At 50.5% G+C, this 142,802-nt stretch overlaps 3 protein-coding genes across 4 annotated transcripts; 2 read left to right on the top strand and 1 right to left on the bottom strand.

Annotated features, from left to right (window-relative positions):
* Positions 1-39,131: 39,131 nt before the first annotated feature.
* On the top strand, positions 39,132-53,067 carry CCN5 (cellular communication network factor 5). Its single transcript, XM_058562115.1, has 4 exons — positions 39,132-39,191; positions 43,106-43,316; positions 50,759-51,013; positions 52,847-53,067. The coding sequence occupies exons 1-4, from the start codon at positions 39,132-39,134 to the stop codon at positions 53,065-53,067; spliced, it is 747 nt and encodes a 248-aa protein (XP_058418098.1).
* Positions 53,068-75,486: 22,419 nt separating this feature from the next.
* KCNK15 (potassium two pore domain channel subfamily K member 15) lies at positions 75,487-80,380 on the top strand. Its single transcript, XM_058562114.1, has 2 exons — positions 75,487-75,769; positions 79,683-80,380. Exons 1-2 carry the CDS (start codon positions 75,487-75,489, stop codon positions 80,378-80,380), a joined length of 981 nt encoding a protein of 326 aa, XP_058418097.1.
* A 1,035-nt stretch (positions 80,381-81,415) lies between these two features.
* Positions 81,416-142,358, bottom strand: RIMS4 (regulating synaptic membrane exocytosis 4). Of its 2 annotated transcripts, none has more exons than XM_058562635.1 (6): positions 142,058-142,358; positions 103,197-103,338; positions 89,720-89,832; positions 89,320-89,421; positions 88,570-88,709; positions 81,416-85,976 (listed from the first exon to the last, which is right to left on the bottom strand). In XM_058562635.1, the coding sequence occupies exons 1-6, from the start codon at positions 142,152-142,154 to the stop codon at positions 85,758-85,760; spliced, it is 813 nt and encodes a 270-aa protein (XP_058418618.1). In that variant the 5' UTR covers positions 142,155-142,358; the 3' UTR covers positions 81,416-85,757. The 2 variants fall into 2 exon arrangements, with proteins under 2 accessions (XP_058418618.1, XP_058418619.1); XM_058562636.1 differs by having other exon boundaries at positions 103,197-103,335.
* Positions 142,359-142,802: the final 444 nt, after the last annotated feature.

Below are 142,802 nucleotides of genomic sequence, written 5' to 3'. Positions count from 1 at the left end.
TGGGGTGTAGAGACAGGCCCAGACTGTAGAGAGGAAGAAAAGCTTCTGCTCAGGCCCCAGTTCACAAAGACAACACTGCCACTTATGCCGACTCCAGGGCCAGAGCGCTCCCTCTGCAGCCCTCCTACCCTGGGGGAGGGGCAGTCATTAGACCCATTGTAGAGATGAAGACATCGAGGCTCAGAGAGGTGACGCCAACTCGCCCACAGCTACTTGGCTGCCAAGGAGTGGCCTGGAGCGTCAGACCCCGGTTCACACTCTTTTCTATGCTTCACAGCAGTGCCTGGGAGGGAGACTTCTGCTACAGGGCTCAGAAGACCTCTGCCCGGCTTCCTGATGGGGCGTCCAGGGTGCAGAAAGGGAAGCAGGCCGGCTTAGGGCTCTGAAGGGCTCTGGCAAGAAACAGATTTCTCTGTCTGAGGCCTGCATCCTGTCCGGCGTTCTTCCCTCCCTCCTCTGTCCCTCCCTTCCTCTTTCCCCTCCTTCCTTCCTTTCTTCCTGCCTTCCTTCCAGTTGATTCCCGCTCCGGCAGTTACTATCTGGGTGACCTTGCATGACCCCTTCAGCCTCCGAGCCTACAGTTCTGCTATGTACCAGGCACTGCTCCAAGTATACTGAGGGTACAAGGTGAGCTAGACAGACAGACGCGGCCTCCAGCATCACGGGGCAGTGAGCCAACTCTGGAGCCCTTCTGGAAGAAGCGACCACGCCTGAGTGGAGGTGGACAAGATGAGGAGCTGTCAACCACATTCCTGGGGAGCGGGGCAGGGATGTCGTTCCGGGGAGAGGCAGAAACGGATTTACCAGGCTCGCCGTGGAGCTCCTGCAGCTTAAGTTAGGGAGCTCTTCACTTGCTAGGGGCCATCGGGTGACCTGGTAGGGGCCCTGGCGATGCAGACTCAGGGTCACATGCTGTTGCAGAGTTTGCCACAGTAAGCTATTTTCACTGCAATTGATTAAGAATGCTGCCTCTTTCCTTTCCAACTTCCCTTTCGGTCACACTTCCTCTCATTTCAGGTATCGCTGGGGTGGCTGTGGCATTTTTGGGGATCTAGCTAAGAGGAAGTTGTCATGGAATACTGACATCAATGAAAATAACAAAACTCAAGATACATCATTCCAAATAGGACCTTGACAACAAACTGGTTAATAGGCGGCAGCAATTCAAAGAATTTTTTTTTTTTTGTGAGGAAGATCAGCCCTGAGCTAACATCCATGCTAATCCTCCTCTTTCTGCTGAGGAAGACCGGCTCTGAGCTAACATCTATTGCCAATCCTCCTCCTTTTTTTTTTTTTCCCCTGTTTCTCCCCGAAGCCCCAGTAGATAGTTGTATGTCATAGTTGCACATCCTTCTAGTTGCTGTATGTGGGACGCGGCCTCAGCATGGCCGGAGAAGCAGTGCATTGGTGAGCGCCTGGGATCCGAACCTGGGCCGCCAGCAGTGGAGCACGTGCACTTAACCACTAAGCCACGGGGCCGGCCTCAATTCAAAGAATTTTTAAGATGAGTGATTAAGGAAACATGAAAAGTCCCCAAATCTTACAGCTCCTGTGTGAAAGAAACTTGATAGAGGTGTTTCTAAATTTGACCAGAATCCTAAAATCTCATGACACTACCAACAATAAGTTGTAAAGTTGAAAGAAACTTTTCTAAACTATCAACAATAAGAAAACTTTTGGTCAACTGTGCTAGAGAAAAGACTAAATTATCTTCTTATTCTCTCTAAAGAAAATAACATGACAAAATCAATGTCATACGAAGAGGCTATCCTAAAATATACAGCCAAAATGTAGGAATAAAAGTATTACAGAGGTGTATCAGGTGGCAAACGTAAATATTATATTATTTTTCTGGACATTGTATAGTGTTTATTAGCTTTTAAAAATTTATTGTGGTTTTGTCTCTTATTCTAAATATTCACAGTCTTATCTGACTTTCTAGTCTTTTTTCTTAAAGAAGATCTCCCAGGTTTATAAGTTTCAGGTCTCACAAAACCTGGATGCACCTCTCTGGAGAGGATATGGTATGTGCAAAGGCCCAGTGGTAGTGGGTGAGAGCTTGGCTGTGTTCGAGGAATAGAAGCACAGAGGGGACAGGCAGAGGTGGAGGGGAGGGTATTGCCTGTAATCCTGACTTGAGCTCTCACTGGCTGTGTGGCCAAACAGGGGAGGGAATCTTGGCACCCTTATCCAGAGATTCCAAAGCCAAGGAAAGGACCTCATAAGTCATTTCCTCAACCTCCCACCAGTGCAGGAACCCTCTCCCTGATAGCTGCACACGGATCCTTGGCTTTGCACACCTCCTAGGGTGGGGAGCTCACGCCCTCCCCCAAATCCTATACTATCATAAGTCAAAACTGTAGTTGTGGGAAGTTCTTCTGTCAAGCTGACCACTAACTGTGGTTCCCCCTTGGGTCCTGATCTTCCCTAGGGGCCCCAGAAATAATTGGCTGCTTCTTCCCATCTCATTAGAGCTCTGCACACATTTGAGGGCAGTACTCAAGTTCTCTCCTTGCCCAGGACAACCTGGCTTCTTTCCAAGATTCCCCTTAAGGGGCCAGCCCAGTGGTGTAGGGGTTAAGTTCAAGCACTCCGCTTCAGCGGCCTGGGGTTCGTAGGTTCGGATCCCGGGCACGGACCTCATCAAGCCATGCTGTGGCAGGCGTCCCACATGTAAAGTAGAGGAAAATGGGCACAGATGTTAGCCCAGGGCCAATCATCTTTAGCAAAAAGAGGAAGATTGGCAACAGATGTTGGCTCAGGGCTGATCTTCCTCACCAAAAAAAAATATATATATATTCCTCTTAAGACTTGACTTTCAAAGTCTTGCTCATCCATTATCTCAAAGATGTCTCAACCACCCATACTGATGATGATGATGATGGTGATAATGATCAAAGTTAGCACACATTGAGTGCTTGCTCTCTGTACTAGGCTCTGTGCTGGGTGCTGCTTATGCTTAACCTGTATGGCAATCCTAGGAGACAGGTACAATATGAAGCCTATTTTACATATGAGGAAACTGAGGTTTAAAGAGATTAAATAACCTGCCCAGGTCACATAGCACACGGGTGGTGTAATTGGACCCTTTGACTTTAGAGCTCATGCTTTTAATCACCGCATTCAATGGCTGGAATTAGTGGATTCCAGTCTGTGTAGATGAGAATAATTCTGCTTCAAGACTGTAACATAGACATCCTGTCTGAGTTTCTGTCAGGTGGCCTGTCGTATGGACTGTGGGTGGACTTGCCAACTCCCACCATTGTGTGAGCCAATCCTTAAAATCAATCTCTCTGTCTCTCCTCCCCCCATGTATATACACACGCACATACACATATGTGTGTATCTTCTATTGGTTCTGTTTCTCTGGAGAACCCCGAGTGATACAGGTCCTGTCTCCCAATTTCTAGCCTGCACATGTCTTAGTGAGGCACCTAAGAGGCCTAATACTTCCTGATCACCAAGTCCTATTAGCATGATATCATCAATAAATTGGACCCACATGGTACTTGTGGGATGGTGAGATGGTCACAGAGCTGGAGGACTGACCTTGTATTGAAGGAAGGTGGCGAAGGTGAGCTGCTGTCCCTGCTGATGAAATCAAACTTCTCTGGGACATGAGAAAGAGCCCTGCGTATGATTTTGCAACCGTATGACATTGGTCACTTTCTTTCTCTGGATCTCCGTTTTCTCATCTGTAAAATGAGAGGGCCAGGTAAGATGACCTTCAGAGACCCTATTATTCCTTCTAGTCCTGAACTTTTACTAATGATTGGAACTCCATGTCTTGCGAACTGTAGGATATAGACCAGTCTCTTAATCTCTCTCGTTCTCAGTTTTCCTCCTTGAGAAATAGACCTCATAACCTACCTCTTAGCATGGCCGTGCAGCTGAAAGGCAACGAGAGGCAGCAATCACCGTGATTAAGGGCACTGGCTATAGCAGCTGGCCACACTTGACTTTGAGCCCCAGACCCACCACTGTTTAGCTATGGTCACCTTAGGAAATTCACTTCACCTCCCTCAGCCTCAGTTTCCTTCTCTGCTAAATGAAGACAGTTGTCCCTACCTCAAAGGATTGCGGTGAGGGTCAAATGAGATCCTTATTGGAAAGTGCCCATCAATGTCTTAGGTGTCGGATGAGTTTTCAGGCCGCTTTTCTCCCTGAGTCCATGTGGTCACAATCTTTCAAAGCTTCCGTTTCCTCGTATATCAAGTGGGAACAAGGAACCCTACTCATTATGGTCCTAATAACTTCACGTAATGCTTTAAGTCACTGAAAGCTACCTGCTAGACAAATATAAAGGTTCATTATCATCTTTTCTGCTAGAGAGACAAGAATAAAAGGATTCTGGAGGGCAGTAGATGAGTCTAGGTGAAGGATACACCCTCCACTAACTCAAGTGCTAAGGGGGGCAGGAATGGGCTGAAAAAGCAGAGGGGAGCACCTGAGGACTGAGTATGAGGAGCCGCTGACATCCTATTGCTCCCTGAGGCTCCCCGTGGGAGGAGAGGAGTCTGGCGTGCGGCAGAGACACTCAGATGGGAAAGGCACCAGGGCTGGCGTAGCCTCCACCTGCTCCAGGCCCTCCTGGCTCAGGAAGGCAGATCAGCAGTCACCGCATAGCTGACCCCATAGGCACCCTGCCCAGCCTCAGCTGGTCCCTGCTTCAGGCCAGGCTGCACCTGGTGGCAGTGATCTCAGAGCAGGGTCTGTGGACCCTAGCCGGGTGCAGCCTGGGGCAAAGTGGGAAACAACGCACTTTGTGTTCCCTCCTCCCCTGCCTCACGCCTCCTGGTCCATGGAGAAGCTGTGCCCTCAGCTCGCAGCCTGTTAGAACAACCACCACTCACACCTGCTCTGCCCTGCGTGGTTCACCAAAGGGGCTCCACCCCGAGCCTCAGGAGACCCTCCTAACAGCCTGCAAGGGAGGGGGAGGGAGGGGAGAAAGAGAGAGCCTAGGCAGGTGGCCACCTCCATTTTATAGGTGAGGAGATCAGGGCCCAGAGGAGGGCTGGTTTATGTGTTTGCCTCCCTCACGCGACAGTGAGCAATTTGAGGTGAAGGAATTGGTCTTGGTCATTCAGTCATTCCTTCCAAGCTGAGGAAAGAGTGAAAGCAAAGGCCTGAGGCAGGAGTGCATTTGGCGTGTTCGAGAACCATCCAGGTCAGTGAGCAGAGGGAGTGAGAAGTACAGGAGATGAACTGGAGAAGTGGGCGCTTGCCAGATCGCATAAGGCCTTGGAGAACGTGAAAAGGCGCCTGGCTTTTATTCCAGTTGCCAAGGAAGTCACTGGAAGGTGCCTACTCTGAGAGCAGACACTGAGAAGACAGTAGCCAGTAAGACAGGTCTGTCCTCATCTTCTGGTGTCACAGAGAGTGTGACCCGTGCTATGATGGGGCTGCGAGAGCACAGAGGAGGGGCCCTGCTCTAGCCCCAGAGCCCAAGAGCACTTCCCAGGGGAAGTGTTGGGAAGCTGAACCAGAACTGATTTGAATGAGAATTACGGAGGGGACAGGAAGTGGCATTCCAGGCAGAGGGGGCAGCGAGTGCAAACCCTGGGAAGAGAGAAAGCCTGGGGCATCTGGGGACCATAGGAAGCTGAATCTGGCCAGATGGTGGGAGGCAAGCCAGGGCTGGCCTGGCTGGTGGGGGAGGAGGGGCTGGTTAGCAGAGGTCTGGTTCTCTCTGTTAATGTATTGTGAGCCTTTTCCTACGCCAGTAAGCATGCTTCCACTGTAGAAGTTCTAAGGGCTGCATCATGTTGTTCCACTGAACATTCTGTTGCATAGTAACCAGTCCCCTGGTGCTGGGCCTTTAGGTTCTTTCTGGTTTTTCCCTGTTATAAACAATGCTGCGATGAGCATCTGTGTCCATACATCTTCGCCACATGTATGATTATCTCTGTATGGTAAAGATGGGAAGTGTCGGGGGCTGCCCGGGGGACAGGCTTGAGCACTGCCTGGGAGAAGCCTGAGTCCTATCTGCTTTCCCAAGCAGTCCCGGGGCCTCTCGGTCAGCCCTTTGCTGGGTGTCTACCTAAGGGGCCCTGAACAGGGAGATTCTGGGAGAAGGCCTCAGGGAGTGATAAAGAGCCCTGACCCTGAACTCTGGCTGCCCAGGTGAGATAAAGGGCAGGGGGGAGCCCCAGATCCTGGGCCCCATATGGCCTGTTGGCTACGCGTTTGTCCGTCCAGCTGACCTGGTGCACCAGTTCCTGGATCCTCCCAAGCAGGCAACGAAAGTATTTCAGGGACCAGTTTTAAAAGTTGGGGTGCCAGATGCGGGGTTCAAACCCTTTGATCCTCAGGGAGAAGCTCAGGGTTTGAGTTCCCTCCGGACTGTGGCTCACTGTGCCAGGGGTGGGGTTTATGGTGAGACTGTGTCTCAGACTCACCCACTGGCTTCGATGTGGATTTTTCTCGTTTGTCCGATGTGTACCAGTCGTTCAGCTAATCGTTCCATAGGTAGCAGTAGATTCCATGTGTCTATGGGAGGAGGTGAGTTCAGGATCCTCCTACATCACCATCTTGAACCAGAACTACAACAAAAGTACTTCAAATTGGGCATGGACCTTCAAAGTGAGCATGGGTTCAAAGCACAGCTCTCCCACCAAAGAGCTGCGTGACCTTGGGCCAATTACTCAAACTCTCTGAATCTTAGTGCTCTCATCTGTACAATGGGGACAATAACCTAACAGGTTATTGTGGAAGTTAAATGAGATTAACGAGTACTTGGCCCATGGTTGATGCTCCCAATAAACAAGGGTATATATTTTTATTGGCATCTTGGGTCTCCATCTTTTTTTAAATATATATATTATTATAACAGCTTTATTGAGATAAAATTCGCATACCATACAATTTACCCATTTAAAGTATGTAATTTAATGGTTTTTACTATATCTATCACAATCAGTTTGGGAACTTTCTCATCATCCCCCAGAAGAAACCGTGTAGCCATTAGTAGTCCTTCCCTAGCCCACAGCACCCCACCCCTACCCCTTGCTGATGTCCCTCCCCTCCCAGCCCCAGGCACCCACCAATTTACTTTCTGTCTCTGTGGATTGACTATCCTGGACATTTCATCTAAATGGAACCATACAAAATGGAAATCATAGAAAGTCTTTTGTGACTGGCTTATTTCACTTAGCACAATGTTTTCAAGGTCCATCCATGTTGTAGCACATCACATGTCAGTACTTCATTCCTTTTTATTACCGGATAATATTCCATCGTATGGATGTGCCATATTTAATATATCTATTCTTCAGTTGGTGGACATTTTGGTTGTTCCCACCTTTTGCTTCTTATTAATAATGCTGCTGTGAACATTTGTGTGTGGACATGTTTTCATTTCTCTTGGATATATACCTAGAAGTGGAATTGCTGGATCCTATGCTAACTCTATTTTTAATCTTTTGAGGAACTGCCAGAGTGTTTTCCAAAACAGCTGCACCATTTTACATTCCCACCAGCCGTGTATGAGGGGTCTCATTTCTCCACATCCTCCTCAACCCTCGTTATTGTCTGTCATTGTGATTATAGCCATCCTAGTGGGTGTGTAGAGGTACCTCATTGTAGTTTCGATGTGCATTTCCTTGATGGCTAACATCTCCATCTTTTTCAATGGAATCTACTTCATGTTCAGGGACAGATAAATCCTGACACCCCATTCCTAGTATGGAAACACCAACTTGTCCCAAAGAAAGAAAAGAATCTTACATGGAAAAAGATGTCCCTTATTGACTCACAACATTTCTTGAAGTGGTTCTTCCATAAATAAACTATTTCTTGGGGCTGGTTCAGTGGCATAGCGGTTAAGTGCACGCCCTCTGCTGCAGCGGCCCGGGGTTCGCAGGTTTGGATCCCGGGCGCGAACCGTCACACCGCTTGGCAAGCCATGCTGTGGTGGCGTCCCATATAAAGTGGAGGAAGATGGGCACGGATGTTAGCCCAGGGCCAGTCTTCCTCAGCAAAAAGAGGAGGATTGGCATTGGATGTTAGCTCAGGGCTGATCTTCCTCAGACACACAATAAATAAATAAATAAAATAAGTAAATAAACTATTTCCCAATTTGGGGGCATTGGGAAGTTTCTAATTTTCTTCTATTATCTCTAATAATTACAAAGACTGGTTGTCATATGGAAAATGCCCATGATAAGTGAACAAAAACAGGATTAAAAAAGTACTCAGATTAGTTATTATAGCTGAAAAAAATACGTTAATTTACCCAAATGTGTTTTGACCAATGCATTATGTGCCAAGCCCCAAGCTAGCTTACTTACGGACAAAGTCTGGAAAGGAAGAGCGAAAATGAAAATCCTACCAGTGGTGGGTTCACTCTTCCCCACCTCCATTTACCAAACCCTCTTGACTGTTGTTATATTGTCTTTGCAATGATAAAATTGAGGGAAACAAGAAAAAATGATTGATCTAAGGGTGGTGGGAGGAACCTTTCTTGAGCCAGACACTCAAAGCCATTATTTCATGGAATCTCCACACAACCCTTGGGAGGTTAATAACAATAATAATAGCCAATGTCATGGCACGCACTGTGTGTCTGGCTCTGTCCCACCAGTTAGGTATCATTATTGCCCTCGTTTTACAGATGAGGATACTGAGGCTGGGCAAGGAGATGCCCTTCCGCTTTGGTGTCTTGTCTTTTCACACTACTCACACATGTGCACAGCTGCACATAAGCTCGTGTTCACACTCAGGTCCACATCTGCACCTGGACACACACAGGAGCACATATACCACACCCAGACACACATGTGAGCTCACATATAGGACCTCTGGTATCCACAGGTATGTGCACGGGAACACACGTGTTTGTGTGGGCTCATATGCATATATATATAAATATATATACCCGTGTGCACACAGATTGTGCACTTTTAGACACATATCTGTCTCAGAGTGGGGAAAGGGGTGGAGATGAAGGGGCCAAAGTCCAACTTTTGCCCCCTCCCTGAATCCTCAAAGCACCTTCTGCTGCTGGCAGGTGTGCACAGGACTAGGTGGGGCACGGGCAGGTGGCTCTAGGCTCAAAGGGCAGAGAAGATCTTGCACTAGAAACCCAGGGCCACCCACTAACTTCCAGACAGGGCTACAGTCACTAAGGGGCCTCACCTGCTGGACAAACCCCCCAGCCAGAGGGACTGAACTGGGGGCCTGCAGCGTGCCCAACCCTGTGCCCGGGGCTTCCAAAAGAAGCCATGATCCAGCCCTCCAGGGTTCCCCAGGGGTCTAGAAAGTGGGGAAAATTCTAACACCTACCTCTTAGGATTATTGCCTAACAAGTACTACATAAGTACAGTCATGCACCACATAACGACATTTCAGTCAACGACAGACTGCATATATGACGGTGGTCCCGTAAGATCAGCACCATATAGCCTAGGTGTGTGGTAGGCTCTACCATCTAGCTTTGTGTAAGTGCACTCTGTGATGTTCACACAATGACCAAATCACCTAATGATGCATTTCTCAGAATGTATCCCCGTCAGTAAGCGACACATGACTGCATGTATTTGTAAAATAGGCTGTTTTGGGCAAAGGGGATCTGGGGATGTGGGGCAGAGGGACAGGCGCTGAGTAGAAAGAACTTCCTCAGGATCCTGGCCCTGTGTCCCACTAGCTGGGTCACCTCAGACAAGTCACATGACCTCTCTGAATCTCGGTTCCTCATTTGTCAACTTTACACAAATCATTCTTGATCATTAACCACGTATCTTTTGAGGACCTACTATGTGCCAGCATGGTGCTAGGCACAGAGAATACAGCAGTGAGCAAGCCAGACAGTCCCTGCCTGCATTGAGCCTCCAGAGTTAGAGGAAGGATGAAGTGCAAACATCTGGCACAATCAGTGTTCTTCTCTTTCTTCCTTTTCTGCCATTGTAAACGCAATGCACTAACGTTGTAGAGAGTTTGGAGAATAGAGGGGGCTGAGGTGGGGGAAATCTCTCACCCAGAATCCCACCACCCCGAACAAAACTACCAGCTTCATTTGTGCCAATCTCATAAGCCAGGACAGGGCTTGGCTCATGGTAAGGCGCTCAATAAAACATTTGGATTAATCAATACATGACATTCGTGATCAGCAGGAAATACCTAACTATACTGCAGCATATTTACTTGATGGAAAGAAACACCAGTAATCACGGCCATCCCTCCGCATATTGAGGCTTTTTGATTCTTTGGGACCAGTAACATTTGCATTTCATAGAAAAGGAAACTGAGGCTCGAGAGGTCAAATCACTTGCTGAAGGTCACACAGACAGAAATGTGAAGATCTGGCTCCAGAAGCCAGGGCTCTTTTGCCCACACTGTCCTGGGGTGTGGGATGCAGCAAGCGATGCACAGTAGGGCTTCGGGCATGATGACCTGGCTGCCTCTCCATCCATTGGAGCTCGGGGCTTGGGGAGCCTTTGTGGGCCCGATGCAGCCTGCTCCCACTACTGGCAGCCAGACGGAGGAACACAGGAAAGCTTCTGGGCTCTTGCCTGGCCTTGGGGGTCTCTTTGGAACTTGGAAACCTCACACATTTACCTCCTCCGGAACTTGAGAGGGCTGCTTAGTCAAGGTGCAGGGCGCTAGGCGTCGTTCGTGATTTCTGGTGCCCTCTAGTGGGCAAAGAGAGCAGACCTCTGGATCCCTCCTAGAGCTGGGAGCCAGCTTTGAAGTCAGCGCTCCTGCTGCTAATGATGGTTGCTGCACAAGGAGTACTTACCATGTGGAGGAACTTTACACCTAGTCTAATGTAACTCCTGAAATAACTCCCTCAAGGTCGGAATCATCATCACCACCTGATAGAAATAATCTGAGACTTGGGAAAATGACTTTTCAAGGACACATAGCTGGTGGGTGGCAGAGCCGGGAGTGAAGCCGTTGGAGCTCAGAGGAGGGACGGAGCATCATCGAGGAGGGCTTCCTGTACTGGGAGACGGCCCTGCATGGTTGAACACAGGTGGATTTACCCTGAGACTAATGAAGCTTCGGGACGCCTCAGCTGCACGTCCCCCTCCAAGACCTTTGGAAGGGCCCTACGATGCGTTCACATGGTCATATGTCTTATAAAATTTGCGAAGTTAAGACATTTTAGTTGCAATTGGTTAAGATCACCGTCTCTTCCATTCCAGTGCCTAGAATACTGTCTTCACATAAGAGGAGATAAATACATATTAATAAATAAATATGTTTAATAAATTGTGGTAAATAAATGGATGGATGGATGATAGAGGAATGAATGAAAGAAGTGGCATTTAGTTCAATTTTGAAGGAAGGGGGGATTCTAGCGAGTGCTTCTCATGCAAGTCTAGGGGTGCCCTCCAGAGACAGACTGAACCTAGGCCATGGGCGGCCTTGAATGCCAGGGTAAGGAACCTGGACTTATTTGGCAGGCAATAGGGAGCCACAGGAGGTGTGAGAGCAGAGGAAGGATTTGAGACAGAGTTGAATGTCAGATAAGAGGGCAGAGCCCTATGGTGGGGACGGTGGGGACAGTGGGGGCGTCCCAGACCCCCTCAGATAAACTGCCCTCACCCAGCACTGCCAAAGAGCTTGTGCTCAGGTGGTATGATCATAGGGGTACCCTCCGTTGGGGTGCTCCTTGGGGACAAATGTCTCCAGAAGGCTCCTGCCAGGGTGTCTGCAGGTCCCTGGGTGGGAGAGTCCAGGCTAAGAGTCCAAATGCCTCAGTGTGTATTAAGCCTGGATTCGCTCAACGCTCTGTGTGCCCAGCCCCATGTCGGGGAAAGGCTGGGGCCCTGCCCAGGTTAGGCGTGGGGACACACGGCTGGGAGGGTCCCAGGCACTGTAGCATGCCCCAGCCCCTTGCTGCGAAGTGAGGTGGCCATTCCACAGAACAAATTGAGGGCTCGAAGCTGGCTAGGCAGCAGTGCGCCCATGAATATCCAGCAGCCTCCCTTACCAGGCTCCAGCCCATCCTTTCTCTCTCCTCCCTGGGTCTTTCTGAATGTCAAGAATTTCAGCGACCAAAAGGAAAAAAAAAGAAGAACTCCAGCTACCGTTTTTTTTAGTACTTGTTTTGTGCCACGCCATCTGTCAGGCACCTTCATGTCCCAGCTCCTGACTGTTCCTCCAACAACCCTGTGAGTGAGGGGAATGGTGATTATTTCCATTTTACAGATGAGGAGGTGGAGAGCCCAGAGAGGTGAAGTTGCTTACCCAAGGCTACACAGCAGTAAGTGGCAGAAGCGAGATCAAATCTGAACACCAGAGGCAGCCCCCTCAATTCCCCAGCTGCCCAGCCTCCTCTCCTGGTCCAGGCTGAGGAGGAGAAACTCAGCTTTGCCAGCAGAGGGTGGTATTGTCCGCAGAGATGAGCCCTGCTTCCCGGAACTCCGGCCAACAGAATTCTCCCCGCTGGGAACAGCCCCGCTACCCCTACCGCGTGAGTGTGAACTATCCGGCCTCGAGCGCCCACTTAGTCCCGGGTTCTGGGGGGGCCTGGGGAGCATGGAGAGGTGTGCAGAAGAATATGAAACACAGCCCTCAAATGAGTGAGCCGATGGTTCACAGAAAAGGAAACGCAATGGCTTTTAACATAATAGAAAGATGCTTAGCTTCACTCTTAAAAGAAAACTGTGTTACATCCGCAGCGAGCAGGCACTTTTTATCTATCAAATTACTGGTGATACAGGTGAGGCTGTGGAAAAATACATACCTTGCTAGTGGGATTAAAACTTGGTTGAACACCTGTGGAAGGCAATCTGGTAGTAAGTGTCAAAATTTAAAATGCACATGCCTCCAACAGAAATGCATCGTGCGTTAACTAAAAGACGTGTATTACACCCGCACTGTCCAACATGGTAGCCACTGGCCGGATGTGGCTACTGAGGACTTGAAAGATGGCTGGTCCAACATGAGATACACTGTAGGTGTGAAATACACACTGGATTTTGTTAGATTGGGTTAAATAATTTTTAAAGTTAATTCCACCGGTTTCTTTTTACGTTTAAAAATGTGACTGCTAGAAAAATTTTAAATTACATATGTGGTTTGCATTTGTGGCTCATATTACGTATATAATATATATATATATATTTTTTGTGTGTGAGGAAGATCAGCCCTGAGCTAACATCCGATACCAATCCTCCTCTTTTTCGCTGAGGAAGATTGGCCCTGGGCTAACATCCATGCCCATCTTCCTCCACTTTATATGGGACGCCGCCAAAGCATAGCTTGACAAGCTGTGCGTCGGTGCATACCGGGATCCGAACCTGCGAACCCCGGGCCGCAGAAGCGGAACGCTTGCACTTAACCGCTGCGCCACTGGGCTGGCCCCATATTATATTTTTTTATTGTGGTAAAATACACATAACATCAGATTTGTCATTTTAACCATTTTTAACTGCACAGCTTAGTGGCATTAAGTACATTCCCAGTGTCGTGCAGCCATCACCACAGTCTATCTCCAGAACTTCTTCATCATCCCAAACAGAAACTCTGTACCCATTAAACAGTAACTTCCAGTTCCCCCTTCCTCCCAGGCCCTGGGACACACCATTCTACTTTCTGTCTATGAATTTGACTGCTCTAGGGACCCCATATGAGTGGAATCACGCAGTATTGGTCCTTTTGGGTCTGGCTCATTTCACTCAGCATAATGTCCTCAAGTTTCATCCAGGTTGTGGCATGAGTCAGACTTTCATTCCTTGTTAAGGGCTGAATGATACTCCACTGTGTGTGTGTGTGTGTGTGTGTGTGTGTGTAAAACAAAACACGTTTTGTTTATCCATTCATCAGTTGACGGACATTTGGGTGGCTTCCACTTTTTGGCTTATTGCGAGTAACGTTGCTGTGAACATTTATATAAATATCTGTTCGAGTCCCTGCTTTCGATTCCTTTGTGTATATTATAGCACATTTTGTTGGAGAGCACTGTACTAGTAATCTCCACAGCAGCACTATTTGAAATATCCCCAGTCTGGGCACTACCCAGATGCCCATCAATAGTGGAATGGGTGAATAAATTGTGGTATATTCACATGGAGCATCACAGGGAGAATGAATGAACAGCTACACGCAGCGGCTTGGAGGAAGCTCACACACGTAATGTGGAGCAGAAGTCCCACACAAAACAGCACCTATGGTGTGAGCCCACTTCCACGAAGTTCAAAAGAGGCAAAACTTACCTGTGGTGTTAGAAGTCAGGGTGATGGCCCCTCTTTGTGGGCCGTGAGGGGGCTTCTGCGGGGCTGACAATGTTCTGCGGATCTAGCACTGGCTTCAGGAGGATGCTCACTCCGTGAAAATTCATCATGCTAAACACTTAGGATTTGTGCTCAGCTTTGTATGTATATTAGCCTTCCAGAAGAAGTTCCGCCCCACATGCATATACCCTTCCATCCAGCAATTCTACTTTTAGGAATTAAACTTAAATTTTAATTAAAATTAAAAATAAATTTTCATGTGTGTGAAGTGTGCTCAAGGTTATCCATTGCAGTTTTTATCATAGCAAAAAATTGGATATATATGACCTCACGCCCAGGAGGATGGCTACTACCAAAAAAAATGAAAATAAGAAGTGTTGGCAAGGATGTGGAAAAATTGGAAGCATTGTCCACTGTTGGTGGGAATACAAGTGGTGCAACCACTATGGAAAACAGTATGGCAGTTCCTCAAAAACTTCAAAATAGAGCTATCATATTATTCAGCAATCCTGCTTCTGGGTATATACACAAAAGAATTGAAAGTGAGATATTGAACGAATATTTGTACACCCATGTTCATAACAGCATTATTCACAGTAGCCAAAAGGTGGAAGCAACCCAAGTGTCCATCAACAGATGAAGAGATAAAATGTTTATATAATAATGGAATGGTATTCAGCCCTAAAAAGAAAGGAAATTCTGACACATGCTACAACATAGATAAACTTTGAGGACATTATGCTAAATGAAATAATTCTACAAAAGGACCAATACTGTATGATTCCACTTATGTGAGGTCCCTAGAGCAGTCAAATTCATAGACAGAAAGTAGAATGGTGGTTGCCCGGGGCTGGGGAGATGGCGGCATGGAGAATTATTGTTTAATGGGTACAGAGGTTCAGTTTGGGAAAATGAAATGCATTCTGGAGATGGATGGTGGTGATGGTTGCACAGCAACATGAATGTACTTAATACTACTGAACTGTGCACTTAAAAATGGTAAAAATGGGGGGCCAGCCCTGGGGCCGGCCCCGTGGCGTAGCGGTCAAGTGCGTGCACTCTGCTGCTGCCGGCCAGGGTTCGGATCCCGGGTGCGCACCAAGGCACCGCTTGTCAGGGCATGCTGTGTGGCGTCCCATGTAAAGTGGAGGAAGATCGGCATGGATGTTAGCTCAGGGCCAGTCTTCCTCACAAAAAAAAAAAAAGAAAGGTGAAAATGGTAAATTTGATATTACATTTATTTTACTGAAATTCAAAATCTTTAAAAAGTGAGATGTCTATAAGGAAAGTTGAGAAAGTATATTCAAGACATAATGGGTAATAAAGACCATGAGGATAACGGAGCATGAGGAATATTTCCATGTGTTTAACTACATCAAAACGTTACACAGAAGACAGAGATAGGAAAGAAGTGACATTCCAGACCAGATCGCCATGCACAAAGACTTTATAAAGAAGGTGGGCAAGGACCTGTCCCCCCAGTCTTCACCCTTCACCGAGGTAGGGAAGACAAAGGGGAGAGGAGGAGAGGTCCATGAGGGGCTGCAGCTCCGGCCTCAGGGACTGTTTTGAGAGGTTCGGGGGATTGGATCAGAGACGTAAAAGAAACTTTCCACTCCAAACAAATGGACCGAAGGTATATTTTATTATATAGAGGAGAGTAAAGGCCATAGTCCACAAACAGATCCGAATAGGTCAAATAATAAGAGGGAAAAACATCAGGTCGATTCGAAAGGGAAACACCCAAATCGACTGAAGGGAAATGACACAAATCAACTGGAAAGAGAAACACCAGGTTGACTGAAAAGAGAACACATCAGATGGGTTACTCACAACATCCATGCCCCACTGCCGGGGAGAGTCCCTTCAACTGACACGGCTGGGTGGGAATCTGATCATCAGAGGTCCTGGGCAAGGCGTTCCCTCCACAGGTGAGACTCTCACCAGGCCTCAGTTTCCAGCCGTTGACATAGCATCAGTAATTTCCAGAGTAAGCAGTTACAGAGTTTGCAGAGCAAGCGTTTAGTGTTCCCATGCACAAATGGTTATCAGTGGCATACGTGCACTGAGCCCCCTGGCTATCATCCCAGCCCAGCAGTTGTGTATGTACATTGTTTTCCCTGGTTATTGTCCCAGCCCGGCACAGATGGCCAGTCCGTCCCAAGCTGCGATGCCCAAAGAGCCTTGAAATGTTACAATTTGCAACTCTCTCCATGGGAGAAGGGCCAGTTCCCACCACACGGAAAGCAGCTTTATACTTCTTGGTGTGCTGGTGGCTATAGGTCAATGGAACAGCCAAACATGACTGTACTCATGTCAAGACAGGGATTCCCACTTGGGACAGCTGAATGGAGGTGGCACCTCCGTATGTCAGGCCAGGGCACCTGGGAGGGTTTCTGGATCAGATGTGGGCTGTGTGTGTGTGTGGCGGGGGGCTGGCGGGGGGTCATCATGGGTGCTGTCCCAGAGGGCCTCCTGGAGAGGCAAGGGCTGGAGTTGAACGCTGGATTCCTAGGGCAGAGCAAGGAGTCACAAGGGACCCCCAGGAGGAGAGGGGCACCCGTCAAGGTCAAGGGTGGAAGGGGCCCTGCGGAGATGCCCATCTCCGTGAGCCCACAACAATGTCCCACGACCGAAAGGGGCAGCTTGGAATGTCTGCCGGCTAGAGAGCTGGAAGCCAGCCAGGATGCTGCAGCTCAGCTAAGACCCTTCGTCTCCCCTCGCCATCTCCACTCAGCCCCCTCGGCCCACCTGTGCAGAGGGGAGGAGAAATGGAGAAGGAGCCCCCACACCACCTTCCGCCTTCCCCACTGCAGGGAAAAGAGAGAGGAGGAGGTCTAAACCCAAATCAAGGTAAGAGTTTCCACGGGTATCTTGACCGGACATTTTAAATCTGAGTGGAAACCATGTTTGCTACTTAAAGTGACAGTAAAACTGTCTGTTATCTAACAGTTGGCTGAGACAACTTGGCTTCACTCCAGGTACTCTCCCAGTCTCCAGGGGGCCTGGCCTGGGCTTGTCTTGTGGCAGAGGAAGCAGAGAGAGGGAGACAGAAGGACAGAGATAGAGACAGAGAAGCTGCAGGCTTCTTGAGGCTGGCCTCAGAACTAGCACAAGGTCGCTTCTGCCACTTTCTCTTGACCAAAGAGAGTCCCAAGGCCAACCCTATTCGAGGGAAGTAGGACCCACCTCTTGAATGGGGAGCTGGGGCAAAGCCACACTGCAAAGGGGCGTGAGACAGTGAGGAGTGGAGAACTGGACCCACTTTCATAATCAGTCTGCCAAAAAGGCCTCGCTTCCCTTGCAAGTGAGGCTGGGAAGTGCAGACTAGCTGCGTGTCCAGGGAGAAGAGGAAATGGGTTGCCAGTCTCTGCCACCCTCAGCCTCTCCCCTGCTGGTGCACACTCAGGCTCACACCTACCGTGCACTCAGCCCAGCAGGGTGGCTTAGAGAAAGCAAAGACCCCGGAGACAGAGGTCCTCATTCCCCAACTGTGTGACCACTCACTTCTGCTCTCAGGACCTCCACTTTCTCATCTGTAAAATGGGGATATAGTTTTATAATCTCCTCCACTGATGTGGTGGTGATGAAAGCAATCTTCGATTCATGAAAGCCTCAGACTTGGCAAAGACGCGCATGACACCGTCTCTGCCCTCAAAGGTGTTAAACAACTGGAGGAGACGAGAAGTCAAGACGTGTGCTCAGACCTGGGGAAACTGTAGGGGTTGTATTGAAGGGGAGGTGGCAGAGGTCAGAGTGGTGCTGCAGGAGAGGACCCCGTGGCTGAGCCTTGACAGATGACGAGCAGAATTGGGATAGACCTGGGAGGTAGGGCATGCCACAGGGAGGGCAAACAGCACACGCCCAAGTGTGGAGGTTGGAACACATGTGGTCTATTGAAGGGTCCCGACCCTACTATTTAAAGCAGAAATTCCCAGCGGGTGGGATGTTGGCTGGGCTGGGAGCTGACGCACACTTACATGCTTGTTCCTTGGGTTTGAAAAAGAAAAAAAAAGGAGAGATTGAAAACAGATTATTGAGGAGAAAAGTATTTCAGGCGCAAGACAACCGTCTCTGTAACCTCTGGCTGCCTTCCCATCCATTCCCCGGCCCTGACACAGGCCTGGCTGGAAGAAGGTGTTTCTCCCAGGATCGTTCAAGCTGAGAGCCTGGCTGGTGAGAGACTAAAGCTGACTCCATTCCTCCCTGGGTGCCAAACTTCGCAGGAGGCTTTAATATACCCACAGCCTGACAGCAGGCCCTGGGCCACACTAAATGCTTTTCATGCTCCTTGAATTCTCCCCTCAGGGTACATTCTGTTATTGTCCCCGTTTCCCAGATGAGTAAACTGAGGCTCAGAGAGGTTAAGTGGCTTATCCACAGCCATACAGCCAGCCAAGGGTGAGTCTGACTGATTCTATTGCCTTGGCCTGGACCTGGGGTGCAAACAGAGCAGGGAGAGGTTCAGGACAGCAAGGAAGAATGTTCCAAGGGGTACAGGGTTTAGTGTGATAGGCAGTATGGTGCAGTGGTTAAGTGCTTGACTCAGGAGTCAGATTCTGGGGTTTTTTGTTACAGCAGTGTGACCTAGCCTATCCTGGCTGATACAAATCAGGGTAAACTAAGTTACATGTCCTTAAAAATGTTAGGACTTACCATCTTCCTCTTAGGAGCAGCATTTTTCAAAGTTTTAATTTTGACAAAACAGATGTAACATAAAATTTGCTATCTTAATATTTTTAAATGCACAATTCAGGGGCATTAAGCACATTCACATTGTTGTGCAACCATCACCACTATCCATCTCCAGAACTTTTTCATCAGCCCGTACTGAAACTCTGTACCCATTAAACACCCACTCCCCTGTCCTCTTTCCCCTCAGCTCCTGGCCACCACCGTTCTGTTTCTGTCTCTGAATCTGACTGCTCTAGGTACTTCATATAAATGGAATCATACAATATTTGTCTTTTTGTGACTGGCTTATTTCACTCAGCATAATGTCCTCAAGGTTCATCCATGTGGTAGCATGTGTCAGAATTTCCTTCCTTTTTAAGGCTGAATAATATTCCATTGCATGTATATACCACATTTTGCTTATCCATTCATCTGTCGTGGACATTTGGGTTGCTTCCACTTTTTGGCTGTTGTGAATAGTGCTGCTATGAACATGGGTGTGCAAGTATCAGGGGCAGGCCGTATTTGTATACAAAGTTGTTGGGGGAAAAGGCGCTGACCAAGAAGCCAGGAGCCCAGGACTCCAGACTCACCACTAACTCGCTATGTGGCTTTGGGCCCATCGCTCTCTGCATCTGATCCCCACTGCCCTCACTCTAGCTGCCTACTTTCCAGCAGCCTGCTGAGACCCAGTGAGACTCGGAGCACGAACGCTCTCGGCAAAGACAAGCCACGAGGGGTTGTTGTTGTTATTACTCAGTGGGGTGAGGGCGCTGATTTCCCAAAGGCATGAGTCACTAATGGCGGAATTCCAGGCATCAGGAGAGGCAGTTCTGGGCAGCAGAGACCAGATTCCACACTGAGCAGTGACCCCGACCCTCAGCCCAAGGGAGACACACCCTCTCTCCTTGGCCACTGGCTGTTGTGAGGACAGAGCCGGGGAATGTCATAGGTGTATGGGTCCTTGTGGTACAGACTGCTGTCCCATTGCCTCACACAATTGTTAAGGAGGCTCAGAAAAGGCGATGCACTGGCCCAGGGTCACACAGCCAGACAGCAGTGGAAGCCGGACTAGAACTCGAAACTCCAGACCCCCAGCCCTGCACCACACTGCCTCCCGCGTGGTTTTAATTCTAGGAGGAGGGTATCAGAAGTGAGCTCTGGAAGAACAGTTTGGGGCAGGGGGAATCGGGGGACCCAAACGGCCTCAAGGTGAGGGTGGAAATGTCCTCTTCAGTATCTCACAGAGACTGACCTGAGAACATTTCACCTTACAGCCCTCTCTATACTTTCCAAAATCTTGATTAATATTAAGACTACTAGTGATAATAATAATTGCTGCTATTAGCCCTTCCTAAGGCCCAGGCATAGAGCTCAGCACTTCATATGCCTGGGCTCATTTCAACCCTCCTATGAGATAGGAACCAGTGTCATCCCATTGGAAAGCCCCAAAACTTTAGTTTGGTGGCATTTTCAAGGTCACAAAATGAGAGGAGGCCAGAGCTGGGATTCGAACCCAGGGCGGGTGCCTGTGGAATCTGTCTACTGAAGTGCAAGGATCTGCTGCTTCCGCTGAGTTCTGTTACAACTCCCTGAGGAAGAGGCAGGGGGAGCTGACTGTGCCCATTGTCCAGGTGGAAAAACTGAGGCTTGGAGCAGATTGGTAGCATGCTGGCAAGATGAGGAGGCGGGGCTAGGGTCCACCCTGCCAGGACATGCTTCTGTCCGGTATGTCTGCTCTGGGGGAGAGAAAGCTCTTCCAGGAGTGCACTGGCCCCTGCCAAACCTAAGCTTGGAAGTGCAGGATGGGGACAGGGCAGTGACAGAATCTAACGTGGACCCCTCCCCGCCGCCATGATGATGGCAGCCAGCACTTAAGGAGCACTAACTGGCTTCAAGGTCTTTGGTTTAACACTTTATATTGTTTATTTCATTTCGTCTTCACCCATGTTGAAGGAATTAATTTTCCTCACCCATTTTACAGATGAAAACACTTAGGTTCAGGAAGGTGAGCTCACTCATCCACATGACCGGGCTAGGAAGTTGTGGAATTGAGCAACCCCGCACAGCCCACCCGGCCCCAAGGCCCCAGGCTCTTGAGATTCCACGTGCAAAGGGTCCCTGAACACGTGGTTCTAAGAGCCCCAAATTCCTCAAGTGGAGCCACCACATATGATTCAACATTGCCTGAGTCTTTGCCGTCCACAGGATGATACATGGAGTGTGGCTCAGAAGGCTGAGCCAACAAAGGCCCTGGGAAGCCCCGAGCCGCTGGTGACCCCTCTGACAGCAGCTCTGACCAGGCCAATTTGGCCGTCTACAGAAGCCCTTCCCCTCCCTATATGTGCTCCTCTAGCACCAGCACGCGAGGAAGGCAGTTGTCTCCCTGAGCCCCATCCTCCAGTGGCCTCAGATCCAGCTTAAGTCTAGAACCCATCTCTCACTCCCCTTCCTGCCTCCATTCCTCTCTCTAGAGCCTGGCTTTGTTCTGGTAGAGGGTGGACAATGTGCTCAAGAAGGAATCTCTTTCCAGCCCCAGGGCCTAAGCCATCAAGATTCTCCAGGCCCCTTGGGTGGTTTTTAGGGATGGGCATGTGTCCTGGCTAAGTCATGCTAGCCACTGTAACAAATAACGCCAAGATTTCAGTGGCTTTACACCACAAATGTCTGGTTCTTTCTCACATCATAATACAAGAAGTCTTGGCAGGAGGGCTCTGCTCTGTGCAGCCATTTAGGGACTGAGACTCTTCCTGCCTTGTCACTCTGCTTTCCTCAGCTTCAGAGTCCTCTCCATTCAGCAGGCAGATGGGGAAGGAGAGCAGGGATCACGGGTAGGAGATTTTTATAAGCCAGACCTGAAAATGGTGCAATTATTTTTGCTCACATCCCATTGGCCAGAACTCAGTCACATGGCCACGTCTAACTACAAAGGAGGCTGGGAAATGTAGTCTAGCTGTGTGCCCGAAAGAAAAAGATGGCGATTGGTGAGCACTAGCCAACTTCCACAAGAATGTGACCAATACTTCCCCTTTAAGTGGTTGTGTGAGGATGTGATGTCTGAAAGTTTGGCAGCCATGTTGAGACAATGAGGGGCCAAGCCTGAGGGCTAAAGCCAACACACTGAGGATGCTGGAGGGTCCTGAATGGCATCATTCGGTATCTGAATTAAGTGATCTTGGAACCACCCAACCTCCAGATTTCTTGACCACAAAGGTCCTTACTGTGAAGTCAGGAGTATCAGAGCATTCTATTACTTGCAGCCTAAAACCTCCTAACTGACTGACACGCACGAGTGAATGCCAGAAACAGCTAAGAGGCAACCTACTCTCGCCACTGGGCTTATTTGGGGAAAGAGGGAAGGGAAGGTGCCGCAATCCAAACACAAAATAAGCACCTACTATGTGCCAGGCCCTTGACATACATAGTGTTTATATGGGGGCAAAATGCCTGGATTCAGAGCTTGGCTCCATCCCCTCACCAGCCCTGTGACCTTGGGCAAGTCATTCAACCTCTCTGTGCCGCAGTTTCTCCATTATTAACATTGGGGTGCCTATAAATATTCTGCCTGGGTAGAGGATTAAATGCCCAATTCAAGTAAAGAGCTTAGCACATTATCAGTCAATATGAGCTTAAAAAATCCTGACCAGACCCCGTGAGATGTGAGTGATATTAACCCCACCTGAGAGACAAGGATTCTGATACCAAGGAAGTGAAGCTCAAGGACATACAAATAATGAGACAGGGCCTGGATTTGAACCGAGGCCTAGCTGAGTGCCAACTATGTGCCAGGCATTGTGTCAAGTGTTTAGACACATACATTATCCCATTGGATTTGCACAACCGTCCTGCACAGGAGGTGTTGTTGTTGTTGTTGTTATTATTATTATTATCCTTTGTTCCCCCAAAAAGCCTGCCCAGTTCCTGGAATACCTATGAATATTCCTCCCCTTCATTACCTTGACCCCTTCTAACAGCTGCTTAATTGCCCCAAGAGCTAAAAAGTTGATTTGTGAACTTAGTTCCCACTTCTCCATTCTTTGGCCACTGAATAAAGCTTGTGTTGTTGGACACTCAGCTTCAATTTCACTTCAAATCTGCGACACCGAACAGGAAAGAACCCTCCGAGGAAGGGAAGGATTGTGAGTAGGAGGCCCACCCGTGGGTCCCTCCTCTGAGCTCCTCTGAGTGTGGGTTGGAGTCCCACTGGAGTGAGGTGAAATTGGTAACAGTAAGAGTCCAGATCCCATTTTCTCAGCTCCCATTCCAATCTAAAGTTGCATGATACTCAAAACCTAGGAATCTAGGACTGCATGCATTTTCCCGCCTTTGAGTCTTCTGTTCCCTGTTCAGGCAGGTAGACTGTGGAAGTTCAGTAAAATTTAGGTAGTAACTATGGAAGTTCAGTAAAAGTAAAAGGTAGAAGTAGAGTAAAAGCAGAGAACAAGTTTTTAGGTTTCAAAAGCCTCCCTGCTTCCAAAAAAAAAAAGATCATTCCTGAAGGCACTTGGGGCATAGTGAATACCTGATAAGTCAGAGAAACGCATGATTCGATGCTTTCTCTGTCCCTCTGCTACACAACAGTCGTGATGGTGGCGGTTCCGTCAGGCTGGATCTTGGAGTGAGGAGACCTGGAGCAGGGCTGCAGCTGACCCGAGTGGACACACAGCACGAGAGACTGAGAAACAAGTTGTGGGGGTGGTTGTTACTGCACCATAACCTAGCTGACCCTGACCGACGCACGTCTCTCCCCTCCCCTCTCTCCTTCCTCCCAAATCAGAAGGCTGGGAAGAGAGCCAGAGAAAAAGCTATGAGTGAACATATTTTGAATTTTGTGGGTCAGCGTGACCCCAAAGAGCTTTGAAGAGTCCAAAAGTAAAGAGTGGGGAAGGACTCAAGAGCTGAAACGGTCATGTGATATGTCTGAGCCGAGAGGGCCTGAGGCAACCTTACACTCTGACACACCACAGGGGAAAAGTGTGTGTGTGTGTGTGTGTGTGTGTGTGTGAGAGAGAGATGGGATGGGGGAAGAAACCAAACTGATCAAGACTAATTTCCTGCCCACAGATGAAATGGGGTATTGTAATCAAAATTAATTCAAAATAGATTTTCCTGCCCATCTGAATTTTGAGAGATTTATACCTGTTACATATAATTCTAAGAGTCCACAATCCCGAGAGTCTTGGATTCTGGGCTTTTCCAATGATTCTTTCACTGAGTAGAAGGTTGTGTGTTGACACTGAGAGCACACAGGCGTGGAAGCCAGGAGAACCAAGCTCTACTCTCAAATGTCACCTCTTTGGGAGGCCTCCCCTGACCACTTGATTTAAAGTGGAACTCCCCCCACCACCCTGGTCATTCTAGATCCTTCCTTATTTTTCTCCAAAGTGCTCAGCATCGGCTGATACACTTCTTGTTTTACTTATTGGTTTGTGGTCTATTTCTCCTACTTGATTGTAAGTTTCAAAAGGACAGAGATTTCTCTCTTCCTTCCTTCCTCTCTTCCTTCCTTCCTTTTTTTTCTATCTCACGTCTCTCTCTTTTTCTTTCTTCCTTTCTTTCCCTGTATAAAAAATTCCAAACATACAGAAAAGCATAGAAAACACATAATGAACACCCATTTGACATTTGCCCATCACCTAGATTTAACAACTGTTAACATTTTACTATACTTGCTTCATTTTTTTGGTGCCAGCATTTTCTAAAGTAAATAATATTCATCATGATACTTCCTCTTTGAAAACTTGCAGTAGAGAGTTTTGTCTCTTTTACTCACTGCTATATTCCTCACCACCTGGACGTTGGTAAACCTTCAATAAATAGATGTTGAATGGATGGATCTCATTGAATCCTTATGGCAACCCTATGCAATAGGTATGATTATTATCACCCTCATTTTATGGAAGAGGAAACTGAGGTACAGAGAGGTAAAGTAACTTGCCCAAGGCCACACAGCTAGGAGGTGGTGAAAAGGGAATTTGAGCTCAGGCAGGCTGAGTCCGGAGCCCATGTGTTTATTGCACTTGAGCTCTCTAGGGGCTCCTTCAAGTGGGATGTTCATTTTCTCTATCTGCCTGTCCCATCCGGACACCATCCACAGAGGAGATCCAGAGGAGGAAGAGGGGTTCACAGGCTGGCCAGAGCAGGCATCCCCATCTGGGCACCCAGATGGTCCCCATAAAGGCTGGGGCCCTCTCTTCCACCCTGGGGTGGAGACAGAAGGCTACTTCCCAGACAAGTGACCTTTAGGATTTGTTATGAGTAGAGATTCCTTCTGAGGAACGTGATGGCTGATGGCAGGAGCCTGGGTCCCTAGAATTAACCCCAGGAATGTGGAGAGGAATCTCTAGGCCTCCGCCCTGAAGGCCAGCTCTCCCGGCCAGCCAGGGCCAGCCGGAAAAGGGCTGTTCCAGGCAGCTCTCTCAGTTGCTAGGCCTTCTGGGGAGGTGGACTGGGACCTTCCATCCCCAGGCTGGGAGCTCCAGGCTGCAAAATCAAAGAAACCTGGGGTCTGCCCCATCTTTCCTTGCTGTGTGACATTGGATGGGTGAGCAACCTGGCAAAGCCTCGGTTTTCACATCTATCAAATGGGGATAATTATCCCAACCTCACAGCAGATCTGGGACGAAGGCGAGTCCAGGCAGGTGCCCAGGGCACAGCATTTAAGGAGGCGCTGGCTCTCAGGTGTCGACCCGGCAGGAGCCAAGGGTGAGCACCACGTTAGATTACATACTCCCCTCACCTGGCTCCCGCACCCTGGTCCAGCCCTGCCTCCCATGTTGCTGTGGGAAGGAAATGAGATGTTCTGTGCAAAGCACATTACCCCAGAGCCTGGCACACTCATAGTGCTTGCTCTCTGGGAAATGCCGTTATTGTTACTATTATTCGTATTGACTGCTTTTCAGAAGTAGGCTGGGCCTGTTTCCCGGCCTCGTCCCTGTCTCTGGGTCTCTCTCACTGGCCTCCACACTTCCTCCACCTGTGTGTATTGCACCCTTTTCATTGTTTATCCCCTTCTAACAGTATTTCATCACTACGAATTTCTATGACCTTCCTTGTCCTATAGCTCCTGCTCTACGCTGCGGCTTGAAAACAATGATTGCTCACATGTACCAGGTGCTTACCACGTGCGGGTAATGCTGTGCTACGCATTTATCCGCCATCTCTCACCTAATCTTTACAATGACGCTGTGAGGCAGGGACTATGATTATGCCCATTTTGCCAATGAGGAAACCAAGGCACTGAAACATTAAGTAACTTGTCCAAGGATGCGCTGTTAGGGAGGGCGGGAGCAGGGATAGACCAAGGTGGTCCAACCCCACAACCACGCGACGGGGCCCGGAACGCTGCTCCTTCCACCTTTCGCCAGCCTCTGCCCTACGGGGTGCAGACAAACGGCTCAAGGCAGGGGCCCCAATGCCGGCTGCAGGAGGCTGACCTCCCTGAGCTAAGTCAGGTCCCAGGCTCCTGGGGACAGGGGGATGGCGCAGATGCCCTCTGGGCATTTCCAGGCCACAGCTGTTTCTGAGTTCTTCCAGGCCAGACAGTGGCATCTGCCTTCAGGCTGCGATGATAACGACATTGAGCCCCTCTCTATCGAGCATTCCCTCTGACCCAGCACTGTGCTACATGCGTCGCATTCAAGATCTCCATCAATCCTTCCAACAGCCCTCATTTACTATCGTCTCTATGTTATGAATGAGGGAGACCTCGAGGCACATGGCCAGAGTCACAGCCCAAGTACATGGTAGGTCCAAGATCTGAACTCCCATTTGTCTGAACCCCGAGTGGGCTGGGGGTGAAGGCTCGGCTGCTGAGGCTCTTGGGCACTTGACCCCCATTACTGCTACCTCTGTGCCTCGTCCCACCTCTGGCAGCCACTGTGGCCAAAACGGGGTTAACCCAAAAGGAGGTCATCACAGGGGCTGGGGCTGGGGTGGGGACGAAGGCACGTTTCTGGGCTCCCAGGACTCTAAGCCTGGCTGCTCCATGCCCAGGCCCTGCACCCCAAGGCATGCACACATTGCTTTAGACAAGGGGGACATGGAGCAGGTAAGTTTTGATCTGGGGGAGACAGCTCATGGCCAGTAATGATGCTGAGGCTTATTATTTGTACAAATTAGTTTTTTCCCTGCCTCCTCCCTCCCTTTGAAATTCATCTTCCATCCTGGCCCCCAGAGTGGTCATACATCTGGCCACGTGCAGGCTCTGCTTGGGACTGCCCAGGGGTTCCCTGTCCATAGGATAGTCTAAACCTTTTCCTGGCATGCAAGGCTGTTGTAGGCATCCCTCAGCCCCTGTTGCTCCCACCATTCACGCACCTCAGCCCTGCACACCACAGTCTTTGCTATTCCACAAACATGTCACGTTGCAGAGACTAGTGCCGAGGGCCAGCCCTGCCTGTTTGCCTTTCCACAGGCGGGTCCCTCTGCCTAGAATGTCCTCCCTCCCCTGAGATCCTTCTGGATCTTCTCAGGCCGGGCTGAGCACAACTTCTGAACTCCCAAGCCTGAGGGTTGCTGTGCAATTTGATACCACACCGGCAGGCATTTCAGAAAGACAACAGGTAGCTTAGCAGTTAAAAATGCAGGCATTGAACTTACACAGATGTGGATTCATTCCCAGCTCTGCCGCTTACCAGCTGTGGGACCTTGGGCTGGCCTCTCTGAGCCTCAGTTTACTTCTCTGAATGCAGAAAGAATGATACGACCTACTCCATCGGGTGCTGAGGGAATGGAAGGAGGCCGTGCACATGAAGCTCTGGGCTCAGTGCCTGCAACACGGTGAGGGCTCAGAAAGCATGGGAGCTCATCTACTTGTTCTACAGCCAAGCTTAAACACTGACTGGTGCCAGTCTCTGTGCTGGGCGCTGGTGTGGAGCAGTGAATGGACTCGGCGGCCCCTGCTCCCACCAACAGAGACTGGAGAGATGGTGTTCACTAATCAGCTGCCATTGTGGCTATAATTAGGTATATCACCCCCCTACCCTCCTAATCCTCCAAAACCCCATCCCTCACCTTGGCTTTGAAGCTCCCTGGGGCAAGATCTGAATCCGATTTATCTCCATAACCCCAGCTCCTCAGTCATGGCCTAGATGCTCAGCCAATATTTAAATTGAAAAGATTTCTATAACAAACACTTATGGCACCTAGTATGTGATAGTGACTGTTCTAAGCACTTTACAAATATGAGATTAGTTAATTATATCAACGTCCCTGTGAAGTCTGTACTATTATCATCATCCCCATTTTACAGATGGGGAAACCGAGACACAGAAAAGTTAAGCAAACTGTCCAGAGATCTATAGCCAGTGAAGGGCACAGCCAGGATATGAACCCAGGCATCCTGGTTCCAGAGTCCACTTGCTACATGCTTCTCTCAAGTTGATGCCACTTTCCAGGGGTGTCCAGAAAGGGCATGGTCTCTCGGCCCAGCTCAGGCAGCTGGACCAGGAGGTCCAGGGCTGGCCTGAAGACCTTGCCCGTCTCCAGCGCTCCCTGCCCCCCGGACCCCTCAGCTTTCCACTCCCCAGGTGGGCCGAGGAGGAAAACAAGGCCTCAGCTGCAGCCTTCGATGTCCCCTGCCAAGCTGGCACTCTGAGGCCTGGGGTGGCTCAGGGGCTCCCAGCCCAGCAGCTGGGCCGGCCCTAGGGCCAGCGTTTCCGTAAACATCTCAGCGAGCCAGCCCCGCGTGGTCAGTCCCTGGGCCGCTGGCCCCGAGAGCTGAGGTTTGGCTGACCCTGTGCGGTTTCCTCTGACATGGCGCTCTCCACGCCCTCTGCCTGGCTCCTCTTCCAGTAATGCAGTGTTTTCTGTGGGGCTGGTGGGGCTGGTGGGGCTGGTAGGATGGGACGTTGGGGCCTCCCTGTCCCACTTACCTGGCTTGGGCTACTGGAGGCTGGTCTGGATGCCCCTCACTGCAGCCTGGGCAGCCCACATGCCTGCCCGGGCATCTGAGGGTGAACTGGCCTCCGAGGGGGTGGGTCTTGGGCTCTGAGTCCAGAAGGAGGGTGTGGCTGGAACCTACCCTGTCGGTCATTTCTGAGGGGTCTGGGGGTTAGGGAAACAATTTCTCCTGGAGACAGAGCCAGGCAGCTTGGAGATGGAAGAGAAAGTCTCAACTGTGGCCACTGCTTCCTCCCCACCCAAAGGGGCTGCAAGGGGCCGTGGGGTAGAGACTGAAGGAATATTAATCATGAAGAGTATACCATCTCCTGAATGCAACTATGCCGCAGCCCTTTAATTCTCACAACAACCCTGCTTGGAAACTGAGGCCCAGAGAGGTGAAGTGACTCACCCAAGGTCACACAGCAAGTGACAGAGCCAGGACGTGACTGAGTCTCTCCCTTCCCTCTGAGCCACTTCTATCTTACTGTCTGAATCTCAGACAGTAGGAACTGGAAGGTGCTACATTTTAAGGGGCAATATAGCACAGAGGGTAAGAGCAGGGACTCAGGGGCCAGCCACCTGTGCCCTGGGATTTGTGTTCAAATCCCAGCTTTGCCTTCTACTGGTGATGTGACCTTGGGCAAGCTATTCAATTTCTTGGTTCCTCAATGTCCCTCTCCGTGAAATGCGGATACTGATGCATCCTTTGAGGGCTGCCGTGGGGATTAAATACATGCACGGCACATGGTTTCTAGTCTCTCACCAGCCTTCCCACTGTAGAGCCGGGAGACAGGGACCCAGGAGGGAGGTCTTGCCTGGGGCAGACACAGCATTAGCCCACGTCCCATGTGTTGCACTGCGAAGCTATGATGGGCTTGAGCTGAGGGGAGTTGCCGCAGGACACGCAGCTTCCTCCAGGGGCAGGAGGCCCTGCAGAGAGAGAGAGAAGACGGAGGAGAATCCTGCTTCATCCTCCATCCTTTATCCTCCATCCCCAGGGCTGGGGAAGGGCAGTGCCAGAGCCCCAGAGAGGAAAGGAGAGGAGAGAGAGAGAGAAGCAAGTTAATGTGCTGTGTGACCCTGGGTCAGTCCCTTCCACCTCAGGTCTCAATCTCTACCCCTGAGGGGTGAGGGCGTTTGGACTCTTGGACTCCAGGGGCTCCTCCGGAGGGCCTCGGGGGCTGCCTCGGGGTGGGAGAGAGCCCAGAGCCCCCACTCTCTGCTTCATCCCAAACAATTTTCCTTGGGCCTGTTTTAAATATTAGAGCCTCATGAGGGATTTTGTTCTGAACAAGGGTCTGCTGTCCTGAGAAGGGGGCTCTGGGGCAGCGAGGAGCAGGGAATGGGGCTCCCCTCCTCCCACCTGGGGCCCTGAAGCCCAAGCTGATGACTGGCTGGTGACTCAGTCCCTTCTCAGCACTTCCTGCCATCCCATGACTGGGAACCCCATGTGGGCGGCCCCAAACCAGGGTCCCCTAACCAATGTTCTCCCCCCTCCAACACACACAGGGACTGGGAACAATTAACTCCCTCCTCAGGCCAGGCCAGATGTTCATGTGGGTATTGGTTTTGCTGACCACATGTGACTCAGGGGCTCCCTCAGAGCTGGAAGTGTCTCAAGAGGCCACAAAGGGCAGCCCTGTCATGTCACAGCAGGAGAACGGAGGCCCAGAGAGGTGAGGTGATTTGCCTAAGGTTCACTCAAGGGTCGAGGAGGGAAGGAACTGGCATTCTGATGCCTGACTCAGAGCTTTTCTACATCTCCAGATAGTCCCTGGATGTCCCAAGGCCTTGGCCCCTATTCCCACCCCCAGCCACAGATGTCCTCTAACCAACACAGGCCAGGCCTCTCCAGCTTCCTCTCGCCCCACCTGCCACCTGGCTCTCCAGGCTCCATCCAGACTCAGCTACTCCCAGCTCTCCAGACAGCTCCTGCTCTCATGCTGTCTTCAGGCCTTTGTTCTCTCTGTCCCTCTGTTTTAATTGCCTTCCACATGGACAACTCCTACACTTGCTTCAAGACTCAGCTCAGATGTCACCTCCTTCAGTAAGACTTCCAAAGTCACCTCTCCCACCTCTCAGGCTGGGTTATGTCCTCTTCTCTCATCACCCTCAGTACCTGGTACTTCCCACTTACTGTGCTGTAATCATCTCTTTGCTTGTCTCTCTCTTCTCCTCTTGTCTGGGAGTTCATTGTGGGCAGAGACCTTATTTTTTATTCTTTATTTAATAGTAGGGCATGTTCCACTACGTTCAGTGTTTGTTGAATGAATGCATGGATGTATGGATGGACAGATGGATGGATGGAAGAATAGATGGATGGATGGATGGATGGATGGATGGACGGATGGATGGATGGATGGATGGACAGACGGATGGATGGATGGATGGATGGATTGGTGGACAAATAGATGGATAAGTGGATCAATAGAAGAATGGATGAATGGACAGACAAACAAATGGATCGATGGATGGACAGATGGATTGATGGACAAATGGATGGATGGATTAGTCAGATAATGGCACCTGTAGGGAATTGACAGTGACAGGTAAGTCCCTGGAGACTAGATATCCTAATTGATGGAGGGGCTCTTGGATGGGAAGGGAGTTACCTAACTTCTTACCTGCTTCCTCCAAGGGATGTCTGGCCAAGAGCAAAGCCACCTCTGCCTTGGTGCCTGGTGCCTCCTGACCAACTGATTCCAACTCAATGGGGTCTCCTGAACTCTGGATATTAGTCAGACATCAGAGAGTCTATAGGAATCGCCTTTGCCTCTGACAGTCTCGAACTCTGCGTTCATGAGAGCCCTCCCTCCATGCTTCCCTCCAGGTCAGAGCTGCCACTCCAGAAATGCTTCCAGGCATAGAAACAGGTTCCTCGAGCCAAGAAGCCGTAGAAAATATGGAGTTCATCCCTCTCCCATTTTACAGATGAGGAAGCAGGGGCCAAGCAAGGCCAAGGAACTTGACCAAGAATATATAGCAATAGAGCTGAGATTAGAGCTTGGGGCTCCCAATTCATTCATTTGTGCAACAAATATGTATTTGGCACCCAACACGTGCCAGGTTCAGTACCTTTTCCCTTGCATACTAGGTCTGTAAATAAACCCTCATCCCAATTTCCAAAGCTCTTTTCATGTCTGTCATGACCTCCTCTAGCTCCCCAGCAGGCTTATCTATGCTTCACCAGCTGTACACTTGGCACAGCCCCCATGCTAACCCTCTCACCCAGCAAATGAGGACCACTTCATTGCCAGGAACACCCAGCTCAAACTGGTATGTGCCGCGGTGCGCAGAGGCAGTCACATGTGTGTGCTGAGAGCTCCGCATTCCACCCCGCCTCAGTGGGGACCGTGTTGGTCCCTGCACGCAGAACCTCGCCAGCTCAGGGTGAGGCCAAGTGTTAAACTGTTCAAGCCCCACAGCTGTCCTGTGGGTGGGAGGGGGAGCTCATCATGGCACCTGGGATCTCAGGGCCAGGAGCAGACTTCTGAACTCCTGCGGAGACTGGGGAAAGTGTGGCAAGAAGATGCCAGAGGGGGTGCCTGGGGGCTGAATATTTGCAGGCCAGCTAAGCAGGCAGCAAGCCACAATAGCCCTACCCAACACAGCTGTGTAGGGGCAGAGTGGAGGCAGCCTGTCTTGGAGAGATGGAGCTTCGTGTTCGGGGCAGGATCTCAGACCTGGGCAAACCATGGCCACTCACTGGGCCCCTTCCATGGACCTTCATGACGGAGGTCACTTCACTGAAGACACGGAACAACTCAGTATCTAGGGGCCACTATAAGGTTCAGCTGTGCATGACAGAAAACCCGGGAACAAATCAATGAACTCAGGAACAAAAGAAGAATGTGGAAGAACAACATAACCAAACACTGCTTCTTGGATGAAATACGAGACAGGCTCCTGATAAGATTGATCATGACAAAGAGATATGATGCAAATAAGTAAAATAAAACAGAGTAAAAAGGGAGAATAATGTTGACTTAGGGATTAAAAGTAATTTAAAAACAACTGCGAAGTTATATGCTTATGAATTTGAACGCTTAGGGAAAATGGATAAATTTCTAGAAGGTTATAAAATGCCAAAAGATTAGCCCAAGAAGAAACTGAGTATTTAAATAGTTCAATTGGTATTATAGAAACTGAAACGGTAGTCAAAGCCCTCCCAACCCCCCAGATCAGACCCAGACATTCTGACAGATGAGTTCTGCTGAATTTTTAAGAAATAGTTAATGCCTATCTATACGAGTAGCTCCCCCTACCAAAAAAAAAAAAAAAAAAAAGCCAACCTAGCTTATTTTATGAGACAAGTGTCACCTTGTTTGCAAAAGCCAGATAAGACAATACAATAAAAGAAAATTATAAGCCCATTTCACTTATGAATACAGGATGGAAAAATACTAAATAAAATATTAGTGGACTGAATTCATCAGTGTGTTAACATACTGATGCTACCTCACCATCAGAAAGAGTTTATCCCGGAAATGCATCAACATCAGGAAACCCACCAGTGTAATTCACTGCATCATTAGCTCAAAGGAAAAAAATCCAGTGATGATGTCCATTGATGTAGGAAAAGCTTGTGATAAGATCCTTAGGTATTTACGATTTTAAAAAATGCTTAGCAAACTAGAAACATAAGAGAAGATTCCTTAATTTGGTAGAGCTTTTAATATCAAAAACCTCCAGAAAATATTATTCCTAGTGGAGAAACTTTATATGCACATTAGGATCAGGAACAAGCCGAGAATGCCTAATATCACTGCTGTTGCTTAATACGAGCGCCAGAGAGCCAGCCTACAGCTTTAAGGACAGAAAATAGGAGGTGTAAGGGTTGGAAGGGAAGAGATAAAACTGTCCTTGTTTGTAGATGGTGTGATCATCTACCTTGAAAAACTAACCAAATAAGCTGACAGAGTATTGGAATAAATAAGAGACTTCAGATGCATGATCAACAACAAAAATCAATAACACTTTAACACCGGCAATAACTAACCAGAAAAACTCAAAACAATGGTGGCTTAAACAACAGGGTAGATGCATATATTATATATAGAGAGAATAATCTATATTATAATATTATATTATTATTATGTTAATATTCTTATATTATTATTATTTGTATAATATGTGTATACCATTTTTTTAATCACGTGAATGACATCCATAAGTGGAGTCCAGGGCGCATATGGCAGCTCTGGGTGTCATCAGGGATCCAGATTCCTTATTTATTTCTCCTCTTCCCTCCTCTGCATATGAGGTCCATCCTCAGGGTACCCTCATGGTCTAAGATGGCTGTCAAGCTTCACCATCATGCCTGATTAAATCAGGAGGACGAGAGGATTGGTGGTGGTAGGACAAAAAGGATGCCCTTCCTTTTAAGGAGCCTTCCCAGAATTTGCACACAACACTTCTGCTTATACCTCATTGCTGGAACCTGGTCACGTAGCCACGCCTCGCTGCAAAGCTGGGTGCATTACTACCCCAAACAAAAACAGGGTTTGGTTGCGGAGGCTGGAGGAGAGAAAGGATATTGAATGGGCGTTGCTCAGGTTCTGCCACAGATCCCAATTTCCAAAAGAGGAAACTGAGGCCCGGAGAGGTGAGGGAACTTACACAGAGCCACGAAGCCCATAAGTGGCAGAGTTGGGATTTTCATCTGACTGATTTCTGGATCCCCCCACGGTACAGGTGTCCCCCTCACGCTGGTATGTCCAGCCATGGGAGCACTGACCCTGCTCGCTCCCAGCCCAGCTTGGGTCATGGTCTGTTTTGGGTTTCTTTGTCCCCACTATCTAGTGTAACAACGGTGAGCTCCCCAGCACCGGGCATCTTATTCACCCCATCTTAGCATCCTGCACAGGGCGTGGCACGGTGTTGATGTACGATGAACATGAAGGAGGAATGCATGGGGGGAGCTGACAAACTGAACAGCTAAAACTGGCCTTATCCTTCAACTGCGGATACTCATCCATGGCTTCCATATTCTGGACACGTTTCACGAGTTTCACTTTTCAGATGCATTTCCTACCTCCTAAAACGTTAGGCCTGGCCCAGGTCTGAAAGGTCACCTCAAAAAAAAAAAAAAAAAGGGACAGAGAAACTGAGGGTCAGAGAAGCAAAAGTATGTGTCCCAGATCCCAAGATACTTGCGGCAAAGAATATGTCATGTGTCCCTCACTCTTCTCTCTCTTCATGGGTACACACAAAGGTCACATTTCCCAGCCTCCCTTGCAGTTAAGTTGGGGCCATGTGACTAGTTCTGGCCAATAGAAGATGAGCAGAAGTGATGAGCATCACTTCTGGTGTGAGGCGGTGAAGGGCCAGTGTGCCTTCTCCACCCCTCTTCTCCAAGGTGACCTTGGAGACCACTGGTCTAGACCGGTGTTTCACAAACTGTAATGTGCATACAAACCCCCTGGGAGGCTTACTAAAATGCAGATTCTGATTCTGAAGTGGGTCCTGAGATTCTTCATTTCAAACAAGCAGCTGGGTGATGCTGATGCCTCAGAGCACACATCTGAGTAGGGAAGAGCCAGAGGATGCAGCTCCAAGATGGGGAAGATTGTGTAACTTCATTGGACTGTTTGAGAGCCAAAATAAACCTTCGTTGATTAAGCCACCGAGATTTGGGGGTTTATTTGTGACCTCAGCCTAATGTACCCCCAACTAATACATTGGGATAGGGAATTGTCATTTAGTCAGTCAACTAACATTTATTGAGTTCTTACCATGACGTCTTTTGGTGTTCTAGGTGCCTCATGCTTAGAAGGCACTCACTCTCCTGGTCGTGCAAGTGTGAGGTCGGTTCCTGAGAGTGAAGTCTCCTTAAATTTGCTCCCTAGGTGCCCCTCTTATGGGCCCAAGTCCCAGTGCTGTGAGTTGGTGGAGGAGGCAGGATTTGAGGCCGGGACCTTTTGATGTATGTTTCCTTCCGGTAATGCAAAGGGCAGCCGTGCTCATTCTGGGGTCTTATTTGGGGGGCTACAGCAGCAGTCAAAAGATTCATGGGTTCCCTGGACTGTCACCTCCCTCTAGTGCCAAACTTGGGGGCCTGAACCACACATAACCAGTCAGCAATGCGGCAGCTCCTGCCACAGTCTTTCAACACTTTGAACTGTGTATGGAAGGTTCATCCCTCACGTTTTCATCATCGTCACCCTTGATGCCAGCCCACGTGCCTCCTGAGCTGGCCAGGGCCCAGGGCCTCCCACTCTCCACACTCTCCTGTCCTCTGTTATTAGAGAGAACAAGCTCCAAGCAAAAATCCATGCTCTGACTCAGAGGGCCCCTCCAGGCGGGTGGCAACACTCCCGCTCATCTCCCGTCGTCTCCCCGGGCAGTGCTGGCCCGGGCTTTCTTCACTCCCCTCGGATGTACAGCCCGCCCCACCTCCTCACCGTGAGTGGAGGGTCTCCTCCTCTGTCCCAGATTTTGCTGCGATCGTTGTGTCTCTCTCCAACTCCTCCTCACGCTTCGTACTTGCTCCTGTCTTCCTTCTCGCCTCAGAGAAGAAGTGGTTCAAAGCTGTTCCTCCCAGGAAAAACTGACCAATGATGACAGAGATCAGAATAGTGAGTACCTGGGGGACACAGGGCATAGTCTTGGAAGGGGCATGAGGAACCTTCTGGAAATGTATCTTGATCTGGGTGGGGGTTACATGGGTGTGTACATATGTGAAGAGTTGTTGAGATGTAGAATTAATACTGGTGCACCTTAAGCACTGCTCTGTATATATGCTACCCCTCAATTTAAAAAATATATGCCATAGAGAGCTCTATAAGCTGTAGCAAAAATAAACAACAACAAAAACCACAACATAGGTTTTGGAGTCATATGGACCTGTGCTGGAAACCCGGCTCTGTTTTCTAGCTCTGTGACCTTAGGCAAGTTACTTAACCTCTCTGAACATCACCTTTCTCATTGAGGTATGGACCGTGAGGAGAGGAGAAAGGATGTTGGAATGAGCAACACTACTTTTTATAAAAAGTACTTAGCACAGGGCTGGCTTCCTCTGGGTTCTCAACACATAACCACTTTCATCGTTATTAAAACCAGTGGTTCTAACAAGGACAGGACATGACAGTGGTCTTCCCTGGGTACAGGCAATAAAAGGACACGTTGTCCATAGAGAATTTAAAGATAAAATAAAATTGATGAGACAAAAAGTCTGCTTTTTGTTATCACCACGCACTGGCAAATCTAAATAACATCAGTCGTAAAATACTCCATCCCGAAAATATCTTTTATTGGTCTAAGTTCTAAACAATTGTTGCGATAACTGTTGAATTTAAATAATAGATATGTAAGCTTCAAACAGCACATTTTAGTTTCTTATCCTTTGATAAACATCTTCTACATGGAAGTTAATTTGGAGACTTTCTGGGGATACAGTTGCCCCCAGCGCACATGGACGCAGGAAGGCATGTTTGTCCGGAGAGTGAGTTCCTAACAGTTTGGAATCTTTCGCACTTGCTTCAAGTGCTGTTTCTGTCTCCAACTCTGTGGTATCACGTATTTCTGCATCTCAACAGTAGGTTGAAAGAAACAACGAATGTAGAGCATTGGTGAAGGTGAAGATACAGGTATTGCAATTTTGTCATTCTATGTGACTACTTGGAGTTTCGATAGGATTTGTTTAAAATGTAAAACAGTGAAACAGTGTGAGCTGCGAAGGGTAGTGTTTTTGTTTGGTAAGTGCCAATTTTAGTTCATACATGAAATATATTTGTTTCATCTCATGATTATTACTGAAAATAATTTTGTTATATGAAGGAGGAGGGGTGTTTGAAAATGATCCACTCTGGGTATCAAATACCCTAGGCATGCCTCTGACTGAAACGTAAGCATTTCCAAATAAATAACACTGTAGCTCCTTCCCTCCAAGTCTGTGGACAGCCTCACTCCCACCCTGCCCACTTCCTCCAACCACAGATGATCAAATCCCACATTTTCATCTTCAACCTCCGTCTCCATCAATTCCTTCCCCTGGGACTGAAACCAGAAGGGGAGGGACTGAAATTCCCCCTGCTGAAAAATCCCTCAGTCTCATCCCTATATCAAGTCACTCTTCTTCCTCACCAACTACCCATTCTGGAAACTTCTACCGTCTAGCCCCATCACTGGGGGAACTGGTGGAGATGATGGAAGCCAAAGCCTTCCCCAGCCACCCCTTGACATCACCTCGATTATTCTCTTTGCCAAATTCTGCAGTCAAAGCCCATGTCCTTACATCCCCCAACCCCCAGTGGCTGGAACATTGTAGATGCCCCCCAAACACTGATGGGATGAATTTGTGTGTCTTACTCCCCTGTGTTCAACACCGCTCCCACCTCCAGTCAGCTCCAGTCACACCAGGCACCTTTGGCTCCTAGAGCAGGCAACACTATCATGTTCTCTCCCACCTCTAGGCATTTATACGTGCTGTTCCCTCTGCCTGGAATATTCTGCTCTCTCTAACCCCCTCTTTCCTTGGCTCTCTGTAAAGGAAGCTCCTTCAGAAAGCTGTCCCTCACGCTCTGGTCTGAACAAGGACCTCTGCTAGGTATGCCCAGGAATTTCACCTGTTTTCGCACTGTCATCTCCCCCTCTGGACTTTGTCCTGAGGTCAGTGTTGTGTCTCCAGCCCCCGCAGAGGGGGCACGGAGTTGGTTGAATTAAACGAAATGGATTTGGTTCATCCAGATCCTCTGGCAGTGCCCAGGAAGTGCCGGCACACAATAGGTCCAGCCCTCATGGGCTCATCCACCGCGGGCCACCTTCCAGAGCCTGGGAAGCAGGCCGTGGGGAGGCCCCTTGTTGCCAAAAGCAAACGGGCCGCCCAGGGATGTTTTGCTGTGGGTCACACCCACCTCTGGGTGGCCGCCAATCTTCCTGCCAGAAACCGCAGGCCCGGCCGAAGCTGCCCCGAGTCCCAGGGTAGGAGGACTTGGGTCAGCCCTGCTAAGGGGGCGTCTGCTGAGCACCTTCTGGACCCACAGCCCCCTAGGGTCAGACAGGGGTCTGGGGCAGGGCTGCAGCAGCGGCTTGGTAAGGCCCTCTTGGGCTGGGAGGAGCTAGAGAGGCCCTCGCCAGCCTGTCACAGGCTCTTGGCACTGGCACTGGCTCTGGCTTTCGCACGCGCACACACACACACACACACACACTGGCAGGCACCCTCTTGGTGGTCTCCATGGTCTCATCTTCAGGTAAATGGGCTCATCACTAGGAGCATGAGGATGGGAAGAGGAGCAAGGAAAGGCCAGCCTGAGAGTGTGTGTGTGTGTGTGTGTGTGTGTGTGTGTGTGTGTGTGTGTGTTTGCCTGGGAGTGACCTCACAGCCGCGGAACATAAAGACTTACAAGTCCTGCCTCTTGGTCTCATAGCTGGCTCCGTGGGGGACGCAGTGACATGAGAGGCACACTACAGACCCACCTCCTGGCCTTCTCCCTCCTCTGCCTCTTCTCAAAGGTAAGGGGGCCCTGGGCCCTGAGACCTACTGCTGACTTCCTTGGTGTGGTGGGGGAGGTGTGAAGTCACTGCCAAGGACGCCCTGGAAGAAATCTTGCAGAATCCCACGTCGGGTACAGCCCAGCTTCCCTCCCTTGTACCCAGACGGCTGCTTCTGGCCGGCTCTGCTGTGTGACCTCAGGCAAGTCCCTTCTCTTCTCTGAGCCTCAGCTGCTTGGTTGGTTGAATGGGCACAATGTTCATGAGGCCTTCGTGAAGACCATTTGTGATAATTCAGCTAAGGTGCTTAGCACAGGACCTGGAACTTGGCAAATTTTCAAAAGAGGACTTTTATGATAATTACCAATCCCCACAGCCCCTCTGCAAAGCAGAAGTGGGCATCCTCATTACAAATGGGGAGACTCAAGACATGACCTGCTTTGCCTGTGAGCCAAGATGTGAACAGATGTTGGTGTCTAACTGATTGGAAAGTTCTTAGTGCAAGGGCATTAATGCTGTTGGGCCCTCAGGCAGTGAGTGACCTGCTGACCTGGCTGGAGGGGGACAGGGAGACATCTCCATGGAATAATGACCTTTTCTTACGGCCATTTTTCAAACGGCTTGTGGAACATCTACCTTGCCTAACATGTGCAACAACCCCATAAGGAATTATTAGCCCCTGTTTACAATCAAGCAAGTCTCAGAGGGGGTAAGGAGCTTGCCCAAAGCTGCACAGCAAAGAAACATCAGAGCAACAGAGGAGGTGGGGCCCAGGATAGGTCTGGGTGTGTGTGTGGGGGGGACTTCTGTCTGTGCCTCTCCACCCCCAACCTGGACCAAGGCCACAGGTGCTGAGCCCTGTCATCCCCTCACGGGGATCGGCCTCCCGACTGTGTTTTCATGCTCCTCTGAGTAGTGCAGACAGGAGCTTCTCTCTTCTGGGTCCCAGGCAGTGACTGAGGAAGGGCTGAGGACCCTGCCGGCACCCCATTCCTGCTGTTTGTTCTCCCGAAGGGGATGGGCAGGACATGATGCCAGGGCGGGTGGCTTGGGTAGTTGGAGCAGGGGACTTGGGCCTCTGGGCCCAGGATTAAACTAAAGACCAAAATGAAGCCATCCTAGACCCACTGTCCTCACCCCTCCATCCCTCCCGGGTCCCAGGGAGCCAGCAGTGTCCTGCACAGAACACAGGGACTGTCATCATGAACACCGGAGGCCACAGCAATCCTCAGAGCGAGAATTCGGAGTCCTCCAGGCAGGCTGTGAGGTCCTGGGCTCAGGGCTGTGGACGGGGGCAGGTGGCAGAGACTTGGAAACAAGCAAAGTCACATTGACTGAGATCTGGCCGTGACATCATTTAACCCCTGTCATGACCCTAAGATAGGTGGTCTCCACATCATCATACTGTGGAGGAAACGGCTCCCTCCCGACAGAGCAGTTAAGTGAAGTGTCCAAAGTCACACAGCAAGTCAGTGGTAGAACCTGGATTTCAACTCTTGCCCGGAAGATTCCATGTCCAGGGCTCTTACCACGGAGCCTCGCCCCCTGGTGACCACAACAAGGGTCTGGGGAAATCAAGTGCATGATGGGGCAACTTGAACAGAGTGATGGGGTGGTTACGAGGGGTGTGGAGACAGAGGGAGACCAGAGGGGGCATGTCTCTCCTTGGCTATGCTGAAACACCCTCCCTGACTTGTCATTATCCCTCTTGAACAAATGGGTAAACTGAGGCGGAGGCTAAGATGGCATCAGAGCCCCCAGAGGATAAGAGGTGGGCATGGCAATTAAGAGCCTGGGCCTTGGATTCATATGAACCTGAATTCTGATCCTGGCTAGACTTCTTACTGGCAATGTGACTACATTGCTTTGAGCTTCAGTTTCCTCATCTTTAAAATGGGCATAATGATGGTACCTCACAGGGGAGGGTTAAGTTCGATAACACAGTGGAGCGCTCAGCACACGGTGTGCCCACAGTAACTGTTCGCCACGATTGTGCACAGTGGCGGCCTCTCCCGGGTGTCAGGGGCTGCAGACCCAGCCCCCACCACGCTTGCCCAGTAGAGAGCCCGTAGAGGGAGCCCAGGTGCAGAGCAAGAGGCCTATGCCCTGGCATCCCAGCTTTCAGGTGGGAGGGACCAGACCCAAGAGCCAGTTCTGGCCAGAGTCCCCCACTTGCCACTAATCAAGGGAGCTGATCCCCTAGTTTGGAAGGGATCCCAGAAGTCCAGCCGATTGCTTCTCAGATCAATTCCATGAGAATCGCTTCTGGATTTGTTAAAATGCAGATGTAGATTCATAAACAAGGGCCCAAGATGCTGCATTTCTAACAAGCTTCCAGGTGATGCTCTTGTTGAGGTCCAGACCACACTTAGAGGGGCAAGGCCAGGCCATCTTGTCTAGAATCTCTTCAGTATCACCCGGTCTCCTGCTCGAAATTCCTGCAGAGATGGGAACTGGCTCCCTCGTGAAGCTCCAGGCACACAGCTCCCCACTTGCCTCTGTCACCGAGTGGGGTCTTAGATGGGAGCCTGTGAACGCTCCTCTGCTCCCCCACCAGAGGCTGGTCTGCCAGTTTGGGGCAGTCCCCGGTGGCCAGGGTGGGAGCTGCAGGCCACTGAAGGCAGCTTTGCAGGACTGGGGGGTACTCGTGGGGTGGGACAAGGTGGGGACAAAGGCAAAGATGTCATTGCCTGCTTTGGGGCCACACAGGAGATATGTGGTTATTAATTTCATCTTGCTAAACTGCAAGTCTTTCATCCTCTAGATAAAAGCCTCCAGTCCTCCAAAGATCCTACTAGACTAAAGATTGGTCCTCCATGGATGGGGCCACTGGGAACGTCTTGGTCCCCACCTTCAAATGGACATGTGGGGAGCCCATGGCATCTAGTCTCTGGTTTGGTTGTCTCTCTGCCCTGAGTGGGGAGGGGCAGTCAGGACACTTGGGTTGATACCTTGACTCTGTCCCGGGGGGTGGGGCCTTGGCTCAGGCTTTTCCTCATTAAGGGAAGAGTCTACCCCCACCCTGGGTCCTCAATGGGCAGGCAGGCACCCAGCTCTGCAGTTAACACACTGTGACTTTTGGCAAGTCCCTTCCTCTCCCCAGAGCTCAGTTTCCCCATCTGTACAGGGCGAGGGGAGGGGGTTAGACTGGAGCGGAGGTGCCAGAAAACTTGATGAGCATCAGAAGCCCCTGGACAGCCTGTTAAATATACAGATTCCAGGGCGCCCCCTGGAAGTTCTGATCTGGTAAATCCCAGAGGAGGCCTGGGGGTAGGGATTTCATCAAGTTTCCTGGCTGATTTGATGCTCATCCAGAATTGGATTCTGGATATTCTGGATTGTTCCAAAGATCAAAAATATCCATGATGCTGTTTGATTTACTCAGCCCTCAAGATAAATATCCACAGTCCACTTGCTGGAAAATGCCTAGTGCCCTGTCGTTTTCATCCCTCATCTTGTTGCTTTTGCTTTTCTGGAAGCTCCTGGAGGGCAGGGCTAAGCCCTCCATTGTGATTCACAATGAAGATCATCATCCTAAATGCACCAAGCATCCACTACAGGCTGTCCGGGCGTGCTAAGGCTTGAACACGCATCATTTCATGGGCTCCTCAAACAATCCTCTGACTTAGATCCCAGTATTGCCCCCTCTTTACAGATGAGGAAACTGAGGTTCAGAGAGCTTAAGTAACTTGTCCAAGGCTAATAAGGAGCAGAGTTAGAACTGGGGCTCTAGTCCAGAGTCCTTGCTCACGACCACAATGCGTGCTGCCTCGTGGAGAGTGCCAAGCGACTGCCAGGGTTCAAGGCCAGGTCTGTGTGACTCTGGGGCCAAGGTGTGGACCCTCCACTGCCCAGCCTGGCAGAGAGGCGGCCAGTTGTGAGGGCTCCCGCCCGCCTGGAACGACCGGGGCTGAGTGAGGTCTCTGTCTCTGCAGGTGTGTGCCCAGCTGTGCCCCACACCGTGTGCCTGTCCCTGGCCACCACCCCGGTGCCCTCCTGGGGTGCCCCTGGTGCTGGACGGCTGCAACTGCTGCCGGGTGTGTGCACGGCGGCTGGGGGAGCCCTGCGACCATCGGCACGTCTGTGACTCCAGCCAGGGCCTGGTCTGCCAGCCAGATCCCGGCGGCCGGGGGGCCGTGTGCCTCTGTAAGCAGGTTTGCGGGACTGATGGAGGGTGTGTTTGGGGGGGGCGTCAAGGCCACGGGGTGCTCCTTTCACCCTCACTCCGGTGCACCATCCAGTCCAGCCAAACCTGGCAACTCCAGGTTCCCTAGGCCCACTCCCTGCTTCTCCCCTCTTATCTTTGCTCGGACCCAGCCCACCACCTGAGCAGCCTTCCCCTGCCTACCTGTCCAAATCACGGCCAACTTTCAAACCCAAGCTCAAACACCGCCTCCCCTGAGACGCTCTCCCAGATTCTTCAAGTCATCATCCCTTCTCAGGACCCTCCCAACGCTTTTTGGAAAATAAAAGCACAACCCCTTATTTAGGACATAATACGTGTGAGGCACTGTGCTAAGCCCTTACTACCTAAGGGATCCTTACAACCTAAGGGCTTAGCACAGTGTGCACGATCCTCACAATAATCCCGTGAGGTCAGTACTGTCAGACCCACATTATAGATGAGAAGACTGAGGCTCTGCGCTATGAACCGTCATGCTTCATGTCACACAGCTTGGGACCTGGTCAAACAGGCTCTAAAGCAACATTCTGGTCTGTCTCCCTCCTGGATTGGGAGCCGTTGGACCAGAGTCTGAATCCTGAGTTTGCTATTTACTAGCAACCTTGAGTGTGTGACATCCGTCACCTCCCCCCAAGCCTTGGTGCCCTTTGATGCTTTAGAGGAAGGGGTCTCAGCTTTGCTTCACGGACATTTGGGGCTGGATAATTCTTTGTTGTGGGGGGCTGTCCTGTGTATGGTAGGGCATTCAGCAGCATCCCTGGCCTCTACCCACTAGATGCCAAGAGCACCCCCACCCCCAAATTGTGAGAGTCTGTATGCAGACGTTGTCAGATGTCCCCTGGGGAACAAAATCATCCCCAATTGAGAACCACTGCTTTAGAGAAATAGAACGAGGTGAGGGACTTTTCTTCTTCTTTTTTTTTTTTTTTTGCTGAGGAAGACTGGCCCTGAGCTAACATCTGTGCCAATCTTCCTCTATTTTGTATGCGGGTCACCACCACAACATGGCTGACGAGTGGTGTAGGTCCACGCCCAGGATCCAAACTTGCAAACCGTGGCTGCCAGAGCGGAGTGCACCAAACTATAACCACTACGCCATGGGGCTGGCTTCCTTCTTTCTCCTTTCTTCTTTGTCCCCCCCTCCTTCTCCTCCTCCTTCTCATCCTCTCCTTCTCCTCCTTCTCCTTCTCCTTCTCCTTCATAATAAGCCTCTTAGAGAAACTTACCTCTTTCATCCACGTGCGTGTTCACACTTTTATATGACCAAGAACGAGTGAGACTGAGGCCCATGAATCCCTGACAATGAGTCCATCTTTAGGAAAAACCTTGTAAAAAGAAAAACAACAAAACTTACAGACAGAAAGTTATCAGTAGTAAATCCTTGTTAAATGCTTTATTTGATCAGGGGAGTATAATAACGAGAAAGGGGTGATGGTTGTGTAAACTCGTAGATGATTCCTAATAACAATGAATCTAAAGAAAAAAATGAGGTAAGTAACACAGCTCACAAGGCTGTTGTTTAGATTAGCACGACACACATAGAACACTCAGCAGAGTGTACCTATTGAACACTTGCGTAGCACTTCCCACATGCCAGGCACTAGGATCACACAAATATCAACTCATCTAATCTCACAACAACCATAGGAGGTGGATACTAATGCTATCCTCATTTTATAAATGGAAAAAAGAGGCACAGAGAAGTTAAGCAATTTGCCCAAAGTCACACAGCTCATAAGTGGCTGAGCTGGGATTTGAACACAGGGAACTGGCTTCACAATCCTCATTCCATTGCTCTACTACTTGACACTCAGCATATGATTAGTACAGAGCTGCTGTTATTGTCACTAACTTTATTAAGGGACCTTTCTTATTCCATCTTGATTCAGACATCAAACACCTGAAAGACAGGATTCAGTTGGTCCTCGCTCCTTCCTGCAACTCCCAGCCCTGGTCAGGCAACATGGTGGGCGATCCTGAATGTTTAATGATTTGAACCAAATTTGGAGGCTGAGAGCTGGTGAACCCCACGGCGGGCCAGAACAAGCTAAGACCTCATGGAGGCCAGGTCTAGGTCTGGGGTCTGGAGGGACCATGCTGCCCAACAACTCTCTTCTCACTTGCTCGTTGGACAGCCCTTCTCCGAGGGCCACTCCAAGCCGTGTGCGTGTCCAGCGTGAGTCCCTGATCTTCCGTCCCCCAAAGCTTCATCTTCCCAGCGCAGCCAAGGGCGTCTCCATCCTTCCCATGGCTCAGGCTCAAAACCGCGGAGTCATTCTTGATGTCTCGCTTTTCTTCGCATCCCCCATGCTACCCTCCAGCAAATTCTTCACAGTATTCCCAGACTCCAACACTTCTCAGTCCCTCCACTGCTGCCACCTGGTCTGAGCCCCGCCACCAAATGTCTGGATTTGCAGCAGCCCCATGACTGCCTCCTGCCTCTGTCCTTGCCCTCTGGTCTATTCTCAGCACAGCAGCCGAGGGCTCCTTTAATACACCAGTCAGATCACGTCCCTCTTCTGCCTAGAAGCCTCCAACAGCTTCCCATCTCCTTAGAGTAAAAGCCAAAGTCCTCTCAGGATCTGCTGCTGTTTTCTTTCTTTCTTTTTTTTTTTTAATGTAGGTTTTTTTTTTTTTTTTTTTTTTTTGGTTTATTGTGGTAACATTGGTCTATAACATTGTATCAATTTCAGGTGTACATCATTATACTTCTATTTCTGCATGGATTACATCATGTTCTCATGTTCACCACTCAAATACTAATTACAACCTATCACCGCACACATGTGCCTAATTATCCCTTTCACCCTCCTCCCCCCGCCCTTCCCCTCTGGTAACCACCAATTGAATCTCTGTCTCTATGTGTTTGTTGTTGTTATCTACTACTTAATGAGTGAGATCATACGGTATTTGACCTTCTCCCTCTGACTTATTTCACTTTGCATAATACCCTCAGTGTCCATCCATGTTGTCACAAATGGCTGGATTTCATCTTTTCTTATGGCTGAGTAGTATTCCATTGTGTATATATACCACAGCTTCTTTATCCATTCGTCCCTTGATGGGCACTTAAGTTGCTTCCATTGTGAATAATGCTGCAATGAACACAAGGGTGCATGTATCTTTATGCATTGGTGTTTTCAAGTTCTTTGGATAAATACCCAGCAGTGGAATAGCTGGATTGTATGGTAGTTCTTTTTTTTTTTTTTTTAGATTTTTTTAATTAATTTATTTTTCCCCCCAAAGCCCCAGTAGATAGTTGTATGTCATAGCTGCACATCTTTCTAGTTGCTGCATGTGGGACGCGGCCTCAGCGTGGCTGGAGAAGCGGTGCGTGGGTGCGCGCCTGGGATCTGAACCCGGGCCGCCAGCAGCGGAGTGCGCACTCAACTGCCAAGCCACGGGGCTGGCCCCGTGTGGTAGTTCTATCCTTAATTTTTTGAGGAATCTGCATACTGTTTTCCACAGTGGCTGCACCAGTTTGCACTCCCACCAGCAGTGTATGAGACTTCCCTTCTCTCCACATCCTCTCCAACACATGTTGTTTCCTGTCTTGTTAATTATAGCCATTCTGACCGATGTGAGGTGATATCTCATTGTAGTTTTGATTTGCACTTCCCTGATAATTAATGATGCTGAATATCTTTTCATGTGCCTGTTGGCCATCTGTATATCTTCTCTGGAGAAATGTCTTTTCAGGTCTTTTGCCCATTTTTTAATTGGGTTGTTAGGTTTTTTCTTTTTGAGATGCACGGGTTCTTTATATATTTTTGAGATTAACTCCTTATCAGATGTATGGTTTGCAAATATCTTCTCCCAATTGTTAGGTTGTCTTTTCGTTTTGTTGATGATTTCCTTTGCTGTGCAGAAGATTTTTAGTTTGATGTAATCCTGTTTGTTTATTTTTTTCTATTGTTTCCCTTGCCTGGTCAGACATGGTGCTTGAAAATATGGTGCTAAGACGGATGTTGAAGAGCGTACCGCCTATGTTTTCTTCTAGAAGTTTCATTGTTTCAGGTCTTACATTCAAATCTTTAATCCATTTTGAGTTAATTTTTGTGTATGGTGTAAGGTAAGGGTCTATTTTCATTTTTTTGCATGTGGCTGTCCAGTTTTCCCAAAACCATTTGTTGAAGAGACTTTCCTTTCTCCATTGTATGTTCTTGCCTCCTTTGTCGAAGATTAGCTGTCCATAGATGTGTGGGTTTATTTCTGGACTTTTGATTCTATTCCATTGATCTGTGTGTCTGTTTTTGTGCCAGTACCATGCTGTTTTGGTTACTATAGCTTTGTAGTATATTTTGAAATCAGGGAGTGTGATACCTCCAGCTTTGTTCTTTTTTCTCAGGATTCCTTTAGCTATTCGGGGCCTTTCGTTGTTCCATATAAATTTTAGGATTCTTTGTTCTATTTCTGTGAAAAATGTTGTTGGAACTTTTGATAGGGATTGCATTGAATCTATAGATTGCTTTAGGAAGTATGGACATCTTAATTATGTTCATTCTTCCAATCCAAGAGCACGGAGTATCTTTCCATTTCTTTGTGTCTTCTTCAATTTCTTTTAGCAATGTTTTATAGTTTTCAGTGTACAGATCTTTCACCTCTTTGGTTAAGTTTATGCTCCTGTTTTCTCTTTGATCTCATCTAACTCCCTCTCTCCCTCCTGCTCTCTGCTCCAGCCACACTGTTCTCCTCATTCTTCCTTAAATATCCCAGGCGTGCTCCCACCTCAGAGCCTTTGCACTGGCTGTTCCCGCCACTGGCGTTCTTCCCCCCAGATATCTGCATGGCAAGTTCCCTCACCTCCTTCACAGCTTTACTCAAATATCACCTTCTCAGTGAGGCCTCCCCTGATCACCATATTTACAGATTGTGCACCCCCCCCGACTCCTTAACCCCGTCCTCCTTTATTTTTTTAGCACTGAGTACCATCTGATATTATAAACTCTGCTCGTTTATTGTGTTTATTTCCACCAGAGCGGAAGCTCCAATGATGACAGGATTTTTGCCTGTTTCAGTCATTGCTGTGTCACAAGTGCCTGGAACAGTGCTGGGTGCATAGTAGGCACACAGTAAATCATTGCTGAATGAATGAATAGTAGTAATAGTGCTGGTGGGGCCAGCAGGAACAGGACCCATTTACAGAGCCCATACTGTGAGTAAGCCCTTTACAGACATGATTTCATTTTATCCCTAACAGTGAGGTGGGGCCTATTATTATCCCTATTTTGCATATGAGGGAACTGGGGCTCAGAGAGGTTAAATCACCTGCCTGAGGCCACACAGTGTGCAAGTGGCTGAAGGTGAAAAAAAATACCTGTTGTTCCTTCTCCTGCAAGGGACGCAGAAGTCACCGGATCATGAGACTGTGCTCTGAAGTTCTCTGGGGGAGGTTGCTGGACAAGGGGGCGTTGGAGAGGGCCTGGGAGGAGAAGTAGGGCTGGCAGCCTATGTGTGTAGGGGGTGAGTGAGGGGAATCCAAGAGCGAGTAAGTTTGGAGGGGCCTCATGGTGTTTGGGACTATGCATTTGGGTGCCACAGGCCCTGGGGTGGGGAGTGGCTGCCCAGGGATCATTACCCCCAACCCCACCCCACCCAGCTCTGAGCTGGAGGACGCAGGAGAGGTGCCAGGAAACCTTGCTAAAATTATTGCCCCCCAGCTGACTTTCTTAAACAGTCCCTCTGTTTACCAGGTCATCCCAGTGACCAGGAGGCCCCAGGGCTGCGGCACCAGGAGTTGGGCTGGGAGACCCGGGCTTGGCCAGGCTGGGGGCGGGGATGAAGGTGCAGCTGACCCTGTGGTTCCTGGGAAACCAGCAGCCACAGGGTCCAAAAAGTCAGGGATTTGGAGCCAAAGGGCTGTAGCCTGGCAGGGGAAGGAGAGGGAGCCGACCCGGGTCCTGTCCGTCCCAGAGGAGTAAGCACCACCCACTCCTGTTTACTGAGCATCTGCTCTCCTCCACGCTTGGGGCAACATGCTGGAAGTGCGCTAGCTCATTTAATCCTCCAGAGGCCCTGTGAGCAGGGTACCAGGGCTCAGAGAGGTGAAGTAACTTGCCCCAGGTCCCCCAGCTAGCAAGCAGAGAACTGGGCTTTGAACCCAAGTCTGTGTGGTTCCAAAATTCCTGCGCGTGTATGAATCTATCCGAGGTTTTCCTCAGAACGCCTGGGAAAACCTGCCTGCCATTGAGTCCCTTCGCCCAGCCCCCGCTGAACTGCCAGTCGTGTCTCCAGGAGACCCTCCTGATCGCTCCTTTCTCTGCACTGCCGGAGTACCCCTCACATGCGCCCCTCCAGGGCTCTTCATTCTGTCTTGAAGGTGGCGACTTTCACATCTGTCCTTCCATTGGCCCTTGCATCTCTCCGGGCAAGGACTGTGTCTTAGTCAGTCTAGGAGCACAGCAGTTGGCTCACAGGTGGCGCACAATATATGTCTCTGGAATTACAAGGAGTCAGAGCTGTTTTATCATTGTCTCTTGCGCATGGAGCCTGGTGCCAGGCATTCATTCAAAGGCATTTCCTGAGGGTCTGTGTGTCCCATCCATGCTGTGAGCTGGCACAGTGGATGCCAGGATGAACACTCTCAGCCCCAGCCCTCAAGGAGATCATGTCCAGGAAGGAAGTAGTGATAACGCCCATATCTTGAGGGCTTCATTCAGAGTGTTTCTTGAGCCCCGACTCTATGCCTAGCACTGTGCTAGATGCTCTGTACATATTATCTCATGTAACGGAAGGTACAGGTTGCTTTTCTCATCCTTGCTATTGTTAAGGTGACACAGAGAAGTTAAGTAGCTTACCCAAACTCACACAGCCAGCAAGTTAAGCCCTGATCTGATGGTGATGACTACAACACAGCAGGTGGACCAGGGAAGTTTGTGGCATGAAATCTCAGTGTGTATATAATAGTTGTATATTATTAATATGTGGTAATTATACCAATAACAACAACAGAGTAGCTAGGATCTGTTGAAGGTCTCTTTTATGTTGGATTAGTTACATATATCATTTCATTTAGTCTATACCACAATCTGGTGAAATAAGTACCATTATAACCCATTTTGCAGATGAAGAAACTGAGGCAAGAAGAAGTGAAATCACTTGGCCAAAGTCCATAGCTAATAAAGGACAGAGCTGGGGTGCAAACCAGGCCAGTCCTCCGCAGACCCTGTGCAGGATGCAGTGTGCCATGCTGTCTTCCTGCAGGCGCCAGGCAGGCCGGCAGCGGTGGGGGGCAGATGGTGGGGCGGGAGCCCCTTGGCAGCGCTCAGATGCTGTAAGGGCGCTGCCTCCCCGGCGGGATCTGGACTGGCTCTGCAGAGAGGGTGGCGTGGAGGGTGTAGTCGGCACAGCCTTGCCCAGGGAATGGTTGGGGGTCACCAACGGGGGTCCGGTTTCTCCTCCACAGGGGGTGAGGATGACGGGAGCTGTGAGGTGAACGGCCGCCTGTACCGGGATGGGGAGACTTTCCAGCCCCACTGCAGGGTTCGCTGCCAGTGCGAGGACGGTGGCTTCACCTGTGTGCCGCTGTGCAGCGAGGAAGTCCGGCTGCCCAGCTGGGACTGCCCCCACCCCAGGAGGGTGGAGCTACCCGGCCAGTGCTGCCCCCAGTGGGTGTGCGACCAGGGAGGGGGGCTGGGGGTCCAGCCCCTGCCAGCCCAAGGTGAGTGCGCCGCTGGCCCAGGCCGGGGGCAGGGCCACCTGGAGGGGTGCGCCTGGGGCGGACCTCTTAGATGCCAGGACACCTGGACACATCAAAGCAAAGGTTTTCCTGACGGAAGCTGGGAGGGGGCGGTGGAAGAGGAGACGTGGAGGCCAGTGAAGGGCAGAGTCACGAGACCTCTTGAAAACTGACAAAACAGAAGCAGTGGTGTAAGTACACGATTTTAAATCACGAATAGTTAAAAAGAAAAGTTGGTGGCAGAGTGTGGAGGGAAAAGGAAGGTGGAGATACTTGAACCAAATTCTCAAATTTCATATCAGAGGTGTACTATTATAATATATACTACAGTTATATTTATAATATAATGATACATATTGATAATGTATGTATACAAATGAATGTACCACGTGTTCATTTATATAACATAAGTGTTATATAATAGTATTACTATGTTATTATTGGGCTTATCAAAAGAGGAGCTCAAAACTGCCCGGGCAAGTGGTTGCCTCTGGGACATGGGCCTAGGGTGGGCAGAAGGGGAGGAAAGACAATTACTTTCTGCTACAAACTCTTCAGTTTTAGAGATTTTGTTGTGATGTCACTGGCTTTTTAAGATTATTATTATTATATGAATGTGATTTTTCAAAAAAGGCAACCGAAAAGAGGGCATTGGTTCCATAGATGATGGCACCACACGAAGGGCAGTAGAGCATGGTGGGATACGCATGGAATCTGCCCATGTTCTAAGCCCAGTTCCACTACTTCCTAGCTGTGTGACTCTGAGAACGTTGCTTTAACTTCTCTGTGTCTCGGTTCCTCCAACTGTAACATGAGAATAAGAGCGTCCATCTCACAGAGTTGTTGTGAGGACAGGATGAGTAAATACAAGTAAAGCCGTCATAACAGGGCCTAGCACACAGCGCTCCACTGGTGGTAGCTCTTATCCCCATGGTGGAATGGAATACATCTGATCAAATACACAAGAGAATGCCAGTGAGCTCACCTTAGGTCTAAAATGCAGGATGGGACACTGTACATGCAATGTGATCTCCATTACGTGTGTGCACGTGTGTGTGTCTACAGTTGTATGTGTACGTACACATCATACATACTGCACACATGTGCATATGAACGTGGGATTTCTCAGTCTCGGCACTAGCGCCACGTCGGCTGGGTGACTCCTTGTTGTGGGGCTGTCCTGTGCCCCGTAGGAGGTTCAGCAGCATCCCTGCTAGATTCCAGTAGCCCCACCGCCAGTGGTGACCACCAAAAATGCCTCCAGATGTTGCCAAATATCCTCCAGGGGGCAAAATTGCCCCCAGTTGAGAACCACTGGTTATAAAGGACCAGAAGGAAGGACACCAAAATATTAACAGAGCAGAACAGGACTCGAGGAGGAGGAAGAGCCAGACCACGGGGAACCCACTGTCTTGTTCCAGGCACAGCCTTGGAATCACCAGCATCCTTGCCGCCCGGTCACGGCAGCACCACACACAGGCCCCAACCTCCTTCCTGTAAGATGGAAGTCTCCACGACTCCTGTGGAGTCGTGGAGAAACTCACCGTTTACTGGGGGACCATCATCGTTAGCACCATCATAGTTGCCTAATGACCAATATTTACGAAGTGCTGACAAGTACCAGGCACTATGTTCAGCACTTCACCTCCAGTATTTTATTCAATCCTAACAATCAACTATTAGGAAATTGACATAGGAAGAAGCTGAGGTCCAGAGAGGTTAAGCAACATGACCAAGATTGCACTGCAAGCCGATGGGTTGATTTGGCTGCCAAGCCCTGATCTCGCAGTGCTGACCCCTTTTTCTTCCCCCCAGGACCCCAGTTTTCTGGCCTTGTCGGCCCCCCACCCCCTGGTGTTCCCTGCCCAGAATGGAGCACGGCCTGGGGCCCCTGCTCCACCACCTGTGGGCTGGGCGTGGCCACCCGGGTGTCCAACCAGAACCGCTTCTGCCGACTGGAGACCCAGCGCCGCCTGTGCCTGCCTGGGCCCTGCCCGCCCGCCAGGGGCCGCAGCCCGCGGGACAGTGCCTTTTAGAGCCAGGCTGAGAACGGAGACTCAGTGCCCACTCTTCCCAGCAGGCAACCTGGGCTGCAGGCAACAGCTCGGGTCCACCGTCGGGCCCTGGAGAACGTTCACAAGCCTCCTGGTCTGTCTGGACCCTGAGATACAGCGGGGATGTGTGTGCTAGTCCCCCTTCCTCTAACTCACAGGCTTGGAGGCTGGCCAGGTTTCTAGTATCTTCTAGTCCATTCCCACCTACGCACAGCCTTTATCAAACATGCGCATGGGCTAGCTTTCCAGGAGCTGGGGCAACCATCTCTCCCTTAATCATTAAGCTGAGCTAGGTGCTGGGCTGGACTTGCTTTTTTCCGGGGTACGATGAAGAGGGGCACAAAGATTCTGAATCTCCTACTTCCTTTCCTGGGGTGACATAAAAACATCCCCGAACACGGGCCTATGCATGAACTTACGTGTCACGCTTGCGCAGTCTGAGAAAGCCCCCCAATCCTGGGCAGAATTCAGGGGCTGAATTCTTTGTGAAAATCACAGGGTGAAATCACGCCATCTTAAAGAAAGTCAGAAAACAGGCCTTAACATGATCCATTACACCCAGCTCATGGTAGTAAGAACGAACCTTTCTGGGGCACCTGCAATGTACCAGGCGCAGAGCTATTCACTGTATACAGGCCAGTGCTTTGCAGCATTTTGACTAGAGAAACGCAGGGGACAATGAAGGAAACCTCCACGGGGCTGGGGAACACGGCCTGAAATAAACCATCCCACGTGTGAAATTCTGTTTGAAGTCTCATGTTTTATTGTTTAAAAAAAACCCTACATATAAATTTTATATCCTCCTCTGTAGTCTACTTGCGTTTGTTTAAAAATAAAATCTGTTTTCATCAGGATCCAACCAGGAAATTAGAAAACACTTTCAGAACTTAGACAGGGATTTCTTTTCCTTAACTAGTTTTATGGAGGTCTAATGTCCGCACAGTTAAACGCACAGATCTTACGCGTATGGTTGAACGAGTCTTTACAAATGTGCACACCTGTGTAACCAACACCTCAATCTGGGTATAAAACGTTTCCATCATCTCAGAAAGTTTCCTCCCCCCTTTCCCGGTCATCCCCTCTGGCCCGCAAAAGCAACTACTGCTCCGATTTCTATCACAGATGAGCCTTGCCTGTTCTTGAACTTCACATAAACAGAATCATACAGTAGGTGGTCTTAGGGAAAGGCTTCTTTCACGGGATACCAGCCCTCGGGGTGGAGTGTGGGAGGAGGGCACAGCCCAGAAGCCGGGACCAGAGGCGGAAGATGGAATCACAGCAGGGCGGTCCGCCAAGGAGCGGGAGCCACCACGGAGACGCAGCCTTGAAGACCTAACGCAAAGCAGATGGAGATGGGGAGACAGAGCCCGGCTTCTGCTCTCTCCTATCCCCCCGTTTCCAGTAGTGCTTCCACGGGTCAAACCCACCGGGAAGGCCGAGGCGAGGGAGCCTGGGAATGTAGTGCCCCGAGTCACAAAGCAGAGCAGGGGACGGGCGAGTGCAGCTCGCAGGTCGTAAATGTCCCCCCTCAGAACGGGGCCTCCAGCACCTCACTTGGGTACCACTTCCTCCAGGAACCCCAGTTTGAGAACCACAGGCAGCGTTTGTGCCCTTTAATCTTCACAAAATAACCAACTCTAGTTCATAGACGAGGAAACAGCTTAGAAAAGTGATCTGTCCAGAAGCTGGTCTGCAGCTGGGGTGGGATTTTAGTCCCTGCCGAATTCATCTGACTCTCAAGGCTGAGCTGATATCTGGCACAGGCTGAGAGTTTGGGTGGTTCTGGCTCTGCACGGTCAACTCTGAACACAGTGCCAGGAAGAATTCTGATAATATTCCAAGAAACAGTGAGAGCGAGGATGTGAACAACATACCTGCATTGAAGGACTCCTACATGTGGGCCCTCTCTGCCGGGAGCTTTCCCATATAATTGCACACCACCCTTGGGACATCCCGAAAGGAAAGTGCTATCGATAATCCCATTTTAGATATGGGTAAACTGAGACTCGGAGTGATTAATGAGTTGCCCTAGGGTTGCGGTGCTGGACTCTGGGCCAGGCTGGCTGCAGGGCTGTGATCTCACTCCTGAGCGGCTGTGAGCAGAGCCGTGAGGTGCAGGCTTGGCCAACCTGCCCCGTCCTGGCTCTGCTGTTTCCTAGAGTGATCTCAGGCAGAGGACTTAACTTCTTTGTGCCTCAGTTTCCTTTCCTCTAAAATGCGGACAATGGCAGCACTCAACACCGAGGGCTGTTGAGAGTATTACATGACTTAAATACAAATTTTAGCCATAATTATCGTGACGTGACCTCTTAGTGCTTTAGTTTCTTCATCTGTAAAATGGGCATAAATAGCAGTGCCCACGCTATAGGATCACTTGAGTACCTACCACATAGGGGTATTGTGACTATTAGGTGAGTAACTCCTCTATGTTCACCTTAAATATAAGCTATTATTATCACCCTGCCTCCAGGATTCTTTGTAAATCAGAGAGTGATGTGAAGGCGAGGGCTGGGAATCTTCCTATTTGTGGAGCAGAGGAGATAGTGTTGGGGGCAAAGTCCCCAGGTGAAAATCAGATCTCCCCACTGAAGCCCAGAGCCAGAGGTACCCAGCCCAGCCATGTCCTGTTACATTTGTAAGTTGCAACCACGTTGTTGCAAGTAACAATAGTGCATTCTTTCTTCTCTCTGTATAATATTCCACTGCGTGACTATACCACATTTTGTTTATCCATTCTACTCTCTACAGGCATTTGAGTAGTTTCCAGTTGGGAGCTATTATGAATAAGGCATTGTGAATATTCTAGTACATGTCTTCTGCTGGATATTGGTGAGCATTTCTGTTGGATATACATCTGGGAGTGGAAATGTTGGGTCGAGGCCTGTGCTCTTTCTCCTGGGTCAGTCTGTCTCCCAGTAAAATGGAGGTCTCTACACGTCAGAGCTGCTCAACGGAGACTTACTGCATAAATAATCGAAATAACAGCTAACCTTTATTGAGTTCTAACCACATACCCGGCTCTGTTCCAAACATCGTCTACATAATGACTCCCTTTACCCTCACAATAACCCTTGAAGTAAGTATAATTATGCCCATTTCACAGGCAGAGAAACTGAGGTACAGAGAGATTAAGGATATTGCCCAAGTTTACACAGTTTGAAGTTGGCAAAACCAGGATTCAAACCCAAAGAATCCTTCTCCAGAGCCCGTGCTCCTGGCCACCAGGCTACACTGAACTCAGTCGCTGCCATGTTCAGAGGTCAGGCGCGAGGGCCTGGGCGAGCAGCTGTGGAGTGGGAAAGGAGGACCCGATGGGAGAACCACAGGGCCTGCTTGTGTGATCTTGTGCGAAGGGTGGACGTGAGGAGCAGGGACAGTAAGGCGCCAGACACACCCTGGGGCTTTCTGCTGGAGGTTGGGGACAATGGTGGGGCCATCGACGGACGCAGAGCAGAGGTGAGCCCTACAGGTGGCAGATGGGGCGGGGCGTGTCCTAGATGTTCTGAGTTCCAGGAGGCCGTAGTGTGGCTGGAGGCAGTTGGAGATCACAGCTGGGTCAGGTGTGGACACAGAGAAAAGAGTTCAGGTCGAGAATTTGAGTCGCCTGCACAGAGGAGAGATAATCAGATACTCAGATTGACCGGGCCGGTTTAGCTATGGAAACAGCAACCAGTATGAACAAGTACGTGTGAATGTCGGTGTGTATAACCTCCTACCACCCGTCTCCATCTCCACTGCTCCCCGCTGGCCGGGGCCACCACCATCTCTGCCCAGACACCTGCAGTAGCCTCCTCCTGCTCTCCCGGCTTCCACCCTTGCCCCTTACAGTGTGTCCCAGAGGGAGCCTGTTAAAACCAAGCCAGATCACGCCAGTCCTTTCCACTCCAAGAAAAGCTAAAGGCCTTTGCACAACCTACAAGGCCCCCTAGTCACCTCTCTGCCCTCACCCTCAATTTCTCTCCCCCTTGTTCATGCTCTGAACTCGGCCTCCCTGCTGTTCCTCCAACACGCCAGACATGCTCCTACTGCAGGACCTTTGCACAGGTTGTTCCCGCTGCCTGATATCATCTTCTCCTAGATACCCCATGCTTAATCCTCTTGATTTCTTTCAAGTTTGACTCACAAGTCACCATTTCACTGAGAACACACCCCAGCCACCCTCTTCCAATCCCCAGTGCATGTAGCACACTTCACCTTTTAACACACTACGTAACTTATAACATTCAGTATTTCTTGCTGGACTCCACAGTGCTGGGACTTCACCTGTCTGCTGTGCTCTCTGATGGATTCCCAGGACCTAGAACAGGGCCCAGGACAGAACCAGGCTCGGTCGTTATTGAATGAGCGAAATAATATATCTTGCTTTTTGAAAGGGATTTAATTGGGCTTAGAAAAGTAACTATGTCGATGACAAATGGGGGTGGCTGCCCAGTCCACAGCGATTTCCCAGTGTTACCTGGTACATACCCAGGTTTTTTACCCGCCACGCAAGAGGCCCAATAAAACTGGAATGCCAGGCTTATGGCAAGGAAAGCGTTTTTATTTCGGGTGACGTCAGCCGGGAGACGAGAGCTCTCAATTTGTCCCGTCTCTCCGAAAGATGGGAGGCAAGGGGTTTTAAAGGTTGTGCTGGTAGGGAGGGGGAGCCTGTGGCCTTGCTGGTCAGCGCTTTCCCATCAGCCTGCGTTTGGCCTCGCGAGGCTGCTTGGAGAGAAGAGGAGGGCAAGATAAGGGAATCACAGATGGGTGTCCTTAACTGTCTCCATGGCGGATGGTGGATAATTTGTAACTTCTATCTGCCTTGTGAAGTTCAGGGATACAAAGGTTTTAGAAAAACCCAATAGTTACATATGAATGTAACTTAGAGAAGCAGGGAAAGAGGGTGAGTGCTTTTGGTTTTAACCCCATATGTTCTGGGTTTAATGTAGGGGAGCTGATATCAGGGCCAGTGGCCCTGATATCACCAGTGGCCACGTCTGCGTGGGTCAGAGCTCACGCTCCGGCCCCCGCCCCAAAGCATCAGGATCACCTGGGAACCGGCTACAACTGCGCATCTTATGCTCCATCCCAGACTCACAGAAACCCTGCGAGGGGAGCCCAGAATTCTGGATTTTAATAAGCCCTCCACCTCCTTAAAATCTGTGTGAGATTAACAAGGTGTGGCTTCAGATGCGAATTGGAAGAACAGGGTGGTGCACCGCTGCCCCCTTGTGGCGTTTCTGTGCATGAACCGCCGAGAGGCCACCTGCCAGAGGAGGCCTCAGAGACTGGGACCCAGCTGCCCCTTCCCATTCCACAGATGGAGAAACTGAGTCTCAGGGAAGGCAAGGGCCTTGCCCAAAGCCTCAGAGTGAGGCAGTGATAGAGCTAGGCCTTGGACTCTTTTCTGTCAGTGCCGGTTGCTGCAGCTTTCTTTTCTTAAAATACTATTTAAACAGATGCCTCTGAGGGCTTCTGCTGGGCCCTGAGCCAGGGCACCTCCATCTGTCCCTTGGATGACTCCCTGGTCCCTCTGCTCACAGTCCGGTCCCTCCTCCCATCAGCCATACTGTGCAGGCAGACGGATCTTTCTGGAGCACAGTTATGGTTATGTCACTGCTTAAACCCCTCCAGGGTCGAGTGGCCCTCTGGGTTGGCTCCAGACTTGTTCCATGACTCACGGGCCCTGCTGTTTTTTCCAGCCCCTTCTGTGCTCCAGCCGGACTGGTTGGCGTGGGCTCCCCACTCTGGCTCAGGCCATTACCCAGGCTGTGCCCTTTGGTGGGGCATTCTTTTCCCCATGGCTTCACCTGCGTGACACCTGATTATTCCTCATTGGTCACAGTTTCAATTTCTACCTGGGACCAACCCTCCCCTTGTGCCCTGGCTCCCATCCCCTCTTGCCTGCTCAGGTGCTGCACTCCTGCCATTCCCCCTTCTTACTCCCACACCTTCCATTTCTCCCTCTCTTCCGGATCATTTCCATCAACAATACACACATGCTGGTCCTTATTCCAGTGCTGCGGAGGATGCAGCCCACCAGCCTAAGCCCATCCTGGCTACTCCAGTTACAGGAGGTGGGGTGCCTTCTTCAAGGGGCAACTCCAGCAGCCTCACTGGGGGGGGCCTGGAAAAAGTAAGGCTACATGTGGCCACCATATTTCAGGTGCCATCAAAAAGTCCACCTGCTCTCCATGGCTGAAATGGGGTCTAGGGTCTGAGGTGCCTTCTCAGCTACGGGGTCGTAGTTTAGCTGATTCTCAAGAACTCAGCTTTTTCCTCTCCCACTGTGACTAACCACAACATCAGGGAGAACCCGAGGGCAGAAGCCCAGGCCCCTTGGACACCTCAAGGTTGGCCCATGAGCCTGGTTGTAAGTGGCCTCATCATACTGGTCTGGTTCTTATCTGTGGCCCATTTGCTGTCCCCTGGCCCCTCACCACTGGCTTTCATAGAAATGTTTCAAATCTCACGGCTGGGCTAGGTCTCCGCCTCCACCCTCTGTGGGATGGGCAGCACTTCACCTGGCTCCTTCAGAGCTTCTCCCCGGCCCTGAGGGCAGCGGGCAGTCAAGCACAGGAGGCTGACTTTGACTTTCACGTCCCTTTTCACCTCAAGGACTGGACCTCCATGTCCCGATAACCCTCCGGCCTCCTTCGATCTCTAAGACATCCCATTCATGTCCCGTTCCCCTCCCTTCCTCTCTTAATTCCTGCCCTGTGCCCCACTCATCCCCGCTAAAGCCCAAGGTTTGGGAACCTGGTGGCATCCACATTGCCTCACCGCTTACTCCAGAAGGTCAGTCCAGGGTCCCGACATGGCCCCTGTGGAATGTGAAGTCCCCTGGGATCCTTTCACCAACTCAGCCAGATTTCTCAGGTATGTGAATTTGATCTCCGAAAGAAATCTAAATCTCTTTTAAAATTTCATGTCAAGTCATATTTGTAATGTTTCTTTCCTCAGTCATTGTGGCGCACATATGGGTGTTCATCATATTGCTATTTATACGCTTACGTGTGTCTTTATTAGCTAGGGTAAACCAGATTCCAATATAACTAGGCCCCAAACCCACTGGCGTACCAAAGGGTAAGGGTTGATGGTGGGGGTGGTCTCCCCGGTGGGAAGGAATATCTTAACACTGACCATGTCCAGAATTGCTGACATATGGTGATAAGAAAAAGCAGATCGAATTTAGCCAGTTTTATAATTGTTTTAAAAGTCTTTCAGACAATACAACCCTTTATCGCCTGAGGCATACCACTGGGACAGACCACTCCCACCACCACACCCCCTCTTGGTACCCCGCTGCTTGCTAGCTACAGCACAAAGTCTATTTCTCAGTTACTGAGAAGTATTTCAGTAACTGAGAATATTCTCAACAGGTGTTTCTGGTTGTGGGTGCCTCCACACGATGATTCAGAGACTCAGGCTCCTTCAGTCTTAGGGCTCCACCCCCACCCAGTCATTTGCATCCAGTGTGGCATGAAGAGATCAGGTAGGAGGCTCAGCCATTCTATGGAAAGCCTTAGCCCGAAAGTGGCACAAATAACTTCTGCTCTCACTTCATTGGTTAGAACTTGGTCACATGGGCACACCAAATTGCAAAGGAGGCTGGGAAATGTAGTCCATCAATATTTTATGTGCTATCACAAACTTCTAGCAATCTTTGCCACAATGTCTTAAATATTTCATAATTTTTTTTTTTAATGTCTGTGTCAGACAAAAAGGTGGATAAACCATCTTCTTTGAGCCTTCTCTCTGGTGTAGGAATTTTGCCATGGGGTATATAGTCCTGGCTCTCTGGTTGAAACAAACAATTCCAAATTTTACCCTCGCCCAACTTGGATGCTGAGCTCACAGCGGTTTCCACCGCCTCTCTCTCTCTCCTCAGATTATTGCCCTTCTATCTGAGCACATGATTGGACTACATTTCCCAGTCTCCCTTGTAGTTAGGTGTGGCCATGTGACCAAGTCCTTACCAATAAAATATGAATGGAAGTGATGTATGCCACTTCCTGTCTTAAGCCTTAAAAGTCAGTGTGCCTCTCTCATGAGCTCTGTCCCCTTCCATTGGCTGCAGCCCTCGGTGACCCAGCTTCAACAGTGTAGATGGGAACAACGTCCTAGGGCAGTGGTTCCTAAACACTCAGAATCACTTGGAAAGTTTGTTAAAACACAGATTGCTGGGCCCCACACCCAGAGTTTCTGTTTCACTAGGTCTGGGGTGAGGCCTGAGAATTTACATTTCTAACAAGCTCCCAGATGGTGCTGATCCTGCTGGTCCAGAGAACAGACCTTGAGAACCACTGCCCTAGGGGATGGTGGGGCCCATAATGAAGAAACCTGGGTCTTTGAGTGACATAGCTGCCCTGCCAACCTGGGCAGCTCAGCCGAGAAAGAAGTAAACGTTTTTATTCTTTGAGCCGCTGTACCGCAGGGCGTCTTTGTTACAGCAGCTTACCTTTTTACCCTAACTACCGTAGTTGGGCTTCTGTCACTTGCAAATGAGAGTCCTGACCCACGCAGACTCACAGGCTAACTTCAGGAGCTCTAGAAGCTAGCGGAGTCTGTCTCTCTTTCCCTGCTTTACCCAAACCCCCAGTTTTTTCATCAGTATTGGCCAGGACTCTAGAAGCGGATATGCACGTGCACCAAGCCCCAAGAAAGCCTGGGGAGTGGAGAAAACTCCCACTCTGCTACAGTACTATCAAACATCAACATTATTAACATTATTATTTCAACTACTCACCTGAGTCCCTTAACACCAGTCCCAGCTCTGAAATGTAGCTTGCTGTGAGGTCTGGGGACAGCCCAGGCACCCACTCCCTCATCGCTGCCCCTGTGCTCTTCTCCTGGCTGTATGTGTACGCTCGTGCCATGGAGGTAAAGGAGGTGGGGTGCTAACCCAGGAGGTGGGGTGCATGTGTGGCCCAAGCTCTACCTTGAGATGTATGGCTCAGAGCCCTGGGGATCAAGCTTGGCAGTGGGGAGAGGGGAGGAGGGGGCAGGCTCCATGGTCCCTAGGGAGAAGAGGACTCACGACAACTTCAGGTCTCTGTTTCCTGAGGTTAACAAGCCCTCAGCAAAGTAGTTAGTGGGTGTTCCTCTTGCCTGTCCGCCTCCCATTTATAGGTGGACCACACTGGGGCCCAGAGAGGATAGTGTTTTCCCTACAATCATTTAGTCGGTCAAAGACAGAGCCTATTTGAGAACCCAGGCCTCCTGCCTCCCAGCCCAGGGATTTTTCTATTACCCCATCCTAAATTAGATAGCAGTCATGTTGCTAAGGGAATCTGGACTCTGGCCTTTGGAGGACCAGGGAGAGAGCAAAGACTCAGCCCAGCAAGGCTCTATCATTCTGAACCAGACTCAAACCTTCCCCAGCCTCCTGGAGAATACCACACGGTCCCACCCCAGGCCCATGTGGTCTTGGCCAAGCTCCATACTCTTCTAGACCCCAGGGTCTGAATTCAACAGAGTGCTTCACACTAAGTAACAGGAAACCCAACTCCTACTAGCTCCAAAAATAAGCGATGAATTGGCTCACATTACTAGTGAGGAGGGACTTCAGCTGTGGTTTGATCAAGGGTTGTTTCTCTACAATTTTTTCAGCTTTTCTCTCCTCTATGTGTCAGCAGCAATCTCAGGCTGGCTGCTGTGTTGTGCAAAGTGGCTACAATCACTCTGGCCTCATATCTTCACACCATAACATCCAGAAGGAGGGGGAGAAAAAGGATTTCCAAATCCCTAGTGCAGGTCCTAAGCCTGCTGCTTAAACCATTCCCTGGGGCCAGCAGTTTGACAGGTGCTGATTGGTTTAGGCCTGTCTTTCCAGACCCAATCACAGAGGCCAGTGAGGTGAGGGTGCTGTGACTGAGAAGTGTTTCTCCAGGCTGGTGTGATTGGTATTTGGGTGGGTGAATTCTTTGTTGGCTGAATTATCCTGTACATCTCAGGACATTACCGTCCTTAGCCTCTCCACCCCCAACTAAACGCTAATAGCACCTTCTGTCTCTGTGATAGCAGGCTTGCCCTCACTCATTTATAGATGCCCCTGGGGGCAGTACTACCTCGGAAGAGAATCACCAGGACCAGTCAGTCCTGGAGCTGGGGGTGTGGCCAACCTCACCCGACCCCAGGACTGCTAAGCGAGGTGGAAGGGTGAAACGAATTTTGGGGAGACAACCCTTATTTCACTACAGTCTCAGTCTCTGAATAAAGATGGCACCCATCCCTGCAGGCTCCACCTATTTCTGCTTCTAGGTCTGGATTGTCCTGGTGACTTCTGGGGACTTTATGCCATTGTTTCTCCAGGCTTGAAAGCCCTGATTCACTAAACCATAAATCACACCTGGCCTCAGTTGACCAGTGGCCCTCTGGTGGGGCCAACCACTTCTGGGAGGGTCCCAGCCCCCTTCCCGGCCTGCCGTCCTGCTGCCTCCAATTGACAGGCACAGGTAGCTGGGCATGTTTTCCAGTCATCAATATAGACCCAGCCTCTACCATCTGAGTCTGCAGGACAAGGTGCAGACAGACCTCGAGTGGGGCCACACTATGAAGTCACATCCTACCTTCACAGAAGCAGAAGAAACTCACAGAGCTTCTCATCCCATGTCTGCTACGATTATAAATGGGCAAAGTGAGACCCAGAAGAGAAAGCAGACTTACTTAAGGACACACAATGAGGAACAAAAAGCTGGAAATGGGAGTTATGACAAGAGACAGTAGAGAGAGAAACGAAGGGGAAGTCAGCAGACCTCCTGCTGGACAGCTCCAGCTGGATGTCCACCAGCGTCTCAAACTCAACCTGCTAAAAACTGAATTCCACGAGAGGAGGGGCTCTGTCTGTCCTGTCCACCACTGTATCACTAGCTTCCAGCATACTGCTTGACACAGAAGAGGTACTCAATAAATATTTGTGGAATCAACAGTCACCAAAATCTGGTCATTTTTCCTTGACAAGCTCTTGACTCTTGCCTCCCTCCAAACACATACACTTCATTCCTATAAACATCCTCTATATCAATTCTTTATTGCTGTATGGCAAACAAACCTCCCCAACACTTAGTGGATTAAAATGACTATTTATTTAGCCCATAATTGTAAAGTTGGCTATATGGTGTGGGCTCAGCTGGGTGGTTCTTCTGGCCTCAGCTGGGCTGCATCACCATCTACAGTCAGCTGCAGGCCGGGTAGCAGCTCTGCCTGCCTTGGCTGGGCTCTCACATCACAGAGCCCCAGGTGGGGTGGCTCAGATCTGCGCCACATGTCTCTTATCATCCAGCAGAAGGGCACTGTTTGTTCACATAGGGGCTGGGGAGAGTTCCAGGAGAGAAAGGGGTGTCTGCAAGGTCTCTTGAGGCCTTGGCTTGGAACTGGCTCAAGAAAGTGACAAGCTCTGCCCAGATTCAAGTACTAGAGAAATAGACTCAATTTTGTGATGGGGCATGGACACAGGGAGATAAATAATTGCACTTATTTTTGCCAACAATTTACCACCAACTCTATTCCAGGCCATCCCAGTCTCTCACCAGTCAGCTTTCTAACTGGTTTTGCCATCTCAGTGTAATCTCTTCCATTCTGCTTGCCTTCTACATGCAGTTTCCCAAACGCGCTATGGTCTCTCGCTCGCTGGGTCTTTGCACATGCTGTTGCCTATGCCTGGCACTCTCTCTCCTCTCTCGCCTTCCCCAACCTCCAGACTGGATTAGGTGTCCCCTCCTTCTGCTCCCATAGCATCCAGTAGTATCCCCACCATTTCCGGTTTTGCCTTCCAGCATATCTCCCATTTTCTTTTGGGGATAGTCCTCCAATTTTCCTTTGGGAGACCTTCAACCTAAGTCCATGTGGTTCAAATGAGGCTGATTAAAATACCTCAGATCCAGAGGCTAATATGTGACCAGGTTTGGTCAATTAGAGTTACAGTGATTGATTTAGGGATGATCATGTGATTCTATTCAGGCCAGTGAGCATCACCCTCAAGACTGTTCTGGAACAACTGGGGAAGTGGTACCATCTTTTGACTCAAGTGGCCAAACTATTAGAGGGTAAGCCTTAAGTTGCTGAAGACTATCTTTGCCACCATGAAAAGAGACCCTAACTGAAAAATGAAGTCACATAGAGCCAAGAAATTAAGAGAAACAGATGCCAGGCAACAGGTTTGAGCTGCTGGATCCAACCATGCCTGAAGCAAGACATCCCTAAACTTTTCAGTTATGTGAACCAATAAATTCCCTTTATTACCTAAACTAGTCTGAGTTGGGTTCCTATTGCTTGAATTAAAAGAGTCTTGACAAATATAATTGTATATGTAGTGTACCTGTCTGCTCTTGGCTTTTCTGTTGGGTTTTGCTCCCTAGAAGCCGAGTAGATTTCTGATTCATCCCTGTGTTCCTGAAGCCCAGCACAGGACCTGGCACTCTGTAGGTATTTAATACATGCTTGCTGAACGGTGACTGAGGCCTGGGTTCTAGTTCTGATTCTGCCTCTAGTTTGTGACCTTGAGCATCTATTTCTCCTTTCTGAGCTGTTTCTGACTCTGCACAATGGAGATGACATCTTTGCCCTGCCTTGCTTGAGGGCTGTGATGAAGACCAGACAAGCCCAGGCTTACGAAAGTGCTTAGGAAATCCTAAAGCTCTGCACACACGGGAGCTGTAATTATATTTTCAAGGATGTACGTTTTGTCCTAATTTCATCAGCCCCCCAATAGTCTGTGGGTTCTTGGGGCACAAAGCAGACAGCATGTTGGAAGAACAGAAGGAAGATCTGAGAAGAGCAGTGTCAACTGCCCCTAGTTGACGCAACACCAGACTTGTTGCACCTGCAGATGAGATAAGAAGGTGGGCCCCTGGTGCCCAGCACCTGCCTCCCACACCTTGCCCTAGAAACCACTGAGACAAGGGGCCCCGGTGTCTCCTGGAGTTTGAGCCATTGCAATGACATATAATGGGGCAGCGGCTGGCTGGTTGTTCTCCAAACTGTCTCCCTTTTCCTCCTGGGCATCCAGAGAGAGACCACATCTCCCAGCCAGGTGATTGACACCTGGCCATGGGATATGACTCCAGACCCGGACCATAAACCCCCCTCACAATCCTCCACCCTCGCTCTCCGCCCTTGTCCGCTGGTCCCACGCAGAGGGCCCAATGGGGGTTTCTAAGGCTCTAGAACACAGTTCTTAACTTTTCTTTATGAGCAGAGGACTCCTCGGGCAGCTGGTAAAGTCTATGATTTCCTTCTCAAACTAGTAATATTAAATGCATAAAATAAAATACATGAGATTACAAAGGAAAAAATTATTGAAATACAGTAACCAGAACTAAAAATGTGTGTGGTACAGTTATTATATGTGCTTCTTTATTAACACATTAAACAAGATCTAGTCTAATTACCATAATTTCAAGGTGGTGATAGTATAAACAGTATTTTGAGATTTCTGCAATAACTACAATGTGATATGAAAACACCTGTGACTTCTATTGGTGACAAATGGGGACTGCTAATACTACTTGGTTGTCTACATTCATAATTGGAGGACGTGCTAAATGTTAGCTGGAGGTTAGCGTAAAGATGCAATTATTTTCCCTTTCAAGTTCATGAAGTTCATGAATCTCTGAACTCCATCCACAGATCCCTTGGGGATCCATTATCTCCAAGATAAGAATCTCTACTTTAGGGCACGGAGGAGTCACAAGAAAGGAACCTGCGTCCCTGGATGACCACATAGAGCAGAAGCCCCTCCAACACGTATTCAACCCAGAGGAAAAAGACTACTATTTTTTTCCAGGAACATTGAAACTCTGGGGCCAAGCCTGATTTATTGCTCCAGCTGGGCGACCCTGAGCAAGTCATCCGACCTCTCTGAACCCTGATATCCTCATAAAGAAAATGTAGACCCGGATCCCAGTCTTACAGCGAGGTCACTAGGATTAAAGGGAAAGATAGCTCTGAATGTACGCAAGCTCGATGGTAATTTACATCTGAGGTCTTCAGACACCAGCCAGCAAACCGGTACTAAAAATAAGGGCAACGCAGTGAAATATCAGTAAGTTAAAAGCATTCCATTTGTAGGACTGACCTTTACTCTGCACTTAGGACCCTCCTAATTTGAGGGGTTATGAAGTCCATTCTTTTATAAAATGAGGATGATTATAAGTAGTACTTGTGGATTTTTTCCCATTGTTCTTACTCTGCAAATGGAGTTGATGATGTTATTTGGATTTGCAAATATTTTATGAAATTAGGTGGTTTTATGAAGATCAAAAAGTATGAGCATTGTTGCTTTACACTACCACTAAAATAGTCATTCTTATTTTCACTCAAAGCCGATAAAGCTTGGAGTGGATCTGATTCCTGACCTGGCGTAAGTTTGAATAATAATAATACTTAACACGTACTGAGGGTTTTAGTGTGTCCGAACTGAACTATATACTTCACGTGTATAACTGGTTTATTGAATAATCTGAACTTGGTGAGAGACACACATAAATGGGCTTAGTTTTTCTTCAATCATTGCCTTCGAACACATTCAATCAAATCTCTCCTTCCTTCCCCATGCCTTTCAGTCCAATTTGAACATCTAATCATAGCCTATCTGCCATTTCTAAATCAAGCTTGACTCGTCGCCTCAAGAATGTATTGTTATTTAATTTAACAGACTGTTAAGTAGCCTAACTAGGTGCACCTTACAATGCTATGAGGTAGGTACTATTATTAATGGCATCCTACAGACACCAAGGCCCAGAGAGGTGAGGTAGCTTGCCCAAGGTCACACAGCTAGTAAGTTATAGACGTAGGATTCAAACTCAGCTCTCTGGCTCCAGAAGCTTGCCCTTAACCTCTGCAAAACAGTGCTCTGCAGCACTGAGAGCGGATGAGGGTCCCTCTAACACCCTTTCCATCCCCACCCCTTCTAAGTTCTAGCTTCTCCTACTCACGAGGCCTGGAAAGAGCAGTGGAGGAAGGGACAAAAATCTAGCTGGTGTTCCTTCAAGTCCTCTCAGGGGGATGGCTTCCTTCTGTGTGGCAAGTGTCCAACGGCCAGCATTCCTGGGCCCCGTGAGTAGCTTAGTCAGGGGTCCCTGTAGTGGTCTCCTGACCGTTGAGAGAGATCTGGGACCCCTGGTCCTCTCTCAGAACCTGTCCCCAGAAGCACATTCACAGCCTCTTTCTGCTGGGGTCCTCTTTCCTGGAAAGCAAAAGGATCTGCTATTTGGGGCAGGGTGCTGACCAGATGGCCCTGCACCCACTCGGCTCCTGGGAAGGTCACCCATTCTTGAGTGGCCCAGTGGTGGGTGTGCAGGACGCCCCGCCCTGCCGTCTCTCTCTAATCACATTCTCCCCCCTCAGACAGGCCCCGAGCACAGATCTGCAAGGGCCTGATAAGCAGTCAGAGAATCAGACACCACTCACCACTTCCTGCGGGAAGCCCAAATCTCTACAAGTGGGATCTGTCAGGAGAGGGGGAGCCCCCCTTTCTTCTCCCCGCAAGAGAGCAGAAAAGGTGTGTCATTTCTCCCTATTCTACAAAATCACTCTAAAGTTCCTAGTCTTCTGCTTATGGAAGCTGAGGGGGTGGGAGGAAGGCTGGAGCGATGTCCCTAAGAAAGCCCTGCAGGCGTGTGTCTTGTGGCTTCCTGGACACGGGGGTATTGAGCATCATGTGTCCTCAGCTCTGGGGCTTTAACTGGAAATCTGAGACAATAGGAAAAGTCCCATTGAAGAGTCTTGACACGTGTTGTCTAATTTAATCCTCACAACAGCCCTAGAAGGTAAGGTGATTAATTAGGGTAATGGTAACTGCTGTGACAAGCAAACCCCAAAGCAGCCTAACACATATTTCTTACTCACATAATTTTCCGAGGCAGGTATTCCTGGTCAGAGGGCAGTGTTCCTTCACATTGTGAGCCAGGTGACTTACATGTTACAGCTCCACCATCCTCCTGGGCCTTGGGGCCTTCTGCATCTAGATTGCAGACAGGTATAGAGAAGCTCACCTGTTTCCTGAAGGCCCCACCTGAAAGTGACCACTCCCACTCACAATCTATTGGTGGGAACTAGTCACATGGTCATCCCAGGAAGCAAAGGAGGCTGGGAAATGTAGTCTCTGGCAGGGCAGGTGTCTTCCAGAGACAACACACTACAGACTTAGTGCCAGAGTTAGTGCAACAAAGAAGCTCTCTTTACCAGTGTCTGTTTAATCAGCTCACCAGGCTAACCGGTGCTCTCCATTCTGTCTGAATACAACACCCCTGCCCCAGGCACACTGAATGCTCACAGCTAGCAGGCCACCCTCAGATGCCCTTGCTCTCTTCGGCTCCCTCCTAGAGAATGGTGTTATGGACTAAAAGTTTGTGTCTCCCCAGAATTCATATGTTTAAACCCTACCCCCCAATGTGATGGTATTAGGAGGTGGGGCTCTGAGGAGGTAATTAGGTCATGAGGATGGAACCCTCATAAACGGGATTAGTGCTCTTATAGGAAGAGACATGAGAGAGCTTCTTCTCTCCGCTCTCCGCTATGTGAGGATGCGAGGAGAAGACAGCTGTCTGCAAACCAGGAAGAGGGCTTTCACCAAGAACCCAACCATGCTGGCACCCCGATCTCAGACTTCCAGCCTCCAGAACCGTGAGAAACAAATGTTTGTTGCTGAAGCCGCCCCGTCTATGGTATTCTGTTATTAGCAGCCCGAGCTGGCTAAGACAAATGGCATGTTTGCCAAGAATCTGTTGGGTTTGTTCCCAAACGAGTTTGTGCCAGCTGCACTTGTAACTGTGATGATGTAATTTAATTAGATATTCCATAAGCTGATGAAATATGAGTGCAAAAAGGAAGAGATTTGTTTTTATGAAAACTCAATAAAGATGAGTTGCTAAAAAAATACTGTCAAAATAGGCGTGGAAGAAACAATTATAAAAGATCTGGGAAACAATTACCGTGAGAATCTAAAGGGATTCTGCACTCAAGTTGCCACACAAGTGTCTTCAGATCCTTGCTCCACTGGAAATAAACCAAAATTGGAACTCGGAAGACAGATTCTGGGTGTAGTTTACGTATGGAGGACAATGTGAAAAGCCAATTAACAGCGCCATGATCAAAGAACAGACTGGCAAATGTTCAAGATGTATGTCATTTAAAATAATTCTCCCCTTTGATTAACTGACTAACCACTGGTCCCAACTGAGCTAGATATGTGGGCTTCTACGGGATTATTACCTTCATTTTATAGGTGCATAAACTGAGGCCCAAGATAACAGCAGGTAAGGGGCGGAGCCGAGATCCCAAACCAACCAGTCTGCTTGCAAAGTCTGTTCTTCCTCTCTCTGCAGGCGACGTCCAATCCACCGTGTGATGATGGAGATATTCTCCATCTGCTCTGTCCAATGCAGCAGACGCTAGCACGTGTGGCTAATGAGCCCTTGAAATGCATCTAGTGCGACTGAAGTACTGAATTGTTAAATTTAATTTTAATTAATTGAAATACAAGTGGCCACATATGGGTAGTAGCTACCATATGGGACAGTGCAGCTCTGTGCTACACTAACTTTAGCACATGCCTTTCTTCCTGTCTCAGGCTCTTTTATTTCTTTGCATTGACCCTTTCCAGCCAAGGATGTCTTCTGAAATGCAAGCCTTTGATTCAGACATCTCTTGATTCTAATCCATTATGTTGACTGGGGAACTGGAGGGGTAGGCGTTGGCAGGAGGATGAGGGGCAGGCCTCCATCAGCAATGGCTGAGCTTGAATTGCCCTGTGACAGCAACCGCCATCTTGCACCAGCTCCGCTAAGCTCCTCAGGGCAGGGAAGTCTTGGCTTTAGGAGCCGGAGCTTGGCAGCAGGACAGGACGGCTCCCTCTATGCCTTGAGAATGCGACGTCATGCAAATCACCACCCCTCTTTGAGCCTTGGCTTCCTCCTCCATAAGGTGGGATTCAAAGTGCCTGGTGTTGTGAGGGTTACATGAAGGGATCCCTGCCAAGCTCCAAGCTCTCTGCTCGGGTCATAGTAAATGTCATTCTAATTGACTCTAACCCTCAGAGTAACCCTCCCCCTTGGACCAAAGGAACAGCAGGAAAAAAATGGGGGAGGATGGAGAGAGGGAAAAAAATGGGAGGGGATGGAGAGAGGGAAAAGTTTCTTTTAAAAAACATTTTATTGTGAAAATTCTCAATCATACATGAAAGTAGAGAGAATAGTTTAATAAACTCCACACTCCTATCACTTAGATTTTAACATTATTAACCAGAGTACAAGTTTTAATATTTCCATTAACCCAAAGACATCCATCCTTAGGATGCTGAAGAACAAACTCCCAATGGCTCCAACTAAATGGCCACAACCCGTGTTAGGAACTCTCTGAGCAGCCCTGGCAGCTCCCAACAGTCAGAGCCAGGGTCATGCTCAGACAGCCATCATTTGTCCTCCAAACAATATCCTCATCAGCCTGGAAACAATGGTGCCCCCCACACTGAGTGCGGCCGTGTTGTTTCCCTCATGATAGGTTCCATCCCTCTGGGTTCTCCAAACTGTATGGTTTGTCTTCCAGTGCCTGGAAGATTCTGGAAGACCCCAAAATCCTATCCATAACATTCTTTAAATTAGCAAGAGGCAGCTTTTGATCTCTTGCAACCCAGATCCCTAAATGATACTCAGGCTGCAGGAAGGCCACAGCTGCCATCTCAAAGGAGCTGGCGCCTATCGTCCCCTGAGGTCAAAATAATCCATCCTTTTAGGAGAGAGTCAGGAGTCAGAACTTATCAGGGAAACACCTGGGCCCTGTGGCCTTCTGGAAAATTACTGAGCTATATTCTAACTATAAAAATCAATCCCTTAAGATCCCCGTAGGCCTGGGGAGTAAGCAGTGCGGAAAAGGGAAAGAAGAAATTAATTGGGCGGAGGGGGTACTAACACGTGCTGGGCCCCTACTCTGTGCGGAGTGCTCCTTCCCACTTTCACTTCAGCCTCACGGGAATACTGTTAGGCAGGTATTTTTACCCCCACGTCAAGATGAGGAAAGAGGCTCAGAGAGGTGAAGTCGCTTGCCCAAGATGGAACCAAGGTCAGGTTCACTCAGAAACTCACGTTCTTTCTTAACCACTGCCCTACTGTGTGCACCTTAGATGACAGGCATCTCTCTCTCTGAGCCTCAGTTTCCTCTCCCTGACGTGGGAACGGCAAGGCCTGCCTGGTTCACCAAGCTTTCAGAAGGATCTAGACGCACCAGGGCAGGGAAGTGTTCCGAAAGCCACCCAGGGCCCAGTGGGGACTGGGATTACCTTTCTCTTCATCCTCACGTCCAGCAACCTTGGAGCTCAGGCAGAAGATCCGAGGCCTCATTGAGGGGTCACGGGTAGGACTCTGGCATGAAGGGACAGAGGAAAATCACCAGGTGCCTTTGAGTCCCCAGAGGAGGAAGGAGGGGAGGAGGCAGAGGGAGGGGGAGCTGCAGGGGGTGCCTTGGGGTGTTGCTGTTTTTGGTGACTGCTCAGCTGATGGTGAGAACCACACATACACAACTGTAACCTCCTCTGGCTTAAAATAGAGCCACTGAACTGAAAATGCCAAGCGCAGGACAGAGTCACCTGCCTGGCAGGGCAAGAAGGCTCCCCCGTGGCCCCAATAATACCCACTCCCAGCGGACAAACTAGACAAAGCACCTCTCAGCTGCATGTCACAGGGTCCTCACACAGTGGGGGCGGGCAGCCAGCCAGGGCTCCTCACCCCCATCTTAGAGATGAAGAAAGCGAGGTCCAGAGAGGCGACGGGAGGGTGATAAAACCAGCAGCATCTTGCCTGACACGGCAGCCTGGTGTACTGGAAGGGTCATGACCTCAGGGGCCAGACAGCCCGGAGTTCAAGTCCTAGTTCAGCCACTTCCTGGCTATGAGGACTTAGCAAGCGAGGCCTCTTCTCCTTCGTGCCTTGGCTTCCTGCCCTGGAAAGTGAGGGCTCCATTAGCAATGTCTGTGAATGTGCCTAGGACAGACAGTGCTCAACAGTTTGAGCTTTGCCTCGGCTTCCGGAGAAAGAACTCTTGACATCTGCAGGCAGACAGTCAGACAGTTGTAAAAAGGGGGGAAAAGCAGCTCCCTGCTACCGGGCACCTGGAAAGTGACTCACAATATGTTATAATCTGCAACACTGTCCTATGAGGTGGGCATTATTATTACCCCCATTTCTCAGATGGGAAAACCAAGGTGCAGAGAACTGGAAGTGTTCTATCCACGGACACCTACCCAGAAAGTGCAGGAGCTGGAATTTGAACCCAGGCTCCATTGACTCCAGCTGTGTTCATGACCAGGCCTCATTAACTGTCCCCGGAATGGGCCCCAGTCTTTCCCTTAAGAACAAGCCTCCTCCATCCCACCCTGTCCCAACAAGCTCTTCTTAGGCCCTTCTCAGGCTGTAGGTCCTTGGTGCCCCACCTGCCCCCACTCGGAGACTGCAGCCCAGGTTTCTGCTCCTCTGAGGTCTGGGCAGGAATCAGAAAATCGAACTTGCTGATGCCATTGCTTAAAATAAGGCTGAGGCAGCAGCGCCAGGGCCCTGCTTCTAGGCCACAGAGCTGCAGTCCCACTTCTCGGGGGAACAGGGGTCCAAGGACCCCTCTACCCGGCACTGTGCTTCAATCCGGGTCTGGCCCCTGGCAGGCATTCAAGAAATGCTGGCTGTGGAGGGGAATGGCGAGAGGACTGTTCCAAGCAGAGCAAGAGTTTGTGCAAGGAGCTGAAAGGTTAGTGTGGCTGGAGCAGAAAACGCAAAGGGGCTGCGGGGAGAGAGGCTAGAGCAGTGTGGGGGGGAAGGGCGATGCAGGCCAAGGCTGCAGCAGAGACCTGGCAAGGCAGATGCTCCGGCTAGCTGCAGGAGAGGCTGCCCGGGGCTCTTCCAGAATCTCCACGGAGGCCCACCCAGGCCTCTGAAAGGAGTGCCACCTTGGTGCTGGAAGGCACGAGTGGATTCCTCTGGAGTGAGCATAACGGCAGGCTCCCCAAGCACCCAGCTGTTCAGGCCAAAGACCCAGGGGTCATCCTTGAGTCCTCCCCTTGCCGTCCACATCCAGCCCATCAGCACATCGTGTTGCTCTGTGCATCGGGGTGACACTAGCTGCGGTAACAGACTGACCTCATATCTCAGGGGCTAATGCAACAGTTCCAAAGAGGTGTTCCTGGTTGGCGGGCGGCCTCGCAATGTGTCACTCAGGCACCCAGGCTCCTTCCACCCTGTGGCTCTGCTCTCTTCTAAAGACTTTAGGTCTCTGCGTTCGGCCTGCAGCTGTGGGAAGAGAGATGGAGCACAGTGTGTGGGCGAGTTTTATGGGCCAGGCCTGGAAGTGGCTCACGTCACTTCTGCCCCCATTCCAGTGGCTACAGCTCGCTCACATGGACACTCCTAAATGCATAGGAGGCCGGGAATCGCGGCTAGCTGTGTGCCCAGCTCCTCCTCCCTAACATAGCTCAGGTCCATCCGCTTCTCTCCATCTCCAGGGCTGTGTCCCTAGCCCAGGCCACCCTCAGAGGCATTTGGACTACAAGTCTCCTAACTGGCCTCCACTCTTAGCCACCATCCCTTTTCCACGTGACAACAGCCAGAACGCTCTTATTTAAAAAAAACGTCAACCAGATCATGGGTGTTTGTTTTCCTGTTTACAGCCTGTCCAATTGAACTGAAGAATAAACCTGAATAAGGGCCTGTAAGACCCTGTGCGAAGTTGCCTCTCTGTCTTCCTTCCGCTTCCTCCTCCTCCATGACCTCCTCCTCGCTCCCCCAATTCTCTTGGCTCCAGACACAGGGGCTTCTCTGCTTAAAGGACTTGCACTTGCTGTCTGAATGCTCCTCCCTAGAGGGGCCGTCCTCCACCACCTTAGCTGGTGGTGCCCACCTCCCGTCGGAAACTGTTTTCCTTCTTTCTCACACTTGTCTTAAACTATCTTTTCGTTTGTTTTTTAGCCATCCCTCCTTTCTAGGATATCAGCTCTATTTACCCCGCGGGAATCTTGTTGGCACCAGTAGGTGCCTGGTAAATATTTGTTGACCGACAGACTGACTGACTGAACGAACGAATGAATGAATGACTTGCCCAAGGTCACAGGAGGAGATAGTGGTGGAGACAGGACTTCTGCAGACTCGAGCTTTGGGCGCTGTGCCCCAGATGTCACTGTTTGCGGACACGTTAGCCCCGGGGCGCCTGCGGTCAACAAAGGCAGCTGTGTGTGTGAGAGGGGGCAGGCAAGCGGCCGCCGCAGGAGCCCTCTCTGAACCTCCTCGCCCCACGCCCACCCGCCGAGGCCCCGCCCCCGGGTCCCCCGCCTGCTCCCCTGCCGCGCGCCGCCGGGGCTCCCGCCGCATGGGTCGCGGGCGCTGGAGGGGGCGGAGCGCGGGCGGCCGTCGGGGCGCACGGCCGGGCCGGGGCCGGGGCGCCGCGATGAGGCAGCAGAGCGCGCGCACGGGCGCGCTCGTCCTGTGCATCCTGTCCTACCTGCTGGTGGGCGCCGCCGTCTTCGACGCGCTCGAGTCCGAGGCGGAGAGCGGCCGCAAGCGCCTGCTGGCCCAGAAGCGGGCCGAGCTGCGGAGGAAGTACGGCTTCTCGGCCGAGGACGACCGCGAGCTGGAGCGCCTGGCGCTGCAGGCCGAGCCGCACCGCGCCGGCCGCCAGTGGAAGTTCGCCGGCTCCTTCTACTTCGCCATCACCGTCATCACCACCATCGGTGAGCGGCCCCGGCGCCTCCCCTCGGCGCTCGCTCCGTGCCGCACGGTGCGTTCAATCCCCCCTCCGCCCCTGCCCAGCTGGGTGACCTCGGACGAGTCATTTCAGCTCACTGAGCCTCACTTGCCTCCCTCTGCCGAATGGAGCTGTTGCTCCACACGGGCCGGGCTGGGAGGAGTCGGTAGGTCATGTTGGCCAAGAGGCCGGCACGCAGAAGTGCCCAGAAAACGTCCCAGGGGCTGGGAGACAGATCAGGTGGGGCCAGAAGCCCAAGTTGCTGGAGTTGTTTCCTTCCCTGGCTGCATCACACTAGCTGTGTGACCTCGGACAAGTTGCTTAACCTCTCTGAGCCTCAGTTTTCCCCTCTGTAAAATAGAGGTGCTAAAGAGCCTTATCTCAGGGCTGTGGTGGGATGATTATTGTCGAGGAGATAATATATGCAGAAAGTTTTAGCATAGGCACTGACACATACAAAGCACTAAACCAAGATTGATTTTTGTATTATAATATTTATTATTTTCTTACTCCATGGGAACAGGGACCTAGTCTGTCTCAGTCACTGCAGTATGGCCAGTCCCTAGCGCACAGTAGACGCTCAATAAATATTTGTCAAAGGAGTGACTGATTACCAAGCTTTGGACCTCACCCTCGGGGATCCAGCGCAGTTTCTCCACAGCATCTGGACCGCCAGGCGTTGCCATGGCTACCGTCTGGCTGGTACCTGCTGAGCCTAAGCCTGGGGAAGCAGGAAAGGAAAGAAGCAGGCTCTGTAGGGCTCCATGCTGGGTGCTAACCACTCCCCGGGCCCCCGCTGTGGCTGCCCCGGCACCCCTTTGGGCGTGGACCACCACCCTGGAAGCCTGTGCCTTGGAGAAAGTTTCTCTGTAATGCTCTTGCAAGTGAATGTGAGCTGTGGGTTAAAAGCCTGAGTTCTGCAGCTTCGTACACCAGAGTTCTGTTCACACCTCTACTGCCTCCTGCCATCTCCAGCTATTGATTGTATCTCTCTGAGCCCTGGTTTCCTCAACTGCAAAATGCAGTTGTTCCAACCACTGGGTAGTTGCCAGGTTTAACTGAGGTCAAGCATGTAAAATGCTTGACACAGGGCCTGTGGCTAAATGGGCACTATTAATTAGTAATAATAACAATTCATTCTTTGCCAACTGTGGGGCCAGCTCCCATTCAGCTCTTTTGCCCCTTCTGTCAACATGGGCACCCCTGCTTCCCTATCTGGGCTCAGCCTAAGACCCTCCCTGTTGCCTTGCCCAGTGGTGTGGGACCCCATCCACCTTTTCTGCCCTCACCCACATTATTTGGAGGCCTTTCATCCGGGTTTGCCCTCCTCTCCTAATTGTTCTCCCCTGACATGCATCTGGTAGCCTGGGGAAAGGGACCGAGTTGAAACAGCAGGAGTTTTGCCTTTTCTGGCCAGCTGGGGGCGCCATCACTTGCTGTGTGGTCCAGGCTGCATAAGCCAGCCTTGCAGAGAGGCAGGCGGCAGAACCCAGGAGCTTGAGCAGGGCATGGATAGCAGAGTGGCGCTGAGAAGCAACGGAGGATAGTGATTAATAGTTCAGGCCCTGTGACCTGCGGGCAGCTTCCTCTCTCTGAGTCTAGTTTCCTTATCTAAAATGGGGGCAATAATATTATCTTCTACAGTCATTGCGAGGGTTATATGAGCTAATCCATGTAGAGGACCCAGCATGTTTAGTTATTACCATTATTCCTTTCTTTCTCTCTCTGCCCAAACCTGACGTAGCCCCAAACAGCTGGAGACAGCACTGCCTGGCCTCTTGTTCCTCAAGAGGCTCCTCTGTCTCACACGCAGCACCCCTTCAATTTGTTTTGATTGTTGTTATTATTGATTATTGAACTTTCATTGAGCCCTTAGTCTGTGTCAGGCTGTGTGCAGGGCACTGGTGACTAGGGACACAGAGAGTGACTGGCATGGTCTCTGGCCTCAAGGAGCTCACAGTCTAGTGGTGGGCAGAGGCCTCCCCACCCCCAAATAACAGATAGGACCGTGCAATAGAAATGTGGAAGTGGAGCCATAGGTCTCTAAAGACATATATTGTGTTGATATTTTGAATCAGGTATAGAGGCACACAGTACACACGTCACATGGTACAAAAGGGTATAGAATGAAAAGGAGGTCTCCTTTCCCCCTGTCCCTCAACCCACAAATTCCTTTCCCTGGATCAAATACAGTTACCAGTTTCTTGTATATCCTTCCAGATATATTCTCTGCCTGTGTATTCCTTTAAACATTTACACACGTTATATAGGTATTATGTTATACATACTATTTTGTCTCTTGCTTTTTTAACTTAATATATTTTGGTGATGTTTTTATATCAGTCCCTAAAGAATCATGTCATCTTTTTCCTAGCGGTATAGCAGCTCTTCTCAACTTTGACACTATTGACATTTGGGACTGGATAATCTTCACTGTGGGGCTGTCCTGTGCATCACAGAATGTTTAGCAACATCCCTGGCCTCTACCCACTAGATGCCAGTAGCACACAGCCATTACCTCCCAGTTGTGACAACCAAAAATGTCTCTGGACATTGCCAAATGTCCCCTCGGGGGCAGAATCACCCCTGGTTGGAACCACTGCTGTGTGATATTCCATCATTTGGATGGCATCATGATTTATTTATCCAGGTCCCTACTGATGGACACTTAGGTTGTCTCTCATTTTTGCTGTGAGCAACAATGCTTCAGAGACGACCCATGTGCATACATCACTGTGTACATGCATGTATTTTGGAGGACTAACTTCCTGACTGCAGACCTGCACAGGCCAAAAGGTTTGTGTCTTTTACATTTGGCAGATGGGGCCCATTTGCTAGAGGAGGAATACTCTGTTGGGGAAGGTCCGCCTGACCCTTCCTGGGTTATGGGCCCCTTTGAGAATACCATGAAAGCTCTCACTCCCCTGTCCTGGAAGACACATACCCTCCCATTGCATAGCGATGGCGTGGTGTTCCAGGACTCAAGGAAGCCTACTCGTGTTCAGGTCCCCTACAACAGCTGGGGGCACCCAGTGAAGAGTCACTACACCAGGCTGAAGAGGTGTTTAGTGAGGGCTGGCTTGCAGCAGGATCTGGGGAGAGATGTGGACTGGGCAGGGAAATAGGGCAAACCAGGGGAGGAGAGACCGTGAGAAAAGACATGAGGGTGGGGGACATGCTGGCTGGGGAAACAACATGGGGGGAGGCCGGAGAGGCTTCAGATCACCAAGGAGCTCGGACACTAGGTGAGACCTGGGACTTTACCCTGTGGGTACTGGGGAGCCACAGAAGATTTTGCTCTTTTTTTCATCAGAGCACAGTTTACATACAGTAACATTAACCGTTTTTCAGGGTACACTTCAGCGAGTTTTGACAAATGACTTGGGTAACTGCAGCCATGATAGAATGTTTTCATCACCCTTTAAAATTCTGTCATGCCCCTTTGTAGTTACCCCCTCCTCCACCCTCAATGACTGGCAACCACAGATCTGTTCTCTGTCCCTAGTTTTGCCAGAATGTTTCCAGAATGTCATTTAAATGGAACCATGCAGTATGTAGCCTCTTGAGCTTGGCTTCTTTCACTCAGCACAGTACATTTGAGATCCATCTTTGGTACTGTAGTAACAGTGGTTCATTGCTTTCTGTTGCTGGAAAGAATTCCATTGTATGGATGTACCGCAGGTTATTTATCCGTTCCCCAGTTGGGGGACATTTGGGTTGTTTACGATCCGGGGAGATTGTGGATAACCATGCAAGGTTTTAAAGCTGGGAAATGACCTAGTTAGAACTAGCATTTCAAGACTCTGCTGGCTCTGGGGGATGGGGAGAGAGCCCTGGCAGGACGGCTGCAGTTAGATGGAAGTGGGCAGTCACCAACTGTCCCCTCCCTCTCCCTCCAGGGTACGGCCACGCCGCGCCGGGCACGGACTTGGGCAAGGTCTTCTGTATGTTCTATGCGCTCCTGGGCATCCCCCTGACGCTGGTCACCTTCCAGAGCCTGGGCGAGCGGCTGAACGCGCTGGTGCGGCGCCTCCTGCTAGCGGCCAAGCGCTGCCTGGGCCTGCGGCGGCCGCGCGTGTCCACCGAGAACATGGTGCTGGCCGGGCTGCTGGTGTGCGCGGCCACCCTGGCCCTTGGGGCCGCCGCCTTCGCGCACTTCGAGGGCTGGACCTTTTTCCACGCCTACTACTACTGCTTCATCACCCTCACCACCATCGGCTTCGGCGACTTCGTGGCGCTGCAGAGCGACGAGGCGCTGCAGAGGAAGCCGCCCTACGTGGCCTTCAGCTTCCTCTACATCCTCTTGGGGCTCACGGTCATCGGCGCCTTCCTCAACCTCGTGGTCCTGCGCTTCCTCGCCGCCAGCACCGACGCGCCCGGGCGCGCTGCCCGCCGCGCCGGCCCGCTCCGCCTGGGGGCGCCCGAGAGCCGCGGCCCCTCCTGGGCCCGCCCCGGGAACCCCCCCTCCGTCTCCTACCGCATCCACCAGCTGGAGGTGTGGGCCCGCGACAATCTGGGCTTCTCGCCCCCCGCGAGTCCCGGGGCTGTGGGCGGCGGCAGGGCAGGCAGGCCCCCGGCCCGGCGGAAATCCATCTGACAGCCTCCCTCGCGGGGGATCGATCCTGCACCTGGAGGCTGCACCTGGAGGGTCAGGATTCACCTATCAGTGCACCCTCCGCAGAGCTTGCAGAGGGGTGAGGGGCCACGGCCTCGGTGCCGTCTTCTGACACGAGTTTTCTCATTCCCTTCTGTGGCTAGCCCCTCCCTCCTCTCCAAAAATATATTAAACTCACATCGTAAGCACAACACTACTCTAACGTCGCCCTGTAGGTGCAAATCCCTTGTAGCCCAAATTATTTTAGGAAGGCCTGGCCACATCAGCCGCCTGGGAGAGGTCTCCACAGGCCCGTGTGGCTAACTGGCCCTCCAGAGCAGGAACAGGTGGCTATTCTTCTCTTGTGTGAAGAGGCCTGCTTTCTGGGTTATAGGGGACACGGACGACTTTCAACGGTGGCATCCTGCCAGTGAGGCCAGCTGCTCACACTGTGAGAAGCAAGGGGATCAGATGGACTGAAGGGAAACCTCTGTCCAGTGTGGACCAGTGGGCAAATTTCTGTGCTGTTTAAATGATGGCTCATTCTCTTGCTCAGTGTGTAGAGAGGAATTGGCTCATGTGTGAATGAAGCACATCCTCCCTTGCCCCCCACCCACCAAAGCTGATGTTCTTTGTCCTTGGCCAGCCCCATTTAGGGGTGGGGGGGGCCTTGCTGACATCCACCATGTCACTGGTGGGTGCATCCACCTAGACGCACTCGGATGCTGTGAGACAAGCTCTCTTCTGGGAGCTGTGAGCTCTGGGTCCTGCCAATCACCCACAATCTGACCTTGGGGAATCTCATCCCCTACGTGGGCCTGTTTCCACATCTGTAAAATGACTGGTTTCACCCAGAATCCTGTTCCCTCCTGTGCATCTCTGGAAGGATTCCTGGGACAGGCCCTTGCCCCATAAGGGGATGTTAACAAAGCCCATGGTGGGGTGTGCTGGCAACCTGTGGTGCTCAGCTCGTTAAAACACCAACTGCCCTTAGCTTCCTGGACAGAGCTGTCTCAACACAAAGCAGAGCAACCCAGGTTAGAAAAGCCAAAAACTTTAATTTTCAACATGAGCTACATGGTCATGAACACAATGCAACGTGACCCACTCCAACCCAGGGGCCCCGGAAACCCTCCCTCCCCAAAGACCCGAGGGGCTCCTGCTCCCAGAGAGGGAATGAGGGAAAGGCGGGTGGATGGAGGCCCCCAGCCTGAGGACCTGGGGTCCCGCCTTCCTGCCACCCCCTCGGGAGGCAGTCGTAGAGTGAAGGGGCTCCAGTCAGGGTGCCTGAGGCCCCTGGTTCAAGTCTCCACTTTGCCCTCACAGAAGCTATGAGTAAAAGGGGCACAGTCAGCCTCCCCACAGGGCCTGTGAGTCAGATGAGCTCATGGACATGAACACTTTCCATCCACTCTGAGGTGCTGTGACACAGACATGGGCCCTCCCAGAGGCACACGGGAGTTGTTACAGGGGAACAGAGGAGGGCTCGGTCCCCTGGGCCCGGCACAGCGCTGCTGCTCAATAAAGAAATGCAGGTGGTGTCGCCTGACGCAGCAGCTGTGCTCCAAAGGGAGTGGGGCTCAGCGCTGCTTCTGAACGCTGAAGGGCGCACAGGGGCTCCTGGGTTAAGGAGCTGGATGGCGAGTCAGCGTGTCAAGTGCATAACCACCCCCCGAAACTATCTGCTTCACCTCCTCACGTAGAAAAGCGAGCTCTGAACTGAGAGAACTCAGTTCTAGTCCGGGCTCAGCCTCTAACTCACAGTGGGACCTTAGCAGGTGTCTTCCCCCCGCAGGACCTCAGCTTCCTCCTCGTTAAAATGGGGCTGATAACATAGGCCCCCACTTACTGCCCAGGGCCTCTGTGAGGATCCACTCGAGGTAAAAGCACTTTGAAAACAAAAAAGTTTGAAAAGTACTACAGGAATATCAGGCATTATTACATGTGAAGGTTGTGAGGATTTCCTTAAGTTGAGGTGTACCATAGCCACCTCACTCCTACACAGCTCCAGGCAGGAACTGTGTCCTGCCTCCCTCAAGTCAGTCCTGGAGGGATTATGGCCCCTTGGCGGGAGCCCCCACCCAAATAGCAAGGCCTGGACCAAAGCCTGTGCACCCTCAGGCAGCTGGGTCAGACCCCCAGGAGAGCTAGGTCTCTTTCGCAACCGTGTCCCCCAAACCTGGGCCCAGAAAAGTTACTGGCCCACCGAGGTGGAATCAAGCAGGGCTGGGTGGCCCAGGGCTAAAAGTGGCCCATGACAAATGCTTATCATGGCAGAAATGCCCTGGAGCAGTGGTCTCCTGTCCTGTGAAGGAGGGGAGCACAATGGAGCCCTCGGTTCTGTCCCCATCGCTCGCTTGCTGAGGGGTCTTGGGCAAGTCACTTCCTGTTTCTGGGCCTCAGTTTCCTCACCTCTCAGATGGGCTACAACTCGCCCTGCCCATCCTTTCAAGACCGCTGGGAAGCTCCACGGAGAGAAGGGAGGAGGAAGTGTCACAGGAAATGATGGCCCCACCTCGTCCTGCCCTGGCTCCAGCTCTGCCTCGGGTAGGACAAGGCGGCCCAGGCTGTGGGTGCCACTGAATTCACGGGTGACCCCACAGGCAGCTCTTCCCAGGGCTGGGCCTCAGTCTCCTACGCTGTAAAGTGGAAATGACTTCACTAATGGCCCCAAAGCCCCTTGCCCTTTTGTATGAAAAGCGGATTCTGGAGAAGGAAAGTGATGATTCCCTCCCATAGGACCCCTGTATGTGGCCTTTGGCCCAGAGCCTGAAAAAAGAATTGTCCCCTAGAGACCTAGGCCCCCCCACCCCCCACTGCACCTTCTCTTCTCCTCTGCAAACAGTGGAGTTTGAGCTGGCAAAGGATCAGACGGCAGCGGGGCCTGAAGGTTCCCCAAAGCTGATAGTGAGCATAGTCACCCCCTCCCCGAACCCCCATCCATGGGTGAGGACAGACGGTGGTTCCCATGCCAAATCGCTAGAGCCCCTTGGAAGGGGAGCACGTGCCCACAATGATGATACAAAGAAACAGGGCTCCAGCCCCCACCCCACCCCTCCAGGAGGTGAGCGGAGATTTCACAGAACAAACAAGAAAGTCATTGAGGGGGGCCCTCGGTGACCACCCCCAGGATGATGTTATTGCTTTGGAGCGCTCTCTCTCTCTTTATAAAGGCTGTGCAGACACTAGAGGGTGGGATCAGGCTGGGGGGCCCCCCAGGCCCTCTTCCCCTCTGTTTGGGACAGCCAGGCTCCGCCTCCTCCTTGAAAAGCTACCCCTGAACAACCAGAGCAGTGATGGCTGGAGAGAGAAGGCGCTCTCCTGGCTCAAAATATTCCAAATGGTGAGTAATAAACGAACAGCAGAGAAATCACACTGGTTAAAAAGACAAACAGGGGAGGGGCTGATTCTGGGCTTCAGATGTGAGTTGGCCCAGAACCCCGCTGCCTCCTGCCCCAGCCTTGGGATTCCACCCACCACCATCCCAGGATGTGCTGAAGACCTCCTGGACAAAGGGGCATCTCCACCTCCCCCTCCCAGTGCAGTGTGAGAAGCTCTATGGAGGCGAAATAACTCATCCAGAACTTGAAAGGATACCCAGGGATTAAAAAGGCGGAGGGGAAGGGAGGAATTTCAGGTGGAAGGAATCGCCTGGTCAATAGCCTAGAGTGGGACTGGGGACAAGGTGGAACTGAACACAGCTGGGCATCCTCATGGGAAAACGAGCCCCTCTAATGGAGCCCAGGCCCCCTCCACCAAGGCCCACAATCCTCAGGAGTGTTTCATAAATAAAATCAGTACCAAGGATAATAAATCAGAACATCTGAGTATAATGGGCAACTCCAGCTACAACCCTACAGGGAGAGGGGGAGGGGGAGGAGGCGGGGCTGGCCTCCCATGAACCAGGCTCCAGATCCAGGCCCAGGTCAGCGAGGAGACACCGGTCTCCTGGAATGTACTTGTAGCCCCTCTCCACCCCATCCTGGGACTCTGTAAGGACTATGTGCGAGCTAAGAATAGGCCCCAGGGCTTGGAACACTAACTACCCAGCTAACCTGGACTACGCCCTACGCAGCAGGGACTGGGTAACGAGGGATGGTGGGCTGGGGGGGGGCCTCCCAGGGGAGGTGGCAGAAATGTGCTTCTATAGAGAGGGGCCAGCCTGCGTCCTCCCCAGCATGCAAAAAGGCTTCCGCTGGCCCCGGGGAGGGCCGGGCTGGGAAGGCAGCTACCCAGGCCTGCTTGAGAAGGAATCTCCGATTCTTGCACTCCTACCCCCTCACTCTTTCTCTCCTTGAGCCAAGGTAATTGAGGCCGGGGCAGTGGATTCTGCCCTTAGTACAGGATGGGTGGCTTAAAAAGACTAAAATAGGGGAGCTGTGTTCCCTCCCAAGACCCCTAGCCTGGAGGCAGAGGGGTAGACAACATGAACTTTGACCTCATCCAACAAGGAGAGATTCTCCTATGTGGCACCCTCGCCTTGGCACCACCAGTCCCCATCCCAGCTTTCCTCAGACTCCCTCTCCGATCCAGCATCCCCACAATGCAGAGATGGTGGGCTCTCTGGGCTTGGGGTTCTGGACAACCGGAGTCTGCAGCTCCTCCACCAAAACACAAACGACAGAGTCCTTTCCAGTCCACCAACAGTTTCCAAAGTAGCTTGGTGCAATCCCAGGAGCAAGGCACCCTGGGGATCTGTGCCAGGCCCCGGGAACCTCCTCCTTTCCTTTGGTCCCTGCTGGACCCCAATTCCTAGAGCCACTGGAAGAGGGGCAGGCAGGAGGGGACGGACAGATGGACTCGGACAGGCTGCGGCAAAGCTCCTTCCACGGGCAGGCGGAGGGAGGCCTGAGCTCCTCTTCAAGGGGGGGATCTGGGCCCCCCGGAGCTGGCTCCGGATCCTTGCAAAGCTGCCCCATCAGCTTTGGGGCAGGAGTAGCTGCCTGACCCGGTGCCGCAGGAAAGACACTTGCTGGTAATTGGCACCATGGAGATGGCCGCTGGGTTCTGGACTTGGCTCCGGGCAGCGAGCTTCCCAGGAGGCGAAAAGGGGGAGCGGTTGGACAGCGTCTAGGGCAGGAGGATGGTTTGCTCTGCCACCTCACTCTTTCCTTTCTCCGGATTGCAGCCACATCCACCAGATCAAAAACCGGCCAAGTCAAAACTGCAGCCAATCCCGTCGGGAGAGGGAAGGTCTCAGGGGGTAGGAGGCAAAGAAGGGGTGAGGAGGGGCCCTGGGGGGGCAGGTCTCCCCGTGCTGCTTCCCCGCTGCGAGGGAAAACCCCGGCCTCCTCTGTTCAAAGTGCCCCTGGGCCTGGGGTCCCAGGTCGGGGCTTGGCGGTCTCAGGCCATCTTGGGGAGCCCCTCCCCATCCCCGGCACTAAGATCGCTCGCCACAGGGCCCCACGGTGCTCTCCAGGGACAACTGGGATGCCTGCCGGAGCAGGGGGCCTGCGGCTGGGTCCACCATGGAGGAGGTGGGGAAGAGCTTGTACCAGCCCACGGCCAGAGTGGTCAAGTCCAGCTCTTCCAGCAGCACGCGGGCCACACCCATGAACTGCTTCCGCTCCATCCGCCCGTAGTTCCCCCACACGATCACCTGCGGGAAAGAGACACAGGGGTTCAAATCCTGCCAGTGCCACTCACAGGCCCAGAAGCAGAACCTGGAGTCACCCCCATGCCCAGTTCACCTCTGAGACTGGATTCTCCTCCTCAAAATTGCTCAAGTCTGACCATATTTTCCAGGCTCTAGTGCCACCATGCCTGCTGGCCTGGATGACTGGCTTCCTGCCTGCAGGCTTGTCCTCTGGGTCCCATGCTCCATCTTTGAACCCAAGCCTTGAGGGCTGACCCTACATCATGAGTCCCCTGCCTGCTTCCCCCACGGACCCTCTGCTTCCAGACCCTCAGAAACCCCCGACTGAAACAAAGTTTTGAAAAGTGGCTGGTATCGTGTGCATGCTAGCTACCTTCCTTTTCCCAGCAGACCCTTTTCGGCAGTGCCTTCCCCATTTCTTGGTCAACACCCTCTATTGGCGCGGCCAGTTGGGCGGGCTCTGTGGCTGCAGGACCCTCATTTGCTCTTCTGCACCTCAGCTTCTAACTCCTTGCCCCTCTATGAAGGTGGGCTGGCTCAGTCCTTCAGTAGAGCCTAGGGGCTTAACCACAGACACATGTGGTTCAAATCCCAGCCCTGGCTGTGTGGTTTGGGGCAAGGCATTTAAGACTCACGGAATCTCCTTTCTAAAGACTCCGAGTTCTCCTTTCTAAATGGAATTATCCCCTCTCAGCTTACCTCACAGCCAAGGATCAAAGGAGAAAAGGTATGTAAGAGCTCAGTGTAAGCTGTAAATGGCTCCTCAAGCACAGAGGGTAACATGAAAACAACCTGAGCCAGCGCTACTGCTGACTGCACGTCAGGAAGCGTTCTAATGCTAAACCAGCCTTAGATTCCATCTTCCCAGCAACCCTACAAAAACGATCCGATTTCACACCTGTTTGAGGCTTAGAGAAGTTAAATCATTTGCCTGAGGTCACTCAACTAATAAGTCTTCAGTGCTCTTTGGGCAGCTGATCAGAAGCTTCTGGTGCATGGATGGGTTCATTTTCACTGGTGTTATGGCTGAACTGTGTGCCCCAAAATTCATGTTGAAGATCTAACCCCCAGTACCTTAGAATGTGACTATATTTGGAGAAAGAGCCTTTAAAGGGGTGATTAAGTTAAAATGAAGCTGTTAGGGTTGGCCCTAATCCAATCTGACCAGTGGTGTTGTAAGAAGAGGAAATTAGGACACAGAGAGAAACCCCAGAAATGCCCGCACACAGAAAAAAGACCATGTGAGGACACAGCAGGAAGGTGGCCATCTGCAAGCCAAGGAGAGAGGCCTCAGAAGAAACCAACCCTCAACACCTTGATCTTGGAACTCCAGCTTCCAGAACCGTGAGAAATAAACTCCGTGTAAGCCATCTAGTCTACAGTGCTTTGTTATGGCAGCCCTAGCAGACTGATACAACTGGCATTCTGGAGCTCACTGGCGGTGGGTCTGTCCTGCTCTGACGTTAGTCAGAGAGCTCAGCAGCAAGGACCCCAGGTCAGATTTCTGTTTCCCCACCCCCTCCGCATCCCAGATGGATGTGCTTCTCCAAAGATGCTCAGGCCAGAACACACAAACCTTCGTCCAGTGGGCCAGATGTGGCCCAGCTGGTCTTCGGGTTGTTTTAAATTGTATGTGAATGCCTCTAGACGAGAAGGGTTTTTCCAAACTTTTTTGACAGGGATATACAGTAAGACAGACAATTATATCATCACCCAGTGCACACGTGGGATTCACAATTGAAGCGAGTGCCTCACCAAATAAGACTTACCTTACTGAGAGTGATAATGTTTTCTTTCCTATTCCTATTTCCTATTCTTATTTCTTTCCTATTTCCTATTCCATTAAAAAAGAAATACTTGTTGAGACCCGCTAAATTGATTTCACAACTCACTGATGGGTCTCAACACACAGGTTGAAAACTGCCCCAGTCAGGACCTGGGCTTCCCAGTTTGGCAAAGTCCCACTGTCTTGGCAAGTTGTAACACCTTGGCCCACCCTCATTTGCTTTGCTTGCCCAGGTTAGGAGCAAGAAATTGAGGTACAAGCCAGAGGTGCCCACGCAGCAGCTCTGAGAGAGCAGGCCTAGGGTTCCTGCAGGCATTCAACCCGGGCCCTGCCCACACCCTTGAGGGGCAGGTCTTTCTAGCTCCAGCTCTGAGTAACCATTAAGATCCTCCTAACAACCAGGGAGCCAAACACCTCTCCGGATCCTCCCCAGGCTCCCGGTCTATTATCACTGTGCTCCAGGCCAAGCCCCTGGCCTTCAGAGGTTGATGATGATGGTGACGGTCATGATGATGATGGTGATGATGATGGCAGCCGTTTGTAGAGCACTTACTACAGGCAAAACTTGCAAATACTCTTCTTGCACAAAGCACACATTTCACTGCCACAGTAATGTTACCAGGAGGTACTATTAGTGTCTCCATTTTACAGATGAGGAAACCGAGGCTCAGAAAGGAACTTGTTCCAAGTCCCACAGCCAGATGTGGAGCTCAGATTCACCACAGTGCTCCATGTCCTCCAGGTGAGGCCTGCCCAGCAGCGCCTCCATCTCCCTCTGGTACTGCACACACACACGCCCCTGCCCCTCACCTGCAGGACTTTGCCCTGGGGACTCTCGGGGAACAGCAGCACCTGGTTATACAGCGGGTCCAGTGACTTGCGAGCGACTTTGGTCTTCTTCTTGGCAATGCAGACGCCGTTCTCTAGCAGGTAGGCCTTGATGTAGGCCGCTGGGGACAGAGGCCAGTGGGGTAAGTTCTAGTCTGGGCTTCAAATGGTGGGCAAAGGGCGCAGCAGAGGGAGGCTGCCTACCCACTCCTGGGGACGGGAGGGCCCCCATGGGGTTTGGGGAGGAGGCAACAGGGGCAAGTGGGGTGGTGGGTGGGGTGCAGCCAGGGTTGGGTGGGGCCTACTCCACCCCCACGGGTAGTCCTGCCTGCCTCCCCCTTTCTTTGCTCACTCACCTGTTTCCTCTCTGTCCCTGCCCCGCCCACCCCTCCCGTAGCTTATACACCCATTGCTGAGCCATTCACTCAACAAATGTTTGCTGAGTACCCACTGAATGCCATGCACCCTACCAGGCACTGGGGTATAAAGAGGACAGATGGTCCCTGCCCTCCAGGAGCTCAGTCCAGTGGGGGAGGCTGACAAGGTCAACCGACAATCTCAACTGGGTCCCCAGAACAAACCCTGCATCACCAGTTCCACGTGAGTCACTAGAGTTGGGACAGAGGGGTCGCCACAGTTGGGCCCAATTTTCTTTCTTCTAGACCCAGACACCCCTCAGGACATCCTCTCCACCTCCACCCCTGCCTTGCAGAGGGGAGGGCAGCCCCACACCTGGCAGTGTCTTGGATCCTGGCTTGGCTGTCAGTCCCCGAGCCTGGATGATGTCCACTTCGAGCTGACCATTCCGCTCCTGCAAGCCAATCTCCACGTCCCCTGCAAGAGGCCCCAAGAGATGAGAGTGGGAAGTGGCTTAGAAGCCCAATCAAGGATTCAGGTCCTCCTCTCTGCTTAGGGATGAAATCTCCTTCCCCTGCTCCCAGCCCCAAACAAGACCAGAACCAACTCCCACTCTAAGTGCCTGGGCCCTGCTGAGGGCTGGCAGGTGTGGACTAGACTCCAGACTGGGTGCTCAGCAGATGGAGCCAAGGCAGAGGAGAGGGAGGGAGAGATGCAGGGCTTCTGGTGGGACCCCCCCCCCTCCGCCATTTGGAACAAGTCTTGGGGCACTCACCCATCGGCGTGGTGGCCAGGGTCTGGCGGCCCACAAACTGCGCCGGCCCCATGCTGCCTAGGAAGTCACTGAACTGGGCGTCTGAGGCCAGGCAAACTCCCCCATAGTTAAGGCTGCAAGAAGAGATGAGACGAAAACAAACATCCCAGGGGCTGACCGAGGATCCTGATGACTCAGGCAGTCAGCTCTGGACCGTCCCTCACTCCACGGCGATTTCCGACTACATCCATCACCCAGCCTCAGGCAGACCTGTCCTTTTATCTTCATGGCCCTAAAATCTCAGCTCTGATGCCAAAATTCTAGGGCTTAGCTTTGTGTCCTGTACCATTCTCCTAGCTCTCCTTGCGGAGCCTCAGGTTCCATCTCCATGCAATGGGTATGGTGATGCCTGCCTCTTGGGGTGGTTGTAAGGATCGAGGGAGATGATGCTTGTCCGTGCCTGGCTGCTATGGTTTAGTGTCATGATACTCAAAGTGTGGTCCAGAGACCAGTAGCATCGCCCAGGAGCTAATAAGAAACAGGATTGCGCCCCACTCCACCGCCCAGCTGCTGAATCAGAGTCTGCCTTTTAACATGAGCCCCAGAAGACTTGTTTGCACCTGACAGTTTGAGATGCACAGGACCAGTGGCTTGGCCTTGGAGATAAGCATTTGTTGCTGCTGCTGGGCGGCCCAATGTCCACTTCCCCTTCCTTTGGGAACAAGATCTAAAATCTCCTTTGGGGAGTCTCTTCCCCAAGGCATTGATTCCTGGCAGAGCGAAGCCAAAGTGGCTCGTGAGCTCAGCCTGGCCAATCAGGGCATCCTTCCCTTGGCCAGTGATTGGCTCAGAGATGGGCACGTGGCCCAATTCAGCCCACAAGAATCTAGCTGGGAAGCATTGTTTGAATGGTGGGGAGTGAGAAACTCTCTTCCCACCAGATGTGAACCTGAGACGTAAGACTGAGCTTCTGACAGCTCCCTCACTACCATCTGGAGTCCATGAATGAAGCCATCAAACTAGTGGCACTGTGTGAGCTCCTGGATCAAGCTCTCCCTGAAGCAAGTACTCCATCTTTTTTTGGTTACATAAGTAACAACAATAATTATTTTGCTGAAACCAGTTTTAATTAGTTTTTTCTTTCCCATCTCTGAAATGGGAATAATAATGTTCCCATCTCCTAGGTCTCTTATGTATATTAAATGAGATGAGGAACTAAGTACCACGTGATGTACTGATTATCTTTAGGAGCAAACCACTCGCAACCCGTTTTCTCATCTGATCCTCGCGGCAACCACAGGAGGTCGGCTTTTCACCTTTATCACCATTATTCAAACAAGGAGGCGCAGGTTCAGCCCAGACTCAAGCCACAGAGCTCACAGGGCAGTCAGTACTTGAATATGATACTTTTAACACCAATCCCAGGCAACTCTCCATCTGGGCATGTTCCAATAACAGCTAACTTTTAACATGCACCTACTGCATGCCAGGTTTCACAGCAGCAGCCGGGGAGGTCTTTGAGCAGGTGGAGGAAACTGCCTCAGGCCTCAAGGGCACTGCATGCTGTTTCCTGCCCTGAGAGCTCCCTGCGCTGCCCCCAAAGCTCCCCTCTGGGGGAACCTGCTGGGATCTCTGCTTTGAAGGAGCAGGAGGAGCTTCCAAGGGAGGCGGGGTTTCTGGTTCCACCCTGCACAGGTGCCCCTTCTACTTCAGAACCACTCTATTTTACCTTTTTCAAGTCCGTCAGAGATAACTCAATCATGGTCCTCTCTTCCCACCTCCAGCTCTTCAGTCTAGACATGCTTCCGGGTGCTTGAACCAAATCTGACTGCCACTACACCTCATTAATTCACAAGACCTCACAGTTGGCAAAGGATCCACCCACTTGCTCAGCAAACGGTTACAGGAGGATGTTCTCTGATCCAGCCCTCCGTATTTCACAGACTAGAAGACTGAGGCCCCGTGAGAAAGACACCTGCCCGAGGTCCATATGATGGCGGTGCTAGCTGCTATAGCCGGCTACCTCCCGATTCAAGTCACCCAATAGTATTTTGCACTTTTATGCACAAAATTCCAATTAAGCTGCGGGAAGGGACAAGAGAAGACCCTGTACACAAAGAACTTACTATTTTGCTGGGCAAACTTGTTGCTTCTAAAGAAACAGGTATAGACAATATAATGAGGCACAACCAGTCCCCTGCCCACACACCTCAGGTTGGGTACCTCAGTACCAAGGGCCTACTCTGTGCCAGCACCCTTCCAGGCTCTGGGGATACAGTAGTGAACAATACAAAGCCCTGTCCTCATGGACTGTACATTCTGGTGTGACCCTTGGAGTGGGTCTACTGAAGCAGGCATGATTTCATCCAGTTGACATGCAAGGATGCTGAGGTTCAGGAGGAAAAGCCACATAACAACCTCCCCTTGTCCAGGACTGGTCCCAATGCACGGGGTGGGCTCCTGGAAGCCCACCTGGTGTGTGTTTCTGAGTGTGGTTAATGCTACACGTTCACCTCTTCCTCCTGGGGACATAGCTCAATCCATTTCGCAGCCTTGTAACTAAGAGTGGCCAATGGACATGAGCTGAAGTGACGGCTATTTCCAGGCCTATCCTATAAAAACCTCCCACGTGCCATCTCACACACATTAAAACAGCTACCATCCAATACAAAACAAAATTGGGCCGGCCCTATGGCTTAGCAGTTAAGTGTGCGCGCTCCGCTGCTGGCGGCCCGGGTTTGGATCCCGGGCGCGTGCCGACGCACCGCTTCTCCGGCCATGCTGAGGCCGCGTACAGCAACTAGAAGGATGTGCAGCTATGACATACAACTATCTACTGGGGCTTTGGGGGGAAAAAAATTACAAAACAAAACAAAATTAAAAAAACAAAATAACAAGTGTTGGCAAAGATGTGGAGAAATTGGAATCTTTGTACACTGTTAGTGGGAATATAAAATGGTGCAGCCCTATGTAAAACAGTATGGCAGTTCCTCAAAAAATTAAAAATAGAATTACCCTATGATCCAGCAATTCCACTTCTGGGTATATACCCCCCCAAAATTGAAAGCAGGGTTTCTTAGGGATATTTGTACACCCACGTTCATAGAAGCATGATTTGCAATAGCCAAAAGGTGGAAGCAACCCAAGTGTCCATCAGTGGATGAATGGATAAGCCAAGTGTGGTATTACATACAATGGAATATTATCCAGCTTTAACAAGAAGTTCTGATACATGTTACAACATGGATGAACCTCGAAGATATTATGCTAAGTGACATAAGCCAGTCAGAAAAGGACAAATACTGCATGATTCCACTTATATGAGGTACCTAGTAGAGTCAAATTCATAGAGACAGAAAGCAGAACGGTGGTTGCCAGGGGCTGGGGGAGGGAAGAATGGAAAGTTACTGTTTAATGAGTACAGAGTTTCACTCGAACAAGATGAAAAAGAGTTCTGGAGATGGATGGTGGTGATGGTAGCAGAACAATGTGAATGTACTTAATACCACTGAACCATACACTTAAAAATGGTTCCAATGATAAATTTCATATTATGTGTATTTTATCACAATTGAAAAAACAAAAACAAAAAAACCTCCACATACGATCTTCTTCTCTCTTCCCCCATCAGAGTCTCCAACAGAGGGTCCTAAGGCACTACAGATGGTGACACCACAAGAGAAAAGAAACCTGGGACCAATGACCAGAAACACCTGCACTGAAGTTTGCATGAGCGAGAAATAAACGTTTTTATTAAGCCATTGATTAAAGAGGCTGGTTACAGCAACTGGCTTTACTTAAACAGATCCAGTGAGCCTGTCCCCTGGCCAGAGCTGATGGATCCAGGGAGACACCAGACCCAAGCTCAGTCAAACAAAGACTCTCTGGGAGATAAAAAAGAGAATCTCAGAGACTTACAGTCATGAGAACTGAGCCATGTGAATGGCCTGCCCTCGCCAAGAGCCCAAAACTACCACCCAGTCCTGGCCACTCAGCTCCTCCCTCAACCATGTGAGATACCCCAGCGTTGTTCCAATAAATTCTGTTTTTACTGAAGTTATCGGCAGAGTCGATGGCAGGATAGTAATTTGACATTTCAGCCTGAGTGCTCTTTCATTTTCACGATTTCCTAGTACCCCCTGCCCCCCTGCCCCCCAGGCATGTTCTACGTCTACTGCCTCAGAGAAGGCATGACCCCGTAGGATGCAGAGAACACGACAGTCAGATTCTTGGCTTTTAGAGTTTCAAATCTACGAAGAAACAGACTTAGAAGGATAGGTGCAAAAGCAGGTTGCCCAGCCCCCAAACGAACAGTCCCCAGCCTGGGAGAGCAGAGGAAGTCAGGCTGGGAGGGAAGAGAGCTGGGATGCTGGAGGATCCTCGAGGAAGGTCTGGGTCCCTGGGCTGGGCTGGCGGTGCTGAGGGATGACAGGAAACCAGACAGGTTTGGGGAATCTGAACGCAGAGGGGACTTGTGCCCATCCTTCTTATTGCAGGGAGCCGAGAAAAGGGCACAATGCTTTGCAGAAATGGCTGTTGCCTGGCATCTTGTCAAGTGAACCTGTGAGAGTCTGTGGCTCCGTGTGTCCCTCCATGCCCAGGGAGGAGCATATGTTCCCGCCGCAACTGAGACAGTGCCAAACCAAGGCAGAGGCAGAGTAGTATCCGAATCCACGCAGTTGGGCTTCTGAATCCATTATCTCAACAATTATGCAACAGTGTCAGAGAGAAAGTGCTTAGAGAAAGGGAAAAATAACTGAAATATCTGGGGATGGAACTGTGTACCCATTATTCTTGCAAACCCAAAGACACTTAATGAACAGCACCAAAGCTAAGACCTAGACTCTCCCGCAGCTGGTGACATTGCCTTTCCTGCACGCCCCCGTCTCTTTTCCACCCCACCCTCCTGGACATCTGGGGAGGTCCAGGCTCCATTTTATAAGGAGGTTCTGGGCTCAAAAAGCCCGAGAAATGGCAGTGCCTCTTGGGTTCCAAGTCACCGAAGGGGCCCAGCCTCCCAGGCAGAGCCAGGCTGTCTGCAGCCTGCAATTGAAAGTTTCCTCCAACATCGTCATTGTCTGCTCCTCAGTTCCTGGTGGGATTGTGAGCAGACAATGGGGAACCGGCAGTCTGGTAATTAGCAGTAATTGTTTATAATATCTGGGCGGCTGCCTGATTTCCCATCCCAGGGTGCCTCGCCGGCTGCCAAGGAACCAGGCAGCCGCCCCAGAAACCCCAAATGGGTTATCACATCCTCCATGGGGCTGTAGGAAGGAAGAATAAAGTGGTGGTAGGTCCCTGCTGGCCAGAGGACCAGCTGCATCTGACACCGCCCTCCACCTCAGGGTCTTCCCTGGAGCAGGACGAAAGGCAGAGGATACAAAGTCAGAGCTGGTTCTACTCCTCACTGGTCAACTGCTTGCTGTGTGACCTCTGGCAAGCTGCTGGTGTCTCTGCACTTGATTCTTCTTATCTGCAAATGACAGCACACCTCCCTCACGGACAGTGTGCAGCCATTTCATGGGTGGGTGCCTGTGCTGTACCAGTTTTAAATGTTTCGAAAATCTCTGCTCATAGGATCCATTCGCAAAGTGATAGGACAAAGCTTGCTGATTTATTAAGTGCCACATACTTGCTATTACTTAGACCATGCCTTGTATGCAGTAGGAACTCAATAAATGTTCACTGCCAAACCCTTCAGCTGGTCCCAAACTGGGAAAATATAGTGGTTAAGACTGGACTTTGGCATAATACAGACCTTGGATTCCAGTGCTGTGCAACCTGGGGTAAGTTCCGTAACCTCTCTGAGCTGCTCTTTCTCAATGTATAAAATGGGAATAGGTCGTAATCGCCTTGCTGAGTTGTTGGGGAGAGTCAGTGGGATAATGCAGGCAAGGTGCTTAGCACAGGGCCTAACACACAGTATCTGCTGAATGAATAAAGGACTGAGATACACGGCCTGCTGGTCCCCGCTGCCCAGCCTGGGAAGAGCCTGGGCCTCTTTGTGGCTTTTTATGGCACTTCTGATTCCAGACCTGTTAGGCAGTGCAGCATCTGGGTGCTGAGACCAAGCCCAGGGCATCTGGGGGTGGGGATGGGGGGCCTGCAGCAGCTGGTTCCTCCCAGGACACACGCCATGTGGGTGGAGGCAGAGGCCTGAAACAAGATTACAACCCTGGTTCCACTGGCCTTTTCTTTTGTGTTAATGGTGAAATGAGATTTCCTGCATTTCACATCCTGTTAGCTCTGTTTGTGGAGCTGAAACCCATTTGTCTTTCATTATTAACCTTTGAGCTCAGCTTGGCCCCTGGATTTTCCATGCTCTGGATGGTTTAAGAAGTAAATGGGTTATTCTGGGGTTTGACTCTTCTCTTTTCCAGATGGATCACCCGTCTCAACTGCATCAGAAATTAAAAGGCTGCACGGCCCTCATGGTGATTATGGGTTATGTGGTTCTGAAGGTTTCCGTAGTTTATGAGCTCTCTGTTCATCCATTCACCACCTGTCCCAACATGTCCGCCTGTCCATCTACCTTCCCACAGACTTGCTGAGCCTACAATACAGTCAGTTCTGCTGTAACATGAAATAAACACTCCTAAAAATTACTGTGCAGCACAAAATCCTGCAATAAAAATTACAAAGGTTATGGAGAAAACAGGGTTGGGGCACAACACCCCAAAACTATGTCAGTGTCACATCAAAAAACAAAAAGAAAGATAGGAACATAATAAAAATGGTAGCACAGTCTTACACATGTTAACTGGTTAAGGTATGCATAAATACTACAGTAAATATGGCACTTTACCTTGAAGATGGCCTGAGTTTACTTGTGGAAGTGAGTGTCAGCAGGACTGCAGCCTGTGAGTTACTGCAAGGGGTGAAGGAGGCTGTCTGAAACGGAACGGAAAGTTGTAACACCAGGCGTGCATGGGTGTGGCTCAGAACACGCAGGAGCTGAGGGAGCGGGTAGATGTTCGAGGTGTGTGTGTCTTGTGTATTCCTTTGTGGGTGCAATTTTCTGCCTTCACCTAGTATTGCTCGTGGATGAAATCACACCTGAGCAAAGGTGAAATTTGTGCTGGACTCTATTCCCTAATACTTCAATCGTGTTGGAACAAATTTGCGTTTTCAAAATAAGCGTTGTAGCAGAATTGACTGTATGCCAGGATCCATAGCATCACACAATCCTGATCCAGCTTCTCAAGCATTCAAGACATTTCCAACCACCACCCCCCTCCCCCGCCCTGAGAGTGTGGCTCATGGGGATGAAGATAGGCATCTGATTTATTTTTATTTATCAAAAATTTGTCATGATCCAAGCACTAATAGTACTAGGTTATCAATAGAACCTAGGTACTTATTATATAATATCCACTTTATAGAAGGGAAAACCAAGGCACAGAAATGTTAAGTAACCCAACCAAGATCATGCTGTTAGTAAGTGGCAGACGTGGGATTTGAACCCTAGGAGTCTGGCTCCAGAGTTCAGCTTCTTAACCACTCTGCTATCCTGTCTCTAGGTGCCCTGAGGGGACCTTGGCCTTGCCCAGGGCATAGGGATTTGCAGTCCACGGTTTGGGGTCAGGCAGGCCTGGATTTGAATCCTGGCTCCACCACTCGCTGGTTGTAAAGACATTCTTCACCGCTCAGAGCCTGGGTTTCCTTCTTGGGGAAGTAGGAATAAACAACAATCGGATACCCCTCAGTGCTGTTGTAAGTATGAAATGAGATAAATTTCTTAGAATCTGGCAATCAAATGCTCAACAAATACTAGTGCTTATAAAACAAAACCAAACAAATCCCCGTCTCCAGCCCACGGCTACATCCGTCCTGGTTTCTCCTTCAGGCATGACGACTCTGCTAATGGCAGAGATGGGGGACAGACAGGGGATTCTGACCACCCACCTGGCCTCCTGGGCCCTTGGTGATTAGGGAAACAGCCTTGGCAGAAATGAGACCCTGAGCCCGGGTGCAGTGGCCCTGCCATCGGCTCACACTCTGCTATCCCGGGCTGTGGGCACAGTGACCCAGACACTCAGGGAGCTGGATATCGATGACCCAGTCACATCAGGACAACAAGGGGCAGAGGGAAGGGGCAGGAGGGGTGCTGGGAGCCGGCTCTGAGAGCTTCAGGTTTACAGAGAGGATGCTGCGGCCCTGCATCCTGTGTGACAAAGAAGACTGGGGAGGGCGGGAAGGAGTGGACTGTGTGTGCTTCTGCTCACAGTACCTACCCATTGTTCATCAAAACCTGCAGAGCACCACCTGTGGGCCAGGCCCCGTGCTGGGCAGGCACCAAACTCAGTGTCTAGTGGGACAGACACGCATGTGACAATTATGATACAGTGATGGGTGCTGTGGTGGGGGAAGAAAGGGCTGTGGGAGCTGCTGATACAGTCAGAGAACAGGTAGACGGCGCTGTTCCACTTCCCCGTCCACGCCCAGACACTGCCAATCCACCTCAGCACTCCTGCAAGCCTGCACTGGGCTCCAGCATCCTTCTCAACGCAGCACTCCAGGCAGCCACTATCAATTAACTGGAGTTGGCACATGACGGAAAGCTTATGTGCCCGTTCTTAGCTGAGATCTGGGGGAGGAATGAGTCAGAGGGTGGAGAGGGAGCAGGGTAGGAAACAAAGTGCCAGTATGCAAAGGCCTGGAGGGGAGACAGAGGGAAGTGTAAGAGGTTCCGGGTGGTGGGTGGGGGGCACATGGTTGGGGACTGAAGGAGGCTGGCAGAAGTCAGAGGAAATAAGTGCTGAGTGACAGACTGTGGAGTTTAGACCAAAAAGGGGACTTACAGGCATCCAGGCAAGAGTGACGAGCGGCCTCATCAGAGGGGTGGGGAGGGAGAAATGGATGGAGTCAAAGACAGGAGTGAAATGGTGGAGCCCAATTATGGATTAGATGTGGCGTATGGGTGGGGGGAGCTGTCGGGGAGAAGCCCAGGTTTCCGGTTTGGGCGGCCGGGAGATGGTGGAGCTGTGCACTCCCACAGGGTAGAAGGCTCTGCGGCACACCCCCATATCCCCTGACCCTCCCCACGTCAGTGCTCGCTGATGTCTAACTGCAGTACCTGCGTTCCTTTGCCTACATGTCTCTGGCCCCCGAGGAATCTCTTTGGTCCCTGGGGCCCACGGCGCCACAGGAAGGGCAGAAGAGTTCATCGGGAGCAGCTGTTTACCAGTAACTGATGAGAGTCGGAGTATAAATATTTCAGCTCCCTCACCTCCTGGGGGACGACTCAGGCGCATGTTCCACACTGGCTCCCAGAGTCCCCATCAGGACCAGGCTCTGGTTGCTCACGGTGGCAGCTGCCTTCTTAAAGCACATGGTACTGGAGGCCTCCCTTGCCCTGTTTCCCTCGTGTGCTCCTCCATCATGGTCTTCAGGAATCACCTCCCAGTGTGAACTACTTGCACTCGAATCATGTCTCGGGTCTGGTCCCGGGGAACCCAAACTAAAGCAGATGGTCACCAGGAGTATCTCAGGATTCAGCAGGCCTTGTTCTTGTGGCCCTTTCTCAGGGGGCTGGAGTCTCTCCCTTTGGGGGAGATGGGCCTCCCAAACCCACAGTGGTCCCCTTCCATCCTTAGCATACAGAACCCCAATTTTCACTCAGACAGAAAGAGGCCCAGGGAGAGAAAGCCCTTCCCCAGCCCCAGGGGAAAAACCACAATTGGTCCAACATGCTGAGGCCTGCGGAGGGAAGAGATGGAGGGACTCGGGTCCTTGATGGCATCATCCAGCCACTAAACCGTGGTGGACGCGTCCACCTCCAGAAATCTTGATAAATGCAGCCATTAAATAAGGGCAAGAGTCCAGTGCGATGGTGAAGGGCAGACTCCAAATGCCTGGATTTGAATCCCCACTTACCGACCTTGGGTAAGGTAATTCACCTCTCTTGGCTTCCGTTTCTTCGTCTGTAGAATGGGGACATTAACAGGCCCAGCATCATCAGGTTGTCGTGAGAATCAAACGAGTTGATACGTGTAAAGCCCTCAGCATGGTGCCTGCACGTGGCTAGTGCTCTGTGAGTGTTGGCTCTGGAACATTATCACTGTTAAGCCAGGGCTTCTCAACCTTAACGTGCACACGAAGCACCAGGGGATCTTGTTCAAGTACAGATTCTGACTCAGTGGGTCTGGGGGGGAGCCTGAGATGCTGCATCTCGGGTCTGGTCCTGGGGATCCAACGAGCTCCCCTGCGATGCCGATGCTGCTGGACTGTGGACCACACTTTGAACAGCAAGGGCTGAGGTCACTGTTAGCTGGCATTGTGTAACCTGGAGCCCAAGGATCTTCAGTGACAGGATGGGATACCCCATAGAACCCATTCCCCAGCCCCAAGACCTGGATAGGATGCAGTATTTCTAAAGTTTTCTAGGCCTGCCCTTTAGCTCTCACCTAACTGCTGGTTGCTTTGTCAGAGGAAGGCAGGGTCTGCGAGGGGTGCAGCCCAATGTCTGGCACACTGTGGGTGCTCGGTCACATTTGCTGAATGAAAACCCCTGCGCCCACTTGCAGGAACACACACGCCCGGTGATCCAGTGCACAGGCGGACCCACGGCGCCAGGGGCCACAGGCTTGCGGGGGCTGCTCAAGCGCGCTGGCTCCTTGTAAGCCTCAGCTGTGCTGGCAGGAGCCCAGGGGGAGGACGGTCACACCCCCTCCTGTTTCAGAGCCTGGCATCTGGGTCCCACCAGAGCCCAAAATACCTCCAGAACAAAGAGACCGACCACAGCTCAATGTCCCCACCTGTCCTTTCTACATCCCTCCCTTGCCCTAGTGTTGGGTGGGGTGGTAGCAGCTGGCTGGGCTCCACCAAGACTCAGCCCCTCTCGGGAGGGCAAGGCTCCCCTCTGCTGGACACAGCAGCCTCCAACCCACCTGATCCCTCCTCAACTGGGCTCAAGACACCCAACCCCAAACCTTTTAATAATCATAATAGCCACAGCCAACATTGATCCTCTTGCTCTGCGCTAAGCACTTTCTAGACACGATTGCACAAGGGGTGGCTCACTGTATCTGTTAGGATGCAACTGGCCACAAGAAGCAAAATATCCAACTAACAGTGGCTGAATCAACAACAAACAACAATAATCATAGCTAATAATAATAATGCTTGCTATGTGCCAGTCACTGTTCTAAGTGCTTTTACACATATTAACTCACATAATCCTCACAATTCTATTAGTGGTCTGTACTACTATTGTCCCCTTTCTATAGATGAAGAAACTGGGCTCAGAGAGGTAAAGTAACTTGCCCAAAGCCACACAGCCACTAAGAAGCAGAAATGAGGCACAAACCAGGGTTGTCCAAAGTCCTGGCTTGGAACCTCTCTGTAATGCAACCAGACTCTCTGGTCCCTTAAAGCACATTACAGCAAATGACAAGAGCCACCTCCTAAGCACCTGTCACGTGCAGGCATCATCTCATTTCTTACCCACGACACCCTCCTATGCTGCTGCCCTAGGACACGCCATGTGGCCTCTCCGAGCCTCCATCTGCTCTTCTGTGAAACGGGACATGGGTTTGACCCCCTGCTGCTGCTCATGGCACGCTGCCTTCTCCGTGATCTTTTCCTCCAACCTGCCCGTGAGGCCAATACACAAGATGTTTACGAGCCTCCTGAAGCTTAAGAGGCCAAGTGACACGCCCAAGGCCACCCAGGGGATCAGTGGCAGAGCCAGAACCAGGATCCAAATCTCCTGACCCCCTGAAACTCAGCAGGGGCCCATAGCCACCCAGATGCCTAGGATTTCTTCCTCCAAGTTTTGCTGCCGTGCCAAGTTTCTCAGGTTGAAGAAGAATTTGTTCCCTTCCTCCTCCTCCTCCTCCTCTCCCTTCCGCCTGTCCTCCTCCTCTTCTCGCCCTCCGGAAAGTCTCCCGAGGAAGTGGGTGGAACAGCAGCGTCTGCCGAGGCCAGGCCATTCAGAGAGGTCGGAGATGCCCAGTTTAGGAGGGGTGGGGGAGCGAGGCCTTTAGGCAGCAGAAGGCCCCAGCTGCGAAGCAGGGCCAGAAATGGGAAGGGAGCAGAAGGTGGCGGCTGAGCCCCAGGCCCACCCCTCAGTGGGCGTCTGCCCTTGGACAAGCCACTTAAGCCAGCGCTGTCCGATGGAACTTTCTGCAACGATGGAAATATTCTACTTCTGCACTGTCCGATATGGTTGCCACTGGACACGTTGCTACTGAGCACTTGAAATATGGCTAGTGCGACAGAGAAACAGAATATTCAATTTTAATTACTTTACATCGGAATAGCCACATGTGTCTAGTGTCTACTGTACTGCACAGCATGGCACTCAACTTTTCCAAGCCCATCTCCTCATGTGCTCGACAAAGATCCTGACACCCCATCTCTCCCTGGCTGAGGATGTCTGAGACAATGAAGCGATGTGGTCTCACGGAACGGGCCCCGGCTGAGAATTAGGACTCCTGGGTTCCAGACCTATCAACATGCTGTGTGATCCAGGGCAACTCCTCAACCTCTCTGAGTGCCCTGGTCATCTGTACAATAGGGAAGTCACTTTGGATCACAGTTTCTTTGCCAGAGAGCCATGGATGGGTTTTAGGGGAATCTGGGAATCCCTTAGTTATAAGAAGAGTGTGTTTGTATGACTGTGCTTGTGAGAATGAGTGTGTGTGTTAGGGTGCTCATGCATCTACTTGTCAGGGAAAAGCAGGCCCAAAGCTTTCCCAAAATTCTCAAAGGGGTCCATAATTGCTCTAAAGATAAGAACCCCCAGTCTAGATTGGTCTTCTTTCTCCCAGGGATCCTTTTAAAAATGGAGTTCCTGGACTCCACTCCCAGAAACCCTGATTCAGCAGCCTGGATGCGGGGCCCTGCGATCTGTATTTGTAACAAGCTCCTGGTGGTTCTGATGTACAGCCAGTGGAGAGAAACACTGGCGAGGAGCCAGTTGGACCTAGTGTTTTATGACTTGATGTATGTGAAACTCCTTATCAAGCAGTAGTATATGTTTTTAAAAACCAACTGGGATTTAAGAAACTAAGAAAGTAAAGAAGAAACAATAATGATCATAATAAAGCCCCTCTCGACCCCCTTCTGTATTTACCAACACTGATACAGGGCACTTACCTGCCAAACTCTGTCCTATGCTCTTTGTGAATATCGACCCATTTACTCCTCATAACACCCCTATGAGGTTGGTACTATTATCCCCATTTTACAGATGAGGAAACTGAGGCACAGAGAGATGGCTTGCCCAGGATCACACAGCTGGTGCGTGGGGGGGCCAGGATTCAAACCTAGCAACCAAGCAGCAGAGTCTGTGCTCTACACTCTCCCTCGGAGCTTCCTTGCTTCATCACCCCCCTTCTGAAGATGGGGACAACCCAGAGGCCCTGAGTCAATGTCCCTAGCAGCCTGAGGCTGCCCCAGAGCTCCTGAAGGGCGTTGCTCAGTCCCTCCTGCCCCACATCAGAGACTGTGAGAGTCAAGAGGGCCAGTGGGCAGCACTGGGCCTCACACTCACTTGCCCTCCGAGCCGTAGCTGTTCATGCTGTCCTCGATGGACTCGTGGCTGGCCTGGCGTAGCGTCCGGCTGGGCATCTCTACCGCCAGGCCCGTCTCCGTGCTCCTCTGGATGGCCCCCTTCAGCCTCCGGCTGTCCCCTTCTGGGCAGAGAGGCCAAGAGAGATGGGGAGAGAGACACGGGGTGGGAGGGGATGGAGAGACAAGTCATCTGGTTAGTGTTACAGTGGCTGCTGGCTGCCAGCGTCAGCCCCCACCCCCAGTCCATCAACCTCCTCCTGCCACGGCCTCCCCTGCACCTGCCCTCCCTGGGGGCAGCCCTGCCCTTCACACCCACTCAACAAGCAGATCACATGAGTCCTGCTAACTGACGGATTCATTTACATGTTCTTTTTCTCCTCTTTGAATTCATTTCTCCCCTGCAACCTTCTCCAAATCCTTTCTCCTCCTCCTCTCCAGCTACTATTTATCGAGCACCTACTACGTGTCACACTGTCAAGTGCTTTGCATGGATTCAGACCAGGGTTTCTCCACCTCAGCACAACTGGCAGTGGGGACGGGATACTGTTGTCAGGGGTGTCCTATGCATTGCACAAGGTCTAACAGTACCCCTGGCCTCTACCTACTAGATGCTGGTAGCAGCCTCCAGTCCAGTTGCAGCAATCAAAAACGTCTCCAGACATTGCCGCATATCCCCCGGGGGGCAAACATCACCCTGGACTGAGGACCACAGATTGAGACCATCAGCTCAGAAACCAGACTGCCCAGGTTGAAATCCTAGATCTCCGTCTCACTGGCTGTGAGACTTTGGGCAAATTACTCAGCCTCTCTGTGCCTCCGTTTCTTCAACTGTGAAATGGGATAACAGGCTTATTATGAGGACAACGGCCCTCCGCCCCTGCTAGTCCCTCCCCTTGAGCATCCTCTCTCCCTCCAGCAGCTCACTCCTTTACTTTCACTCTGACCAAATGTCATCTTATCTGAGACCCTCCTTGCACTCGGGCCCCTCCCACCCCCTGCCCCTCTCTGCCCTATTGTCCTGTTTGGCTTTCTTCCTAACACTCACCACCCCTGATGTGTTGTACACTGTTGGTTTATTGACTAGCTTCCTCCACGTAGAGGGTAAACTCCGTGAGGACACGGAACTTGTCTTGTTGACCGCTGAAGCTGCAGGGCCAAGGCAGGGTCCAGCCACAGTGGGTGCTCCATTAATAACTGCTGGATGAGTGAGTGTCTGCCTGAGAGCGGTCCTAATCGCCAACCACCCATGAGGCGGATGCGCCTACTCGCCCCGCTTTAGCATCAAGGACGTGAGGCACAGAGGTTAAGTGACTTGTCCACACCCATGGAGGCAGGTGGCGGCAGAGCCAGGATTTGACCCCAGGAGGGTCCCTTTGCTCCCTGCTCCACAGCCTGGTGATCGAGGTAAGCGTTCCATCTCCGACCACCCTGTGGGTTTACTACATGAGGCGGCAGATCTTTAGTGGGCTCTTCCCCACATCCCCACAAACTCTGAGACAAGCTGGTGGACCTCAGGGGCTTCCTCAGTGCTTGCTGAGCAACCCACTAGGGGAAAACAGTGCCACCCAAACCCCATCATCCTGCTTAGCAAGAGGGAGCTGAGTCTGTGTGCAAGGAGACAGAGCGAGGTCAGGACGCCTCCCCCGGCCTCCCTCCTCCAGCTCAACCAGGGTGTCGCCTTCCTCCCTGACTTTAAGACACACACACACACGCAGAGACACAGATGCTCTGTGTCTGTTTTTCAGAGTGTGTGCCCACAAGTTTCTCTCCCACATGTATCTGTGTTATTCAGATGCACAGACGCCCACACACTCAGAAAAACAGAGTAACACACACGCACAGGAATCTACATGCAAAGACACAGAGTGTGTTAAGGTATCTCCGAGTGTTGATATCTGTGTTTCTACGGGTCTCCATGTACCTATCATTCTGTGTTTCTGAGGCTAAATGGGTATGTGTATCTGTGTGTGTGCCAGACACCCACAAAGACACACATCCGTAAGAAGTATATGCCAACCCACTCAAGAAAGCAGAGAGAAACTGTGCATTTCTATGTGTGTCTCACTCTGAGTGTTTCTGAACACGTAGGGGGACACGTGTATCCCTGGGTCTATGCTCCCCTTCATTCACCATTTGTTTTTTCCCTAATTTATATCTGTACCCCCCCCAACCATTTCTATGTTTCTCTGTGTATAGCAGATACAGAGACACAGAGAAAGATCCAGAGACATACACCACGTGCTCACTCAGACACACAGACTCACAGGCACAGAGAGACGTTCCTCCATTCACATACACACAAGCGCAGTCATCCATCCAGGGACAAACGCCCCTCCCAACTAGGGACCCCGCAGGCAGGCTGCAGACTCCTGCCTGGGCTTTATACCTCACACCTCCCTGTGAGCCCCGTTCTGGAGCCCCACCGGCTCGTCCCCACCCACCAGGGTCTGACACATTTCTCTCGGGAAAAGGGAGGGCCAAAAAGCATGACAAACAACTCAGTCCCCACGGGGCTGAGGAGGAGGTTTGGAGAGGTGTGCTTCACATCTCTGTGGCGTTCTACAGCCCCAAAGCACTTCACATACAGTATCCTAGTCGGACCACCACCTAGGTGAGACTGATTCTGCCATCAGATGACCCAGGCATAGAGTCCCGGCTCTGCAACCACTAACTGAGACCTTGGGCAGGCCGGTAGCACTTGCTGTTGAGAGGGTTAAATGACAGAACATTCACCACAGAGCCTGGCACACAGTAGGTGCTAAAGAAAAGCAGCCACAGCCACTGCAGAGAAAGAGCCCCCAGTGCTTCCCAAATTTGCCCACGCCAACCGTCTTGCATGTTCCTCCTGACATGCCACCTCCCCCACCTCGGAAGTCCCCAATTTGGGGACCACGGTTGTACCCAACCACATTGACAAGGTCCACCATCTGAACTCAGCTATCTAACCCTTCCTTTTGTCATCTCTTGCTGACTCAGTCACAGTCCTCAAAGTGGCTGTCCCAATGCATTCCCACTCCCCACCCTGTAACCCCATCCATCCCAACAGATGACATTTCTCCCCCTGGCTGAAAAGATGTGTCTCTTTGACTTGCTCTTTCTCATTTCCAAATTTCAGCATCCTCAGACCTTTCAACCTGCCCCTCGACCCTCCTTTCCTCTGAGAGGAAGGGGTGACCCTTCTCCTGGCCAATGCTGACCACCATCTGTTCTCTCCATCCCATCTCCTCCCACCCTCACTGGGACCTCCCCCCACCAAGTGTCCTCTCTGGGCCTTGAATCTACCACTTCTCATCTTCTGGCTCTTTCCACTCCTCCTACAAGCCTGCTCAAGGCTTCACTTCTTACACCACCTCCTTCAACCAACAAACTCCTTCAGAGAACAGCCTCTGGCCATCATGTCACCAACCATGCACTCTGATTTGCAGTATGGCTTCCAGCCCGCCACTCCATTCACATGCCTAACTAAACCAGTCTCCAATAACTGCTCATGACCACATACAAGGGCCTTGTGTCAGTCCCCAACTCCTGAACGGTGCTTCCATTCATTCAACAAACATTGACTCAGTGTCTTCTTATTCACTGAGGAGCCCTTGTGAAGATGCTAGACACACTTCTAAGTGCTGGTCTCTGCCGATAAAACACACGGATAGGAAAGAGAGGAATTTCAGCCCCTTCTTCTGATCCATAAGGGCCCAGAAATAGACCCTGGCTGGACCCGCTGTAGCAGACAAGGTTGATGCTCCACCCACATCCCCACATATCTCCCTTCTTCCCACTTTTGTGAGGCCCCCCCCACATGGGCTTCTGAAAGCCACTACCTGCCAATGTTTTTTGTTTTTAGGTCTTCCTTTGGGCTACTGAGCCCACTTTGCCCCCACACAGGCAGAGGCAGAAGTGCCTGGGAATTTATGACCCCGACTCCCTTTATCTAAGCCTAAATGGAACAGGAGAGTGAACCCTCAGGTCAGAACTCTGACGTAGAACCCAGGCTCCTGAGGAGCCGCCCTCTGTGGGATCTGCCTGAGGGCACATCCCTTCCTGCTTTCCGTGTCCCCAGTCTCCTTGGGGAGCACCTCCTTCATACGTCACCTGCACACGAATCTCATCTCAGGGTCCTTTTTGGGGAAACCTGACCTAAGACACCTGGCCTAGATGGCACCCTAAGGAAGTCAAAGTTCAAAAATCTTTGCAGAGGTGGGTTCCAGCATCACACAATAGCAACACACTCCCTCCAAGAAACGTGGTGATAAGAAGAGCTGCTGCGTAATGAACACAGGCATGAGGAGGGCCAGCTTCCAAAGGGATGGTTTAGGGGAGCAAATGCATCACCCATGGGTGTCATAATGCTCCACTGGACAGGCTTGGAATTTATTGTGAGACTGCCCTTGAGGCTGGCCTGTGATGTACAAATAAATGGAGTTTGGATGACCTATTTTTGGCTACTCACTCACACTCGCTGCACCCAAAACTCAAACTGCGCAGCTTGAATTTTCTCCCACAGGGTCCTGGGTCCCTCCTCTCCCAACTTGGGCAGAGTATGTGTATTGAGCGAGGCAGGGTGTGTGGGGAGAAGGTGTGTGGACAGCTGGAGTCCTGCCAGGAGGCAGCAACAACTTGGGGTACCAAGACCATTGTGTGTGCCAAACACCACGCCTGATGCTGGGGATGGAAGAGAGAGCAAGAGTGGTGTGGTCCCTGACCACGGAGCTCACAGTTCAGAGGGGCAGGCGGACATTAAACAGATGACCACACTGATTAATCACAAGTGTGTTAAGTGATTTGCAGAGCAAGTACAAGATGTAATGATGGCACCCATTGGGGGGCCAGTGGGAGGGGGACTAACATAGGCTACTGATTACTTTCTCCTTTGAACGACAGTCACTTCGGATCCCTGCTTCTTTGACTTCCTTGATAGTGAGTTCTAGCAGATCTCCTCCTGTCTGTCTGACCACAACCCCCATTCCTATATATTAGGCTCTCACCATTCAGTCCTCAAGCTCTCTCTCTTGATCCTCCCCTGGTTGATTTCATTCCCCTCCCACTACCTCTGGACCACTCAAAGCAAATGAATCCTATACCCCAATCTGTAGCCCTTAACCCTGTCCAGAGCAATACTTCCAACTGCATTCTGGACATCACCACCTGGAGGATGAGCAGGCTCCTTGAATGCAACCTGACCAAAACTAAACCCATCCCTGTTCCCACTTCCCCCAATCAACTCCTTCTGACTTATGCTCCCAATCTTCCCAGCCACCCAGACTCAGAGCCCCGCAAGGACCTCTCTGACTCTTTCCCCCTCTCTCATTAGATGCCAGGTCTTATAGTCTTTGTCCTTAATATCTCTCATATCTCTCCCTTCTTGTCCATTTTCACAGCCAACCACCCTAATTACCTCTAAAAAGTCTAAACTATTTTAACAGCCTCCTAATTGGTCTCCCTGCTTCCAACCCACCCACCCAACAAGCTATTAACAGATTAACTATCTTAAATTACCACTTCAGACCAAGCTAGTCCACTCCTACTAATTCATTCTACACAAATAGTCACAAAAGTACACAAAGATACACATGAAGACGTTCCCTACAGTATCGTTTACATCAATGAAATGCTGGAACTGACTGTCTATCAACAGGGGACTGGTTTAATAATGATACATTCCCACAATAAAATACTGTGTAACTGACAGAAATTTTACTGTGTAAAATACAGATACAGTGACACGGAAAGATTGCCTCAACATACTGTTAAGTTAAAAAAGCATGTTACAGGATAGTATGTAAAACATAATACCATTTCTATAAAGCTATAGATAGCATTGATATAGTGTTATCTTTATATTTATGCATAGGCACAAAAAAACCTGGGAGGATATGAACCGAACTGTTAACAGAATAACTGTAGGGAGAGAGATTGTTAGAAGAAGTGTGTGAAAGATCATTTTTCGTAACTTTTAAATCTAAGTAGACAGAAAGTGCACAAACTTTAAGGGTAGAGCTTGATGAATTTTCACAAAGTGAACACACCCATGTAATCAGCACCCAGATGAAGAAACAGAGCATCCCTGGGATCCTCAAAGCCTGCTTGTGCCCAGTCTTCCAGTCTCTCTCTCACTCCACAAAGGTAGACACTATCCTGATCTCTAACACCAGATACTAGTTTTGCCTGTTTTCAAATTTTATAAACAGAGCAAGGCCTTTTATTTTTTGGGGGCCTGGCTTCTTCTGCTTCATACTACGTTGATAGCATAAGATCCATCCATATTATTCTGTGTAGTGGTAGGCTGCTCATTATCACCACTATATCATACTCTACTGTATGAATATACCACAATGTATTTATTCACTAAATGATGACGGGCATTTGAGTTTTACAGTATTGGGGCTATTAGGAATATGCTGCTGTGATTACTTTAGTGCATGGCCTTTGGTAAACATTTGTACCCACGTCTCTTGGATAAACCTAGGAGTGGAACTGCTGGGTCACAGGGCAGGCATTTGTTCAGCTTTAGCAGACACAGCCACAGAATGACTTTCCAAAGTAGTTGTACCGATTTACACTCCAACCAGCACACTGGGGAAATTTTATTTCTCTTTTGTATGCTTCTATGTCTTTTGAATTTTTTATAGTTAAATGTATTAATTCAATAATATAAATGAATGTAAAATATAAATCTATAAATAAATCACAGCTTCAATCATGCCATAATTAGAATGGCTCCCCACTGCCTGCCAAATTAGGTTCAACCTTCGCACCCAGGCATTCAAGACTCTCCCTCATCTGATTCCCACCCCATCTGCTACTGGTCTCCCTCACAGTCTCTACAGCCCAGCCCAGCGGACACCTCACTGCTCTATGTACATCTACCGCATCCTGGTTTTCTCTCCTTTACTTTCCTCCCTTCCTCATCTTCTGTATCAAAATCCTAAGCACCCTCCAGAGTTAAGCTTTAAATAACACCTATAATTTATTGGGCACTCACCAAACCCTTCAGGCTGTTGTGAGGATTAAATATAACAATAAAACAAACTCATGATAACATTTAATTTTCAAAATATCTTAGTTGGGTGGTAGCATACAGTAGCCATTCAATAAAGGTGGCTATTATTAATACTACTATTATCATTGTGCCAGATGCTATGCCAAGTAACATCTCATTTAATTCTCAAAATAAACTCTGAGAATTAAGCTACTACCCTATTTTACAGGGAAAGAAAATGAGGAATAAGAAGGTTAAGTAACTTGCTCAAGGACAGACACAGCTACCAATGGCACAGCTTCAATTCAAACCCAGGTCTTCCTGACTCCAATAACTACGTTTCTAATGAACCACTAAACTAAACTCACTAAGCTCTACCACAGAATTCAAATGCCGTCTCTTCCACAAAGACTTCCCTGATCAGACACCTCGAGTCCCAGGGGCACCTCATCTTCACCTCTATTGGGGTATCTATTCCATTGCATCTTGAAACACAGTCCTTAGTCAACCTATTTGATGTCTGTGTCTACGGTGGAAGCTCATGCCTCCTTTACTTCCCTTCAGCACCTAGGATAGCACTCAGCATTGCCCATCCCACTAACAGTGTGTTTAATTGAATTGGCTTTACGTTTAGGATGTGTCCCCAAGAAAAATGCAAATTCTCCAGTAAAGAAAACAAGTAAGTCTCACTCAGTTGTTTATACCTGAATACAAATGTGTTTAATGTACCTTCTCCCAAAAGCAAGTGTTAATAAGGAATAGGATAATAAAGTGATGATAATGATAAATTATTAGAGTAGATACCATTATTTTTAGCACTTACCCTGAACCAGGCACTAATATATATATATATAATATATACATATGTATATAATTTAACCATAACTCTGAGAGTCAAGTATTGTTATCCTAATTTAACAAAAAGGAATCAGGCTCAGAGCAGTTCAGCAACTTGTCCAAGTTTACACCAGATAAGACAGAGCTAGGTTTTAAATGTGGGTCTGTGTGAAAACAGATCCTATACTCTTAACTTCCAGAGATCCCAGGAATGTGGTGGTGGGAGGGAGAGAAAGAAGGGAAGATGACCATTCTCTACTTCGGCATTTTATTGAAGACGGGTCTTTACAGCTTTGTTTTCCAAACGAGGAGCCCAATGCTGAGAGGGGTTATGTGATTTGCTCCAGGTCCCCAGGCTCTAAAATCCCTAACCACGTCACTGACCAGAGTGTAATCTCATCTCTGTGAGTGGCCCACTCCAAGTCCATGTCACAGCCCATGAAGGCTCCTGGACACAAGAGCTCTGGTTACTGGGTTGCTTTAAACCAGGACGAGAGACGTACCATGGCTCCCCAGACTCATTGCTTCTCCCTCCCATAGCCAACACCCTTCTTGACCCTCTGCGATAAATACCCTGGAGGCTGCTGCCTCTTCTTCCTCTCTGTGGCCTAGCTACTCCCAGTGACTTCAGCCTCACATGCCTCCTTTGCCCAGGTCTTAAGACTCATCTGAAAATCAAGGGCTGAGCTGACGTGCAGGCACTCAGCCCTCCATAGCCCTGATGTTGCCTCTGGCTCTGTCTCAGGACAAGCCGAGGAAGCACAAGCCCTGATGTGAGGGCCCTTTACCTTCCACCTCTTCTCTCTAGAGCTGTCAAAATCTGCCTTCCCTTAAAATCAGAGAAGATTCCATTTGGAGGGAACTTAGGGGTCATCCTGACTAATGCCTTTCTTGTGTGGGGCGGGGCAACTGAAGTCTAGATAGCATGAGTCAATGACCATGTTGGTATTAGATTTTAGGTCTCCTAACTGTCAACCTCTCAGCTCCTCTTCACAGTGAACAGCCATCCACCAATATTTCCGGAGCATCTTCAGGAGGTAGCACAGCCTGGTGGATAAAGCATGGAAAATGGAGCCTGCTGGCCTGGGCTGTAAAGCTGGCCCTGGTCACTTTATTAGTCCTGTGATCTTGGCGAGTTACTTAAACTCCGTGTGTCGGTTTCCCTCTCTTCAAAAAAAATGGAGAAATTAATAGTATGTACCTCACAGTGCTTATATGAAGATTAAATGAGTTAATGTTTGTAAAAAAAAAAAAAAATCTTAGAACAGGGCCTGGCACACAGTAAGTGCTATTTAGTAAGTGACATATCAGTGCTTGTAAATTAATTAATGTGTCCCCATGCCTCCTTTTGGAGGAACTCAAATTCAGACCTGCTCTGCATCAGCAGGGTCACAGTCGTAGACCACACCCTCACCTTCTCTTGCCTGACTCTGCAACAGTCAACTAACTCAAGGCTCCCAAACATCTGCTTGGAGGCCAGTGCCAGTCGGATATGTCAGGAACTTAGTTAAAACACAGATTCCCCGGTTTCCTCTCCTGGGGATTCTGGTTCAGCAGGTCTAGGGTGGGGCCTGTGAATCTAGTTTTAGAAGGTCCCACGTGCCTCAAGTGCTTGGTCAGGTGGTCAGCCTCTACTCTAACCGGTGTCCCCAGCACCAGAGCTTCCTCTTCTACCAGTTCTCCACTCTGTGGCCTGCACAAGCTTTCTAAAACTCAATCTCAAATATGTCATCTCTTTAAAAACCTTCAACAGCACCCCACTGCTCACAGAATAAATTCCAAAGGCCTCAAGACATACTGCCTTTCTGACCTGGTCCCAGTCTACATTTCCAGCCTCATTTTTTCCCCTTTTCCCTAATGTGCTCTATATTCCACTCACACTGAATAATTCAGGCAATTCCAAATATCCCACATGATCAGCTACCCCTAAATGTCTCACCCAACATCCTGCATAAGAAATTTTCAGCATTTTCTTCTCTTCGGGAGAAAGGTGCTTTTAAAAACAACCGTTTGTTGAAGTATGATATATATACAGAAGAGTGTGCAATTATATACTGTACAATGTAAGTATATAGCTTGATAAATATTACAGAGTGTGCTCATCTGTAGAACCAGCACTCAGATCAAGAAACAGAACATTACCAATGTCCCCAGAAGCCCCTCATGAGCAGCAATTACTTCCTCTCCATGAGTGGCATTATCCTGACTTTTAACAGCACAGATTGGTTTTGCCTGTTTTGTAATTTTATATGCACAGAATCACCTAGTGTATATTCTTCAGTGTCTGGCCTCTTTCATTCAACGTTGTTTGTGAGGTTCATCCACGTTGATTGTTTCATTGCAGTTCACTCATTCTCATGGCTTTATTGTATTACACTGTGTAAATATATCAAAATTATTTTCATCCTTTCCATTGTTGATGAGCACTTGGGTAGTTTCCAACTTGGGAATATTACAAATAGATCTGCCTCTGACATTCCTGTATGTGTCTTTTGGTGACCATTTGTTCACATTTCTTCTGGGCACATACCTAGGAGTGAAATTGCTGGGTCATAGGATATGGATTTGAAATATCTCTTAAATGGGTTAAGCATGATGTGGACTGGAGAGGTTACCACATTAGATTATCCTTCAGCAGGAAGCAATGTTCTGAAGAAATGAGGCTCAGCACTGGACTATTTTGGGAAGAAGGATGGTGGGGAAACATGATTAGCTGTCTATCTGGCTCACATTTATATTCCCCAAATGTAATATTTGTTAAGCGAATGCATAGATAGCAGACAGCACCCAGGACAGGAGAGGAAGGAGTGAAAAAGGCCTGGAACACAGCAGGCATTCAATGAATGCTGGCCATTATAATTAACCTCTTCAAGGGTCAGTGGGCAATGGTTCACTGATACCACCTCTCATAAACTGTCATTATTTCACCGATTCTAAGACAAACATTTTTCAACATCTCTGAAATTAAGATATGAATGACAACCGACTGCGTGTCAGAGTTAAACTCTGATACGTTTTATCTCTCTTGGTGGTACAAAAAATAAAGCCGTGACTTGCAGTTGAAGGCCTCGTAGATGCTACTAAGTACAGCAGCCAAACAGTCAGACCCAGCGGGAACTGTCCGTGGTGCTGACCAGGCGCTGAGGCCTGGGCTCGCCTGGGACAGAGGTGGCAGCTCACAGGGAGGGGAGATCTCAGAACAAGGCAAACCCATCCTGTGTTTGTTTGTAAACAATTCCTTCCCACAGGCTTGCTGATGCCTCAAATTCCATCCTTCCACATAAAGACAGGAACTCCCACTTACTGAGCTCCCCGAGCCCGACAGATGCTCAACATTATTTCATTTAATCCTCACAACCACTATTGAAGGTAAGCATTGTCTCCATTTTCAGAAGAGAATGCTGACTCAGAGGGGTTAATGTACCTGTCCAAGATGGCAAAGCTGTTAACTAGGAGCATGATCTTGGCTCAGGGCAGATCAGAGTGTAATTTACTCTTTAGGCTCCTTTACACTGGGGGGTATGTGAATTCCTCAGACCTTTTTTTGCAAGAGGATTTGAAGGCGGAAGAGGGAGAGATCAAGAAGACACAGAGATGAAATAGGTGGGAGCAAGGGAGGCAAAGGGCACGTGATAAGGATTTGAGAACACGACAGGAGAGTCTGAAGACTTGAGATCAACTGGGGTAATGGACATGAATGTACTCTGTAACTCTAAAGTGTTCTGCCCCTGAAATGAAATGTATTCTCACTTATCCAATGAAATATACATTTATCAAGCTCATTTCCTATGCCATGTTTTTCTTGGCCCTGGAGATTCTAAAAAGACACAGTCCTCGTCCTTAAGGAGCTTACAGCTAGTGGCAGGGGAGGGGAGATAAAACAGATAAGTAATTATCATGCATTCGACAAACTCTTACTAAGTGCCTATTCAGTGCCAGGGCCTGTGTGGGAGACTCGTAACACAGATGAATTAAACCCAGACCTTGCTGAAACTCCCAGTCTACGGGGAGACAGACAAATAGGGGGGCAATTACAACACAAGGTGTTATAATTACAACATAGTATAGTTCAAGGGCAGAGATATACATGGGGTATTATGGGAGCTAAGAAGAGTAATTAACACAGCACTGGAAATAGGGGCAGGGTCTGCGTTGTAAGTAAGATGATTTCAATGCTGCATTATACATAATTGCAAATAAAATCATAAGATTTTATTGTAGACGCAAGTGCTACCTTCTGCGAGTTTACAACTGAAGGTTATACTGACAAGTGGAAAACATGTAGGGAGAAGGCAAAATGTGGAGCCAAAATGTAAACTGAGGACAAAGAGTTCTGAAGGCAGAGTAAATGCATCTGGAGGAGGGGAGGTCCTACACTTAGCAGGGATGGTTGAGAAAGTCTTTCCCTCTACTGCAGCCAGCGTGGGAAGACTTTCTGTAGAGGGCACACCTCAGCAATCACTGGAAGGAAGACAATTTACAGTCCCAAGTGGCTGCCTTTCCGCAGGAAGCCATTCCCTCAGCACTTGGGGCAAGCTGAGTAAGCTTTGGAAGAAGTTGGGTTGTGGGCAAAAGGTAGAGTCTACGGGTCCATCTGGCACTAGGAAGCTTCACAATCCACACAGCATTCAAGGCTTCCAGGATCTGCCCCAGACCTATACTACAAGGCTGACGTCATGTGCATACCAGGTGTTCTATCCACACGGGATTACTCATCGTTCACCAAACACAGCCCACATACTTCCGTCTTCTTAAGAGCACAGGCTCTGGAGCCAGAATGACTGGGTTTGGGACTTGAAGCATCCCTCTGCCACTTTCAGAGTAAACTAGTTACTGAATCTCTCTGAGCCTGTTCCCTCATAAAATAGAAGTGATAACAGAACCCACCTCACCTTGTTGTAAGGATTAAATGTATTGGTCAGCTCTCACTAGGTTATGCTGCAGTAACAAGTGACCCCCAAATCTCAGTAGCTTATAGAAGCATGGTTTAGTTCTTGCTCGTATTAAACGTCCCTTGTGAGTTAGCTGTGGCTCTATGCTATGAATTCTACTGGACTCCAGGATGAATGAGCCAGCCCTATCTGGGACACACCGTTCTCATGGCAGAGGGGAAACTGGAATGACGGGACCACGAGCTAGCTCTTCCAGCCACCGCACTTTCTTCTATCTATATTTCAAAATTTTTAAAAATGTACAAAAGAAAAGTAAAGATAGGAAATATGCCCCCTAATGATGTGAAAAGGCCAAAGGTGTAGGGGAGGTGGGGGAGCTCTCTCCTGCTGCGCACACATTGGCAAGAGAACTCATCAAGCTACCAAATGATTTGCTATAACAAGGCAGCATGTGAGCCCGTCGTAGCACAGGTCAACAGTAACTGTGAGATAAATCCTCCCGTGCCCCTTGTGGGTCTGAACTCAATGACAGAGCACAGGTACCGTGACTGTCACAATAAGATAAAGGCACTCATAAATTACAGCTGCTCTTCTCAACAATACTCTGAGATAGAGAGCAGTGTCCCTAATTCCCAGAAACCCTCAGAAAACTGAGGCTCTGAGAACTGAAGCAGTTTGCTCAAGGTCCCACAGCAAGTGAGTGGTGGAGAGGCAGAAGGCAAAACGAATCCATCCTGTCCACTCAGAGTTGAATGTTCCCAGCAGCATTATCATAACAGTTGAAAAGTGGAAACAACCCAAATGTCCATCAACTGATGAAGAGATAAGATGTACTATATCCATATATTGGAATATTATTCAGCCATAAAAAGGAGTGACTACTGATAAATGCTATAACATAGATGACCTTTGAAAATATGCAAAATCCCAAGAAGCCAGTCACAAAACACCACATATTCTATGACTATTTATATGAAATGTCCAGAATAGGCAAATTTATAGAGATAGGAAGCAGACTAGTGGTTGCCAGGGGCTGGGGTGAGGGCGGACTGGAGAGTGAATACTAATGGGTATAGGTTTCTTTTGGGGGTGACAAAATGTTCTGCAACTGACTGTGGTGAGGATCGCATAACTCTGAGAATATACTAAAACCTACTGAATTGTACTAAATAAGTGAATTGTATAGTATATGAATTATCTCAATAAAGCTGTGTGTGTGTGTGTGTGTGTGTGTGTGTGTGTGTGTGTGTGTGTATCATTTCCCAGGCCCTGCTATTAACCCCTATTCTACTCTGACCCCCAGAGGGTCAAGGAGACAGTAGTGTGGGGGTGGGTTAAGACTTTTTCAGGTCAGCGCTGGCCTCTGCCAGAGCCAGCAGAGGGCTCCAGCTGAGCAAGAGGGCAGCTTGTGAGGCTTGTTGCAAAGGCCAGATAAGGTCTGAGCTGCGCAGTTTGGACCCCAGGCATGCCATCTTCAAAGCACACATGTGCACTCGTATCCCCACAAAGGCACATGGACGAAAACATGCAGCGGTTACATGGCGGACAGGGGTGGAATTCCTTACTCCTGGCCCACCAGGGCAAGTCTTCTTTCTGTGCCCCAGACTCCCCACTACCACCTTCCTCAGTCTACACATGGTCAGCTTCCTTCAGAGTCTATCAGACCCAGAAGAACTAGCCAGGATCAGCTGAGACCAGTTGGAACCAGCTGGAACCACCTGGCACCAGCACTCACCAGAGCAAACCCACCTCAGAGGAGCTGTTCTCAGCACCAGGGGCTGCTAGTAAAGCTGGCCTCAAACACACCCTCTGTTGCTCCTGCTCAGCTCATCCAAATCCCATGACTGCTTAAAATCCCCAGTCCCTTTCCATACCACTCTGCAGGAGGGCAGCTAACCGGGTGCCCACAAGGCTTTCCAGGCAAGAACCTCCCCGCAGACCTGCTTAATGCACGCTGGGGTCTCATGCTCCTTGGATAGAAGTTCTACCCTTTATCTTCAAACAATTTAAACAAATACCTCTTTCGATTTGGCCTTACCAGAGTTGCAGAGCAGCTGGGCCCCCTCTTGCTTAAGGAGCCTCGGTTTCTTCCCACTCCCTCACGTGAGGGCAAGGACCACGCCTATGGCTGTCTTGCAGACTCGCAAAGGTGCCTGGCACTCAGCAGGTACTCAAAACACATTCAGGAAACCAAAGGCTGCGCTTCCAAATTCCAGCCCCGTGCTTCTCAAACCTTAATGTGCAGATGAACTACTCAGGGATCTGGTTAAAATGTGGATTCTGATTCAGTAGCTCCCGTTGGGCCTGAGCGTCTGCATCTCTAACAACCTCTAGGTGAGGCTGATACTGCTGGTCTGTGGCCCACACGTCAAGTAGCAAGACTTTAGCCCATTCCACTCTCTCCCTTTTCTGATCTCTTCACCTTTCCGGTTGTGCAAGGATCCTCTTGAGAAGCTGATGAAAGCTATTCTCTCTTTCCTTAGAATAATACCTGTCAGCACATACACACAATGTTGCATAAAATTTTGAGGCTTGCAGCCCATGCATTAAAAACCTTTCTTTTGGACAAACAAACTTTAGTTCTTGTGGAACAGGATGCAGTAGGGGACAGAGGAAAAAAAGCCTCTACAGAGTTAGGACTCCTGGGTCTGCTCCTAGCCCCTCTATGGACTTCCTGTATGACATCAGACAAGTTTCTGCCCCTCTCTGAGCTTCAGTTTCCCCACCATGAGGGAACTGGACTAGATTACGATGATAAACAGCCTTTCTCTTTTTTACCAACTCTGGTAGCTGTTGCCTAAAATATCCCATGCTAAGAATTCTTAGACTGTGTCTGGACTTGGCAGAAAAGGGTGCTGTGATTGATTGGTGATGCCTGCCATGGAAAGGTGGGCCTTAACTGATTGGTGATGTCTGCCAAGGTCGCAGGCCTGGAGGGCAATGGGCTCCCTGCCAGGTGTCCAGCCTACTCCAAGAGCCTTCCAGCTGTGACCTTCCATAGCTCATTAAGAGTCATCCCAGATTGGGGAAAGAGAAGTCTGTGTTTGTCCTCAAGGGGGCAGGAAGGGATAATTCTTTAAGCTGCTGGCTTCTCAAACCTGCCGCCCCGCAGCCCCCTTTGAGACGAGGTAGCAGAATCCCTGCTCCCTGGCAGAGAAGGACAGCATGTCCTTGAGCTCCCATCCTTGGCTATTTTTAACTCCAAGGACAGAGGCTCAGGCAGAAGCTGAAATACAGAAGGGCTGCAGCAGGCCACCCAAGCCTCCTGAGGGAGGGGAAGCCACCATCCTTCCATCGTTCCCAAGTCACTCCACTGTTGACCAACCAAGAGTCAAGGCAAGCTTCCAAGAGACAGGAGAAGGGTCCTCACCTCCCATGTGAATTCTTCCGCGGCTCTGCCCTCCCTTGGTACAACCACAGACCCCGCCAGTCCCTACCCTGCTACACCCCGTATCTGTGCATTCATGCGTCCAGTCCACATATACCTGCTGGGTCTTGTACTAGTGCTGAAGACACAGCACCAAGCAAGATAGATGGGGGTCCTTGTCCACCAAGCCCTTCCAGTCCAGGGTGGAAGACAGACGGCAAACAGGATGGCAGGACGGTTCAGTGGTTACAAGTGCACTAGATGCTGGAGGAGAACCGCATTGCGGTCACCCCCAGGCCTATGAGCTCCTCAAAAGCCGCGATGTTCTTCATCCTTCTGTCCCTAGAACCCAAGACCCAACCTGGCACAGAGGAGGGTTCAGGAATATTTGTTGATTGAAATTACTACATAGGAGACATATTCTGGAGTTTGAGGATCCTACAGGAGCCTATCTCAGACTAAACGAGATCCATGCATTCATTTATTCACTCACTCACTCACCAAACATTTTTTTTGAGCACCTTCTCTATGTGAAGTACTGCTCTAGGCACTGGAACTGGAGCAGAGAACAAAATGAGGGACACACTGCCCTCCTGAAGCTCCAACCTAGGAGAGGCAGCAAACATTAAACCAGACAAACAGGTGAGGACAGAGAGGGCATTAGAGGTGCTGGTGGAGGGACGGGTGATTCAGTTTTAAACAGAGGTCAGGGAGGCCTCACTATGATACGTGGGTAAAGACCTGAAGGAGGCAAAGCAGTGAGCCAGTGGATATTTGGGGGGAATGCTTCCAGCACAGAGAACACAAACCTCCAGACCCTCAGGCGGATTTACGTCTGTCACGTCCTCGAACAACCAGGAGGCCAGAGCAGCTGGAGCAGAACGAGCAAGCAGGAGCCGTATGAGATGAAGTCTGAGACGACGTGGCAGGAGAGGAGCGACAGAGTTTGGCAGAGAGACACACCTGCATCAAGCCTGGCATCCAGTGGATGGAAACAACTGTGATGATGAGGATGACGATGGTACAAGCAGCTACCACCCACGGGGCACTGACCGCGTGCCAGGCCCCATGCTACACATTGAACATGATTCATTTATTTAATCCCCACAACAACCCATGAAATGGGTCCCATGTTATCCCCATTTGACAGACGGGGAAGCTGAAGGTTTACGCAGCCTGGTGGTGGCAGGGCTGGGACAGGAACGCTGGCAGTCTGGGGCCACGGTCCACTGTCTTCCTGACCATACCAGACCTGCTGCACATGCACCGTGTGTACCAGTTTCTTTCCCTCCCAGAGTTCTTAAACCTTTTGGACTCGTTTGAAAATCTTTTGCTGTTTATCTCCGCAAAAAATTCTGTTTTTCTCCGGAAAAAAAATACAGACGCACAATGACACAACTTGTACATCATTTTCAGAGGTTCAAGGTGATGACCTCTGGCCCTGAAAGTACTTTATAAACATTTGTAGCAAAAGCAAGAATTGTCTGGGTCGGCCAAAGAGGGAGGAGAACACGGGATCCTCTAAGATCAGCGAAAACCACTTCTACAATTTGTCGAAAGCCTACTGGGAGTGAGGCACTTGTAGGGTCATTGTATCTCATTTAAACCTCATTTTAACCCTGTGAGGTGATTGTTATGATGCCTTCTTTACAAATGAGTAAACTGAAGCACAGAGAGGTTAAGTGACTTGCCCAAGATCACATAGCTGGTACTTGGCAGAGCTGGAATCTAGAACTAGCTGACCCCAGACCTTAGTCTCTATTCCAGACTGCCTCCTTCTCGATTCTCTAATTGCACCCCTCCTCTTCCCAGAGAGGGCAGGAAACTTACTCAGGTCTCACAGCTCAGTACATTTACAGCTGGGTCCAGAGCTGTGTTGCCCAATACATTAGCCACTAGCCATACGTGACCACTTAAATAAATTAAAATTTGTAAAAATTAAGAATTTGGTTTTCAGTTGCATTAATCACAGTTAAAGTGCTGAATAGCCACCTGTGGCTAGCACCTACCGTTTGGACAGTGCAGTTACAGAATATTCCATTGCAGAAATTTCTATTGGACAGCACTGGTCTAGAACTTGGTCTCCTGACTCTCAATCCAGGATTCTTCCACTGTCAGAGGCTACTAGAAATGAGATTTGCCTGATCAATGAAGAGGACGGAAGGGGAGACAGGAATAGGGCAGCTGAAGTTGTGCAAGAGAGCAAGCAAGCTCAGAAAGACTCCTAAGAGGGAAGCTGCAGCCGACATCTTGTACAGGATAAAAGACACGAGAGCCATTGGCGGGCCCCACCTCGCCAGCCACGAACCCGTCTGTATGTCTGATTATAGGGCCCTCTTCTGGCTACATTTCTCACTTCCTTATTGATGTCTGTGGTTTCTTTACCAGGGACAGGGCCTTCATCCACGGAGAGAGACCAGGCTGAACAGCCAGTTCCCTGGAAGAGAGAACTCAGTGTCTGAAACTCCTGCTCACTTTCCTGGGACAGAAAGGAGGCCGAGAGCAGGGGGCATCCTGCAGCCAGCCAGGGGGAGCCTTGGACCCCACAAATCCGGTGGGGCCTGGACTGGGGGAAGCCGTGCTATGGGCACCAGGCAGTGACTCAGGGTGGAGTGAGGGCTGTGGACAGTGGACAAGGTGTTGGCTGCACCCGCAGCTGCCAGAGCAGATCTGAAGACCCAGACCACACTGAGGCTGCAAACCCAACCCAGAGAGCTGGCTGAGCAGCCGGGCCACACGACGCTCCCCGAGGACCCCTTTATCCCTGTAAGACGCTCAAAGGCATCGTAACTGGATTTCTCTGGTGGAATATTGTGGAGGGAGAGAAGAAAGGACCACATGGCTGTCTTTAAACTGCCTGGCCTGAAGGAAACCATGGGGGCCAAGGCTGGGGGAGCCCCTTAACTCTGTGCATAATGGTCCCTCCCTCCCTCCCTTCCTTCCTTCCTTTACATACAGACTACTGCAAAAGCCTACTGCAGGTAGGAGCGAAGAAGAGTATTAGAAGGAAGACACTCCCATCTTTTATCAGCTGTGCAGGCTTCAGAAACCCCTCAACCCTCTGAGCTTAATCTTCCAATCAGTAAAAGGAGGGTGATTTTATTATCCACTTCAGCAACTTTGTGAGGCTCAAATACTACTAATAATATCGATAATGACGACTGACATTTAGGGAGAACTTTTTCACAATGTATTTCATCACGACCAGCAGGGCTGGGCATACATCAAGCACCTGATAAAAACCTCTTGCATGTTGAATTTACCATGTAAATATTTTACGTAATAGTAGTAGTAATAACAATGATAATAATAAATTATTATGGAGTGAGTGCCTTACTACTGTACTGAGCCCATATCATGCATCTCCCTTATTACTGAGAGGTAAGTAGTATTATTATCACCATTTAAGACATGAGGACACTGAGACGCAGAGGTGAAGTCGTTGGTTTAAGGACACAGCCAATAGGTTAGGACCAAAAAAAGGGGTAGTCGAACTGCAGGTCTGTCTGAATTTAAAATCTATGTAGCTTTTGCCTCTCAAGTAAGCATTTTGTAGACAACAAAGGACTGTACAAATTTGATTTTTGGTGTCATCACTGTGTTAGGATTAATGATGAAGGTGACTGTGGGCAGAAGGGAAGAAGGACTTTCTGCAGTCGAGCTGTCTGTCAATGGAAGGAACCGCCCTGAGACGCTGTGAGCTCCCTTCACTGTCATCCAAGGGAGACTGGATGGGGGACTAAGGCATGGTCCCCACATGGGAGACTGGATCAGCACAAGGAATCCCAGATGCAGTCGAACATCAGTCACCTGGGGAGCCTGGGAAGAAAGAGATTTCCAGGTTCCATCTGAGATTTTTAATTGAGTCGTCTGGGTTGGAGCTCAGGATCCTAGTTCCACACGGAAAAGCATGTGCAGAGCAGGTTGAGAGTCACTGGACTAGTGAAAAGCTGAGCACCCTCCTTACCCAAGATCATTGGATTCTAGAAGCCATGGGAGCCACCAAAGGAACCCAGGACATGCCCTCAAGAAGCACGTGATGGATTAATAATAACGAAACCTTGTTCTGTGCCAAGGTTAAGCCCCTGGCCCCACAGACTCCTTCTCCCAGGCCACCTCCTCCTGGGGGTCCCTGTCTCCTCCTTCCCTTTTTCAGCTTCAGGATCCCTCCTCCAGGAAGCCCTTCCCAACTCCCAGAACTAGGGACACCTCTTCAGGATCCCACAATGACAAGATCTTCATCGTTGGCCTTCTGTGTCTCCCCAAGCTGGGATGGGGCTGGCAGCTCACTCAAGGCCGTGTGCCCAGCACCCAGGGCCTGGCCCAGCACAGGTGCTCACTAAACATCTGCATAGAGGGCCTTGCTCTGCTCCGTGAAGGATGGGCAGAGGAGGCAGCGAGGAAAGCAACCACTGCAGGAAGGAAGTAATCCAGGTCACCAGGTTGGGAGGAAACAGAACCTACAAATTCTCCCTGCCACTGTTCAGAAGCGGCCTGGGCTATTTATAGCTCACAAGCCTTCTGCTTCTTGCATTTAAATGCAGGGCCAGGCATGGAATAAAATCCTGGGTAGGTCTGTCAGTTTTTAAATTTATTTATTTATTTATTTTTTAAAGAACAGGAGCAGAAAGTGGGGATGAAAATGAACTGTGGCTATTAGGGTGAGCTGCCTTGGCAAGTCTGTGGTCTACAGATGACTCATATGCTGCTCTAGACCCGATCCTAGAAATCAGAGTGTCCCTGTGGAGACCAGCCTGTGAAGGTCCTTTTAAGGTGATTTTTAAATAGTGGCTTCAGTTTACAAAACAGTATCACAGCATGACCCTGCCTTGGTTCAAACACACATTCCTGCACATGCGAGTGCACGTCCACGCACACACCAACTAGAGAGAAACAGCCCCAGTGGTTACACATTCAACTTTTGGATTAGAGAACTGGAGGCGTTTTTTCTTTTTGTGTGGCTTCTTTGCGTTTTCTCAAAATTTCCACCAAGGCTACACCTAGTATAGACTGAGAATGTTACACTCAAGGAAACCAGCTCTGCCATTTGCTAGCTGTGTGACCCTGGGGGAGTCTCTTCATTTCCCCATCTGTAAGATGGGCACAGCAACAGGACCTTCCTCGGAGATTCGCTGAGGACTGTACGAGCTAACTCGTGAAAGCTTAGCACAGCCTCTGGAACATGGTATCTGCTTGGGAAACGCCAGCTTGGATAACTGTATAAGTGTCTGTACAGTATTGAAAGTACAGTATTGTTTTAAAAAATTAAAATGATAGACGGTGACTCTCCCACTCCTGGTGCAGAAGGAGCCCAGGGAAGGGACTAGACCACGGGGCGGGAGGGCTCAGAGGCACGGTTCCACAGCCAACCCACTGAAAATGTGCCGAATGACCGTCCCTCCCCCTCTCAACCTCGCCTTTCTGCCTTTGGCAAGGATGGCAGTGGGGGGTGGATAGTAAGGTCCACCCCTCTCAGCAGGAGCCCAAGGGAGCTGAAGATGATGACACAGCTGTGGTCTCCAAGAAGGGCCGGTCCCGGGTACCCCATTAGGGCCTTTCCCAGCCCCCCACCTCCGTTCTGGCCCCACTTCCTTGCCCATTCCCTAATGCACCTATCTTGCCACCAAGAGGCATAAATAAACCAGAGGAAGCTCCTCCCTGACCACACAGGACGCCCAGAGGCCTGGAGCACCTTCCCCCTGTCCAGCCTGGTAAACAGCTTCTCATCCTTCAATGCCGTCCTCAGCACCCCCTGCTCAATGGGGTCACCCAGTTACCTGCTCTGCTCCTCTTTCCTCCTTGGCTGAGGGAGGCCCCTGTCCTATTCAGCACTGTACCTTCAGCACCCAGCACATTGGAGCAGGGATCAGTAAATATGTTGACTGCATAAAGAATGCTTTTATTTTATTTATTTTTTTTAATATATTTTATTTCATTTTTCTAGTTTTTTTCTTTCTTTCCTTTTTTTTTTTTTTGGTGAGGAAGATCGGCCCTGAGCTAACAGCTGCTGCCAATCTTCCTCTACTTGAGATGTGGGACGCCCACCACAGCATGGCTTGATGAGCGGTGTGTAGGTCTGCGCCCAGGATCCAAACCTGCGAACCCAGGGCCGCTGAAGCAGAGCACGCGAACTTAACCTCTATGTCGCCGGGCCAGCCCCTAAAGAATGCTTTTAAAAATGATAATGGGCAGTGCAGAGCAGTGGTCATGCTAACAGACTCAAGTGCCAGGCAGGCCTATGTTTGACCTCACTATTGAATGACCCTTGGCCAAAGATGAGCCTATCCTCTCTGAGCCTCAGTTTCCTCGTCTGCACAATGGGTATGACAACTGTATTCCCCTCATATTCTGATGTTTCAATAGGATAATCCAGGTATAGTGCTCAGAGTACCTGGCATGTACAAAACACAAAATAAACATTAGCTATCATGATGAAGATGATTATTAAAAACGTAGAATGACAATGATTATCTCAGGATCCCAGGCTGTCAGCACTTTCTCTTCTAGTCTTGCCTATGGCTCCTTGCTGGTCAGGTCCATGGGGCCCTGTGAACTATCAGACAGGTTGCTACCTGCACAAAGGTACCCAATCGAGGGTGCTCAGGGGGCTGAAATACAGCCCACTCTCACTTGGCAGGCCATACACCCCACTGGCACTGGAGAAGGGGGAGCCTTTTGCTAGTTCATCCTCTTCCAGGAGGGACCATTTTTAATTCAATCACCTGGAGTGGGGATGGGGGAGGAAGTACCTCCCTCTAATTTGAACAAAAGTGCCAGACAAACCCTGTGTCTGCACCAGGCCCAGGACATGGGACCATGAGGGAAAGGGCCATCTCTGGGCTGTTCTCTCAGTTCAAAGGATGATGCAAACCTCGCCCCCAATATTGCAGGGCCCAGGGCAAGAGTACCATGGAGGTCTACATGTTCATTCTAAATATTTAAAAGTAATAAATCAGGATATTAAATAAAATATGTCCTGTCCTTCCACTTTGACAAATATGCCTTCATAATGACCTTGAAGGCCAGGACAGGTTCAAATTTAGAATCCTCAGAGTTCCGTGGCTGAACACGGAGTGAGGAGGAGCCAGCCCTCAGCTGCAGCCTGCCCCTTCCCTTCATCCCCACCCCCCAAGTAATAGGGGCCCACTCTGCACATCTGGGCTCTGTTCTCACCTCTGTGAACTGCCACTTCGTGGCCACCTACCAGGACACCAGTGATGGATAGAGTCTACCCTCAGAAGCATGGACCAAGGGAAGGGGTCTGGACAGACCCCAGAAGCTGACTCAGGGCCCTTTGGACAGGGAATTCCAGGTCTCACATACTTGGAACATGGCCTGGAAAGAGGGGACCAGGTGGGCATATACCCCTCACCCCACAGATTCCTTACCCTGTGAGGAGGGCTGGAGAGCAGCCTCGTAATGCTGGTGACCGCTGATCAGGGCTCTTCTTCCCCGTCTAAAGGCAGTAACGACGCAGGCCACAGTTCTACCAGCAGCCAGGGCTACCACTCACCAAACAGGTCATGAGAAAACTCATGAGAACCTGTCCTGGATTGATTCTTTTGGGGGATTATGGCCCAATTTTTACCAAACCCTTTCACAAATCAACAGATCTGCCAACCACCTAGGGATGAGGTGGGCATGAGGCTTCTCTCTCGTTACTTTCATAGCAAGGCCCAGATTTAGGGTTTGGGGTTGCGTGCAGACAACCCTGCAAACCCAACGTTCAACTAAAGAGTGGTGTTCCTTTATCTTTTTACTTTAATTTTTTTTTTAAGATGTAGACATTCACCTCTGGAGAGAAATTATGGGTTTCAAGAGTTCTTGACAAAGAGCTTCATTCCAAAAATGTAAAGCCAGCATTTTAAATTTGGTTCTTATTCACTGCTGAAAAGTATTAGAATGAAGATTACAAATTTAATAATGTAACACGGCAGGAATTGGCCCGGCCTCGTTTCCAGGAGAGTAATTTGTTCCTGCCTTCAAACTGGCACTTTCCAGCCTCCCAGCATCACCAGACCAGCCGGGTGACACACTCCTGACTTTTCCACATCTTGCGCTCCAGCCCACGCAGCCAGCCCAGACACCAGATCCTCTCCACCATGGTCTGTCTGAGGATTCAATGCTGGAATGGTCTGACCCATTTGAGGAGAGTCACTATAACCAAAGGGAGCCATCCCTGGTTCTCTTGGCTCCATTCTTCCTGCCTACAGCCAGAGAAGTCTGCTAACCCTAGATCTGAGTCTGTCACGTCCCTGCTAAAAACTCAACAGGGGCTCAGCTGTCCTTAAGCTCAAGTCCAAGAGTCTTGGCTGTAAAGACCTAGTATGATCCAGTCCTGCTACTTGAAACCACATGCTCTTTTCCCTGGGCTTTCAGAACACTGTGCCCCTTTGCCACCACAGGGCCTTTGCACAGCTGCTAATAATAGCAAGAGCTAATATTTACAAAGCACTAAGTGTGTGCCAACCACTGTGCTAAGGGTTTGACAGGCATCCTTTCATCAATTCTCATCTCTACCCTGTAAGGTAGGCAGTATAGCTAAGTGGTTAAGCTCAGCCTTCAGAGTCAGACAGCTGGGTTTGAATCCCGCCTTTGATCCTTACTAGCTGCGTGGTCTTGGGCAACATACTTAACCTCTCTGTGCCTGTTTCCTCACCGATAAAACAGGCATAGTGATAGTACCTACCTCACGGAGCAGTTACGAGGCTCGAATGAGTTAATGAAAGTGAAGCGTCAGAACACGATGGCCACCGTGTGTCAATCATCATCGTACCATTTTACAGAGAGAGAAACAGAAGCAGCGAGTGATTAAATGACGTGGTTAAGGTCACACGAATACCAGTGGGAGTGTGGTCTACAGAATGAAGCCCTCAATTTTTGCCACAACACGTCCATTGTAGAAAATTTAGAAAATACAAAAAAAGCACAAACTAGAAAGTAAAAACTACCCATAATTCTGTCACGCAGAAGCAATTATGGTTAATATTTCCACCCATGTGTATGTGTATGTGAGAAAGACGAAAAGAGAGGAGGGAAGGGGGAGATAGTCACAGACTGAGAGAATCCAGGATTTGTACCCCACTCCCGTAACTGACCCTCGAGTCCAAGCTCTCAGCATTAGGGCACCCTGTCTCAGCCCCCTCCCCTCCTCTCCCCTGCCTTCACTTGGCCAACTCCACTCACCCCTTAGGTCTCAGCTTGGCTGTCCCAACCCTCACCCCACCCCCACCCCAGAGACGTCGGTTCTCCCAGCTACAGCCTTTCCTGGCACCCTCCACTTGTCTTGTATGGCACTCATCACAGTTGTGATCAAATTATTAGTTGTTCCCTTGGGTTCTCAAATGTCTAACTGCCCCCCACACCAGAAGGTAAACTCCATGAGGGCAAATACTGGGCTCACCTTAGGTCACCAGCACCTAGAACAGGGCCTGGCCATCAATGACTACTGGAGAAGAAAGGGAGAAATGGAGGGGGGAGGGAGAATGGGAGGGAGAGAGAGGTTTGGGATTCAGCTCTGCTTTTCCCAAATCAGTGCCCCCTGGGTGGCATGCAGATGAAAATCACATGGCCCCTGACCTGGAGGGCCTCCCGACGTGGCAGTGGAAAAGTGACACGAGCCTGACTGTGAGTCCTGGAGAGAGAGAAGAGCAAAGCTCTTGGCCATGGATGCCAAGGAGCAATGATCAACTCTACCTGAGAGAAGAGAGGTGTGCTTCCCGGAGGAGGCGGCATTGGAGCCCTGAAGGGGGAGGGGGAGGGCATCCCAGAAGAGGGACTTGCTGAAGCAGAGGCACGGAGGTAGAAAACACGAACAAGGCTGCCAAGAATGGAGCAGCCAATTTTTGCCTGGAAGTAACAAATGGCTGGAAAGCCTGGAAATATGAAGTTAAATAATCTGGCCTTACCCAAAATTTATTTTCCTGTTCATTCTGCCACTTTCTCTCCAGTACACTCTCCAAACACAGCCAAGCCCCTGAGCTGGCATGAGCGATGCTGTTGGTCCACTGCCCCATACCTCTCATCTTTACCATTTCAGTGGCCGCTGGCCAGGACCTCCTGTTGCCAGCACCTGTATTTCTTGGCCGGAGAGCTACTAAATGACCACAGTAAACAACTCCCTGGCCCCGCCCCCAAGGCCCTCAACCAGTGACCGATGGGAGTTGGTGTATAAAGACCCCAGCTCCCTCACTCCTGGGTGGGATAACACAGGTGCATGTCCTACTCCAGGGGTCTGTAAACTATGGTCGTGAGCTAAATCCAGCTCATTGCCTATTTTTGTAAATAAAGTTTTATTAGAATACAGTCTTACCCATCCATTTACATATTGTCTGTGGCTGCTTTCACGCTCCAACTGTGTAATCGAGCAGTTGCGACAGAGACCGTATGGCCCGCGAAGACTAAAATATCCACTGTCTGGCCCTTTACAAAGCTTCCCGAGTCCCGTTCTACAGTCTCCCAGAAGCCCCCAGCAAGACTTAACTCGGCTGCTCTCAGTCAGGGGTAACCTGGCTGATAACAGACTGTTTCCTGGCTTCCTTCCCTGACTCACTTTCTCACTCCCCTCCCGTACTTTCATTGATCACCTTCATAAACCATATGAACCATGTGCAATTTGACTGTTTTGACTCCTAAAAACGGCAGTTTTATGTGGTTCAACCTAATACTTGTACTCCAAGCCTCGTTTCGGGGCCTGCTGCTGGAGGAACCCAGACTGGCACAGCAGGGCAAGTGTCCGTGTGCCCATTTTACAGATGGGGCCTAATGTGAGACTGTTCCCTGCACACACATTGCAGAGGTCGGCTCTGGTCTTGGATGCCACAGCCCCACTCCAACCAAAGCCTTGCCAAGTCCTTGCTGTATGCAGTATCAGAACACCTGCCGGGTTACCTGCGCCTTACAGCCAGGGACTTGTTCATCCCAAGAGGAAAGCAAGGCTCAGAGAGGAGAACGACTTGCCCAGGGTCACTCGGCTGGCAAACTGGTAGAAAGGGGGTCTCAAATCCAGGTTTTCTGATGACAAATCCAGGGCTCATTCCATGACAAATCAGCTACCCCTTAACCTTTCACCTCAGGCAGCCTGTCGGGTCCCTGCCCACCACTCCGGAAACAGGGCCAATTTTCCATAAGGATGAGGTGAGATCAAATAGGCAAAAACGTTCTGTCAGACCCAAAGGGCTTTATGTTTGCAAAGTGCGAAGGAGAAAATCAAGGTAGACACCCTTCAAAGAGGTGCTTGGAAAGAGGCCCACCAGGAACCATGAAATATACAGACATATTCAAGAAAAAAATTAAATGCAGTACAGAATGTTGGAAAGACCACAGGTGTTGGAGGCAGACCTGGGTTTCAGGCCCTGTCCTACCCCTCACTGGCCGTGTGACCTCGGCCAAGTCAAGAGTCCATCCGGATACTCGATTCCTCCAGCCCACCTAATGCGATGATCGTGCACACCTCGTGGGACTGTGGAGACGGTGACCGGAAATAAGGGGTGGACACCACTCAGCACAGAGCTGGCCCCACCTGCTCTCCCCACTCTGTGGCCAGAAATTCCCAGACAGCAGGTGGGTAGACCCAGCCCAGCCAGATCCCCTTTACCAAGCAGGACCCCCATCCCACAGCTGCTGTGTCTGTGGGTACCAGCTCACAGCCGCCCCTTCTTTGGAGAACTGCCCTTAGCTGATGGGAGCTGCCTTGCCCCAAAAGTTACGCCCCCCCACCAACCTGGGGGACTGCCCACAGCCAATGACTGAGTGATTCGGAAGAAGGGAAGGCCATGCTACTCTGCAATGCCATCCGCTCTCTAGAGCTCCCCGGGGATCAGGCTGAGGCTGGCCTGCGGCTGAGTGCCCATCTTCAGTTGCTTCTTTTCCTGCCCATCCTGCATCCTTCTCACCCTCTCACAGGTCTTACCTGAGAGCTCCCGCATAGCCCATCGCCTGCGCAAGAATCCACGTCTCGGGCTAAGACCATGGGAGCAGGAGGGAAGAGTTCTCCATCTTCTGTGTTCTTTTCAACCTGAAGACTGCTGGGAGGAGTCTAAGAATACTAGACATGTTCGTTTCTCCCTTGCTAGTGGGACCCACCTGATTCCCATCACGGCCAACCTTCCCAATTTAGTGGGGGTCCCTCAGCCGGGACTCAGCACACCCAACAGAAGCTGGGCAGAAGTGGCAGCTTCCTGGGGCCAGATGGCTCGGGGGTGGGTTGCCTGGGCCTGGGTGGGCTCCAGAGGCACCTGGCCAGTCTTGGTGTTGGGCCCAGGCAGATGAAAGATGTTTCTCAAGACATTTGCTGAGAAACTAATTAATTTGCATTACAGGCCCCAATTAGTGACACATCCTCCCACCCACTCCCAGGGGACTCCGGGCAGCATTTCCCAGGGACACAGAGCGCAGGAAACGCACGATGTGGACTTGAAGCCTCGGGTGCCGAGGGGGTCCAGGGCGGCCACTTGGGGCACCTCGGGGAGAGGAACAGGCCCTGGCTGGGAGTCCAGAAACATGGGTTCTATTCCTGGCTTTGCCGTAGACCCGCTGTGAGGCTTCGGGCAAACCGTGTGATCCTCTCCAGGCCTCAACTGAAGATGAGCAGACGACCTCAGAGAGACTTCCAGCTTGAAGACTCCAACATAGTAATAGCGAACACTCGACCCACTTACTGTGTGTGGGCTCTCCACAAAGCATTTTACAAATATTTACTCATTTAATCCTCCTGACTCCCTCAAGGCAGGGAGGGGCTATTATTAGCCTATTTTACAGTGGAGGAAACTGAGGCTCTGAGAAGTTAAGTAACTTGCTCAGTCACATAGCCAATAAGTGGTAAAGCCAAGATTCAAACCCAGGCCATCTGGCTGTAGAGTTCGTATTGTAACCACCACCATGCTATACCACCCAATATAATCTGACTACTCTCGAACCCTCAGGGTGCCGGGCACAGGACTAGGCACCACCATGAGTGCTTAATAAGAGTTTGATAACTGGAAAATAAAGAAAAAACTGGTAGCCTAAAAAACCATGATGGTGGTCTGGGGAGTGGGACTGGGTGGCTGAGGTGGGAGGGAGACTGATGTCTCCTTGGGGGTCCTCTGGTCTGTTTGACTTTTTCACCACGTAACATGTTATCATCAGTAACAGCAACATAAAGTGTCGCCCGAACTGGAAACAGTTTGTGCCTGGGAGCGGACAGGAAGGAGAGTCCGAAGACAGAGGTGCCCAGGACACTTTTCACTGAATATTTTTTGTGCTTTTAAAATGTTGTACCATCTGCATATATTACCTAATCCAAATAATACTTATTCTTTTAAAAATTATTCAATGACCAATCAGCCAAGAATCCACTAGAGAGAAACTCTGGCAGAAGGGGACACTCTGGGGATGAAAATGACCATAGAGGGGCTATGGCAGCGTGGGGGAGGAATCCAGAGGAGATGGGGGCCCGGACAAGTGCCCTCTGTTTTCTGGGAGCCTCTGGCTGTATCTAAACCAAGCCCACTAGACCCTTACTCAGCACATGGGGATTCTGAGGCCCAAAAGACAAAGGGAAGGGGCTGGAGGAGACGCTGAGATTCAGTAGCTGAATGGAGACCTCTTCTCCTCACTCCTAAGGCAGGCTTTCAGACTCCACCGCGCACACAGTAAACCCCAGCTCTCCAGACCAGAGCCAGGAGCCACAACCCCAGACAGTGTGCTCCCACCATCCCGCCCTTCCTGCACAGAGGAAGTCTACGATGCAGCAAAGGCAGCAGCTTCCATCTCCTAGACGTCTTCTACGTGCGGTATATACATTATCTCTAATTCTCACAAGGTAGGAGTTCTTCACTCCATTTTACAAAGGATGAGGCTGAGGCCCTGAAGTTACACATTAGAGTCAAAAGACAAGGCTGACACGTGGCAGAGACTCAAACCCAGGTTTGGCGGCCTCCAAAGTCCATGCTCCCTTGCTACCTCGAGTCACCCCTCTCAGAGAATATTTCCCATAAGCTTAGGACAAGTCCCACCTGGAAACTATTTGTAAATGCCTTTGTCTCCAGACGGAGCTTTATGGGACTAGATGGGAATCTTATAACATCTTAAGGTTTGTACCCCCTGCCTCCAATCTGAGCTAAATCTCAACCTCCCCTAGAAAATTACCAGCCACCCCTTTCTTAGAGACAGAAACTAAATAAACCGACTCAGTAAACTCCTTTGGTAGCGTTTCCCAGCATTTTGCCCCTTTACATCGATGATTTCTCTGATTTACTTTTTCCCAGCAGAGGCTTATCTTCAAATAAACCTCCTGGTTTTTACACATAGCCCTGCCTTTCTCCAGTGCAGGAAAGGGACCACATTCTGTTCCCTCTGGTAAAAGGTGCTAGACCTGAACCTCTCAGAATCCCCAGAGCTGTCTGAATCCAATGGCCCACAAAATGATATTATGGCTTAATGTGCTACTCGCGTCGACTCATTTATCACTTGTACAGATGACTTCCAAAAGGATTTATGGGGACCTACACATTACACTTGGTGCAAATCAGGGCAGCAGCTGAGGCCCGTTTGATCTGAGACCATGTGATGGAAACAGGAGCGCTTGAAGACTATACCCAGGTACTGAATTTGGTCCCCAATGTCCCAGCATCTAAGACACAGCTAGTCAGGAGACATCCCAAGTGGAGAAAAATCCTTCATTTCTCTTGGGCTTTTTCCCCTAATGCAGTGGGTCTCAAGGTAGGGTCCCTGGACCAGCAGCGTCAGTGTCAGCATCACCTGGGAACTTGTTGGAAATGAGATTTTCAGGTCCCACTCCCACTGAATGAGAAACTCTGGGTGGGGCCCAGCAATCTGTGTTTTAACAAGTCCCCTCGATGATTCTGACCCACTAAAACAGACAGTAACCTCCACAGCAACCGCAGGAGTTCCACTAACTGAGCATCTACTATAAGCCAGCATTAAACGCACGACCTCATTAGTCCTCACAACTGAGGAACCCTGATTCCACATACCAGCTCTGGGCTGGCTGCGTCTTCTGCACTATGTCATTTATTCCTCATAATAACCCTTTGAAGAACTTACTATTATGATGCCCCCATCTTACAGATGAGGAAATTGAGCCCCAGAGAGTTGAAGCCACTTGCCCAAGGTCAAGCAGTTTAGAAGTGGCAGAGGCAGGATGAAAATTCAGGTCTGTCAGATTCCAAAGCCATGTTTTTTCTGTCCCACCACGGAAGCTCCCCAGGGTCTTTCACAGCTACGTCGGCCCAAGAAGCTACAAAGCTGGGTCAGGTGAGATTTGAGAAGCAAAGCAGGCAGGCAGGGTGGACAGAAAGAGCCCTGCCCAGACTCCACAGTACTTTCCAGCTAAAATGTGAAAGGAAACCACGTGATGCATTTAAAGGCACAGCCATCTGTGTCTAAGGAACAAAAAAGACAGAGATTCGGGAGGTGTGAGTTCTCTGCCTCTCTCTGACTTTACCCAGCTGGGGGCCTTTTCTCGTCCCACTCTGGACCTCGGTTTCCCCACTTGATCCTCCTTATCATTGTCTACAAGGCTGAGTGATCTGCCCCAGGCTTACTTCTCTGACCTCGTCTCCCCTCACTCACTCTTTCTAACCACACTGGTCTGCTTTCTGTTCCCTAAACACCCCAACTCATGCTGACCTCAGGGCCTTTGCACCAGCTGTTCCCTCTGCCCGGATCACTCTACCCCCTCATATTCCCATTGCTGGCTCTTTGTCATTTAGGCCTCAACTCGAATGTCACCTTCTCAGTGAGCCTTCCCTGACTACCTTACTTAATGTTATCTCCTATCCCATCAACCTGTTTTATTTTCATTCTACTTAATACAATCTGAAATTATTTATTTTTTAATTGCTTACCTGCTTATTGTCTGTCTCCCCTACACCAGAACATAACTCCATGAGAGCAGAAACTATCTGCCTTGTTCCCCGATATATCCCCAGAACCTAGAACGCTGTTTGGCACTGAGCAGCTAGTTAAATTTTAGTTGAATGAATAAATACCAAAGAAAAAAACCTGGACTCAGAGGCCAGAGCCCTGCATCCTTATTTAACACGTGACCTTGGCAAGCCACTCTGCCTCTCTGAGCCTCAGTTTTCCTCCTTGCCTAATGAGGGGAATGAACTAGATGCTTTCCAAGGGTCCTTCGAAGACTGCCCGGTCTTGGAAAGCCAGGCCTGGAACCCGCCCAGTTGGTCCATCCAGCAGAGGCAGCTGGCCAGAAGAGGCCCTGCAGCAGCTGCCCCCTCCCCGCCCCGACCTGTGTCCTTGCCCAGCCACACAGTCATCTCACTCCCCCTTCGCAGAAACTGTTAATGAAGTGCGCACTGCTAAATGCAGTTACAATTACGGGGGCTAAGAATAAGGCGCTGACATCAGCCTCGTCAGTTTCAGTTTCCGAGTGAATCAGAAGGGGAGGGGGGAGGAAGGAGAAAAGAGGAGGGGGGATGGCGCTCTGGAGCTGTCAAGTGGAAATAGCACAGCGTTAAATATAATCCAGCATTGGCCTACATCGGTCTGGAGAGGCAGGTGATGGCTCAGCCCCCAGGGCCAAGGCAGACAAATGGATTCTTCAAGGAGGCCAGGCAGCCCCGTGATGCGAATCAGCTAGGAACTGTTGGCTAGGAAGTCACTCCAGGGGGCTGGGGTGGACTGTAGCGGGATGGCGGACCCTGGAGGGGTGCATCTGAATCTGAACAGGTCCCCAAACCCCGGCCTTTGTCACTCACTGTTTCCACAGCACAAGCATAGTCCCCAGGGCTTACACAGCCCTCTCCCACTTGGAATCTCATTTCATGCCAAAAAGCAGAGTGGCCTCTGGAGTCAAACTCACCTGGGTTTGAATCACCACCGTGCAACCCAAGAAAGTCATTAAACTCCTCCAAGCTGCCTGGCTTTTCCTCATCTGCAAAATGGGTACATCTGCAACAGCTGCTACTCCTCTGGTTCCTACAGGACTCAGTGAGATCATGGGAAGCACTGAGCACAGTCGAGCAAGCCTTCCACCCATTTTATTTTCACAGCCCTGAGAGATACTCAGACAAGGATAACTAACCCTCTTTTCCAGATGAGAAAACTGAGGTTAGAAGACTTGCTTGAGGCCCCAGAGCCAAAGTGGAGTCAAATCCAAGCCCTATGGAGTAAACTGGGTGAGAGAGGGAGAGAATTCCAGAGCGGTCATTCCAGGTGACTGGGGGCGGGAATTGGAACTCTGACAGTAAGACAGTAGGACTGACGTGCAGTCACGGAAGGGTGGGGAGGTGGAGCACAGATTACAGTGGGGGAGATGTTTGCACCCTTTTGAGCACATTCTCCAAAACTGGTACCTTTCCAACAATTCTTAAAAGAAATGCTAAAGCGATCGCTGTTAAGGCCATAATGCAGAGATAGAGGAGGCAAAGGGAAAGAAAGGCCCTGAGACAGGCGAGAAGGTCAGCTGACACAGAGGCTCTCCTCCACACCTCCGCCCGCAGCCTTCAGTGCGAACTGGCTCTGCCTCTGGGACAGAGGTGGGTGGGGAGGGAGGCAGAGCATCATCCTCAAAGGGAGACAAGGTGGATGGACCCCTCCTTCCCGCTTCCCACCAAACAGAACCAGGTGGGCCTCTGGCAGCAGCAAACGCCACGGAAGCGGGAGCCATGAGTCTAGCAGCTCGGGGACTGGGAAGATGGGGTGCCTGGGGGAGAGGGAATTTAAGGGAAGACCTCTAACAGCATCACAGCAGATCCGTAGGCCAGTGATCTATGTAATGGGGGAAGGGGTGAATCCCCACGCACCCGATTTTTCTGAGATACTTCTCTCAGGATGATTGGACTAAGAGAAAGCAGTAAGGGTCCACACTCACCCCACTGCACAACTTGAATTGTGGGAATAATTGGTTCAATTCTTTACCATGCCTCAGTTATCCAGATCTAGAAGACTGCTGCTCAATGCCCAACACATAAAGGAGATTACAGCGCTGGGTGGTAAACTGGGGGAGGGGACAGGAAGTGGTCTGCCCTAGGGATAAGGATGGGAATGGAGGCTTCAAAACCGCAACCTCATGCCCTTAAGTGGCCCTGATCCTGAAGAATACTTTAAGGCCTCCCCCTCACCATTCCTCCTTATCCACTCAACCCAGCTCCCCTGAAGCACTCCGTTCCCACCATCTCAGGGAGAAGGGGTGGGGCAGCAGGACATTTTGTTTCCGAGAAAAAGCTCAGGTCAAATTCAAGGACAAAAGTTAGCACTTGTTCTGGGAAAGAAAACTCTGCCAAACGGAATAAATTGGGGGCAGGGGGAGAGAATTCTAGTTTGGTGATTCCAGGTTCCTAGGGTGGGAGTGGGAATTGGTGCTCTGATTCCCCCTTCCAGGATCTGTCTGGCAGGATACGGATATCTCCACCTAGAAGTAACTCAGACAACCCCCTCCTTTTCTCCTCTGTCCAAAAACAAGGGGAGTGGGCTTTGGCACTAGTTTGTGGGACCCATCCACCATGCCACCCCATCCACCAGATTTGGCCTGAGTGGAAGAGGGCGATGCCATGAAGGGCTTTCCAGCCCAGAGATGTGGCCCGAACTGCTAGGAGAGGGACCGGTAGCTGGCCGGTGTTGCCATGGCAACCTCCTCCCTGCGCTGGATCGAAGCATCCTATGGACAAATCGGAGCTGGCTGCTCCAGCTTCTCCGCCCTTCTCCCGGGTTGGGGAGAAGTGGACGCTGAAACCAGTGGGTCAGACTCAGGGACACCATCCTCAATTCCAGACCCTGATGTAACAATCCCCTTTGGCATTTGCTGGAAACTGGAGACAGCCCTGCTCCCCAGAGGCAAAGTGGCAGGGCTGGGACTGTAGATGTGACGAAAATTAAATGTTAAAGAACAGGGAAACGGGGAGCTGGACAGCTCCACACCCTCTTGTTCTCCATGCAAGTCCCCCAAATCCCCATCTTCAAACCATTTCCAAGAAGGAGGGCCCAACTCTGCCTTAATAGCTATAACAATGCAATAAAATTAGCTTATAAAAATTTTAAAAGCTGCATTTTGAGGATCAGGCTTCCCCCCCTCCCCAAACCCACAGATTCTTTTTTACAGTCATGCCCAGAAATAAGACTTACTTGGTAATAGGATAGATAGATAATAGCTAAGAGGTATTGAGAGCCTACCTGTGCCAGGTACTGTCCTAAGCCCTTTGCTTAGTAGCATAGACAGTGTAATCATCAAAAGCATAGATGCTTGAATCAGATTGTTCAAGTTCAAATCCTAACTCCCTCACTTCCTGGCTGAGTGACCTTGAACAAATACTCTCTCTGTGCCTGTTTTCTCATCTGAAAATGGGGATGTTAAATGTTAATTTTATAGGGTTGCTATGAGGAAAGAATTAAAATAACATATTTAAAGTGCCTAAGGGGATGCCTAGCAAAACGTAATCATTTTTAAAATGTTGACCCTACGCGGTCCAGGCTATTTTCTTCCTCATACAGATGAGAAAGCTGAGGTCACCTGTCTAACTCCTCCACACCCGACCACTCCCCAATTACAAACCCAGTGCCAGCAAGGCTGAGTGATGAAGACACAGACACAAATATACCCCCCAGTGCACGCCTCTCTAAAGCCCCAGCATCTCTGTGAAAAGGGGCAAAAGCAGCCTAAGAAAAAAGTTCAGAGTGCATGAGGGAAGATGCTCCTTGAGAGGAATTCTAGGAATCTGCAACGAGCAGCACCCTGAGCCCCAGGGTGGCTAGAAGGGTGGGAGAAAGGTGCAGCTTCCTTTGCCCACAAAATATCCAAAGCTCTCAAGCCCAAGGCAGGCAAGTGCTCTGGCCCGTTTACGCTAATGAAATAGTCTCCTCCTCACACGGTTTCTCAGGAAACCAGCTGAAGGATGGCACGTAAGCCCTGAAAATGGCTCTGGCTCGATCTGGTTGAGGAAAAAGATGCATTCATGCATTCGAGAGGAGTCGGAAGCAGCAATAAAGGGGAGGCACCCAGAAAAGACAGAGGCCCCTCAGGGACACACTTCCAAGCCATCAGGGACAGCTGGGCATTAAACGGGCCAGGGGAGGGAGCGCAGAAGAGGAAGGAGGAGCAAAGCCAGTTCTGATGGCCCTCCTACCAAAGGCGTCTCTGTCCAGTATCTGAGATTACTCAAACTGCTTTTAGAAATTAGTTCAGCGTGGTGCTGTTCTAAAAGAATAAATCCAAAAGGCTTTTTTTAGGAGAAAATTAATGACTTTCAGAAGAACAAGAAAAATTAAGCCCCAACACAATGTTCCCTCCTTCCGATTTTCACCAGACACTCATTAGTCTTCCGGAAATGAAACTTGATTTTCTCCCTCCCCCTCCCAAACCTGAAGCATCCCTTAAGATGAGCAGACAGGGAGCACAAGACGTCCAAACCAAACTCTTGGCTGTCAGCTGCTCCCTGGGGCCTCCTCACCTGGGAACCATTTTCTACACAGCGAGATCTGGCTTTTTGAAAAGTCCTCTTTCAGAGAGAGGGCTAGTGGTTTACTGGAAAGAGAACCGGAAACCTGATTTTAGTCTCGGCTCTGTGCCTGCCTCACTGGGTGACCTTGAGTTACACATACACACACACCAGGGCTTCAGACTCACATACACACACATTCACACAAACACACACACACACTCATCCATTTAGGGGTAAAAAGGGGTTGGACAAGATGATTTCTAAGTCTCTTTCAAGTGAAAAACTTAAGAATTTGAAGAAACCCGCTGGGAAAAACATCAGGTGAACCTTTAAAAAATCTCTAATATTACAGGAAGTTATCCATTCTGACTTAAGCGAAACCAGAGCAAGTCGCCTACAACCAGGAATAAGAATGGAGGCATCTGACCCATGACAAGGAGCATGACTTTGGAGAAAATCCTCACCGTCCCTGCCACTGATGCTCCTACAAACCCATGCTCCTGCCCAGCCTGGCTCTTGAGACCCAAGTGGCCTGTTGCACTGCAGGAGAGTCCCCGGCCATCAGGTGAGGGTGGGGGAAGCCAGCTCACCTGGGCTGGAGGGGCTCCCTCCCCCAGCCCCCATGCTAGTCTGACTTCCTCTCTCTGATTTTGCTCCACTGGAGGCCACTGTATTAGAGGGCCCCTCCATTCCTCCTCACCTTGCCTTATCCAAATAATAATACGACCTCCTTCAGCCACATCAAAGGGGAAGTTAAGCCTCTGAGCCTCAGTTATTTCTTCTGTAAAATGGTGATTCTATAAAATGGCTCTGCAGTAACCACCTTTATTCCACCCCTATCTCCAGGTCAACAGCAAGACAAGGCTGTCAGGGGTCTGCCTCACATACCCCCATTCATTCACTTAGCCAACAAATTCTTCTGAAGAATGTTCTCTCCTTTTCCCCATCTGCCTGCTGCTCCAATAGGAAGACGTGAGCACCCATCACCCACTGCTCCATCCCATGGCTTATTAGATAACTGGGTGACCAGACAAGGGGCCCTGCAGGCAGGGAGTCTTAAGCGGGGCCCATGAACTCCCTAAAACTGAGGACAAAATTTTGTGGATGGTGGATATGTGTATCTTTTTGGAGAGATAGTCCATATTTCATTAGGTTCTCAAAAGTGTCCGCGAAACCATTTTCTCCATCCCATCACATACACCCCTCTCCCTTTTGTCCCCTCCTTGGATTCAACTACTCTCAGATTTTCAGCTTACAAAACACTTTTAACTCAACCCTTGTGTCTGAAACGCTGCCATCCCATTTTGCAGATGAGGATATCCAGGCTAGGGGCGGCCCAAGGTCACAGCTAACCAGTAGAGAAGCAAGACCGGACCTGATTCTGACTCCCAATCTGTCACTCTTTGGGGAACTCTCCCCCAAGCCCTCCAGCTACCCCACCTGTTGGTGGACTCGCTTCTTCACCGCAGAACCAGATCCAGAGCCCTCACGTTCCCTCTGCCTGGTCCCAGGGCCCCACAGAGCAGGTTTCTCTACATGTCCCCGCCCCTCCGGCTCTGGCTGAGGTTGCGCGCAGGCCTGGGAGCCTGAGGTTTGGGCCGCTGCATGGTGGCCGGGTTCAGCCCACCCAGAGGGGCTACTCCAGGGTCAAGAGCACCAGGGTCTGGGCCACACTCCGGAGGGCGCGCAGCTGTAGAGTTGGCGCCGCCCCACGCCTCCCTCCGGGACCAGCGGGGAGCAAAGGCCGTCACCCAGCCAGTCCCCCCGCGGTCCGCTCCAGTCTGAAAAGAACCGGGAGTCCGGAGCCCCCGCCTCTGGGGGAAGGGGAGGAGAGACGAATGGGGGCGCTCCAAGCCTTGGGCGCAAGGCGGGGGTCTCGGCCAGGGAGCCTCTGGATGCAGCCAAGACAAAGATGGAGAAGTAAGGTCTGCGCGCCACCTCCAATGGCCGGGGGCGCGTCGGAGCCCCAGGGGTGAGGCGGCCAAAGCCCCGGGGTTTGAGGAGTGGGCACACACAGGAGGCTCAGGGAGAGTGGCAGGTCCGATTCAGGGACAAGGCAGGGGGCATGCAGTAGGCACACGTGAGTAGGGAGAGCTGGGTCCAGGCGACCCAAAGCCCCACCTGCGGAAAAGGGGTGAATGCAGACGATCTAGGCGTCCCTGGGAGCGGAGGGAGGCTAGAAGACACCGCATCCTAGAGACCCTGGGGTCCCGTGGGTGGGGAAGGAGACTCTGGGGGGCGCATCCCCGAGCGGGGCTGGGGGTGGGGAGGAGAGAGTGGCCACCTCTAAGGGCGCACGGATCGAGGAAGGGGCCTCCGGATCTGGCTCCCGGGACACCCCCGGGGGTCGGGGGCGGGCCGCGCGCTCACCCGCGTCCTCGTCGTCGAAGGAGTTCATGCACGGGAAGTAGATGGCGAGCGCCTCGAAGGAGGCGGACAGGCTGAGGCGGCTCTGCGAGCGCTCCATGCCGGCGCCGGCGCCAGGAGCCTCGGCCGCGGCGGCCGCGGCGGGCGGCTTGGGCAGCTTGGCCGCCCCATTCTTGACGCGGAGTACGGCGCGCGGCGTGGTGGCGGCGGCCCGGGGCCAGGCCGGGGCTCCGCGGCAGGGCTGGCGGGCGCGGCGGGGCCGGCGGGCGGGCGGGCGGCAGGCGGGCCGGGAGCTGGCGGCGCGCGGAGCCCGGGGCGCGCTGTGCTCCCGGCAGCGGTGGCGGCGGCGGCGGCGGTGTCGGCGCAGCGCGCTCTGGCCCGCGGCGCCCCCCGCCGGCCGCGCGGGGCGGGCTCGGAGCCGCCGCCGCAGCCAATCGGCGCCGCCCGGGGGAGGGGGCGCCGCGCCGGGCCGTGGGAGCCGGGAGGGCGCGGGCCGGGCCCCTCGCCGCCGCCCCAGCCCGGCAGGTGTGCGCGCCCCGGGGGAGGAGCGGGCCGGCTCGTGGCGCCCGGGGCCGGTGGCCGTGTCCCCCACTCTGCCCCAACCCCCACACTCAGCCCTGAGACTCGCCCCGGATGTAGGCGTCCAGTCGCCGAGCGAGACAGGCCTCATGCGCGCTCAGAGGGGACACACTCAGAGCGACCCGCACACTCCCCTCAGCGCTCAGCCTCCCACACAGACCCTCAAAAT

The sequence above is a fragment of the Diceros bicornis genome, chromosome 19 (assembly GCF_020826845.1).
Source record: "Diceros bicornis minor isolate mBicDic1 chromosome 19, mDicBic1.mat.cur, whole genome shotgun sequence".
NCBI lineage: Eukaryota > Metazoa > Chordata > Mammalia > Perissodactyla > Rhinocerotidae > Diceros > Diceros bicornis.
The sequence above is the reverse complement of the archived record's forward strand: the minus strand, read 5'-3'. Positions and strand labels throughout refer to the sequence as shown.

Bases quoted from the DNA above. Each gene is read 5' to 3' on its own strand.
- CCN5 (XM_058562115.1), top strand. From the start codon at position 39,132: ATGAGAGGCACACTACAGACCCACCTCCTGGCCTTCTCCCTCCTCTGC. The intron at 43,317-50,758 runs GTAAGCAGGTTT...TCTCCTCCACAG, and splicing joins CCGGGGGGCCGTGTGCCTCT to GGGGTGAGGATGACGGGAGC. The intron at 51,014-52,846 runs GTGAGTGCGCCG...TCTTCCCCCCAG, and splicing joins CCAGCCCCTGCCAGCCCAAG to GACCCCAGTTTTCTGGCCTT.
- KCNK15 (XM_058562114.1), top strand. From the start codon at position 75,487: ATGAGGCAGCAGAGCGCGCGCACGGGCGCGCTCGTCCTGTGCATCCTG. The intron at 75,770-79,682 runs GTGAGCGGCCCC...CTCTCCCTCCAG, and splicing joins CACCGTCATCACCACCATCG to GGTACGGCCACGCCGCGCCG.
- RIMS4 (XM_058562635.1), bottom strand. From the start codon at position 142,154: ATGGAGCGCTCGCAGAGCCGCCTCAGCCTGTCCGCCTCCTTCGAGGCG. The intron at 103,339-142,057 runs GTGAGCGCGCGG...CTCTCTGCCCAG, and splicing joins CTTCGACGACGAGGACGCGG to AAGGGGACAGCCGGAGGCTG. The intron at 85,977-88,569 runs GTGAGGGGCAGG...TCTTTCCCGCAG, and splicing joins CCCAGGGCAAAGTCCTGCAG to GTGATCGTGTGGGGGAACTA.